The sequence below is a fragment of the Peromyscus californicus genome, unplaced genomic scaffold, assembly GCF_007827085.1.
Source record: "Peromyscus californicus insignis strain IS unplaced genomic scaffold, ASM782708v3 Scaffold_5__1_contigs__length_169319896, whole genome shotgun sequence".
Classification (NCBI taxonomy): domain Eukaryota; kingdom Metazoa; phylum Chordata; class Mammalia; order Rodentia; family Cricetidae; genus Peromyscus; species Peromyscus californicus.
This window is the reverse complement of record NW_026294573.1, coordinates 10,340,926-10,482,568: the sequence shown is the minus strand read 5'-3', so window position 1 is coordinate 10,482,568 and position 141,643 is coordinate 10,340,926. Positions and strand designations below refer to the sequence as shown.

Here is a 141,643-nt window from a genome sequence, read left to right as displayed (position 1 = left end):
GATGAAGGAAAAAGAAAAGCCTCTTCCCAGTGGTAATGGAGGAAGAAAAGGCTCTTTCCAATTTAAAAATTTTCAGGATACCTGAAACTCTGAGCTCTTTCTGACTGCCAGCACAGAGCGGCAGCATCTGAATTACAAAGAATCAGTAGAAATTTTGTTATCTGTTTGATGTTTTCTTTTTTTATTTTTCCCTCAGAGTGGGAATAATTCAGTATTTAGGATCCCTTCATGGGAAATGTTTTTCTGTTTTTCCCTTAATGGTGGGAATAACTCATTATTAGGTAGTCCCTTCATGGGAGTAAGAGAAAGTTTAAACATGAGTGCGTGTGTGGGGGGCACGTGCCCAGTATGGCGGTGAAAGCGTTTGCGAGATAGATGGAGTAGCAGGCAGGCAGATACACACAGGTGGGAGGCATAGCCTCGAGGCCAATGAGTGCTGTGGGATGTTCTGTACGGCAGATATGTTGCTAATTATTCAATAAATAAAACACTGATTGGCCATTGGTTAGGCAAGAAATGTAGGCAGGACAAGGAGGAGAATAAAGCTGGGAAGTGGAAGGCTGAGTAAGAGAGACACTGCCAGCCGCCACAATGAGAAACAGCATGTGAAGATGCTGGTAAGCCACGAGCCACATGGCAAGGTACAGACTTATAGAAATGGATTAATTTAAGCTGTAAGAACAGTTAGCAAAGAGCCTGCCACGGCCATACAGTTTGTAACCAATATAAGTCTCTGTGTTTACTTGGTCGGGTCTGAGTGCTGTGGGACTGGCAGGTGAGAGACATTTGTCCTGACTGTGGGTCAGGCAGGAAATCTCCAGCTACAAATGGCGTCCAACGTGGTGGCAAGAGTTTCCACCTAAAAACTGAGAAAAAAGATTCTAAAACGGAGCTAAAAACAGTTCCTAATTGTCTCTCTCAAGTGAGCGGCAGCTGCTGGTTTGAGCTCCTTGTGGGTTTCTGGTGTGCGCGCTCGACCTGCAGTATGGCGGGAATGAGGCCTCTGCAAGTGGCACATTAAGCTGCATGGTGGATTTAGACTTTGCTAGTACAAAACAAAAAAAAGAGGTTTCTGGACTACACACTGCTTGGCTAAAAGCATAGACCCACGATAGCTCCCAGAGCTGGTGGAAAAGGTAACACCGCCATGTTGGGAAGCTGAGGTGGGTGGAGCCAGCAGCCACAGCTGCTGCAGTTTAAGGCAATAGATTCACAATAAGACAGATTCAGATGTAATAGTTTACAATGTGTGTAAAAGATACGTAGGCTTGAAAGAGACAAAAAAGATGATATATAGAGTTATATAAACAAATACATAGTTTTAAAAAATAAAGTCTTTAAAGAGACAGTAAAATTAATATAAAAAATAAGCCACGTAAAGATGAATATTACACAGAGAATCTGGATTGTGTTGTCCTTGGGATTTTTAACTGCAGAAAAACATTTGATTGTAAAAGCTGTTGAGTTATGCCAAAATGTATATTTTAAAGGTACCTTGAATTCAAAATTTGGATATAAGGATATGTTGCTTTGGAAAAGAGTCTCTGCTTTTGTTTCTACAGAAAGCCAGAGGCTATGGATTTGTTCCAGATTAAGATACATCAGGTTTGACCAGCCAAGACCCCCTGAAAGGTCTCTGATGACACCATGGCCCAGATGATCCAACATCCAGAATGGTTTCAAGGCAACTGGCTCGGACGATACAGCCTCATGGACTATTCCATAATCCTAAAATTTTCTTTGTTTCCCCATAAGATACAGCGCCCCCCTCCAGCAGGAAGTAGTAAGAGAAGCTACGCCCAAATTCCCAAATTATATGTAATTTTACTTTGTTAAGGTTAAAACCTTCCTTTTTGAAAAAAAAAAGGGGGACATGCTGTGGGATGTTCTGTATGGCAAATATGTTGCTAATTAGTCAATAAATAAAACACTGATTGGCCATTGGCTAGGCAGGAAGTGTAGGTGGGACAAGGAGGAGAATAAAGCTGGGAAGTGGAAGGCTGAGTAAGAGAGACACTGCCAGCCGCCACAATGAGAAACAGCATGTGAAGATGCTGGTAAGCCACGAGCCACATGGCAAGGTACAGACTTATAGAAATGGATTAATTTAAGCTGTAAGAACAGTTAGCAAAGAGCCTGCCACGGCCATACAGTTTGTAACCAATATAAGTCTCTGTGTTTACTTGGTCGGGTCTGAGTGCTGTGGGACTGGCAGGTGAGAGACATTTGTCCTGACTGTGGGTCAGGCAGGAAATCTCCCGCTACAAATGAGGGGAACAGATTCACAGGTGGGTAAGCAAGCAGAGGCCAGGAGAGGGAATAGCACTAAAAGTTTAAACAGGCCCAACTTCTGGTGAAAAATGGTTTCAGTCAGGACATGGAAAGGTAAGTCAATGCTCTTTGAATTTCCAGGGATATTAATCATTCATTGTATAAAGGATGTTCTGTTCTCTTCATTGTCTTAATAAATGTTGGATTTTCATGGTAGATAAACTAAAGGAACAGGATTCATAATTTTGAACTATATATTAGGTATGCTCTTGTCTGTTGATCATTACTGAAAATTTGGCTCTGCTCTTTAAGTTGCTTTCTAGAATTGTATAAAAATATAACACCTGAAATGGATTGGGTTGTTAGCTTATTAAATAATGTTGTTGCTAAGATAAACCCATAAAAATTTATCTCTTACTAATAAAGAGGTTACAAAATTATTTTTCCAGTAAATAAAATACAGGTAAATTTTTGGTCCACATTGTTAATAATTGGCTATTTGTGCTAATGTGTTACTTGAAATCTATAAACAAGGATCCTCTTTTTAAGATTTTATAAAAATGCTCCAGAGTATTGCCTAAAGTTACCTCTTCAAATCCTATAGAGATTGTATTTAATGATTTTATAATTGGCATATGTAAAAAGGACCATGGAAATAGAAGCTGGTGACAGAATTGCTGAATTATTATTGCATTCATATTTTAAATGCAAAATGGCACCTATATGTAGAACTGGAGGCTTTGGAAGTACAGGAAAAAAGTGTATTGACAAACAGTTATCAATGATAAACAGCCTAAATTAGAAATAAAATTATATGGGATTGAGATTAAAAGACTACCGGAGCCGGGCGGTGGTGGCGCACGCCTTTAATCCCAGCACTCGGGAGGCAGAGCCAGGCGGATCTCTGTGAGTTCGAGGCCAGCCTGGGCTACCAAGTGAGTCCCAGGAAAGGCGCAAAGCTACACAGAGAAACCCTGTCTCGAAAAAAAAAAAAAAAAAAAAAAGACTACCGGATTCTGGTGATGGATATAGCTATAATTTCACAAGAATCCTGAGATTCCAACTGGCCTCTACAAGAAGTCAGGAATATGGAGACTATTACAAGATCATAGAGCTGTAAATAAAACCATTCTTCTCATGGGAGCAACACAGCCTGGCTTGCCTGTTCCTGTGGCAATTCCTAAACATTGACATTTAATTGTGATTGACTTATGGATGATATTTTATTGACTGCTAAAGATAAAAAAAACTTGTTTTTGATGCCTTTTCTAAATTACAGGAGGTTCTTAACCTGGCTAATTTACAAATAGCCCCAGAAAAGGTACAGGGTAAAGATCCTTTCCCTATCATTATTTAGGTCATGAATTGTTACGCACAGGCATACGTCTGTAAGGCCCTGTCCTTCCCATTTTGAGTAAGCTGTTGCCTGCTCCAGTGTCAAAAAACTCACCTGAGTCCTTCTTCATCTGCCCCAAACCACACAATCCAATTTCTCACCAAGAATCAATATTCCACCCACACGGCAGATGCCGAGTGACATCTAGATCAGCAAGCATTGACGCCAGGTGTTATGACATCCCAGCTCATTGAGTCTCTTACCAGGTCAAGGTCATTTTCTAGAGGACTCTGCTCTAGTTAGCTTTTCTGTTGCTGTGATAAACACCATGACAGAGTGACTCAAGGAAAGGAAGGCTGTAATTGGTTTACTCTCTAGGTCACAGTCCGTCACTGAGGGAAGTCAGGACAGCAGCTGAAGCTGAGCTGAAGCGGAAACCAAGCGAGAATGCTGCTTATTGCCCACCTCATGCTCAGCTCAGCTAGATTTCTTACACAGCCCGGGCCAACTTGCTTAGGGATGGTGCCTCCCACAGTGGGCTGAGCCCTCCCACAGCAGCCATCAATCAAGACATTCTCTCTGATCTGAGCAGTTCTTTCATTAAGGTTCTCTCTTCCCAGGAGACTCCAGATTGTGTCGATGGACAATAAAACCTGACCAGTACAGAATTCTTTATAGCTCTTGGTCAGGCACAAAAACATCATACGTCCTTCCTTGCAAGGAAGCTGAGCCATCAAAAGCCGGAGAACATTTTTTTTAATTACTGAGCACTTATTTCATGTCATATGGGGACTCTATTTTCTTAATTTTGATTTAAAAAGGAGAATAACAGCTAGGTGGGGTGGTATATACCTGTAATTGCAGCTACTTCAGAAACTGACATTCACAAGTTCAAGTCTGGCTTGGGCTCCATAGTGAGATCCTGCCTCTAAATAAATAAGCAAACAAATAAGAATGACATGCTCAGGTGTGGCACATATCTGTAATCCCAGGATTGTGGGAGGTTTGAGGCTAGCCTGGGCTACATAACTATACTGTGTCTTAAAAAATTGTTATAGGCATATATATATATATATATATATATATATATATATATATATATATTTAAATTCAATAAAATGAGATTTAATAAAACAAAAAATTAGGAAGCAATTATTTCCACAATCAGGAGAGTCTGATGTATGTGTGCTTCTAAATTATTCACTTTACATATGTAGGTGTTCTGGCTGCAGGTATATCTGTGCACCACACGTGTGTCTGATGTCCATGGAGGCCAGAAGAGGGCACTGGATCCTCTGGAACTGGAGTTACAGATGGTTGTGAGCCACCACGTGGGTGCTGGAAATTGAACCCAGGTCCTCTGAAAAAGCAGCCAGTGCTCTTAATCACTGAGCCATCTCTGCAGTTCCCTTAAAAGAAACTTAAAACAAAATAAAAAACATGGCCAGGGAACTCACTTGCAGGCTTTGGCTTTGGGTTCTCCTCTTTCCTGATAGATGTCTGTCTATCAGTCAGTCTTGCTAATTTCTCCTCCCTAGGGCCATGCCACAGAACCCAGGAGTCCAGTATATATTGTGTATTTCTGGTGTTCTGATATCTGAAGCCCTGCTGACACAGAAGGCCCTGAACCTCAGGTCAAGTTAGTTAACAGAAGTTGCCAAGAGTTTGCCTGGGAGCTTTTTATATGCAAACTGAACAACCTGGAGCCCCACACTGCCCCCTCATTCCAAGATCATCAGATCATCATGTCTCTGCCTTCATCACTGGAGCACAGACAGCAGGGGGCAGGCCATGCTATACAAGCATGTGTGTTGGAAGCTTGAGGTGATGTTGGGAGGGAGGTGGGGTTTGCAGGTGCTTAGCCTCTGCCCTCAGAGGGGATTAAGGCAGTTCTCATGGGCTCCTGGTCATTCTTGCAAAGGCAGTTTGTTAAAAAAGGGAAAGTCTGTCCTATGCATTTTCTAACTTCTCGTCTCTCTGGGATCTGTCCCCTGCACACATGATTCTGTTATGATGCTGGCTACCATTTGGTGCTGCCAAAGGAATGCCATGTTTTTTTGTTTGTTTGTTGTTGTTGTTTTGGGGGGGGCTTTTCGAGACAGGGTTTCTCTGTGTAGTTTTGGCGCCTTTCCTGGAACTCACTCTGTAGCCCAGGCTGGCCTCGAACTCACAGAGATCCACCTACCTCTGCCTCCCGAATGCTGGGATTAAAGGCGTGTGCCACCACCGCCCAGCTGGAATGCCATGTTCTTGATCCTTTGAAAACTATGAACTAGCTGGGTATAGGAGATGCCAGCAAGGTGGAAGCAAGTGGATCTCTGTGAGTTCAAGGCCAGCTTGGTCTACAAAGTGAGTTCTGGGACAGACAGAGCTGTTTCACAGAGAAACCCTGTCCCAAAAAACAAAAACAGAAACAAACCAATGACCCCCCCCAAAAAAAAACCCCACTATGAACTAAATAATTCTGTTTTCATTATAAAGGACAGGTCGCAAGTTCATTACCGTGGTAGGAAACGGACTAAAGGGGCTTTCCTGCCTAGAGCACCTGTCCATTCACAGACCTGCTTACCCTGAGCCGTTATTCCTCGTTGCAGAGACCTGCACACTCTCCTCTTGCTTGCTTTACCTCGTGAGCAACCCAGACACTTCCTAGTGTGGTATCCTCCTTCCCCCTGTTGGGGACTTTGAAAACAATACCATCTTTCCATGTCAGTTGTCTCTGGACCTGTTTTCCCCGCCGTGCTGGAATATGAAGAATCTACAGCAGCCCTCCTTGTCAGTTCTGGAGATCAAAACCCAGGCCTCATACATGCTAGGCAAGTACTCTACTATGGAACTACATCTCCAGCCCCAAACTTACGTTTGCTTATTTGTTTGTTAGGGAGAGGGTCTCTCTATGTAGTTTTGGCTGGCCTGGAACTCACTATGTAGGCCAGGCTGGCCCCAAACTCTGAGAGACCCACCTGCCTCTGCCTCCTCAGGTGCCAGGACTAAAGGCATGCGATACCATGCCCAACCAATGCACCTTGGAGCTGTGCAGCTAGCCTGAATGGCCCTACTATGAGTTCTACCCAACGTGCTTCTCTGTAACCCAAGAGCCTAAAACATCTTGCTTCTTATTTATTTATTTATTTATTTATTTATTTATTTATTTATTTATTTATTTATTTGTGAGACGGGATCCCATAAAGCACAGGCTGACCTCAGGTAGCCAAAGATGACAGTGAACTTCTGGTCTCCCTGCAGCCACCTCCCCAGTGCTGGCTTTACAGGCATGTGCCACCACACCTGGTTTATGAGGTACTGGGGACCAAAACCAGGGCTTCCTGCATGCTAGGCCAGCACTCCAGCAACTGGACTACATCCCCAGCCCTTATTCATTTACTCGTTTTGAGACAGAGCCTGAGCTCTGTACTCTGGGTTCACATTGTAGCCCAGGCTGGCCTTGAACTCTGCATTCTCCTATCTCCACCAAGTCCCAGCTACGAAAGACTTCTAACGTGAAAATCAGTTGTGCCTCTCTCTCATCTAACACCCCACAGAGCCTTCTGTTGGCAACTGGAATCAATCCCACGTGTCTCAGTGTGGTTTCCCAGGTCCTGTGCATCACGGACCCTGCCCTCAGGAAGCCTCTGCTCAGGGACCAGATGGTGCTAGCCGCCTTTTGGCTCTTTGTGGTGCCAAGCTGATCCTAGCTTGGGCCTTTGTATGTGTTCTTCCTGGGACATTTTCCCCCAGCTTTTGTTCACCAGCCCCTGTCCTTCAATGTCACCTCCAGATCTCATCTCGAAGCACCCAGTGAGACCCAACCCGTCACTCAGTCGTATTTCCTTCCTGGCACGGGCCACACTCTGATTCCCCATTTGATTTCTGTCTGTTCCTCATGCAGTCAGAGAACAGACTGCGGGCTGCCTGAGAACAGAGCCCTTGCCTATGCCCCGAGCCTGGCAGAGCTTGGCAGGTGCTACTGGCCGAATGGATGAGGGGTGTCTTAGGGGTGCCTTACCTGCATTTCCAGCACAAGAGGAATGCAAGGAGCCTTTGAGTGTGGACCTGTCTCCCGCTGTGACCCTGCAGCCACTTGGGAACTGCTGGCTCACCAGAGACTTCCAAACTCTTGGCCCCGGACCAGGCCACTGCAGTGGCAGGCTGGGGAAAGGCAGACAGAGCCTGCTTCCTGGAGAAGCCGCTGTCGCATGAGGTCCTGCTGACCATCACATTTCCCCTACAAGGATGCCTTGTACTTCCCGCAGGACCCTAGGCTTGCCAGCTGCTCGGCCATAGCTGGGCTGTGTCTTCTCTTGGCCCACAGGCTACGATGCAGCTCTTGCTGGTGCAGTGATGTCTGGAGCATCTGCCAGCACTTTTATCTTTCTGTGGCGTCTGCCAGCTGAGAGCTCATCCTGCTTCCCCCTTGAAGCTCAAGGCAAGGGGTGGCAGCCCTGAGGGCAGGTGCTTCTCTTTTCTTACCCAAGGTCCCGCCCTGGCTCGCACTCAGGCCAACCGCTCCTGATCTCTCTCTCTCTCTCTCCCCGCTTTTCCCTTTGCTCCCCACTCCTAGGAAGCCTCAAATCAAGTTTGGGATTCTACCCCCTCCATCTGGCTCCAGCAAGAGCCACATTGCTCTCGTGCCCCTTCTGTCCTAACGTATTGCAGTGCTCCGCAGACGAACATCCTCCCAGTCATATTGGTCATGTGCAGAGCGAAGGGACCCCCACTCCCCAGCACCTGGGCTTGGTGTCTGTGACTCCTCAGTGTGCCCTCCCTCTATGGACAGTTGTCATGAGGGTCTTTTATTTGTCAGGTACTGGTTTCCTGGGTCAGTCGCACGGGGTGGGATAAGCGTTTTGGTCATGTGTGCGTTGTGTGTCTGTGAGCAAATGCTTCAAAGGTACACCATGTGAATCCTGAGACAGGCAGATGTCCACGTGCCACAGAAGTTAACTAAGAATGATCTGAAACGTATGTTGGGCTAGCGGGGTAGCTCGGTGGTAGATTGCTTTTGTCATAGGCTCAACGTCCTGGGTTTTATCCTCAGTAATGAAAAAGACAAAAACAGAAAACAAACCTAAACATAGAAGCCTAAAGGATTAACTTCTAGGATAGAATGCAAAGCACACATTTCCCTGGCAAGACTGTGGTGTGGCTCAGTGGTGTGGCTCTGTGGTGTGGCTCAGTGATTTGGTTCAGTGGTATGGCTTGGTGGTGTGGCTCTGTAGTGTGGCTCTGTGGTGTGGCTCTGTGGTGTGGTTCTGTGGTGTGGCTCTGTGGTGTGGCTCTGTGGTGTGGCTCAGTGATTTGGCTCTGTGGTGTGGCTCAGTGATTTGGCTCTGTGGTGTGGCTATGTGGCAGAATACTTGCTCTAGTGTACATGAGGCCCTGGATTTCATCCACAGTACCATACACAGAAAAATCTTTATGACATTGGCTTAGGCTTCTTAGATGAGGCACGAAGAGCACTGTTGCTCTCGCAGAAGACCCGGTTCAGTTTCCAGCACCCACATGGTGGCTTATAATGATCTGTAACTCCAGATTTTTGGGATCTGATGCCCTCTTCTGACATCTACCAGCACCAAGTACACATGCAGTGCACATAAATACATGCAAGCAAAACAGTCATGCATGTGAAATAAAATAAATACATATTTTTTAAAAAAGTGTAGAAAGATAAAGGAAGGCACCCGATCGATGACCTCTGACCTACACGTGTGCACACACAGACACAGATGAGGGGGAGGGCGGAGAAACTCAGCAACTTAGAACAACGTGGGAGCAACGGTCCAGCGGGGGTGTATGATGACAGGCTCATTCCTTCCCCAGCGCCGTCCTCACCACATAGGGGACACACACGTGTTTCCGATCAAGCCGGTCACAGCTAAATTGGTTTGGGGATGTTTTAAAAGATGTCTTCAAAGTAAGCAGAGATGACACTCTATGATGGCCACATAGAGGTCTGTGAAGAACCCTGCTCATCTCAACCTCTGGATATCTGTCCTCTCCCATGTACACTTTCCCTGGTCCTGGTTGTGTCTCACAGGACTAGGGAATGTGGGGAGGGCTCTAGGCTAAGACTCTTGACATCAGCTGAGTCCAGTGTGGCTGACCCCTGCCTTAGACCCTCACTTCCAGGTCTAGGCCTGGCACTTTGCCCCATGTCCCACCTCAGACTGCACTCAATGTGACCTCAATCCTTGCTGAGGATCAGCAGTCTTTTCTTCAGGCCTCCTGGTGGCCCTGGGCGTGGTGACAGTGGGCCCCAGCTTCCCTTAGCTCCCCAGCCTTCCTGGAACCTTCTTGCCCAACATCCCATGTGGTAATCATGCCTGTTGGTTCTTCTGGTCCTGACAAATTCCCCCTGCTAGTGATACTTGGAGAGCAACCATAGTGAAAGAAAGGGCTGGTTCATGTTTCTTCTCACACCAGAGTTCCCTCTCCAGGTGGCAGGCTCAGAGGTGACCATGCAGCCTTTCATGCAGTCAGTGGGGTGTCTGGGAGGAGCCTCTCAAGAAGGAACAGAGCTGTGATGCTCCAAGAGTAAAGATGGGCACCCTCATCTAGGAGGTGGCCAAGGGCATCCTGCCGTGAGTACAGCACCATCCCTGCCTTCCTCCACCCAAAGTGGCTTGAGTTCTGCGGAGATTAAGGGTCACAGAGGAAGAAACAGCTTCATCTTCAGTGTCAGGGGTCATGGGGGACACTGTAAGGTTAGAATTAAAATGGGCATGAGGTTGAGAACAGGGCACCTTGGGATGGAGCCAAAAGCTGTCTTTTAAATACTTGCTGCTCTCTACCTAAAGCATCCTTTTATTTCCTGTCTTACTTAAAGCCACACAGGCACAAGCTAACCCTCATCATCTGGCCCACACTCTCACTACCATCATTTACAGAAGAACACAGAAACAGTCCCAAGACTCTGTAAATTAGGGGGTGTCAGAGATCTGGAGCTGACTGGCGAAGGTGTAGCAAGAGCGTGCACTCCCAGCGTTTAACTCACTCCTCTGGGTACGGGAATGCCTAGTGGATCAAGCTGTTCACTCTACAGATGAGGGACCATGAGGCCTGGGGAAGGTTCCAGACCACAAGCCAGAGACACTGCTCATCCTCTGAATCTTCTCAATGACACATCCACTATCTCCACCCCTAGCATCTTCAGGGGCACACGCGCGTCTCCGCGCAGCAGGGCAGCCCTGCCACTGAGAGAATGACTCAGGTAAGAGAAAAGACCATGCCTGCAAGCATAGCAGCAGGACGCCAGGAAGCACTCGAAGGCCCCGCCTCCGCCACCGCGCCCGCGAGATAGGGGGCGTGCCCAGGCCCGAGGCCCCGCCTCCTCCGCGCGCCTCGCCCTTGGCCCCGCTGCGCGCGCTCCTGGCGCCCGAGTGAGCGCAGCGCGGGGCCGCGGTGGCCTGAGGCCTGCCCGCTGGGCCCTGTCGCTACGCAGCCTGAAAAACTGCGGCGTCCCAGGCTGAACTTGGCCTCGCGCCCGGGCGCTCTCGGAGCACCGAGGCGCGGCCCCGCGTGAAGCGCGCACCTGCCGAAGACGAAACATGGGCAGGGGGTCCCAGGTCCCCCCAACGCCCCAGCCTCCTGTCGCCTGTCCTGTTAGCCAGCCCGGGCCACTTCCCGGAGGAGCGAGATGAAGTAAGCTGCACCCCCCTGCTTGCTCTGGGCTGCGCACTTCTTTCACCCGAAGGCACGCCAGTCAGCTGGCCACGGGGGCGGCTGGGGTCCAACTGCTCGCCCGAGTCACCGACCCTCCACCCGCACGCCCCTCCTTGCGCGGAATAAAGGCATCATCTCCCCACCCCACCCCACCCCACCCCACCCCTGCAGGGCCTGGGGATGCGGTGCAGTTAGGTGGCGGGCCAGTAGGAGGCGGCCAGGCCCCTTCCCTGGCAGCCCTGGGGGCCCAGCGCGCCCTTGTCCCTAGGCTTCCCGGAACGTGCTGCAGAGAGCAAGCTGGTGATTTCCCAATGCTTAAACTTTGGCAGCTGCTATCGCATGAGCGTTCTCTAAATACCGACCCCGCAAATTCTTTTCCAGAGGCATGGAGCCTCCGAAAGTCGTCTTTCCCAGCCCTGAATGCTTAGCCGGAAGCAAAGAACTGAAAGTTCCATACAGCTGATTTAGTAGGTAGTCCACCCCTTCCTTTGTGGCCCTTAAAAGGTAACCAGTTGGAAAACCAGGACCCCTATAGTCTGCCGTGAAGCATGGCTGACCGACTCTTTTGAGTTGATGAGGCTCATCTTTACTTTGGGAACACATCACAGAAAAGCGCCTGTTTAAGAAGGGCGTAGTGGTGTACACCTTTAATCCCAGCACTTGGAGGGAGAGGAGCAGAGGCAGGAGGCAGAGGCAGGAAGATCTCTGAGCACTCTAGGCTAGTCCCACAATGAGACCCTACCTTTAAAAAAAAAATGTTGTGTTTGATTTGAGCACGGCTCATTTTAAAAGAGTTTTGGATATAACAACAACAACTTTTTTTTTTTTTTTATACAAGACAGTTTAACTGAAAACAACAGATTACTATTGGCTCTTTGGGTAGATCAGGGACCATTTAAAGAGGAAAGGAAAGATGGGCTGGTAGGGCCCACCCATTATCCCAGCATTTCTGAGCCTGCAGCAGAACATTGAGTCAGGCCGGCCTGGGCTACCTAGCCACACTCTTTTCTCCAACTAAAACAAAACCAAAAAGGAGACTTACGAAGACTGCTTTAGCATCTGTGGCGCAGTCCTCCAGACCTGCTAGAGCAGCTGTCCTGGTTTGTAAAGTCAGGAAGATCTCTTACATCATGGCCTCACGAAGTATGTTTTGTTCCCTGATCTGCTCTCTTCTGGCCAGCTATTAAAATGAGGTTGTTTGTCCCCATTTCACAGCCAGGGAAAATAATCTAGAATGAAGCCGGGGGGTTAGCGCCACACACTTACAGCCTTCCTCTTTTGACTCTTTGGTGTCATTTTTTTCCACCTAGGACATCATCCATGCTAGGCAAGCCCCAAACCTGTGAGCTACAGCCCAGTTTTTATTTCTTTTCAAATAATGTGTTATTTTTTAAAGGTTAAAAAAAATGTGAGTGTGAGTATTTTGCCTGCATGTCAGTATGCGGTGTGTGCAATGTTCACTGAGTCTAGAAGAGGGTTTGAGCGCTCCTGGAACTGGAGCTATAGATGGTTATGAGCTACCGTGTGGACGTGGGGAATCAAACCCGAGTCCTCGGCAAGAGCAGCATGTGTTCTTAACCACTGAGCCATCTCTCCAGCCCCGTTTATTTTATTTGTATGTACGTGTGTACGTGTGTGCATGCCTGTGGAGAACAGAAGAGGGAGCTGGAGCCCCTGGAGCTGGAGTTACTGTGAACTGCCATGTTGGTGCTAGGAACTGAACCTAGGTCTCTACAAGAACAGCAAATGCTATTAACTGCTGAGCAAATTCTCTAGTCCTCCCCTCCCCCACCCCCATTTGTTTTGTTTTCATTTTACTTATTTATTGTATATGTGTGGTTGGGTGTTTTATCTCCGTGCATATCTGTGTACCACATATGTGCCTGGAACCCTTGGAGGCCAGGCGAGGGCTGGAGTTACAGATGGTTGTGAGCTGCAGTGTACATGCTGGGAATGGAACTCAGGTCCTCTGCAAGAGCAGCAGGCACCCGTAACTGCTGAGTCATCTCTCCAGCCCTGCTGCGGTTTTTTGGGACAAGGTCTTGTTTTGTATCCCAGGCTGGTCTCAAGCTCTCAATCCTTCTCCCTCAGCTTCTTCAGTTAGGGGATTACAGACATAACCCGGCTGTCATACTCTTCTTCTGGCCAGATGGTAGATTTCTCAAGATCTAAGAAGGGGCCATCCCAGCCCTGCAGCTCTTCAGTCAGCATGATCAGGGGAGCCAGCTGAGCTCTTAGGAGCCGTGCCTTGCAGTTTTCCTGTAGCAAGGTGGTTAATTGTATTTGAGGCATTGAGGGAAGTGCCTTCATGATGCTCATGTTCAGGGGTAGAAGCTAGCATTTCATGAGAGCCTACGGCTTGCCAAGCACTGCGCTAAAGTGCCTTACACGGATCATCTTCGTGTGTGCTTATAATGGACTTGCTTTTCTGTTCTGTGGTTGAGGAACAAAGAAGTTAAATACCGTCTCGGGTCACCAGCTGCAGGGAGGCACAGAGTTGAATTCCAGATTGTATACTCAGTGTCTTAGCCCACAGGGCCTTTCAGGTTTTACTAGGATATCAACTCCCTGTCTTTCTAATATCAGAAGGAGGGCATACAAGTCACTATTAGGCAAGTGGACATGGGGCCTTAGCAGAGACCAGTGAGAGGCCATTAGTGTCTGGGGTAACGTGACAACCTCGAGCAGTGCCTGGCCAGCTGGTTTGTGTGAGTCGCCACTGTGAGGAAAGCCAGTGATGCTACACCAAGCTGTGGGCCACATTGTTGCTTGGGGATATCACCACACATTTTCTTTCTTCTCGCTCTCTCTTTTTTAAAAAGGTTTATATTTTTTTTATTTCTGTGTAGGAGTTTTTGTCTGCATGTATGTATGAGCACCACATGTGTGCAATGCCTGCAGAGACCAAAAGAGGTTGCTGGGTCCTCTGGGACTGCAGTTACAGGTTGTTATGAGCCGTCGTGTGGGTGCTGGGAACTGAACCTGAGTCCTCTGCAAGAATAGCAAGTGATCTGGATTGCCGAGCCGTCTTCCCAGCCTTTAGCCGCACATTTGATAGCGGCATTGGAGGTCAGTGCTACAACCATTGCTGTCACCTCTGACTTGTCTGACCTTCAGCAAGGTAGTTGACCTTTCTGTGTCTTAGTTCTCTGCTACACAAATGGTTGATGATGGTACCTACCTCACAGAATTGTGGGAGGAGTAAAAGAGGCCTAGCATTTGGCATATGGCGTATGCACCATAAATAGCTCACACTCACCAAATAGTCTTGGTATAAGCAAGAAGCAGCTGCTGGTGGGTTGCACTGTCACAGTGCCTGAAGTGGCCGTTACAACGTATTGTTTTCATGCCATCATTCAGTCCTAGGCATCTTGTACTGAGGTTACAGCGATCCTGTGCAAATGGTATTTGTTTAGCAGACATCACTGGGGCATGCTGACTGCTTGGCCCTGTTTGGGATGCCGGAGATGCTGCAGTAAGATGAACGTACCTCTCCTTGTTCAGGCTGGACTTGATTTCTCGGGAGAAAGAGTGGCAGGCAGTAAGCAAGCTCCATGTAATCATCATACAGGGTCCTCGGAAGTGTTAGAGACCTAGGGCTGGGTGTAGCTAGAGTTTTCCTGCCTGGCCCACAGTCTGGACAAATCTCTCACCCGCCAGTCCCAAGCCGCTCAAACCCGATCAAGTAAACACAGAGACTTATATTGGTTACAAACTGTATGGCCGTGGCAGGCTTCTTGCTAACTGTTCTTACAGCTTAAATTAATCCATTTCTATTAATCTATACCTTGCCACGTGGCTTGTGGCTTACCGGTACTTTACATCTTCCTTATCCTGATGGCGGCTGGCAGTGTCTCCTCCCTCAGCCTTCCACTTCCCAGCTCTATTCTCCTCCTTGTCCCGCCTATACTTCCTGCCTGGCCACGGGCCAATCAGTGATTTATTTATTGACCAATCAGCAACACATTTGACATACAGACCATCCCACAGTACTTCCCCTTTTCTTTTCTTAAAAAGGAAGGTTTTAACCTTTACACATCTCCAAAGTCAACTTGGTATATTTGGGAATTTGGGCGTAGCTTCTCTTACTACTTCCTGCTGGAGGGGGGCGCTGTATCTTATGGGGACACAAAGAATATTTTAGGATTATGGAGTAGTCCATGAGGTTGTATCGTCTGAGCCAGTTGCTTTGAAACGGTTCTGGATGTTGGATCATCTGGGCCATGGTGTCATCGGAGACCTTTCAGGGGGTCTTGGCTGGTCAAACCTGATGTGTCTTAATCTGGAACAAATCCATAGCCTCTGGCTTTCTGTGGGAACAAAAGCAGAATCTCCTTTCCAAAGCAACATATCCTTATATCCAAATTTTGAAGTCAAGGTACCTTTAAAATATACATTTTGGCATAACTCAACAGCTTTTGTAATCAAATGTTTTTCTTTAGTTACAAATATCAAAGAGAACATAATCCAGATTCTTTGTGTGGTAGCCATCTTTACGTGGCTTATTTTTTTATATTAGCTTGAGCCTATTGCTTTGAACTGCAGCCTTCTAAGCCTGAAACGGCGCTGGTGCTGTGGCTGCTGGCTCCGCCCACCTCAGCTTCCCAACATGGCGGCGGTATGCTTACCGCCAGCTCTGGGAGCCATCGTGGGTCTATGCTTTTATCCAAGCAGCGTGTAGCCCAGAAACCTCTTTTTTTGTTTTGTACTAACAAAGGCTAAATCCACAATGTAGCTTAATGTGCCACTTGCAGAGGCCTCATTCCCGCCATATGGCGGCAGGTCGAGCGCGCACACTAGGAACCCACCAGTAGCTCAAACCGGCAGCTGCCGCTCATTTGAGAGAGACAATTAGGAACTGTTTTTAGTTCCGTTTTAGAATCCTTTTTTTCAGTTTTTAGGTGGAAACTCTTGCCACCACGTTGGACGCCATTTGTAGCTAGAGTTTTCCTGCCTGGCCCACAGTCTGGACAAATCTCTCACCCGCCAGTCCCAAGCCGCTCAAACCCGATCAAGTAAACACAGAGACTTATATTGGTTACAAACTGTATGGCCGTGGCAGGCTTCTTGCTAACTGTTCTTACAGCTTAAATTAATCCATTTCTATTAATCTATACCTTGCCACGTGGCTTGTGGCTTACCGGTACTTTACATCTTCCTTATCCTGATGGCGGCTGGCAGTGTCTCCTCCCTCAGCCTTCCACTTCCCAGCTCTATTCTCCTCCTTGTCCCGCCTATACTTCCTGCCTGGCCACGGGCCAATCAGTGATTTATTTATTGACCAATCAGCAACACATTTGACATACAGACCATCCCACAGTAGCTGGGGATGTAGCTCAGTTGGTGGAGTGTTTGCCTAGCATATGTTACACATCCAGCACTGCACAAAACTAAACCTGGTGACACATGCCTGTCACCCTAGCATTCAGGAGACGGTGGGGGGGGGGGGGGCGGGGAGAGCAGAAGTTCATAGGGCAGGAGAGATGGCTCAGCAGTTAAGAGCACTGGCTGCTCTCCCAGAGGACCTGGGTTCAATTCCCAGCACCCACATGGCAGCTCACACCTGTCTATAACTCCCATTCCAGAGCACCCCAAGCCCTATTCTGGCCTCTGCAGGCCCCAGGCATGTGTGTGGCACACAAACATACAAAACACCCACACACATAAAATAATTTCAGGGAAATTCAAGGTCATCCTCAGCTATATAGCAAGTTTGAGGGCAGCCTAGGATCCATGAAGCCAGGAAGGAAGGAAGGAAGGGAGGGAGGGAGGGAGGGAGGGGGGGAGGAGGCAGGAAGGGAGGGGAAGAAAAAACTACAGAGGGAAGTAGAGCGGGGAGGAGGCATGAAGTGGAGTGGCAGTTCTAGTATTTTGTGGAGTGGTCTGAGAGAGCCCGACTGAGCAAATGGTCTTGCTGCAGTTAGTGAAGGAATGCACCACGTGGGCACCTGTGGGGGAAAGTAGGCCAGACAGAGACAAGAGCCAGTACAAAGGCTGGAGGCAGGAGGATGGGCAGAATAGTACAAGAGGTCATAGAAGTGATAGGGAGAAGCTAGACTGTGTCGCCCCTCCAGACAGACCTGTGAACAGAGAACTGGCATGATACCAACCCTGGGAGGGTCGCTCTGGCCCCTGGGCCGACTCAACTCTGCAGGAGCCAGAGGAAGCTGTAAGAGGGAGGAAGGGCCTTCTGTAGTAAAGCAGGCAGAGGTGATAGCAGAACACTGTGCTCCAAACCTCTGTAACTTTTACTGTGTTTGTGTGTGCACACGTGTGTCCACATGTGGAGATCAAAGGACAGGTACTGGAGTTGGATCTCTCCTTCCATCCTGTGAGCTGAACTCAGGTTATCAGGCCTGGTGATGGGGACCTATAGCTGCCCCCAAATATAACCTGAAGGTCGACATTAGTGTTTTCCAACAGACCAGACACCTCTAAGGTTTGTGATCTGAACGTGTGTACGTTTACGGGGGCTTGTGGGAACTGCATTTGAAGCAGGTTGAGAGGTGTGGTAGTACCTGCCTGTAATCCCTGTGCCAGGGAGGATGAGGCTGGAGGATGGCAAGTGGAGGCCAGCCTGGGCTACGTGGAGATGCTTTGTCTCAAAAACAAAGAAACACAAACCTGAAGGGAAGGAGAGAAGGGGAGAGGAGGGGAGAGGAAAGAAGGGAAGAGGAGGGGGAGGGGAGGGAAGAAGCTAGATTTTTTGGTCAGTAAACCAGTTGGATTTTGATGTGGTTAAGCCTAGTCAGCATTCAACTAATGTGACCAGAGGATCAGAGTGTGGGTTGATTGACCACTCTAGAGGTGAGGTGGGGGAGTCCAAACTGGAAATACAGCCTTGGCCACACAGATAGCAACTGGCTGGTCAACTTTGAACAGCTACTATGTAGGAGGCGTATTGACCTTTGTTCTTAATGGAATTCAGTTGGTTATTCATTCATCTAACTTTGATTTGGTAATGGCTATGCTTGACAACCCGTTGGGAAAACACCCAGAAATTTAGCAATCAAATCTTGCAAACAGGTACAAAGGGGTTTTGGGTGCCCTCACTGCTTCCAGCTGCCATCTGAGGAGGCCAGGGAAAGGGCTCTTTGAGTGTAGAGAAGAGCTTGGTCTGGAAGCCCAGGTCTCCAGATTGGCCGCAGAGGACCAAATGCAGCTCAAGGTTGATTGACACTCCTGTTTGCCTGAACTGGTGAGTCTGATATCGGACCTCAGAACTAGAGGGGACCTTTGGCTGGTAGGGATGGTTTTATAAATGTTCTTTCATTTGAATTCTTGCTTCCTTCCCAGTTCTTTTAAAAAGTCCAGATTTCTGGGCCGTGATTTGAGGAGTATCCCTTCTTCTAGCCCCACCCCCAGGAGTCAGCTTTGTCAAGGCATCTGTGAGAGCTAGGAAAGGGTCTGTGTGTGTGTGTGTGTGTGTGTGTGTGTGTGTGTGTGTGTGTGTAATGACCCCTGATTTTCCCTCTCACTGCTATGGCTAGCCAACAGCACCAACCCCATGCTTCTTTCTCTGCTGGCCTGGGCAGGGACAGCTGTAGGCTGGCTGGCCATGTCCCCCTTTCCTGTGAGAGTAAATGGAAGATGGAACTGGACTCTTCTGTTCACCATGGCCAAGTCAGTCTTTCACCTTTTGGAATGTTAGCAGGGCCTTTCTTAGTTGGGAGTTGGAGAGCCAAGAGTGTTGAAATAAGATCCTTGTGTGCACACTCAGTCCTAATTCTAAATTGAGCCTGTCAGAGCGGTGCGTTGTCACCCAAAGGAGGCCCACCTGTCTTCCTGCTTGCTGACTCCACCTCTTTTTTACTTATTTTATTTTGTGTGTTAGAGTATTTTGCCTGCATGTTCATATGAGCACCATGTGATGCTTGGTGTAGGTTTCCCTGGAACTGGAGTTAAGGATGGTTGTGAGCCACCATGTGGGTGCTGGGACTGGGCCCTCTGCAAGAGCAGCAAATGCTCTAAACTTCTGAGCCTTCTCTCCAGCCTCTATCCTCTCTCTTATTTTTCCTTGCTTTTCTTTCTTTTGATTTGGGGTTGCTATGTAGCCCAGGCTAACCCTGAACTCACAATCCTCCTGACTCCCAACGGCTGAGATTGTAGGCTTGAGTCACCATGTCCTGTTCCAGCCGTTTCTTGAACAACACAATTTGTTATATATGAAATTGTATTCTCCACACTCTCCTTAGCTTGTTTGGTTTTCTGAGACAGGCTTTCTCTGTGTATCTCTGGCTGTCCTGGAACTCACTCTGTAGACCAGGTTGTAGACTTGGCTTTATATCTCTTGGCCCTGTGACCCACAGAGGTCTCTGTCTCCCCTAGCACTTCCCTGCCTATATAGATAGGTGGTGGCGTCTCCTTGATAGTAGAGTGGGGACCTCCCTGGAAAGCATGGGACCAAGGGCCAGTAAACTACCTGGACATACTTAGTTTACTTCCCTGGCGAGGAAGCTGAGACCTTGCCAGATTAAATGCCCTCTTCAAGGTTGTGTGGTTATGGAGGATGAGGGTAAAAGTATGGCTGAGAAAGATGTTTTCCAGTGTCCATGTTGACGTCTCTGTCCTTCTCTCCAGCTTCTCGGACTGTTTAGCAATGGTTTCCTGACTGATTGCTTAATTAGACAAAGAAGAAAGCAAGGGAGAAGAAAATTCCTAAGTGGGCATTTGGTTTCCTGCCTCTTGACCAACATCCAGCATCGTGTGCGCAGCTCTGGTAGGTTATTTCATAGCCCCTTCCTCTCAGTGCGAAACCCCTCAAAGGTAGCCTCTGCAGCAGCGGGAGGTGCAGCTGCAGGGCGGAGAGCCAGGCTCAGCTCTCACTGTCCTCATCCTGGGAGACTGATATTGGTGAAATTATTAAGGCCACTCCATGTAGTTAAAAGGGAGGTTTATTTTGTGGGGTAACTTACAAATGAAGTGATAGCTTACAGGGTCTGGAAAAGGTGTGGCGCAGTCCGGCAATGTTCTCTGGAGAACTCTGCTCGGTCTACCTCCAGCATCCAGGGTCCAGGAACCAAGAGAGCTGGCACATCTGGATCTCAGGTCTTCAGGGTCCTCCCTTGGCCCCGTCTTGTAGGTGTGACAGTTACCGAAGCCTCAATGGGGGTTGGAACTTCCAGATCAAAGCTGGAATAGCTACCCACTACAGGCTAAGCTGACTGTGAGATTGGTAACAGACTTTGCTCACCAGAGTGCTTGGTGGGGTTGGCTCTGTAGCCCAGAGGAATGGTCAGTATCTCAGCAATGGTGTTATGCCACTCTGGGGTGGGACATCACTTTATATTTAAATTTCTTCCCCTCCCCCCTCCAGACAGGGCCTCCAACTACTTATATTTGAAGCTGACTCTGAATTTCTGACCTCCCTAATTTCACCTCCCAAGTGCTGGGTTATAGGGGCACATCGCCATACCTGGCCTATTTGAGTCGTCTAATTAGTTAATATTTGTCTAGTATTCATTAAAAAAACTTTTTATTACTCTTATTTAGTGTGTGTTACATGCATGCATACCCATTTACTTGCCATGGCATGCATGTGGGGCTCAGGGAACAAATTCAATGGAATCAAATTTCCTTCTACCATGCGGTTCCAGGGACTGCAATTGGGTCACCATGCTGCTCAGTAGTAAGAAGTGCCTTTACCCACTGAGTCATCTCATCCATCTGGGGGTGGGGAGTGAGAGAGAGGGAGAAAGAGAGGGTGGGAGGAAGGGGGGGAGAAAGAGAGAGAGAGTGTTATTGTTTGTTTTTTGGTTTGGAGACAGTCTTACTATGTAGCCGAGGCTGGGCTTGAACTTTTAGTAATTTTGCCTTAGCGTTCTGACTGCTGGGATGACAGGCATGTGACCTCATACATGGTTGTGCATGTTTTTGTTTTGCTTTGGTTTGGGTCACAAACCTCATCTCTACTCATCTTTACAACGCTTCCCTCTTTCAGGTCAGCAGAATCTGTCAGGATTTTTTTTTTAATGTACTAGAGACTGGACCCAGGCCTCACCCCCGATAGACAAATGCTCTACCACTGACTGGGATCTTCAGCCCTTTTCTCATTCTTAATTTTGAGACAGGGTCTAAGTTATCCAGACTGACCTCAGACTCCATTTGTAGCCCAAGCTGGCTTGAACTTTTGACTCTCCTGCTTCAACCTCCCAAGTGCTAAGATCATAGGCATGAGCCACCGTGCCTGGTTTCTGGCATGTTTTATAGATGAAGAAGTCAGGACCCAAATGGATTAACTATTTTCCAAAGGTCCTGTAGCTAGAAGGAGGGTTAAGCCCAGTGCTTCGGACCCCCTCGCCCACACCCCCTCCCCGGGTCATGATTGACTAAGAAAGAGGGTTTAGCATGGTGACTGGAGCTTTATGGCTTCATAACTCATTCCTCCTCCTAGTCTCCTCAACTGTGTGGGAATATTATTTTTAGGTGTGTTACTTTTGTTTATGTTGCGTTTATTTAACTCTGTGAAGCTGTGTTACTGGGCCTGTCTAATGCACCTGATGGTCTAATAAAGAGCTGAACAATCAATAGCGAGGCAGGAGAAAGGACAGGCAGGGCAGGCAGGCAGAGAGAAAAAAATAGAAGGAGAAATCTGGGAAGAGAGATTGAGAAGGAGGAAGACATTAGGGGCCTGCCACCCCGATACACAGCAAGCCACAGAGTAAGAGTAAGATTTACAGAAGTAAGAGACTGGGAAAAGCCCAGAGGCAAAAGGCAGATGGGATAAGTTAAGGAAAGCTGGCGAGAAACAAGCCGAGCTAAGGCTTATTAAGAATAAGCCTCTGTGTGTGATTTGTTTGGGAGCTGGGTGGCGGGCCCCCTAGAAAAGAGCAAAAACAAACAACAACCTACAACACAGCTGTCTTATGAGAATCAGAACCAGTGGGGCCAGGCAGCACCGCTAAGTCAGCTCATTCATGTTGGCTACCACAGTCAGCACAGGGCTTACTTGGAGCCATTTATGACCAGGAGAAGGGAACTAAAGTGTCGGAGGGAAGCTCCAGCAGCATTGTTCTGACCTGGTGATGGAAGCAGGAGGCCAGGCCGGCATGTGCATGTTTTATTTTTTCTCTTGGTGTGTATGGGTGTTTTGCATGCACTATATGCATGCCTGGTATCTACAGAGGCCAGAAGAGGGCATTGGATCCCCTGGGATTGGAGTTACAAACAGTTGTGAGCTGCCATGTGGGTATTGGGAATCTAACTTTGGGAGCAACTAGTGCTTTTAGCCACTGAGTTGACTCTCCAGCCCCAGGCATGCATGTTTTGATGCTGATGCCTTCTGTGCTCAGTGCTCTGGAACCTGGCAGCTGGAAGTATGCTCCTTGGGCCCAGCTGTCAGCTTTGGCCTCTCCTTTATCTTCTCCATCAGAATCTGCATTTTAAACAGTTCCCCAGGGAACTCAAGCTCACAGTACAGCTTGAGCGATGCTGTTAAGGTTAAAAAACAGGATCATAATGAAAAACAAGTAACACATTCTCCCCTCCCTGCATCAACACCTGAGACAGATGGGAGAGCTGGCCCTGAGATCCTGAGAGCAGGAGACCTGTCCCTGCCCCCAAGCAGCTGCAACACTCAGGAGAGCAGGCCCTGCACCTCGCTTGGGCAGCACAGTAGAGCTGACCCTGTTGGTGGACGTGTGAGTGAGTCAGCCCCAGAGTTGTGAGCATGGGAGAGCTGTCCCCATTATTCATCTGTCATGTGGCAGCATGGGCAGAGGAGAGATGCCCTCCACTCCCCCCTCCCATCAGTGCCTGAGGCAGGTGGAAGAAGTCATAAGAGTGGGAGAGCTGTCCCTGCCCCTCACCAGCTGCAGCACTCAGGAGAGTGGCCCCTGTGCCATGGCTGGGCAGCACAGTAGAGCTGGCCCAGGAGGTGTGGATGTGGGAGAACCAACCCTGAGGATGTGAAAGTGGGAGAACCGGCCCCGCCCCTTGCTTGTCACTGCAAAGGGTGAACTAGCCAGGCAGTGCTGGAGAGCTCACCCTAGTGGTGAAGACAGGGGAGAGCTGGCAGGCTGACCAACCCTGCAACTACCCAGGCCCAGAACTTCCTTCTCCAGGCTGTTCTCTGTGTTGACCCACCCCAGCATCCACCCTATCTGTGATCTGCTGGAGCAGGAGGGTGAGGGGTGGGGGTGGGGTTGATCCCGTGGACCCAAGGCTGCAGGATCTCTATGACACAGGGCAGCAACAGGGTGTCCAGGGTCTGGCATTGATGGTGTAGCAGAGACCAGGGGCCTTGAACCAGACCAATGATTCTTTGTGATAAATGCCTGCATGTAAAAATGTATGGATAAAGGGGTTTACTGATAAAGAAAAAATATTTCTCAAAATTTTATTTTGTTTTATTCTGGAGGTGGGGGTGGGAGGGAGATGGGTGGGATTGGGAGGCATGATGTGAAAGACACAAAGAATAAACAAAAAGAAAGTTAGAACAATGTGTGCCACCCACGCTGACTTCAGAAAGAGTAGTTACGGTAGGTGTTTAGTAATCACACTGTAAACAGTTCTGTTGAAATTCCCAATGCTGCTTGCTTCAAGAGTTCTGGGAATGCAAGAGAGAAGACTGGTTGACTTGGGCACTAGGTCCAGAACACACATGTTGTCCAAGGAAAATGGTGTGGTAGAGGACCAGAAGGCAGTGTGGGTCAGGTGCCATCCAACCTTGTCCTTAGAGAGGTGGCCTTGGGATCCCCCACCTGACAGCCCCTTGAGACTCCCAGCTTCTTTCTGTACCAGCACATCCCGAGCCCTGGCTCCCAGGGCCGGGTCAGGAGTTTGGGATGCAGCTTGCCAGCTGGCTCCTCCTCCTTCTCCAGGCTGTTCTCTGGGCTTCGGATTTCTCCTGCCCTGACCTTGCAGCTTTTCCTCCCCTGGGGCAGAGCTGGTGCCAGCGAGAAAGAAAGGCTCAGGTGCCAAGGACGGGAATTGGGAAGCAGAGGAAAACGGAATGCCCTGGAGTCTGTCTGTGTATTTGGGAACAGAGATGCAGGGTGGGCAGGAGAGGACGACGGGCCTCTCACGTGCTTTGAATGGACGGAGGTGTCTGTGCCCTGTGGACGCTGGCACAGACACTGTGTTTGGGTCCTTGTCCTACTTGGGTGTCACCAGAGCCATCTTGGTGGCGGGTCCCCGGAGAGATGAAGAAGGAAGGCTAGGACCAGGTCAAATCGGGTGCATGGCTCACACCTGCAATCCCAGTACTTCAGAGGCTGAGGCAGGAGGATTGCCGTGAGTGTGAGACCAGCCCGCGCTACTGAGTAAGACCCTGTTTCATACAATAACAGTAACAGCAACAGTCAAACAAACAGGCAAATGTAATCCCAACAGAACAGTGCTGGTAGGCTGGTCAACTCCGTGGGGCCTCTGGTACGCTCCATGATCTCTAATCCCCTTTCCCATCTGTGTGGTCATATTTATTCTGTTCATGCTGTCTGGTTTATGAACGGTGTCCTGCCAGTTTCTGTAGTTCCCTCTTCACCTTTCCACCTCCACACTGCCCCTATTTTCACCTTTACTTCCCTTAGCTGTGGTTCCTGCCCTCTCCATTCCTTCGGCCCTTTCCCAAAGCCGGGCTTCATGGAGAGCTGGAGGACTATGGTGATAGAAACACAACCCTGGGCTAGAACAGAGAACCAGCCCAGTAAATACCCAGGTCCCTGTGACTTGACTCAGGCCTCTTGCCTCTCAGATGTACCAGCTGCCACACGTCGGGCTGACAAAGCTAGACAGGCAGGCATGTTTGCCTGTGGAAGGCCAAGCGATTGCCAGGACCCAGCTGCCACTCTGTCACTGTGGAAGCTTCATTCCAAGGCACCTCAGCCTTCCCATGTGCAAGGGGACTGTAGTCAAACTGTCCTGTGTGGGTCGTCAGGGCTCTGGTCTGGATCCAGTGAGATCAGACTGAGAACGTTTGGTTTTGTGATCGGCACCTGTGAATATCATTTTATACCGTCAGCTTTCCTGAAAACAGTGACTGAGAGGCAGCCTAAGCATCGTATGAATGTGAAGCCATTTTGTTCTTGCAACAAGCCTGTGATGGAGGCACCACTATAGCACCCATTTCAGAGGAAACGGGGTGTCGCCAGGCTAGTCGTCGGGCTAAGGAGCAGAGCTGGGTCGATACTCAGGCACTAGGCTGCACAAGCCTCTTTAATTGTTGTTGTGATGGTTTTTGGTTTTATTTTTGTGTTGGGTTTGTTTGTTTATTTGTTTTTCAGACAGAGTTTCTCAGTGTGGTCCTGGCTGTCCTGGAACGCACTCTGTAGACTAGGCTGGTGTTGAACTCAGAGATCCACCTGCCTCTGCCTCCCAAGTGCTGGGATTAAAGGCGTGTGCCACCAAGTACTTTCTTTTTTTTTCCTTCCTGTGTTGGGAACGGGACCCAGTGTCCTCGTTATACTGAACAGTTTACTACAGAGCCACATACACTCCACCCCCAAGTCTGTGCTTTCTCCATCACATTTATATGTGCATGTGCACATGTGCATGCATGTATACATGGAGGAGCTCAGAGGACAGCTTGCAGGAGCTGATTCTCTCCTCCCACCATGTGGGTCCCAGGGATTATACTCAGGTTGTCAGGTGGGGGCAGGTGTATTTTCACACCGAACCACGTTGCTGGCCCCCACACCCTCTATTAGTTGTGATTTTGTGTGTGGAGTCCAGTAGACATGGGAAAAGGCTGAGGATGGGTGAGAGAAGGTGGCCACTGGCTGAAGGGCACCTGCTGCTGTTCCTGGGTTAGGCTTCCCCTGCTGTCCAGCTAGCCTGTGCTCATGGCTGAGGCTAGCTGTGGCCGTGAAGTGGCCCACTGCTCTCTCAGCACTGTGGGCCTCCCTGGTGATTTGTGCCGCTCTTTGGTGCTAGCAGTAGAATGCCCTGGATCCATCGAATGGCCTAGGACTCTCCCGGGCCCAATTCCTGCTTACAAAGCAAGCTCCCTACACACCGACTTCCTGGCATGGAAGCCAGTCTGCTCAAGGGAGGGGAATGCTGAGTGACTATAACATTTCCCCAAGAAACATGTGGCTGTGTCTTGCCAGGCAGGAAATGTCTGATGCTCTAGCTGTGTTTCTTCTCCTGAGCCATGTCTGATACTTCCTCCTTCCTTGTCTCTTCTTCCCAGGCACCCAGACGGTTGAAAGATGCTCATAGCGGCAATGTGCTTAGCCCTTCTGGGCTGCCTGCAGGCCCAGGAATTCAAGGGACATGTTTCTATAATCCTGCTGGGAGCAACCGGGGACCTAGCTAAGAAGTACCTGTGGCAGGGACTGTTTCAGCTCTACCTGGATGAGGCTGGGAAGGGCCACAGTTTCAGCTTCCATGGGGCTGCCCTGACAGCCCCCGAGCAGGGCCAGAAGCTCATGGACAAGGCCTTGGAATCCCTCTCCTGCCCCAAGGACTTGGCACCCAGTCACTGTGTTGAACTCAAGGGTCAGTTTCTACAGCTGAGCCAATACCGCCAACTGAAGACAGCCGAGGACTATCAGACCCTGAACAAGGACATTGAGACCCAGGTCCGGCAGGATGGGCTCTGGGAAGCTGGCAGGATCTTCTACTTCTCTGTGCCACCCTTTGCCTATGCAGACATTGCCCGCAACATCAACAGCAGCTGCCGACCACGGCCAGGTGCCTGGCTGCGGGTTGTTCTTGAAAAACCCTTTGGCCATGACCACCTCTCAGCCCAGCAGCTGGCTTTAGAACTTGGAAGCTTTTTCCAGGAAGAGGAGATGTATCGGGTAGACCATTACCTGGGCAAGCAGGTGAGCTGCCGCTTAGAGTCCGGCATGGCTGTGCTGTGTGGGGTACCATGGATCTATCATCAAGGACTTAGTACCAAATGTAGAATTGGGCTAGAGAGTGTTGGGAACCCTCAGGATCTGTGTTCTTCCTGAAGGCAGACAGGAGATGTGGAAGCAGGAGAGACCAGTGAATAGCAGGAAGGACCATTTTCTGTCTCCTTGTCTTGGCTTTCCAGAGAGGGTGTACATCCTGATCTCCCCATGTTGACCTGCCTTCTCCACAGAAGTGGTCCAGGGACTCTGATATCTGAATCTGTTTTTCATTTGGAAATGCTGTGGGAATTAGAATTAGCTTTTTAAATCCCTCACCCATCTGCCTTTTAAAAATAAAAATCTTGGTCATCTTGAATTCTGTCTTGAGGCAAAAGGATGATAACAACTTAGAACTGAGTGAGGGAGTGGACTCTTGAATCCAAGTGGTTCAGTGAAGCCTAGAAACAGGAGCTGGGAGCAATCTGGAAGTTACAGGTCAGCGGCCAGTTCACTCTGCACAGGCCTCAGAACTCTGGGCTCATCAAGCGCTAGCATTCCAAGTACAGAGTGCACTGTGCCCTCTGGTACCCAGACTGCTGAGGTGGGCCACATACTGGGCAGGGAACCAGCTCACAGGCAGGTGCCTCGCTTCCCATCTGACCCTCTGTGTCTGTCATGGTAATAGTCTCAAACTGTGCTCCCCAGACCAGGGCCAGTCTTGATAAGGAATCAGTGCCCTAGAAATGAAAAGGAATATTATTAAATGTATACAGTTTAAAGTTTTTCATGTTACAATTTTGTCATTAAACTATTTTTATTAAAGTTGATAGTCTTAAAAGATAGGGTTCATTTTTTTCCCCTTTACTGTCCTTTTTTTTCTCTTTGTACTGCAGATTGAACCTGGGGTCTCAGGCATGCGAGGCCAGCATTCTACCACTGGCCACAGGAAGACAGTCAATTTTAAACATGTTCTTTCGTGGCTGGAAACTGTTTAAGCCATTTAGTTTTAAGTGTCTCCATTGAGCTGTGAGACCTGAGGTCTAGGACCTGGTGCCCACAGATGGTTTCTCCCTTAAGCGAAGAGGTCTGGAGCTCGGGAGCCAGGCCTCTTCCTTCACCCAGGAACCTGGGATGACCAGTCTTCCTCCCCGACAGGCCGTGGCTCAGATCCTGCCCTTCCGAGATCAGAACCGTAAGGCCTTGGATGGCCTCTGGAACAGGCACCACGTGGAGCGCGTGGAGATCATCATGAAGGAGACCGTGGACGCAAAAGGTACGTGGGTCTGGTGCCCCGTGGGTCTGGTGCCCCGTGGGTCTGGTGCCCCGTGGGTCTGGCGCCCCGCGGCTCCTCAGCCTTGCCTGCCTGGGCTTTGGTGGCGCTCCAGGCTGCAGTCTGCAAAGCCAGGCCTTTGCACCGTGGCCAGCTCAGCTCGGAGGGCGGAGTCCTGTTGGTGTGTAAGCTCCTGCTGTGTGCTGCACTCTTTACTGAGCTGACCTGCAGGGTCACAGACAGTTGTGTGTCTCCATGTGGGTGCTGAGAATTGAATGCAGATCCTCTGCGAGCGCATAAGTGTTTTTAACCACTAAGCCCAGTGATTAAAATCTCTCCAGCCCTGTTACTAAAATTTACAACATTGGTTCTTACATCATCATCCTCTAATAACTGTATAACAATAATAATTTAAAAAGCTAACTATCTCCCCAGAAGCATATGAGGTAGGGACAATTACTGGCCTTCTCTACAGGAAGTGCTATGGCACTCTGTCCAGGGGCCTTGGTCTGTTTCTAGGCCAGCACTGTGGCCCTGGCTCTCACACCTGGCACCACTACACAGTGCCACCACCCCACACAGCTGTATACCTACCTTCTGCAGCTGCAGGAACTCCCTGGGGCCACCCCCCTCATACCCCAAAATGTGACCTGACTAGAGGAGAGAGCTCTAAGCTCCTGGACCAAAGAGCAGCTAGAGGTCTGTCCTTCCTCTCTTCCGTTTGTCCTTTTTGCTCTGTCTTTCTCTTCCTCTCGGTAACTCTGGCTTCTCTCCTCTCTCTTGGTGTGTGTAGTTAGTGCTGGAAGCTCTGGGCTGGGTGGTAGGTTCTCAGACGAGATCCAGCCTCTGGGAGCCTGGGGTGGGGGTGAGAAACTCCAGTATGGAGGCCACAGGCAGACTGTGGTAGGCAGGTGAGGAATGAGGGGCAGGAGGCTAGACAGAGCTTCCCAGCCAGGCCTAGACAGGCATCTCTCCATCAGGAGGCACTGGGTCTCCCTCCTCCAGGATCACAGCAGAGAACATTACAGCCCCCTGTGGTGGCTTCACCTGGGTCTCAGGACGTCTCCAGAGCCCTTTCAGGTGTCTGATGTCCAAGCAGGAGTGTGTGCTGCACCTGTCCTTGCTTCGTCTGCAGAGCTGAGCTGCAGCTCTGGTACTGAGAACATGGGTCCAGTGAGAGGTGCAGTGGCCACTCTGGAGCCAACCAGCAGTTTCTGCTGTCTGGACTTGGTCTGTTCCTGCCGCAGCTGCGAGGCAGGGTCTCGCTCCCTCTGCCTGGCGTCTTCCCTGTGCTCACCACGGGGCATGGAAGAGTCCCGTGTGTAGAGCTGGCTATGGTCCTCTCACCTCTACATTCTGCCCCTCTCCTGCCCATGTCCTCCATGTACTGCACACCCACTATGGACTCTTTGCAGGGTCTCTGTGGAGACAGGGGCCAGGCAGGCTATGGCAAAGGTGCCTTTGAAACTTAGAAAATGGAAGCCAAGGAACAGGCAGAAAGGCAGGTGGATGCCTGGGCGGGTGGATGCCTGGGCAGGTGGACTTGCTGAGTTGAGCCTGTAACAGTGAGAGTGTGGGTCTGAGCAGCAGCTGGTACCCGGGTGGCTGTGCCCAGGGAACGGTCATGGGCTCTGGCTACAAGACTGCTGTATATAGCAGGTGGACTTAACTGTGCCTGAGCCTCCAGCACAATACTCTCCCACTCAGTGGGAGGCCAAGCGGCCAGGCTCCCCCTTGTTCCGAGGGCTGTTGTGTGGGACTGGCCAGCTAGCCGGATGTGCTTCCTTTTAACAAGTGCTTTGTTTCGTTTTGTTTCATTTAAGACAGTGTCTCTCAAGGTAGCCTAGGCTGGCCTCCATCTTACAATATAGCTCAGGCTGGCCTTGAACTCATAGAAATCCTCCTGCCTCAGGCTCCCAAGTGCTGGGATTACAGACACATGCTACCACTTCCCTCTTCTAGAATCTGTTTTTGTTGCACTGGCCAGCGGGACTGCTGCTCTGCTGGGTCTTTCTGGTCTAGGTACAGCAATAATGGGAAACTCTGCTACCAAGTCCCAAGCCCAGGAGGAGGGCTCTGTCATGGGCCACTTTGGCAATAGAATGACACACGTGAGTGCTGGGAGGACAAGTCTTACAAGGTCCTAAGGAGGCATCTACAGAAGCTCTGGTGACCCAGGCATGGTCCCCCTCTCCTACCTTCCGGACAGGAACTGTAGATCTGCCCAAGTGCCAAATTCTGGGTGACAGTGGTGGGCTCAGAAGAGTGACACTCCTCATGGCCTCAGTGTGGGCTGAATGTTTCCGAGGCTTCATTCTGAGCCCTTCGGTTTGAATTTTAAGCAAAAAGAGCAAGGTCACAAGGCATTCCCAGTCCACTGCCCTCCCCTCCCCTCCCCTCCCCCTGCCATACCACTCATGTGTTACTTACTCCTTCCTAGGAGTAGATGCTGGGGGAGTCTAAACTGTACCCTGCATTCTGGTAGGGGAGGGGCTCCTATCCTGGCCTGTTGTTCCCCTGCCCCTCCCCTGCTTTGCAGCAGCCATGGGAAAGGGACTTTTGAACTGCAAGGTCACTTGGCTCTTTCTCCCACCCCCATCCACCTGGGCGGCAGCAGTTCCACAGCTCCCTCCCTCTCTCCCTCCCTCCCTCCCTCCATGGCTTCTGCTGCAGCCTCTGGCTCAGTGGAGCTTGCTGCAGAGGTTGCTGCCCAGGCTGGGGCACCCTGGAGGAGGAAGCAAGAACCATCCATCAAGCCAGTAGTAACCCCGCAGTGTCTGACCTGGGTTCAACCCACAGGAGGCCCTGCCCCAAGTCACATACGCCCTAGGGCCCTCGTGGGGTCTCCTGATGCAGCAGCATGGGCTATGGGTGTGACCTTGGTTAGGTCACCTGCTGCAATATAGCAGTGACTCCAAATGGCTGTGCAGAGGAATCAGATCTTTAATGACAGAGGTTCAGTAGTCTGTGTTCTGGGATCTGAACCCAGCCTCTGGATCATCAGAACCCAAACTTTTAACCGTTGTGTTCCTCATCCTCTCAGTGCCCAGGCCTCAGGAGTTGGCTTTCCTCACTACCTTGTACTCAGAGGCACGCTCTACTAACCCAGTTTCTCTCTGCACAGAAGCCTTTGGAATGGTGGGGGGGGGGGGGGACGACGACACACTTCCCGAGGCTGTCCGTGCTGGGCAGTGTCTCTGTCCAGGCCCCAGGGAAAGGAGTGTGGTATATGAGTTAGAGTGACTGCCCTGTGCCTCTCACCAGGGGACCGAAACAGCCAGGGTCCTGGCGGGCAGCACCAGCTGTCCTGCTCCTTCCACCCTGTGACATACATGTGGGGTGGCCCTGGGCACTTGCTCAGCAGAGCAGTGTCCCCTCCCACCCATCTGCCCTGCTGTCTGCAGGCTGAGCTGGGGTAGCTGCAGCCTCCTGCCCAGAGGGAGGGCCCTGGAGAAGGGGAGGAGCAGCCAGGCATCAGACAGTTTCTGCTCTGCCCTCACCGGCCTTATTTTTAGCGATCCCTGAAGACATTGGGAGGGACTACAGCTGGCTTTTAGTAGTTTTTCCTTTGTTTCATTAAAATAATCTATTTTTGCTGGGAAACCCAGCTCTCGCACAGCACCGAAGCTATGGAAGGGGGTTACTGGTTCATTTCTGGGGACGTGACCTTCAGCTCAACGTTTGTAGTGCTGAAAGCCACGGTAGTGTTCTCTGGGTGATTTTCGGCATTAAACTAGGTAATGTCCATAGATGTACTTAACAAATAGAGATGCTCTCCAAGTTTGCCAGGAGAGGAACAGTCTTAAGATGCCTATTCCAGCCAACATTAGCTTAGTACGTAACAACCTGTAATTGGTCTGTAATACTTGTCCTTTCTTACTTAGCCCCCACCTCCATTTCCATATATTGACAATTTGCATAATATATTTTTAACAGTTCTATATTTTTGTTCCGTTCTATTTATATCACAGAATATGCAGTATAAATTCTACAAGTAGGCATTTTGGCTGTTTCCAGTTTTTGCTATTTTAAATAGTACTTTCTGAAATTGTTTTCTGAGATCAAATTCACATTCTGTAAAATTCACAACTTCAAGCTTGTCACTCAGTGTGTTGTAGTACTTTGCAGTATTGTGCAGTCAGTCTCTACCTCCAGAACGTTTGTGATCATTAACTGTTTCCCTCCAGTGTATTTCTACAGCGGGGTCCCTGGGTCAGAGATGGGAGGCAGTTTCGAGCTGTCCTCCATTCCTTAGACCGACAGGATGCCAGGGCAAAGCCGCCATCCGCCCTGGACTCGCAGTCAGGAGCTGAGTTCACAGGGGCTTTCTTTGAGTTGGCCAGACTGCTTGCACTTTCGCTTTCCAATACTATAGATTTTAGCTGGCAACCTTTAACCTGGGAAAGGGTGCGCAAAGCCAGTACAGACCCCTTCAGGGAACAGATTGGGTTCCTGACAACTGGCAGTTCCCGGACTAGTCAGCACATTGAGTCCCACGGGAGCGCCAGCGCCTGGCTTCCCACCTGCCGCTCAGCGCCTGAGCCCCTGCACAGTCTCTTTCTCCTTCACATGTGGCCCAGGCCACAGCCCTGGTCCTTCACAGCTGACCAGGTGGAGAGCAGAGACCAGAAATCCACGGGTTGTGCTAAACACAGGCACACCCCCGAGCCTGAAGTGAAGAAATAAAGACAGCTCTCTTCCACTCAGCAGGTAGTAAACCCCAGGCATCCAATCTCCCCAGAATCAAGAAGCCGGTGGATAAAAATAGGAAAGGGGCCACTTGGGGATTTAGGAAATTAATGAATAGTAAGCACATAGTGGGCTTTTAAGGACTCTGGTGCTCTCTCTCCATCAAAAATTCATCTGTTCTTAAAGCCGTAACTGTCCTCTCTTTGCTTAAATCTGCTCTAATTCATTGATTTTTATCGGGTATGGGTTTTCATGTTTGAGTATCCCTGAAGCTGGATTTGCCATTGAGGGTGCCAGGCTGAGCCAGCACCCAGCTTCTTCCTGTGGCTATAATTAGCCAGGTTCGAATCTCAGGCTCGGTGAAGTTCATTGTTGCCTCACCTTGTACCTCCAGTGACCTTTCAGGGATGACCACCAGATGTCACGTCTGCGCTCGTCAGAATCAGCAGGTTTTAAATGGTGTCCTTGCACCTTTCTCATAAAATGCCAACTACCTTTTTAAAAAAAGTATTTGTTTCTATTTCTTGTGTATAAGCATCTTGCTTGAATATATGCCTGTGCGTCACACCAGTGCCTGCTGCCTGTGGGTGTCAGAAGAGGGTGTAAGATTCCCTGAAACTGGAATTAGGGATGGTGTGAGCCACCATGTGGGTGCTGGGAACTGAATCCTGGTCCTCTGTAAGAACAACAAATGCTGAGCCATCTCCAGCTCCCTACCATTTTTAAAAATATATATCTTTTTAAAGGACTCTATTTTTATTTTTATTTTTATTTTTTTAATTTTTTTGAGACAGGGTCTCACTATGTAGCACTGGCTGTCCTGGAACTCACTATGTAGACCAGGCTGGCCTCAAGATCACAGAAGTTTGCCTTCCAAGTGCTGGAATTAAAGGTGTGGGCCACCACTGCTTGTCTCTATTTTTGCTTTTAATTGTGTGTGTGTGTGTGTGTGTGTGTGTGTGTGTGTGTGTGTGTGTGTGTGTGTGTGTGTGTGTGCAGTACCTGTGGAGCCCAGAAGAGGGCATCAAATCCCCTGGAGCTGGAGTTCAGGTAGTTGAGGGTGTTGGGAACCGAACTCAGTTCTTCTGGAAAAGTGGCAAGTACTCTTAACCACTGACCCATCTCTCTAGCCCCCAACTGCCTTTTACATTTTATTATTTCCATGTCACCATGTGTCTCCAGCAGGGCAGGCTCTGAAGACTCAGGGTGCCTGCTCAGAACATGCTCAGCTTCCTAAGTCTAAGCCAGGCTTGCCTCCCTTTTATCTGTTTGGATTAAATATTAACTAGATTCCAGGAAAAATAATGCTTAGAAAACACATGCAAGGTGAATATAACTATGTAATAAGAAATGCAAACAGGTTTTAATTCAAATTTTTTATCCCCCCCAATGAGCCCAGAGCCTCGAGCATAATAAACATTCTGCCACTGTGCCACACTTCAAAAACCCTTTAGTGCACTTATTTACTTATTATTGATGTGCATGTATGGGCGTGTGCACGCCATGGCACACCGTGGAGGTCGGATGATAACCGGTGGGAGCCGGTTCCTCTTTCCATCTGTGGGACCTGCGGGTTCCGGTCGTCAGCCTTGTTTGCAGACACCTCTGCCCATGGTCATCCTCGCCCCCTCTGCAGTTATTAAAGCACCTGAAGAGCTCTGTGTGTGTCTCCTTGGACTCTGTCCTGTTTCCTACCCTCTGGTCTCAATTTTGAGCATGCTTACTTCAGTGTGTATGTTTGTGCACTTTTGTATGTACGTGTGTGTACATATGTACACATATGTGTGCTTGTGGGGAGCCAAGTGTCTTCCTCAATCAGTCTCCACATTGTTTATTTTGACTTAGGGTCTCTCTGTGACCAGCCAGCTGTTACTGGGGCTCCCCTGTCTCCACCTCCTCAGGGCTGGGGTTGCAGATGTGCACCACCACACCCAGCTTCTTATTCGGGTGACAGGACTCTGACCTGAGAGCTTCATGTGCACAGGACGGGAATGTGGCTGACTGGGTCGTGTCAGCCACGCCTGGTTCTCTTTACTGCTGTCATGTATGTCTGTGTTAAACTTTAGTGAGGAGCCACACACTGTACAGCAGCTTTTGGTTTGCCTGTTTCTTTTTTTGTGGTGCTGCAGTTGGAGCCCAGGGCCACATGTGGGCTAGGTGAGGCTCTGCTGCCGAGCTCCTCCAGCCGTCCTTTCACCTCGTCAGCCGGCCTCCCTCTGCGAGCTCAGGGGTCTTCTCTACTCCGACTCCCCCGGCGCCTTCTGATCTGTAACCACCCCTACTGAATTGTCAACTTCAGTGATGGTTACTAATTGAAATCCTGTTCATGCGGGCCAGTTTCTGGCCTATTTGTTTATTTATTATGACTTTACTTTTCTTTGTGTGTGTGCATGTGTTTGCACTCACATCTTTGTTAGCACATGTGTGTGCTGGTACCCTCAGAGGCTAGAAGAGGGTGTCAGATCCCCTGGAGCTGGAGTCACAGGCAGTTGTGAGCTGACTGATGTAGCCTTCAGGAACTGAACTCTGGTCCTCTGTAAGAGCAGGAAGTACTCTTAACTACTGACCTATCTTTTCAGCCCCTGTACCCTCCTCGAATAAGTTCCTACTTGATCCAAGCAGTTCTGTCTCCTTGTGATGTCCTGTGTCAGGATGTGTGTGCCAGGATGTGTGTGCCAGGACGTGTGTGCCAGGATGTGTGTGCATTCGTTCCTTCTGCTGCCTACTGTGTGAAAGTGGCAGTACCTTAAGCAGCAAGTCCGCACCGTGGGCCTCATATGCAGACGTGAATGGCCAGCATCGAGTGGGCTGGAGAAGGCAGGCCTGCAGTATTGGAGGCCCACGCCCCTCGGTGCTCAGAATACATAGGAATCAGTTAGCTGCACAGCAGTGTGTGCAGCAAAGCATTTGGTAAGCGGTTGCGCTCTGTGCCAGGCTTTCAGGTTTGCTCTGTGAGTGAGGTGGTGAGGGACTGGGTGTTGGCAAGCTGGGACACCCAAGGCTGTGATGAGGGTAGCGGTAGATCTGAACCCTGTGCTTCGATGCTTGTGTCTGTGTTGAAGTCAGGGGTAATCAGAACTCACATACCTTAGTCTAGGAAGGAGGGCTCCCCTAGCCCCAGTCACATGATCCCTTCCCATGTAGAGCAGGGGTAAGTATGTACTTGCCTCGTGGGGACTTTGTGGTACAAGAGTGACATATGTCAGGTGTTCGGTGCTGTACCAGGTCACAGGTGGCAAGCTTTGGGCTCCGTGTTCTAGGTCCTACCCCTGACTTTCACTGTGGCCCTTCCCACCTGTCAGCCAGCCGTCTGTCTCCACCTGGATGCCGACACATGAGACACGTGCATGGTTTCCTTCCGCTTGTCCCTGTCCTGCCCTCCCACTCTGTGAGTGTTACCACCGGCCACCCTGTTGCTCAGGCCCAGGTTGAGGATCCGCCTTTGCCTCCTCCCCTCTCCCTTCACTCACACTGTCCTCTTCTGTGGCAAGTCCAGTCAATTCCAGGCAGAAATGACTCTCGCTCCTCGGCCACTGCTCTAGCGGGAGCCTGGTCACCCCTTCCATCTCTTCCTGCCTCCACAGCCTCGCCACACAGCAGGCCAGGGCCCTGCTCTCGGTGTACCTCAGGGCTGCTCCAATGGGGCCATCCAGGGGCTTCCCTTGGAGTCCAGAGCACTGTACCATTCATTACCTCATCCCACAGGACCTCAACTCCCCTCCAGCCTCGTCTCCACTGTCTCCTTGCTACTTCTCTGTCCAGCCCCAGCAGGCCCCGTTTCTCCTGCCCCAGGGCTGTGCACATCAGGGTTCCTTCACCTGAAATGCTCTCTTCTCAGAGGAGCCTCCCATGACCCTCTGTCACAGCTCACAGTTTTATTTCCTTTGTCTCCTTCCCCCTATCTCTCCTTCCCATTTCCGTGTACCCTGGCTAAGTGTGCTCTTGCAGTGGGTCGTGTGTGTGTGTGTGTGTGTGTGTGTGTGTGTGTGTGTGTGTGTGTGTGTGTGTTTGGTTCTGTCCAGTGGTCGGATACACATCTAAGCAGCTCACAGTAGGAGGTGGCTGTCAGAGTCAACACCCAGTCCTTTCTCAGCCATCCTCCCTCCTCTCGCCCTGGCTAGGTTACCCCCTCTCTCTCCCCCCACCCTCGCCCGGCCAGTGCCCAGGGAAGGAGGGCAGGCAGGGAGGCTAGCCAAGCTCAACAGATGTTTCTGCCTAGCCCTGAGACTAGAACCTTCCCAAGACAATTCCTGAACAGGCCCAGTGGGATGATCCCTTCTCTAGAGTCGTTCTTGATGGAGGGAGGCTGCCCCAACGTCCCCTTTCCTGTCTCATGTCGAGGTTTGCAGTGACCCTCCTTGTCATGGGTTCTCTGGATGAAGGATAAGGATGCCAGGACAAGTGATGGGTAGTGTCTTACCGCCTCGGGGACCCTTCTGACAGCCCCCATGTCTCTCAGGCCGAGCCAGTTTCTATGAGGAGTACGGTGTCATCCGTGACACACTGCAGAACCACCTGACGGAGATCCTCACGCTGGTGGCCATGGAACTGCCCCAGAACATCAGCAGCTCAGCCGCCGTGCTACAGCATAAGCTCCAGACCTTCCAGGCCCTGCGGGGGCTGCAGAAGACCAGTGCCATCCTGGGCCAGTACCAGGCCTATAGTGGGCAGGTGCGTCAAGAGCTGCAGAAGCCAGACGGTTTCCAGAGCCTGACACCAACCTTTGCAGGTAGGCACCAGAGCCGGCAGCTGTGGGGCCACCGGCAGCTGGAAGCAGCTGTTCCAGCCAGTGCCCTTTGGAGCGTGGTAGCTTGGACTCCAAAGAATCTTTACAAGAGGGCGCAGTACATTGTGATCACCACCCCCTAGGCCTTCTGCCCTTTTAAAGCTGCAGGTCACCTACAGCAGCCTCCATTCAGTTCCAGAAAGGTCTCCTGAGGGCATGCCTGTGGGATTGAGATAGGTGCCACCTTCGTGGGCTGTGTATATGACTTCCATAATATGGCAAACCTCAGTCCAGCCACAGCCAAGGAATGTCCCTGTGGACAGACACCACATTGGCCAGCAGATAGTTGCTAGATCCACCTGGAAAGTTCCAGAAGCCTTTGGGGAGAGCAGCTGGATCCTAGCAGGTAGAGCCCATGACTGTGAGACAGCCCTGCATATAAAGGCCGTCTGATGTGCTGGGCAGCGTATGTACCTCCTCTCAGTCCGTCCTCACACACCCACAGGCAGTTGCAGTTATTGTCCTCGGTGAGGAGACAAGGCGAAAAGGCAGCATCTCAGCTAGGCTTGAACTGGTGTGTAGTATGTCAGCGCCTGCGTCTGTGACTGGGGCTCGCACACACATGCACACATTCCTCCTACTCCATAGACTCCTACCCCCACCCACCTGGCTTCCACTCATGCTTGACTTTGTTTTGGCATTCTGGGGACTTCACACAAAGAGACGCTGCCTCGAGACACTGCCCTTATCCCTCAGGATCCAACATGCCTCCTACCCCTTTTGCCCCACGAGATCCTTCCACGGCAGACTCCAAACCCAGTTAGACCAGGTCTCTCAGAGGGACCTCAGAGTGCTGCTGTTATGGCCATAGCATTCACCTTGCTCGCTGTTTCCACCCCTGCCTGGGAAGGAGAAACAGAAGGCACAGTGAGACGGGCTGAGCGGGGCCCGGGGTGCAGGGTGGCTGCAGAGCCAGCCGGCAGGCTGCGGTGTCGCTGTCTGTTCTTTCTCCACCTTAGGTGTCCTTGTCCACGTCGACAACCTGCGCTGGGAGGGCGTCCCTTTCCTCTTGATGTCTGGCAAGGCCTTGGACGAAAGAGTGGGCTACGTTCGGATCTTGTTTAAGAACCGGGCATACTGCACCCAGAGCGAGAGGCACTGGGCGTCCGCGCAGAGCCGGTGCCTGCCCCAGCAGATTATCTTCTACATTGGACATGGCGAGCTGGGCCACCCCACCATCCTGGTCAGCCAGAACCTGTTCAAGCCCTACGTCCCCACCCAGAGCTGGACGGAGGTGCAGGGCCAGCCTGGGCTCCGCCTTTTTGGTCGTCCTCTGTCTGATTACTATGCCTATAAACCTGTGCGGGAGCAAGATGCCTACTCCACCCTCTTGTCTCACATCTTCCACTGCCGAAAGGAGTCCTTCATCACCACAGAGAACCTGTTGGCCTCCTGGGTCTTCTGGACCCCCTTACTGGACAGTCTGGCCCTCGAAGTTCCACGCCTTTACCCCGGGGGAGCAGAGAATGGCCATCTGCTGGATTTTGAGTTCAGTGGTGGTCAGCTGTCCTTCTCCCAGCAGCAGCTAGAGGTGTTGATGCCAGAGCTGGGGTCAGTCCCAAAGCCCAGTGACTTCCAGGTCCTCAGGGCCCAGTACAGAGAGAGCCCACTGATCACTGCCTGGCCGGAGGAGCTGATCTCTAAGCTAGCCGGTGACATTGAAGCCACCGCAGTGCAGTCCGTACGACGCTTTGGCAAGTTCCACCTGGCACTGTCAGGGGGTTCCAGCCCCATAGCCCTCTTCCAGCAGCTGGCCACAGGGCATTACAGCTTCCCCTGGGCCCACACACACCTTTGGCTGGTTGATGAGCGCTGCGTCCCTCTCTCAGACCCAGAGTCCAACTTCCAGGGCCTGCAGGCTCATCTGCTGCAGCACGTTAGGGTACCCTACTACAACATTCACCCCATGCCGGTGCACCTGCACCAGCGGCTTTGTGCTGAAGAGGACCAGGGGGCCCAGACCTATGCCAGCGACATCTCAGCCCTGGTGGCCAACAGCAGCTTTGACCTGGTGCTGCTGGGCATGGGCACTGATGGGCACACAGCCTCCCTGTTCCCACAGTCACCCACGGGCCTGGATGGAGATCAGCTGGTGGTGCTGACGGAGAGCCCTTTCAGGCCATACCAGCGCATGAGCCTCAGCCTGCCCCTCATCAACCGTGCCAAGAAGGTAGCTGTCCTGGTCATGGGGAGGACAAAGCGTGAGATCACCATGCTGGTGAGCCGGGTGGGCCATGAGCCCAAGAAGTGGCCCATCTCCGGCGTGCTGCCTCTTTCTGGACAGCTGGTTTGGTACATGGATTACGAGGCCTTTCTGGGATGACAGGCGCACCCTGGTCTCAGTCACTATCGAACTTTCTGTCACCCACTCAATGTGCCCCAGCTGTCCTGAGCCTGGTACCAGAGTCAGGCCCCAGAGAAGGGTGGACGAAGTTCTGCCGTGCTTCCTGGGCCCACTGGTTCTGTGTAATTATGGTGCCTGGACACAAAAACAAGGCAGAACTCGGACCTCTGCTTTGGAGATGCCTCGAAACCCAGACAGGAGGGAAACTCTGAGGCCTCTCTCAGTTACTCGTCAGTGTCTGCAACGCAGAATAAGACAGGGAGAGGCTGCACGTTAAAGAACCAGTGTGGTGTGTGCAGACTGGCCGGTGGTCCTGGGACTGGTTTCTGTAGGAAGAGGGGCCGGAGTTGGTGGAGAGAAAGATGCAGACTCCTGGTGAGTGGGCCAGGCAAGAAGAGTAGACACAATCCTGGGATTGCACTGGGCAGCCTGCCTCTTCTGGAATCCCGTCATCCCTCTGTGCATCTAGCTGACGTCTGGTCCTTCCTCAGGCAGCTTCTACTTCCTCAGTGCCTGACAGCCCTGTTCTCTGCATTCCCATTGCCCTCAGCCTCTCCCTATATACAAAGAAGAGACAGATACAGACACTGCCATGTCAACCCTGCTCCCCCATCTAAAGACCTGGGCTCCCCTTTCCCCACTGAGATCTGTTCTGCCCTCACGGGGCCACAGGTGTCTCTGATCTATTAGATAGGGTGCTCTGTCTGCTCCTGGGGAGATGACTACAGCTCACAGCCTCTTCCTGGAGTGTATGTGGCCAATTCCCAGCACTAGGGGACAGGCTGCAGCTAGCCCTCATCACACTACCTCTCTAGGGGCCCCAATCCTGGCAGCTGACTCTGCGGGTGTCTCCACCTCTCTTCACCACTAACCTGGTACCACTGGAACCAGGACAGACTGCTCCTAACTGCAGCCTCCTCCAGGGCCTCTGCATTTTTATTTTTTAAAAGCAAGCCAACAGCATAAAGCAAACTTCTCAGGGCACGTGAAGCTTTTGTTTTGTCCTCCTGCTTAGTCACATGGACAAGGCAGGGCATAGAAGGGTTACCATGGCCCCTGCCTCCCAGTCACGCTCTGTCGGTCACACAGAGTCTCAGTCTTTCGGAATTTTCCCAGAGAGGGGCTTTCATTTGGTGAGGAGCATCAGGAAAGCTGTTTCTCTACTTTTGACTGTACTTTCTCCCAGGCAGTGCATGCAAGGACCCTTGCTTTCACTAGAGATGTGTGCACAGTGTAGCCTGAGCTGGGACTCTGTATGAAAGGCACTCTTGTTAAAATTCTGCTTCCTCTGGCCTCCAGTGACCCAGACTGACAGAACACCTCTATTGCAAGAGAGCTACCCTGGGCAGAAAGGACGTGTAATGCCCTGGGGCCCTTTTCTGGCTGGTGCTCACTTTTGTGGCTGGCATCACAGGTAGTTGCAGTGAGGTTCCACCTTTGGCCATGTGGGGGAGCTCACGTGCCACCACTCACATTCCATCCAGGAGGCAAGTTTAGTGCCAAACATCATCTCTTTGTTTTATGCTCTGCCTCTCTGGCTTCTTAGCGTTCTCATCTGTTCTTTAAGGACTCAGTCCTCTGAAGTTTCAAAATCAGAGAGAAAGGGGCCTTGCATGCCCCGGGAGAGAGGGTGAACAAGCTTTGTGTCACCATGCTGAATAACAGTGAGTCACTGCCCAGCCTGAGCTTAGAATGTCCTGTTCTTACCCAGAAGAATGACTCGCCTCTATCTGTGGGGAGTTGCACAGGGGAGGCCAGTGTGGGGAAATACCAAAGATTTCCTTTCCGGAAGCAAGCACTAATAAAACCGCGTTGGAAAGGTTGGCGGGAGACATTGTCAGAGTTCTTGGCATGCACCTGTGCGTGCCCTTTCCCCTTCTGCCCCAGGGTTAGGAAGGAGTGATGCTCAGAGTCAGGACCACCGAGGCTGATGCTCTTCAGACCCTGTGGTTCATCATCCACGGCAAGCAGTCACATAATCGGTGTCTTGAGTCTCAGGAAGGAGTTTTCAGCCTTAGAACCTGGGATACCCTCAATTTTCTATTTTTCATTAAAAAAAAATGTTGCTTGCAAATCACTTATGCTGCGTCGTGCGTTGATAACAGTGTGAAGAACACACCTTTGTCAGCTTGCTGCCTGTCAGCAAGTGGGGATCTGAGGCTGGGAAGAGTGGATGGGTGTCCAGGTCCCTGGGGAGAGGGGGATGGATGGTCACTTGTGTCTGGGACACAGCCTTCCCTCCCTGAAGTCCACTTCCATGCATGCTTCCCCAGTGAAGTGAGGTCCCCGCAGCTGTGGGGACCTCTGACCTTGCAAGCATTCACCCTGTGCTGGCTCAGAGCCCCGGTGGATGCTGCTGACTGCATCCCCATCCCTCCCTTAGGGAGGGGAAGGGAGGGAGGGGGGAGGAAACAGTGGAAGCAGAGGCCTGCCCCTTGCTCAGGTGGCTCTTGTGTGTCCTGTGCTGACTATAGCACACCTTGTCCTGCTGACAGGCCAGTTTGCTGCCGGTGGGACCTCAGTGACTGATGATTTGAAACTGGAGTCCAGTGGCAGCCAGAAACTCTGTTAGGTTCTAGAGCCCATTCCCAGCACCCACAAGGGCCTCACGTGGCCGTCAGGTTCCCTGAATGGGCCCGTGATTCCTCCGTGGGAAGAATGTAGGGCATGTGAATGGCAGAAGGAGCCCTTGGGGTGACATGCCAGTTAACATCTCCAGCACAAACATTGCAGCTGGGTGTCACAAGCTAGATCTGACTTCCAGTCCTGGGCAAGTGTTCTTGCTAATTAATTGTGCGCTAAATGGTCCCATCTTCTTAATTTCTGCTTCTTTTTCTTATGATTAATTTTTTTAGTTTTATGTGCATTGGTGTTTTGCCTGCATATGTGTCTATGTGAGGGAGTCAGATCCCCAGAGCTGGAGTTACAGACAGTTGTGAGCTGCCATGTGGGTGTTGGGAATTGAACCCGGTCCTCTGGAAGAGCTGATAGTGCTCTTAACCACGGAGCCATCTCTCCAGCCCATATTCCCTGCTTCTTATTGCCCTACAGAAATACTCTCTTTTCACTGTCGTTCAGTTGGTTGCACATATGTCTTTTGCTTGCCTCATGCTGCAGCCCACGTGGGCTCTAGACACAAGGCTGCCCTGCCTCCAGCCCTTCCCGCTCCACAGCAGAACTGACCCTCTAGGTATCTAGGGAGTCCTTGCAAGAGTGTGGCCTCTGGGAAGGGGAGCAGGGCTCAAACCAGAATGTGTTCCTGGAAGATGCAAGGGGCAGATGTCTTCCAGGAACACCAAATCCTGTCTTCTGCAGGCTAGTGGCACCTTCTGCAGGTTCTTCACACCTAGAGATGGGTGTGAGGAACCCCGAGAATCCTTCACCTCCTAGCTGAGGATGGTGTCAATTCATCACTGCTGTCACCAGCACAAGACATCCTAGCAAGTGATCTGAGGATGCATCACTGTGATCTAGCAAGCCATGGGGACGGAGATGGCTTGGATGTATTGTCCCTCCAGCCATCCCACATTGGGAGTATATTTATTTGCATCCAAGGGGATGTCCATGTCTGTGTGTGACCATGGACAGGGGTCTCAAATTAATGACACTCTGTTCATTCTTTGACCTCCAAGGGTGAGCTTTGTTAAGGCTCCGTGTTGCTTCAGTGGCTGGTGTTTTCAAGGAAGTCCGTGTGTCTTTTCTGTCCCTTTCTGTCGAGTGGCAAATAATCTGCATTTGCCAAGCACTGTTGAGTTCATGAACAGCTGGGAGTTGGCACTGAGAGTACAGGTGTACACCGAGTGTGTGTGTGTGTTTGTGTGTGTGTGTGTGTGTGGTCTCTGGCTGTGCCTCACAGAGGGCTGGTTATGATGCATTATGCTCAACTGATAGAGCACTTGCCTAACATGCAAAAAGCCCTAGGTTCCATTCCCACTGCCAAATAAACTGGGCGTGATGCTATACACCTGTAATCCTAGGAGGTGGAGGCGGGAGGACCGGGAATTCAAGGCTATCCTTGGCTACATAGCAAGGTCAAACAAGCCTGGATAGATGAGATCCTGTTTCAAAAAAAGCCTTGTGAATGAAAAAGGTAAGGACTAGGTTAGCTGGGAGTGAGAACACCCAAGTTGTTTCCCTCAGTGTCTCTGGGGGGTCTGGTCCAGTTGACTCTTCCTGTGTCTGTCCACGTGGGAGAGCCGGGTGAGTGGACTCCAGCAGTTACCAGGGCCGCTCCTGCCCACCCGTGCCTGCATGAGGAGCCTGAGTCCCCAGAGACCGTTGGACTTCTGAGTCACCCTGACAAACACCGAAGGAGGAAGGATTTATTTTGACTCATGGGTCATTTTAGCCCAAGGTCACTTGACTGTGCTGTTTGTGGGCCAGAACGGAGGCAGAATGTCATGGTGTGAGCATGGTGACCCAGAAGTGGGATAAAAGAGGCAGGGAAGGGGCAAAAGACAAGCATGTCCTCCACAAGCACACTCATGGGGATTTGCTTTCTCCAGCGAAGGCTGACCTCCTGTCACCTCTGAGAATGCTCTCATATTATAAAGTCAGCAGGGGATTAATGCATCCGTGACATCAGCGTCTTCAGGACAGTTCTCCCAAGACCACCAGCTGCAGCCCAGCTCCCCATGCATGAGTCTGCAGACAAATTCCACACAAGGTGTCACAGAAGGTCGCTACCATGCTGAGCGCCTGGGGCGGGGTTGTGCTCTTACTCTCTGCTGGATAGAAGGGAACTGGGGGTCTGGGCCTTTGTCAGGTCAGAATGGCAGTGGGCAGTGGCATAGGTGGGAATGTCCAGGAGCAAGAATGTGGGTTTTCCCCCCCCATGAGGGAAACTCCCCCAATCTTAGGGAGACTGGCACCTGCCTCAGAGAATGAGAGACATTCAGAATAAGTGCCTTTTAAAACTTTCTGAGACTCTTTATGTTTTCCTGTATATCAAATGTAACATTGGTTTTTTTTTTAAACAATAAACTTGTTTATTTGCCAAAATTCAAGTTTCTTCCTTTGGGGGATGGAGTAAAGTGGGTTGTGAGCCTGGCTAATGTGACAGAGGAGGGGACGTGGAACAGAGTTAGTGCTTGTCAACCTGACACAGGCTAGAGTCACCTGGGAAGAGATAGACCCTCTTTTGGTTCCCTAGGGAACCTCCACACACAGAGAGAGAGAGAGATGCGCGCACACACACATGCATGTATGCATACACAGACACACAATGCACACACATACACATACTCATATACATTTTTTTTTTCTGAGAGGTTTTCTCTGTGTAGCCCTGGCTGTCCTGGAACTCACTCTGTAGACCAGGCTGGCCTTGAACTCAGAGATCCTCCTGAGTGCTGGGATTAAAGGCATGCACCACCACTGCCTGGCCATAAATAAATTTTTAAAAATTTTTATTCTTTTGGAATGCAAAATGCTACTCAGAACACAACTGAATTTATATATCCACCATGAAAAACAACTGTGACAGAGCTGAAACTAAAAAGAAAAAAAAAAAAAAGAATGATTCTCGCTCATGACTCATGTGTCCTTTGGCCTTTATTTCATCCTTCCTTATCACCTATTATTATTCTCTCAATCTCCTTTTTAAATTTTAGACTATATTTACTGACCCCTGTTACATATGCACACAAATACATTATAGGTTATTGTAAACAGAGGCTTTTCTCTGTCCTGCCCACAGCTGCTTCCAAATAATCACTCAGAGGCTTGTATTAATTATAAATGCTCAGCCAGTAGCTCAGGCTTATTACTGACCAGCTATTACACTTAAATTAACCCATAATTCTTATCTATGTTTAGCCACATGGCTTAGTACCTTTTCTCTGTGTGACATTCTCATCTTGCTTTCTCTGCATCTGGCTGGAGACTCTCTGACTCCGCCTTCTTCTTCCCCTCCTTAGTTTGTTTTTTCTACCTAACCTTATTCTGCCTGGCTATTGACTGAAGAGCTTGTTTATTAAACCAATCACAGTGACAAATCTTCACAGTGTACAGAAGGATCAACCCACAGCAGGCTATGATTGAAATATGACAGAGAACATGTGTTTTGGGTTGGATCACCTTGTATAATATTATACTCTCCAGGTCTATCCATTTTCCTGAAAACGTCTCACAATTTCATTTTTTTAACTGCTGAGAAGTATTCCAGTATGTAAATATACCACATTGGCATTACCCTGCCATCTGTTGATGGACATCTGTTTTGATTCTATTTCCTTGCTCTATGAATAGTACAACAATAAACATGAATGTGCAAATATTTTTGTGATGGAGTATCAAGATCTTTGACAAATGCCCAGGAGTGCAATGGCTGGGTCATAGGGTAGTTCTACAGTTAATTTTTTGAGGAACCTCCAAACTGATTTCCATAATGGCTGCATTAATTTGCACTCCAGCAGTGAACAAAGGTTCCCTTTCCCTACAACCTCCCCAAAATTTGTTGTCAGACTATTTTTAAATGCTATTTTTATTCATTCTTTGTGAATTCCACACACTGTGTTTTGATGGAATTCACCCTTCCATCTAACTTCTCCTGAATCCATTTCTGCTTTTCCACCCCTCTCAACTTTGTATCTTTTTTTAAATTTTTTTTTTTTTTTTTTTTTTTTGGTTTTTCGAGACAGGGTTTCTCTGTGTAGCTTTGCGCCTGTCCTGGAACTCACTCTGTAGACCAGGCTGGCCTCGAACTCACAGAGATCCGCCTGGCTCTGCCTCCCGAGTGCTGGGATTAAAGGCGTGCGCCACCACTGCCCGGCTTAAAATTATTTTTAAATTTTATGTGTATTAGTGTTTTGCCTGCATGTATTTCTGTGTACCACAAGTGTGCAATAACCAAGGAGGACAGAAGAGGGCGTCTGATCTGTGTCAGGAGTTATAAACAGTTGTGAGCTGCCATGTGAGTGCTGAGAGTTGGAACCCTGTCCTCTGGAAAAGTGGCCAGTGCTTTTAACTGCTGAGACATCTCTCCAGCCCTTGTATCCTCAAAAAAAAAAAAAAAAAAACACTTGGTCCAATTTGTGCTGCCCCAGTACTCATGGGTGGGGTCATCCACCGGGCCATGGTCAACCTACTAGGTGCCACACCCTTAAAACTGACTCTCCCTCCCCCAGAAGCCATCAACTGTCAACAGTGGGAGTGTATACTAGCCAGTTTTATGTCAACTTGACACCAGCTAGAGTCATCAGAGAGGAGGGAGCATCGATTGAGAAAAACGCCTCCATATAATTGGGTTGTAGGCGAGCCTGTAGGGCACTTCTCAGAGATTGACAGGGCAGGGCCCAGCCCATGTGGGTGGAGTCAACCTTGGACTGGTGGTCCTGGGTTCAATAAGAAAGTAGGCAGAGCGAGCCATAAGGAGCAAGCCAGTAAGCAGCACCCCTTCATGGCCTCTGCATCAGCTCCTGCCTCCAGGTTCCTGCCCTGCTTGAGTTCCTGTCCTGACTTCCCAGTGATGAACAGGGATCTGGAAGTGTAAGCCAGATAAACCCTCTCCTCCCCAGTGTGCTTTTGGTGACGGTGTTCACCACACACCAGTGGCAACCCTAACTTAGCGCTGTCAGTTTTCTTGGCTGTAGCCATTTTGAGTGGGATGAGGTGGCGTCTTAGAGTAATTTTAATTTGCGTTTTTCCAGTGACTAGGGATGGTGAAGACTTTAAAAATAGTTCTTGTCTGTGTGTGTGTGTTTCTTCTTTTTCCAGCTCTGTTCAGTTCATTAGCCCGTCTGTTGATTTGCCGTTTTTTTTTTTCCTTGATGTTTCATTTCTGCAGTCCTTTGTAAATTCTAGACAGTAGCCCTTGTCTGAGGCACAGCTGACAAGACTTCCTCCCTCTGTGGCCTGCGTGTTTGCTCTGCTGATGGTTTCTTTTGCTGTGCAGAAACTTATTTTCACGTGGTCCTGTGAGTGGCTGTTAAGGCTGGCTCCTGTGCTGTTCCCGTTCTCTTCAGGCAGCCCTTGCTCACCCCGGTGCCTGGAGGAGTGGTGCCTATGTTTCCTTCTAGCACCTCCAGCATTTCACCGTTTAAATTAAGGTCTTTGATCACCTCAAGCTGATTTTTACGCAGAGTAAAAGACATGAATCTAATTTCATTTTTCTGTAGGTGGAAACCCAGCTTTACCAGCACTGTCTCCTGACTAGATCTCCCTCCCCACCACCCTGCATGCTTTTGTCTTGTCAAAAATTAGGCTCCCATAGCATTGTGGCTTTATTTTGGTGTCTTCTATTCTGTGTATTCATTGGGGTAAATGTCTGCTTTTATTCCAAATCAAGCTGTCTTTGTCACTATAGCTCTGTAGTATAATTTGAGGTCAAGTATTGTGATATAACTAGCTATGTTTTTACTTCTGAGGATTGCTTTGGCTGTGTGTGTGTGTGTGTGTGTGTGTGTGTGTGTGTGTGTGTGTGTATGTTTTGTGGTTCCACATGAATTCTTAGGTGGTTTTCTGTTGTTGTTGTTGTTGTTTTGTTTTGTTTTGATTTGATTTGTTTTTAATCTAGATCTGTGAATAATGTTGTCAGAGCCAGGCATGGGGGCACACCCCTTTAATCCCAGCACTTGGGAGGCAGAGGCAGGTGGATCTCTGTGAGTTTGAGGTCAGCCTGGTCTACAGAGTGAGTTCCAGGACAGCCAGGGCTACACAGAGAAACCCTGTCTCAAAAACAAAAAAAAAAAAATGTTGTCAGAATTTTAATGAGTATTGCATTGAATATCTGGGGAGGTCTCTGAAACCTCCATGGCCAGCAAAGTGACATTCTGTGGGAGCCAAGAAAGCAGTTTGGTTCAACATGACTGAATAGCCGGTGTTGGTTCAAACTTCAGAAATCTGACCCCAAGTAGTTTCTTTTAAGCATATTGAAGCACAGCATAATTTGGTGAAACTTTTCTGGTGATAATTAACTCAAGTCCATGTATACAACAAAGCAGACGTTAATCTCTTTGAGGAACAAAATAAGCTAAATAAAGATCAGACATGACTGCATCGAAATTCTTTGTAAAGTACATGTGACACCTTCCATAAAGATAGGTTCTATATATGACGGGGAAAAAAAGTAAACCAAGCTCACCATAAGGGTCTGAGGAGGATCCAGTGTGGTCTTGGCCACACAGATAGAGCGAAGGTCACCAGGCTATTTAAAGCACATCCACCCCAGCCTTCTGGGTAACAGGTTATGCATCCATTCCTTTGAAGGAACAACCCTGTGTGGTTAATAGTCCAGGTTCCCCTAGTGCTGAACTGTGAGCACAGGACTTCTGTACCTGCTATAACTATCTAGATTAATTTGGGTAGGAGAACCCTTTTCGTTATATTAATCCTGCCAATCCAGAAACATAGTGTTTCCATTATCTAGGGTCTTCTTCATTGGTTTCCTTTCTCACTTTTTTCTTTTCTTTTCCTTTTTTGCTTTTGTTTTGAGGCAGGGTCTCCTTATGAAGTCCTGGTTGTCCTGGAATTCGCTATGTAGACCAGACTGGCCTTGGGCTCACAGAGATCTGTCTGCTTCTACCTCCTGAGTGCTGGGATTAAAGGCCTGTGCCACCATGCCCAGCTTTGGTTTCCTTTTCCAATGTGTTGAAATTTTCGGGGTGTGTGTGTGTGTGTGTGTGTGTGTGTGTGTGTGTGTGTGTGTCTGTATCTGTGTCTGTGTGTCTCTCTCTCTGTGTGGAGGCATACAAAGTGTGAAGACACCTTATGGAAGTTGGTTCTCTCCTCCTGCCATGTGAGTCCCAAGGATTGAACCTAAGTCATTAGGCAAGTACCCACCGAGTCATCTCCCACCGTTTGATGCTTTCCTTTGGTTTCTGAGGCCAAATGCTTAAATACCCGCTGGTACCTCAAAAATTCCAAGGCTGCCACCGCCACTCTGCTCTTAACCACCTTTGATTTCTTATAAATATTGTGACTTCACGTGCTGTGGTGGAGGGGCGTGACAAAACCCTAAAGTGCATGAGAGAGGGGGGCTGTGGGGGTCTCTTAGATGTAAGTGACATAGCAAGTTGGCCAGTGCCAGGTGTGAGACACAGGAGCCCCTGGAGCCCGACCTCAAGTGACAAAGGCAGATGGTGCCTCTGTACATCTGCTCGGCCACAGCCACTGCACTCGGCCCACTGCGGGAAGTGTCCAAGAAAGAATGTTCCAGGGACAAGCAAACAAAGAGTCTTCCCTCACTCGTTTCTTGCCCCTCCCCCAGCTTTTCTCCCCCTCTTCAGTCTCCACGTGTCCCATCTCTCTTCCCTTCCCACCCCAAATGTCACTCAGTAACTTCCTTTAAGGATGTGTCCCCAGGTACAACTCAGGTCCGTGCAGCAGGCAAGCAGTCCAGGGCCTCCTCTGGAATGGTCCCAGGATACCTGGGTCTGCCACCTCTGTCCTAGAAGGAGTTAGTGTGTAGGACAACAGAGGAATGCACCCTCTGGCTATCCCCGGACCTGAGTCAAAGCCCTAGAAAGTGGGCCCTGGAACATACTTAAGTGTCCTGAGTGCCAGGCTTGGAGATCACCTCATTTATCCCTTTCATTTATTTGTCCATCTTGAGTGCAAATGGAGGAAGAGAGAGAGAGGAAAGGATAGAGCTAAGGACAGGAAGAGGAGCCTTGTGTCAGGGGGTATAATGGCCATGACTTTGAGTTCCTAGCCCCCTTTCTCTCCCCTGGTTCCGACTCTGAGCCCTTCTCGATAGTAGGCTGGACACCCTAGGCTGGTTATGTTTGGGTCTTCTCCCCTGGCCACAGATTCCCAGGGAGGGGGTGGCAGCTTTGGTCCTCTATAGGTGTCTTGTCCTGCCCAGTAGCTTTTCCTCCATCCCGTCTCCACCTGATCTGAGGGAAGCTGATCCCATAAACAGTTCAAGTGCCCTTGGCCCTGACCAAGGTGTGAGCCATCAGTGAGCATCCATCCTGTGCAGGTCTGCTCCCTGCCAGTCCTTTCCTTTACTTCAGAAGGGAGTATAGGAGGGTCCCGGCACTCCCACCCATCAGGGCGTTCCTAATGGGCATGTGCTAAAGGCTGGGGCTAGGACTCAAGCACTGTCCCCTGACATTTCTACCCGGAAGTGAGAGGAAAAGTGCATTTCTCTTTTACTAAGAGCTGGTCCTGTGCTTCAAGCCCGCAGAGCAGGCAGTAGGTCTTTTTCCTCTCCCATTGCTGATCCCAGAGAAGGAAGCCCAGCAGACAGGGTCCTGAAGGCTCCCATCAGCCTGTGGTGCCCAAGGCTCTGCCCACGCCTTCCCCTGCCTGTAAACCAATCCATCCGGCTTCTTTCCCAGCTTAAACTACTTTGAACTGGATTTTTTCACTCTTAAGGAAAGAACCCCTGGACAATGGAACAGACAGACACAGAATAACATATTTCAGGCCAGTGCTCTACCACTGAGACACATCCCCAGCCCAAGAGACTATTAGAGAGTTAGGATTCTTCATATTCAAATTATATTTAGTTTATGTATTTATTTATTTTATTTTTGCAGGGCTAGGGATTAGCCCCAGGGATGTGTGCATGCCAGGTACAGACAAACAGGTTTGTTGTTATTGTTTGTTTTTTGAGATAGGATCTCACACTGCTCAGGCTGGCCTTGAACTCACCATTTTCAGAGTGTGCCTCATAGGCACAGGCAACCACTCTAGTTTATGCAGTGTTGAGGGCCAAACCCAAGGCTTCAAGCATGTTGGGCAAGCATTCTACCAACTGAACTATATATCTCTAAACACAGAAAAACATGATTCTAATTTCTGTCTTAGAAGTCCAATGATATGGGGAGCCCAAAGCAGGGCGCTGGCCTCAGCAGCAAGAGGAGGAGGTGGTAGCTGTGTTCTGAAGACCCCTGCCAGGAGAAAGGACTAGGGTAGAACATGGGCTTCTCAGGCAGGCAGCCAAAAGCACCACATCTCAGATGGGAGACATATAAGGTCCTGAACTGCTGGACAGGATGATTCCAGGTGGGCAGCTTGGGCTACGGAGGCTATGAGGACAGCCCCACAGCCTTGAATGCTGTCCCAGCCTCTCAGACTGGGCCACCCCATAGCCTTGGAGACATGAAGGTACAGGGGATGGGGAACCATCTCCCAGACAAAAACCATATCCAAGCATCCACAGAAAAGACTCTTGCCCTAAAACAAAGCTAGAGCTGAAAATGAGAGCCGAACCATTCAGTCCTGGCAAGAAGGCTCACTACCGCCCGTCCATGCAAGCCTGATGGAACTCATGTAAAGGGAGAGGGAGAGAACTGAGCCCACAAAGCTGTACTCTGACCTCTGCACACACAAAAAATAAAAAAATAATACAATATAAAACCGTATCAGGAAAACCAGGCCTGAGAACTTGCTGAACACACCACATGTTTGAAGGAATGATGAGAGCCTCACTGGACTCCATGGTGAGGAGGGCACTTAACACTGAGATGGAGGATCCCACTGACCTGTGTGTGATCACCTGATGTGTGTGTCAAAGGACTGACAGGCAGAGAACTCCCTACTGCACCCCAGGGCTCCAGCTCAGCTCAGTCCCCACTGCTTCATCTGTCCTGCTTGTTCCTGTGTCTCATGACCACAGAACAACCCTCTGCAGCTGAACTCAGCTCTGAGGTGGACCCTCCAGCAGCTCTGTGTGCCCCCAGCATCCCTCTAGCTGGGTTCATTAACATCTTCTCTTTGGGGCTGAAGGACCATCAGTCAAGAGAATTGGTTGAGGGGTTGGGATTTAGCTCAGTGGTGGAGTGCTTGCCTAGCAAGCACAAGGCCCTGGGTTCGGTCCTCAGCTCTGGAAAATTAAAAAGAGAGAGAGAGAGAGAGAGAGAGAGAGAGAGAGAGAGAGAGAGAGAGAATTGGTTGAATTTATTGTGACATTGTGGGAAGATACAAATCTCTGTGTTAATGTTTTTGGCATGGCTTGCTTACACTAGGAGGTGTCCAGTCAGTACAGCTGCCGTGTGAATGCTTGGGAATACAGGGGTGGGTGATGGGCACACCAACACACCATTCATTCACTCATTCATCCCCCTGTAACTCCTCAGTTCAGGCACAGTGGCAGATGCTGGGTCCCTGGTTACCAGGGAGCAGACCAGGCCCTCTCTTTCTTTGCCATATTGTGACATGTCTCCCCAGTTAGGGGCAAGGCTTGCCGTCCTTGTTACACACCCTGCCTGGAGTGCTGTGGACACTCAAAAAGTGAGTCAGGCCTATGGGCCAGACCACCATGCTGCCCTGCCCACAAACATTTCCTTCCCGTGGGCTTGCTCAGTAGCGGCCTGGCTCATGCTGGCACTCTGCCCACACAGCCCTTCTCTGGCTCCTGCCAACAGCGATTTCCTTTCAGACCTCCTCCCGGCTCCACAAGGGAGGATCAGCTTTGCCTGTGACACGCTTCCCACCCTCTCTGGAGGAAGCAAGAAGCAAGGATGTGGGACCCTGTTCTCACATAACACCTTGTAAGATTCCAAACACAAAATCAGAGTTCAAATCCTGGCTCCACTACTTAACAGTGAATATCATGGGGTCATGTCACTGTTCTGAATTTTGGTCTCCTCTTCTGTGAACTGGGATAGTTAATTCTGCTTTCCAGAAAGGAGGCACAAAGCCAGGACCTCACTGTGGCTCAGAATGAGCTAAGCAGAGGGTCTATCGCCAGGGACTTCAGGAGAGAGAACGGAATATCCTCAGACCTTGCAGATATAGGATAGTCCACAGCAGGGCTCTGGGCACTTCTGTTGGGGGCAGGAAGAGTCAGGAAAAACCTTCACCGAGCTGTTGCTAGAGTTTTCCTGCCTGGCCCACAGTCAGGACAAATCTCTCTCACCTGCCAGTCCCACAGCCACTCAGACCCAACCAAGTAAACACAGAGACTTATATTGCTTACAAACTGTATGGCCGTGGCAGGCTTCTTGCTAACTGTTCTTACAGCTTAAATTAATCCATTTCCATTAATCTATACCTTGCCACGTGGCTCGTGGCTTACCGGCATCTTCACATGCTGTTTGTCATCATGGCGGCTGGCAGTGTCTCTCTGACTCAGCCTTCCACTTCCCAGCTTTATTCTCCTCCTTGTCCCACCTACACTTCCTGCCTAGCCAATGGCCAATCAGTGTTTTATTTATTGACTAATCAGCAACACATTTGCCATACAGAACATCCCACAGCACTTCCCCCTTTTTTTTTCAAAAAGGAAGGTTTTAACCTTAACAAAGTAAAATTACATACAATTTGGGAATTTGGGCGTAGCTTCTCTTACTACTTCCTGCTGGAGGGGGGCGCTGTATCTTATGGGGAAACAAAGAAAATTTTAGGATTATGGAATAGTCCATGAGGCTGTATCATCTGAGCCAGATGCCTTCAAACCGTTCTGGATGTTGGATCATCTGGGCCATGGTGTCATCAGAGACCTTTCAGGGGGTCTTGACTGGTCAAACCTGATGTATCTTAATCTGGAACAAATCCATAGCCTCTGGCTTTCTGTGGAAACAAAAGAGACTCTTTTCCAAAGCAACATATCCTTATATCCAAATTTTGAAGTCAAGGTATCTTTAAAATATACATTTTGGCATAACTCAACAGCTTTTACAATCAAATGTTTTTCTGCAGTTAAAAATCCCAAAGATAGCCGGGCGGTGGTGGCGCACGCCTTTAATCCCAGCACTCGGGAGGCAGAGCCAGGCGGATCTCTGTGAGTTCGAGGCCAACCTGGACTACCAAGTGAGTTCCAGGAAAGGCGCAAAGCTACACAGAGAAACCCTGTCTCGAAAAAACCAAAAAAAAAAAAAAAAAAAATCCCAAAGATGCCGGGTGATGGTGGCGCACGCCTTTAATCCCAGCACTCGGGAGGCAGAGGCAGGAGGATCTCTGTGAGTTCGAGGCCAGCCTGGTCTACAAAGTGAGTTCCAGGAAAGGCGCAAAACTACAGAGAAACCCTGTCTCAAAAAAAACCAACAAAAAAAAAAATCCCAAAGACAACACAATCCAGATTCTCTGTGTAATATTCATCTTTATGTGGCTTATTTTTTATATTAATTTTACTGTCTCTTTAAAGACTTTATTTTTTTAAACTATGTATTTGTTTCTATAACTGTATATATCACCTTTTTTGTCTCTTTCAAGCCTACGTATATTTTACACACATTTTAAACTATTACATCTGAATCTGTCTTATTGTGAACCTATTGCTTTAAACTGCAGCAGCTGTGGCTGCTGGCTCCGCCCACCTCAGCTTCCCAACATGGCATTGGCCAGCTCTGGGAGCTATCGTATGTCTATGCTTTTAGCCAAGCAGCATGTAGCCCAGAAACCTCTTTTTTTGTTTTGTACTAGCAAAGGCTAAATCCACCAGGCAGCTTAATGTGCCACTTGCAGAGGCCTCATTCCCGCCATACTGCAGGTCAAGCGCACACTAGGAACCCACCAGTAGGTCAAATAGGCAGCTGCCGCTCATTTGAGAGAGACAATTAGGAAGTTGTTTTTAGCTCCGTTTTAGAATCTTTTTTTCTCAGTTTTTAGGTGGAAACTCTTGCCACCACGTTGGATGCCACCAAGCCAGAGCCACAATTCAGGAATTTGGTTCCATAGGTACTTATTATGCACTTACTGTGTGCCATGCATGGTGCTTAGACAAACTTCATAGCAGGACCTTCCCTGGGATTCCCAGTTTGAAGGAGATAGACCAAGTCCCAGGCAACCACAGCCCTGAGCACTGTGCAGCCAGGACTGTATGCAGCCAGGTAGAGGGAACTCTTCCAGGGGCACCAACCCCCAGCTGGGGGCCAGACAAATGGGGGGCTCTACTGCACAGGTAGGTCATTCATCCCCAGAGGCCTGGCCTCACCCCCTCTCACCCACAGAGAGAAGCTGCCTTTCAGGCTTTGGAAGTTGCCATGGCATAACTACCAGGTGTTCTCAGATTCAGTAGGAGGGGCTGCCCATCTCTCTCTGTCTCTCTGTCTCTCTGTCTCTCTGTCTCTCTGTCTCTCTCTCTGTGTATGTGTGTGTGTGTGTGTATGTATCTGTGTCTGTGTCGTGTTTGTGTGAACAAGCATGTCACAGCATGCCTGTGGAGGTCAGAGGATAGCTTCCAGGAGTCTGTTCTATCCCTCACTGTGGTTTCTGGGCATTGAACTCAGATCCTCAGGCTAATGCTGCAAGTGTTTTATCCATCAAGCCATATGGCTGGCTCTTTTCTGTCTTTGTTTTTGTTTGTTTGTTTGTTTGTTTGTTTTGGGGGGAAGTTTGAGACAGGGTTTCTCTGTGTAGCTTTGTGCCTTTCCTGGAACTCACTCTGTAGTCCAGGCTGGCCTTGAACTCACAGAAATCTGCCTGGCTCTGCCTCCCAAGTGCTGGGATTAAAGGCTTTCGCCACCACCGCCTGGCTCTGTCTTTGCTTTTTGAGGCGGGTCTCATATTGTCCGGGCTGGCCTCAAACCCACTATGAAGCTGGCGTTGAACTCCTGATTCTCCTGCCTCCTCTTTCCAAGTGCTGGAATTGGGGGTGTGTACCACCACACCTGGCTAGGACTGAAGCCCTCTGGGAGCCATTGCCTCCGAGAGTGCTCCTACAGCAAAGAGCTGGCTTGTGGAAGCAGGTGACCCAGCCCTGCCGGCCAGCCGCAATGGCACCAGGTGTCCTAAGGAGGCACAGCTTCTCTCCCGGCCTTAACTGTAGCTCTCGTGTCATCTCTAGCTAGTGTGGCCCTGCCTAGCCACAGAACTGGCCTGGTGTCCCTTGGTGCCATTGGCCCTAGGGGAGCAGGAGCCCTGTGAAGCCCAGACCTGAGGAGCACAAGCTGACATCCCAGAGCCAGGGATCCCCGCCCCCCTCTGCCCCAGCTCCACCCCCTTCATTCGCACCCCCACCCCCACCCCCCAGCTGCAGAGTGGTTTCCTGGTGCAGCTACCAGAAAAGGTTCAGCCCACTCATGGTATGGTCCAGATCCTGGGTGGTCTAGTGTCAGGGACCAAGAGGCCAGAGGATCTGGGTTCAGATTGCCACCAATTTCCTGAGAGTTTTTTCTAGGGCTCCAGGCAAACCCACCAGTTGAACAGGAAAATAACAGACCCCACACTTAAAACCAGATGTCAGAATCTCTCCCAGCCACTCAGAGACAGGAGGCGCCAGTTCACCTCCTCCTCCTCCGCTCCAGTCCTTGCTGCAGACGGGCCCTCTACCACTAAGCCACACAACAGACAGCTTAGCTGGCACCTAAAAATATTGCCTTGTGTTTTTCCTTTAAATAGAAAGGCCCTTCAGCTCGATCCATGCCAGGCCTCCGCCTTCTGTGTTCTGGGTGGGCGCCTGGGACCTCAGCCAGATTCAGCGGCCCCCACACTGAGCTGCCGTGGCTCCGGAATGGAGCAGGGTCGGGTGGGGTGAGGAGTGGTTATGTGGCTTGTCCACTGCTGAGAACTGGCTGGGACAGGACAGGGTAGACTGGTGTTCGTCTACCCGATGTCCAGAGCGTCACGTAGCCAGAGGGGCCTGTTTCAAAGCCCAGGGCATTCCATAGCACAGAGGAGAGGAAAGGGTTCAGGATTGGGGAGACCTGTGACCGTGGAAAGGGGACAGGCATGCTGATGTGCTTACAGGAGCCTTGTCCAGGGCTGTCTGGCCTCCTGAGGTGTCTGTGAGAGCCAGGAAGCTATGTCCCGAGTTATAAGCTCTGCCTGGCAGGAGAGACCTTGGGTTCAAGGGCCTTTCCTTGGAGGAAGAGCTAACCAGGGGGCCGTGGCAGCTGCGAGATGCTGTTAACAGTTGGGATGTGAAGTATCCTCCATGGAGCTGTTTTGGGGGTCGTGGGACCTACGGGACAGTGGCCTGACTGGCAGAAGTGGGTTGTTGGTTCACAGCCTTGAAGCTGGTATCATCTGCTTCTGCTTCTAGCCTGAGCTCTCGGCTTCTTGACCCACCAAGCCAGCCTCCATGCAAGCTCTGGCCAACCTGGAACTGACCTGTTCCTCCCACCATGCCTTCCCCACCAGAAGAGCCTCTAAAACCGACCTTTCCTCCCACACATTGCTTCTGTGAGGAATTTTAGTCATAGTCATAAGAAGAGTTACCAATGCCTGTGCTGATTTTGAAGCTAGATTGCTGGGTTCAAATCCAAGCTGTAAGTTTGTAAGTAACTTAGCTAGTGGCTACACTGTCCTGAACAAACCATTTATTTCATTTGTGCCTCGTATTTCCTCGTCTACACCAGAAGGCTTCTGTGAGGATTGACGAGTGAGGTTTTCTTTTGTTTTGTTTGAGGCAAAGCCTCATGTGTCGCAGGCTGTCCTGGAACTGCCGATCCTCTTGCCTCTGCTTCTCAAGGGCTGGGATTGTCAGGCTGCTATGGCTGGCACTTTAAACAAGGTTTTTCTTTAAAAATTCATTTATTTGACAGGTGGTGGAGGTGCACGCCTTTAATTCCAGCCAGGTGGATCTCTGTGAGTTCGAGGCCAGCCTGGGCTACAGAGTGAGTTCCAGGAAAGGCCCAAAGCTACACAGAGAAACTCTGTCTTGAAAAACAAACAAACAAACAAAAATTGACAGAACTTGAGGACTGAACCCAAGGCTTTCTGCATGCTACAGCCCAGAAGCCACCTCAAGAATACTGGGCACAGAGCATGTCACGTGACCGGCTCTTCCTTTTCATTCTTCACTGTGCTATCCCTTTATGTGACTAAGCTTATTTGATTTAATGTCTTCCTTAATTCATCAAATACTATTTGAGGACAGTGGGGACTGAGATTGTTAAGGAAATAGTCACTGTTCCCCTCAATCCCACCCACTGGAGCATCTTCCTCCACCCTTGTGACTTCCTTCTCTTCTGGAGCATCTGAGAAACTTAAAAGGCGTCCAAGCTACAGGTTTTCCTCCGAGGTCTTCTACAGTTTCCGCTGCCCTTTCAGCTCAGGTCCTGGGTTGCACACACTGGGTTGCTCATCTGTGAGTCAGGCTCAGACAACCCTGGAGCCCAAGGCCAGGAGAACCAGCTCATCCCCAGCCGCTCAACACATGTGACAGAATAGAAATGATTGCTTTTTAAACCCGCTAGGTTTGGGGTGGTGTTTCATGGCAATGACTGAGAGATACCATGTGTCAAGCTTGGGCCCGGGTGAGCCTTGGGCATTTGTGGGAATGCAACATAGCCCCTCATGTAATATAAAGAGTGATGAGATTGGGATTCATCAGAGATTCAGACAAACTGTAGAGACTGCCTCTCTGACAGGTGTTGTGAGGGAGGGCCAGGTGGGAGAGCATGTAATCAGGTGTGATCAAGCCAAGAAGGGCAGATGGGAGCTGGGGGCCAGAGCAGAGCAGGGGAGGAGAGCGCCTGTGGCAGTCATGGTGGGGGGAAGCAAGAGGTTGAGGAAAAGGGTGGAGGAAAGTGGTGGGGCTAGGAGAGGTGGGAAGAGGGTGTCAGATGTGGGGTCGGGGGAGGGGCAGAAGGCAGGCCATCAAGGGCCTTGTAAATATGATCAGATCTTGGGACTGTTTTAAAAATATTGATTGATTGTGGTGTTTGTGTGTGAGTGTGTACGTGCATGCCCACACACTCATGCGTCCTGTTCAATGAATATGGAGGGCAAGCTGAGGGAATCTGGTGTTTCCTTCCACCATTGAGTTCTGGGGATCAAATGCAGGCCTCGGGCTTGGCAGCAAGTCCTTTATCTACTGAGCCATCCTGACTGCCTTTGGGCTGTTTTAATGACAGAGTGGGACAGTAGGAGTTTGCATTGCAGAGACCATTTCTGTTGCTGAATGGGACGCTGACTGATCAGAAGAGGGAAGAGGATGAAGGGCCAGGCGACAGGCAGCTGAGGGCTGAGGAGGGTGTGCTTATTAGTTTCCTGTCAGGGCCAAAGTCAAGATGAAGGTGTCTCAGGCAAGGAAATACTCATTCCTTACCGCTCCCAACCCCTGAATATCGGCAGTTTTGGTTTTATTGGTGTGTGCCCTCTTGACTTAATCTGCCTGTTTCCTGCTCAGTTAATTTGACTTTTTAGCTGTTTAACAGGTTCTCTGTGTAGTTCAGGCTGGCCCCACACTCCTGCCTCAGCCTTATGAGTGCTGGAATTACAATGGAGTGCTGCCCATGTCTCTCTCTCTCTCTCTCTCTCTCTCTCTCTCTCTCTCTCTCTCTCTCTCTCTCCCTCTCCCTCTTTCTCTCTCTCTCTCTCTCTCTCTCTCTCTCTCTCTCTCTCTCTCTCTCTCTCTCTCTCTCTCTTCTCTCTCTCTCTCCCTCTCTCTCTCCCTCCCTCTCTCTCCCTCTCTTTCTCTCTCTCTCTCTCTCTCTCTCTCTCTCTCTCTCTCTCTCTCTCTCCCTCTCCCTCTCTCTTTAGAATTTTCTGTTCTGTGGGTCTGTGTCATTCTCTTCCGAGGTCATTCATCATTGGAGTAAATCCCACATGAGTCCAGTATGATGTCATTTTAGATCTTCAAAGATCTCTCTCAGTGTCGGTCTCTGTCTCTCTCTTTCTCCACCCCCTTGGTCTCTCAGGTTGGTCTCCAACTTGCTATGTAGCTGAGGATGACCTTGAACTTCTGATCCTCCTGCCTCTACCTCTACATGCATGCTTGGATTACAGGCATATACCACCAAACGGAAATTTATTTCATGCTGGGGATTGAACCCTGGGCTCCATGCATGCTAGGCCAGCGCTCTGCCACCCGAGCTGCATCCCTAACTCAAGACCCAATGACTGAATATGCTGTATTCACAGGGTTTGGGTGGACATGGACTTGGGGCCACACTCTTCACTCCAGTACAGTATGGAACAGGGAGGAGACGGCAAAGGTGGCAGGTAGATAGTGTTGGGAGTGGCGGGGTAAAGAGAAGGGAAGGTGGGGCTGGGCCTGCTAAGGGGCTATAGTGTCTCGTCCTTCTCTCTAGCACTCTGTTGGCCCCTCCTTGAGCACAGAGTCACTCTCTGGCTGATGTCTACGATCTTCCCAGACTCCCCTAGGTCCTCTATCCTTCTGTGCTTAACCTTTTCATGATACCTAGTGCTCTTGCCCTAGATTCATGCTAAGCCTGGCTTTAACTTTGCAGGAGCTCTGAGTTCAAATCCTGACTCTGCCAGTTATGGGATGGATGCCACTGGGCACTGGACTCAACGATTTTGTGTCTCAGCATCTCCATGACAAAACAGAGAGAATCATAGAACAGACTTCCTGGGAGGGCTGTGTGGGAGGAGGCATGTGATACCAGCAATTCCTGGAGGTGGTAAGCACATAACAGATGTAGCTTGCAAGAGATATGTGTTTGTGGTGAATCTGGACATTTTATTTTATTTTTCTAATAATTGATTTAATTTTCTTTTATGTGCATTGGTGTGAGGGTGTGAGATCCCCTGGAAATGGAGTTACAGACAGGTGTGAGCTGCCATGTAGGTGCTGGGAATTGAACCCAGGTCCTCTGAAAGAGCAGCCAATGCTCTTAACCGCGGAGCCATCTCTCCAGCCTGAATCTGGACATTTTAATTATTCTTCTTTCATCCCGATCTTCTCTGAAAAGATTCAGGACATCTTCAAGGAAGATTCTAGAATGTTCTAGGCTGTGTGCAGAGGGTGACAGGCCCAATGCTCCGAGCTCTTGGTGTGAGGCAGAGCAGGCGTTCTGACTCAGTCTCATCCTCCACCCTTGTGGGATCAACACTAACAAGCTCCCCGCATGCAGCAGGGTATATGGCTCATGTCTAATAAATGCTAATGCTGAATGAATGGGGCAACTGTGCCTTGCTAGGTGTGAAGATGGAGCAGAGGGTCCAGATCTGTGGATCTGGACTCATGATCAAGATATCTACCAAACACAGCAAGCTCTGTGGTGGGGACTGGAGAGGAGACTGAGTCTCCAGCTGCCGGAGGTGTCTTGTCATTTGGGGACAACAGAGTGGCTTTTCTAGATCTTTATATAGAGCAATGGTTCTCAACCTTCCTAATGCTGTGACCTTTTAATACAGTTCTTCATGTTGTGGTGATCCCAACCATAAAATTATTTTCATTGCTACTTCATAACTGTAATTTTGCTACTGTTATGAATTGTAATGTAAATATCTATGTTTTCTAATGGTCTTAAGGAACCACTGCGAAAGGGCCATTTGACCCCCAAAGGGGTCACAACCCACAGGATGGGAACTACTGATATATTAAAATTTTGAGCCAGAACCCTGAATAGAGGCGTTCTTTCCCCCAGGCTTCTAAGTAAAAGAAAAACAACCACTGGGCGGTGGTGGCATAGTCCTTTAATCCCAGCACTCAGGAGTCAGAGGCAGGTGGATCTCTGTGAGTTCGAGGCCAGCCTGGTCTCCAAAGTGAGTTCCAGGAAAGGCGCAAAGCTACACAGAGAAACCCTGTCTCGAAAAACCAAAAAAAAAAAAAAAAAAAAAAAAAAAAGAAAGAAAGAAAGAAAGAAAAACAAGCATTGAACAAATATACCTAAAGTAGTCTTTTTTTAAAAAATGGCTTACGAAAAAAAAGATTTATTTGTGTGTGTGTGTGTGTTGCCTGAATGTCTGGACACAACGTTTGATCCTGCTGCCTTCAGAGATCAGAATAAGGCATCAGTGTCCTGAAACTAGGATTATAGATAGTTGTGAGCCACCACTTGGGTGCTGGGAACCAAAGCTGAGTCTTCTACTCAACTATTTCTCCAGTCCCATGAAGTGATTCTTCATTCTCTCTGCTACTGTCTGAGCGATGCCGCTTGCTGTGTGTGTGTGTGTGTGTGTGTGTGTGTGTGTGTGTGTGTGTGTGTAGCTTGTGTGTAGAGGCCAGAAATCAACACTGTGTGTCATTTTAAATCACTCTCCACCTTACATTTTGAGACAGGGTCTCTCACTGACGGACTAGACTGGCCGGCAGTGAGTCTCAGGATCCTCCTGTGCTGCCTTCCCAGCACTGGGGTTACAGGTGTGCTACCACGGCCACATTCTTATCAGGTCTTCATTACCAAACAATCCATCTCCCAGCCCTGAATGATCCTGGTCCAGCCTTTCCCATTTACAAGTCTCTAAAGCCAGGGCTTGCTCTGTTTTGTTTACTGCTTCCGGTTGTGCAGAACAGCAGAGGAAGGGGCTGTGCAGGGGCTGAGGGGAAAAAGCAGTAGTCCCCAGTGTGGGGATCCTGAATGCTGCAGTCCCTGCCGGGCAGGTAAGATGTGCCTATTGCGATAGTGGTACAAAGATCAGAGAGGAACCAGCTGCTTTCCGTTTGGACGAGAGGCCTCTTCCTCAAGAGGGAATTCATTTCTGTCACTGTAAACCTGGTTAAAGCCCATAGCCTGGGAGGTCATGGGCCCTGGGGCAGGAGAGAGGACACTACTGTTGTTTTACTAAAAGTCATCAGAGTGCCTTCTAAATATCTACGCTAATACTTGTAGACTGCTGCTCCCAGCCTTGGCCAGAGATCTCCCTTCTGCTCTGAGCAGTAGTTAATGCAAAGGCTCAGAACTGGCCAAAGGGCTGAGACTAAATGGCTGTTGACTGCTCAGCCCCAAATGGGATGTCTATATTAACCCCTCCCCTATACACACTGCCCGAGGTTCATGGGACATCCCTGAAGAGGGAACAGAAAGATGAAGAGCTGGAGAATGGGGAGGAGCGCTGTGAAATGCTGTCTTCAGGGCATGCATGGCTGTTGTGTGCCTGATCTTGCTGCAGCTACGGTTACCTACACAGGCCCTGTGTAAGAGCACGCCAACGAGATTAATCCACATTCCAGCAGGCAGCACCAAGTGAACTGGGGGATTAAAAAAAAAAAAATAGAAAGGAAGAAAAGGAAAACAAAGAAGAGCACACAGTATGTGTTCATTAAGATCCTCACCATTTAATTAAAAAAATAAATGCTGAGAGACCAAAGGAAGAAATACTTCAAGGAAACGGTCACTTACAGTGTTTTAATAAAGTTTTACCATTCTAGTAAAAACGTCCTATGGGAAAAATACCCTGAAGGATTGGTAAAAATTACTAGTGAAAAGTTGACAGAGTCACCAGCATCCCAGCCGACTTGGTATTATTTTACTGGAAGAAGTTTTAGAAAACATTGTGGTAGGGGCTGGAGAGGTGGCTCAGTGGTTAAGAGCAAATGGGTTAAGAGAATGTGGGTTCCACTCTCAGCACCCACATGGCAGCTCACATCCATCCAAAACTCCCAGCTCCAGGAGATCTGGCACCCTCTTCAGGCCTCCAGCAGTACCAGGCACTCAAAGTATGCTTGTGTACATGTGGGCAAAACACTCATTGATACAAAATAAAAATGAATACATCTTTAAAAATAAACATTGCAATAACTGTTGTCCCAAGATCCCTTCTCTCCCTCTATCCCCCATCTCTTTGGGATCCCATGTAGCCCAAGCTGGCCTTGAACTCACTATGTAAGGGATTCTGACCTTGAATTTTAGACCTGCCTGCCTCTATCTCCTAAGTGCTGAGTTTGCAGGTATATTCCATCAAGGCCAGGTTTATGTGATGCTAAGCACTCTACCAACTGAGCTGCATCCCACAGAATGACCATTTCTTTGTTAATGCCTTCTCAGAGTCTAAGGAACTCTTCAAGCCCGGGCACCACCCAAAGCCTGGTAAAAAGTTACGGAAACTTTTCTCTGAATGTTTGATAGAGCGATCCTGCAATCTTACATTCGGCCAGCAGGTGTCACTGTTCAATAACATGTGATCCTGAACCAGCACTGCACGCTCACACGGACAAATGTAGGAAGGATGGACACACTTCATGAAAGTTACAAGATCAAAACCTGTGAAAGTACCAGTCTAAGTTTACTTTGTGAGAGAAATCGTATTCTATGGGTGCCCAACGGCCTACATTTATTAATATGCCCAGTGTTTGTTCTGTTTTGGTGGCTCTTGCCACACTTCTGTGTCATGGATTGCTCTCAGAAATCCCGGGGAATCTTTAAACTCTTCAAAACTTTCTGATGCCATCCTAATACAGTGCCCTGCACTCATATTTGTTAAATGAACACCCACCTATGCGAAGGTGCCTCTCTGAACCCTGGAAAATGCCTAGAGCAGTTCTGTGGATATCAAAGCTGAATGTCTTGGGCTGGGTAAGCACACCCCACAACTGTGAGGATCTGAGTTAAGGTCCCCAAAGTCAGTGTAAAGTAGGCCGTGGTAGTGATCATCTATAGTCTCATTTGGACACTCATACCTGAGATGTGGGGTGGAGACCGGAGAATCTCCAGAGGCTCTGGCAACGGGCCTGGCAGAAATGAAGGCAGAAATATGTTCTAAAGAGACACGTGTCTCGCCGGGCGGTGGTGGCGCACTCCTTTAATCCCAACACTCGGGAGGCAGAGCCAGGCTCTGTGAGTTTGAGGCCAGCCTGGTCTACAGAGCAAGATCCAGGAAAAGCACAAAGCTACACAGAGAAACCCTGTCTCGAAAAACCAAGAGAGAGAGAGGGAGAAAGAGAGAGAGAGAGAGAGAGAGAGACAGAGACAGACAGACAGACAGACAGACAGACAGTCTCTCAGTCTGACTGTCAGACTGTTGAACAGCAGTGGACCCCAGAGAAATGGGAATGTCCCCAGGACTCTCATGCTGGCAGAAGGAAAGGACACTAGTCAGAGGGGAGCTTGTCTCCCAGGGACCTTTCACACAGTTCTAAGAAATCATCAGCCCTCCCTCCAGGATGTGAAGAAGCCCCGACAAGCATGGGCCAGTGGTGAATAGAGCCATGTTTTGACGGGGACTGCTTAGGTGTGCATTTCCTTGGTTTCTCTCCCACCTCAAAACCCCAAAAATGAACTTGTGGGATTTATTAGCTCTCTCTGTCCTTCTTCCCAGTGCAACCATATGAATATATCTTCTTTTTCTGCTTTCCATTTTTAATTTGGCTCTATTAATTGGCTTATTGAGGACGGGTGGCCCAGCCTGACTTGAATCACAAGTTGTAACCCCCAAATTCGATAACATCCAAGACCAGCTAGCCTAGTGTATGCAGTAGCAAGTAAGAGACCCTCGTCTCAAACGAGGTGGAAGGTGAGGCCCAACGCCTGAGGTTGTACTCACCTGTACATGCATGTTGCAGTACACTCATGCCCACATTTACATACACCAGCATGCACACAAAATTAACCTCAAAACAAACAATCCTTGCAGGTTAAGTATCTTGGTCACAGACACACAGTGGGCAAAACACAGAGTTGGAGTTTACCCTTCTGCTGTTCTTAAAAGGCTACAGGCTCCCATCTTCTATGAGATTCTTTGGGCTGGGCGGTGGTGGCACACGCCTTTAATCACAGCACTCGGGAGGCAGAGGCAGGCGGATCTCTGTGAGTTCGAGGCCAGCCTAGTCTACAGAGTGAGTTCCAGGAAAGGCGCAAAGCTACACAAAGAAACCCTGTTTCGAAAAAACCAAAGAGAGAGAGAGAGAGAGAGAGAGAGAGAGAGAGAGAGAGAGAGAGAGAGAGAGAGATTGAGATTCTTTGGAATAGGAGCAGCCTCTGAGTCCTCACTGGAATGGATCTCAGCTGAACTGCTTAAAAGCCTCTAGTTCCTGATCCTCACGCCTTAAGAGAGCAAGTTCCTGCCGGGCGGTGGCGGCGCACGCCTTTAATCCCAGCACTCGGGAGGCAGAGCCAGGCGGATCTTTGTGAGTTCGAGGCCAGCCTGGTCTACAGAATGAGTTCCAGGAAAGGCGCAAAGCTACACAGAGAAACCCTGTCTCGAAAAACTGAAGAAAAAAAAAAAAAAAAAAAAAAAAAAAAAAGAGCAAGTTCCTGTTTCCTCATTCCTTATATACCTTTCTGTGTCCTGCCATCACTTCCTGGGATTAAAGGCATGCGTCTTTCCCAAAGAAAGACATGAGATCTCAAATCTTGGGATTAAAGGTGTGTGCCACAACTGCCTGGCTCTGTTTCCAGTGTGGCCTTGAACTCACAGAGATCCAGATGGATCTCTGCCTCTGGAATGCTAGGATTAACGGTGTGTACCACCACTCTCTGGCCTCTATATCTAATCTAGTGGCTGTTCTGTTCTTTGATCCTCAGATAAGTTTATTAGGGTGCACAATATATTGGGGGACACAATATATCACCACACAGGCTTGTTCCCTAGTGATCCATTCTTATCATTTTCTCAAGATTAGAGAAGTGAGCAAACTATATCAACAGCATACGTGATACAGAAGATGTGGGAGGGGGGCAGAGGAGGGCTTGGGCAGAACTGGGAGTCTGGAGCCACCTCCTCCCCTGTGGATCACAGGTCTGACTCAGGCTTTAAGCATTTATCAGCTGACCTTCCAATGGTGTTTATCAGCTGGTGTTACACTATTGCAAGACTATGACTTTCCAGCAAACATTATTATGCCCCTTCCACTCACACTCTGGCCTTGAGGATTCTTTAATAGTGCTTGATCTGAATCACAGAGGTCACTGCTATATGACGAACCATCTGACATCTAGCCTACCTTCCCAGTATCCCAGGGGTGGGGAAGACTGTCAGTATCTAGTTACCCAACAGGATCAGAACTCAAGAGTTTGAGATAAGTGCTGGCAGATGGGAGTTCACGGTTTTTGAGAACTGCCTTTCTTGGGAGTCACCGAAGCTGAGGACCCCAAAGGAACAGCTGCCATTCTAATCATTTGAAATGTGCCCCAGTGTCCTGGAAGCTGTCCCCCAGGCAAAAGACAAAGCCTGGAACAATACTCTTTGGCCCCTGGTGTATGGTGTACCAGCCCTATGAGATAACCACACCTGATAAGGGACACACACCTTCTGCACTGCACACCAGCATGGCTGTCCTCCCAAGCTGGAGTCGGTCCGTGGCTGCTGTGATCACTCCAGAATGCTACAAGTTTTCCAACTGCAGAGGCAGTGAGGCCAACAAGAGGGAGTCATGATAGTCCACCAAGTAGGAAGCACCCAAGTCACCGACAAGGCTGCCCGTCTATATAGCTGTGCACTTGAACCTATAGGGCCCCAGAGGGGCCACATTTCTCACTCAGGCCCACCTTGTTCATAGCAGGTGGAGGCATCCGTGTTTTCAAACAAAACTAAACTTTTCTGCAACACAGTGACGTTGTTGGAATCTTCACAGCATCTCTGGCCCTTCAGGTTGTGTCTTTACAGTGAGTGATTAAATGACAGTGGCCACAGTATTTATAGCATCTTCTCTAGCATTCCCTCCCCACCCATGGTGAAGAGTGGGGAAATCTTAGGGGGATTTCGTTAAGACAGGAATGTGAAATCCCCTCAGTCACCTGTGACTACTCTCTTGTGCACAGTGAGGGGAAGGGAAAATTCCTTCCAGACTAGAGCTTCTAACAGAGCACTTTTTATGTGAGATCCTTAAAGGTGGGCTGTCTAGATACTGTGGATGCCTATGTAACCAGTCCCTCGGGGGTCTCGAAGTCCTGAGATGCCTGCTTGGCCCCATGGGCGCAGAAACAGTGAGTATAGTCCAGTCGGATTAAGAATTGACTCACATACTGCTCCTTTGCACGTAAGCATTACAGAACCTTAAAACGCGGAGTTTCAAATGAGTTAAGCAAGGTTTTGCTCCTGTGATTATTGCTATAACCTCACCCTGCCAAACGTGCGCCCCCCACCCCCATGAATGAACCTCAACTCCCCAATGCAGGGCCTGGCACCACTGCAGCTCTCCGCAGGCTTTCCATTATTACAATCCCGGCTTCAGGCCCAGCCTTTCCCAAAAACTCCTCCAGAGGGATTGAAAAGCAGTTGCTGCGGACGCCAGAGCAGAGATGCCTGGCTGCAGCCTCCGCTGCCCCCAGGGAGCCTCCGCAAGAGGGCGGTGGCGGGGGCTGCAGAGCTCGCACGCCCGCGATCCCGCCCCACCTCTGCACCCTGTGCGCTCTACGCTCTCGGGCGCCTCGTAGCGCTCAGCGCTGGGAAACTCAAGACTTGGCCCGGAGAGTAGAGGGGCGTGGCGGGGAGGAGGGGCGGGGCACGGTGGAAAAGTGGGGAGAGGAGGGGCTTGGGAGGGGCTGGCAGAAGAAGGGAGGGCGGGGATAAAGGGCGTGACCCGAGGCAGGGCGTGGTGTAAGGAGCTGGACATGGGGCGTGGCAGGGCCGATGAAGGCGGGGTGGGGCGTAAAGCCCCGCCCACGGCGCGTCCCCTTTTCCCTCCACCCCCCCACTTTAGAGCGGTCGGTTGGTTTTTCTTCTCAGCGCACGAGTCGCGCTCGAGCGGCCCGCGCGCTTGCTGCAGGAACCAGCTCCAGGCGCTGGCGCCGGGGCCGCGGGAAGGAAGCGACTTCGCTGTCTGCAGCGGGCGCGGCCCGGGGCACCGCGAGCCTCCAGAGCTCCAGGGGCTGCGGCCTCTCTGCACCGTAGGCGGCGCGGGACACCGAAGACCCGGTGGGTGGGCGCGCGGTCGGCCTCTGGGACCCGGGGAGGGGGCGACGTGGGGACCGTCGCGCTGTGGGAACTGGGAGGGTGGGCGCGGGGCAGAGCGTGGCCATAGGGTGGGCACCCGGCGTGAAGCGCTGGCCCGGGAGCCCCGCTCGCTGTGGGTCCCTGGAGAGGGGCCGGGCGCCGCCCAGCGCTCCCGCCTGTGCTGCTGAGGGCGGCTCCTGGAGGCTCTAGGGTCCCACCTGCGGGGGTGGCACTGGGCGGGGGCCTCAGTGGAGCGGGGACTGTCGCGCCATGGGATGAGCCTCGGCGGCTGCAGAACGGAAAGAAGCCTGGGGCGCGCGGTAGTCTCGGGGCGCCCTAGGGTTCTCTTCTCGAAGCTGACTCCCGTCGCCGAAGTAGAGTAGGACCCCTTCTGCACCGAGCATCACGACCCTGCTGAGTTAAGTTAGTTTCGCTTTTCCCGCCAGTCCGGGCTCTTATTTGTAGCGGTCACTACTGTCCCGGTCCCCCTCCCGCTCCCGTCCCCCTCCCGATCCGGCCCCGTAGCGCCTCTCTATGGGAGACCGCCTAGCGACACTGCGCGCGGCGCCAGCCACCCCGGAGCCGTCGATGCTTCTCCCGGCAACCGAGGTTATGTCAGGAAATCGATGGAAACCAGAGAAACAAGAGCAGCCTGAGTCGGCTGGTGGAGCAGCGGGATGGATTGCCCCGCGCCTGCCGAGTGTGTAAAGACACGTTAATTTCCAAGTTTACTGAGAGCAAAGGCTCTGAATATTCGCCAAATGGTGCCTGTAAAGATGCTGGCCAGCCAGGAAGTTGTGTGTGCTTTTGAGTATGGGCGTGTGTCCTCATGCGTTTGTGTCCGTTTATCCCTGTGAATGTGTTTTCCAAGTACTCTTGCGTGTCTGTGAACATATTTCTGTGGCATGAGCATGTGTCTATACATCTGCGTGTGTGTGTGTGTGTGTGTGTGTGTGTGTGTGTGTGTGTGTGTGTGTGTGTTTATGCGCACTCCATCTGGGGTAACAAGTGGGGCTGGCCATTGGCTCTGGAAGGCTGTGGAGTGTGACTGCCCTTGCTTGTTTGGTTCTGGTAAGTGGGGTATTGCTGGAGCGTTAGCTGGCACCCTTCCAGGGAAGCCCCTGCGAGTGCCAGCTGAGCAGGGCTCAGGCTCCTCTCTCTTCCTCTCTTTTTCTCTGAAAGCAAACTGTACAGTGTGGTGGTGAGCTGGCAGAGGCTGCTTCCTGAGTGAGTAATATTTAATTAAATACTCCAGTTAGTGGCATCAGAAACTGCTCATGAGCTGAGTTTTAACAGGTGTTTATGGTAACAGCACTATCCCCCATGACGAAGGCTTGGTGTCCTTGAAGAATTGTGTGTGTGTGGGGGGGGGGATGTGTGGGTGTGTGTGGGTGTGGGTGGGTGGTGTGTACGCTGAGGTAGGATGACCTGGAGGGAGTTGGCTTTCTTCCTGATTGTTAGATGTGAGGAGATTAGGACTGCCTTCCTTACTTCCAACTCTGGGAGGTAGAAATCACTAGACTAACATTAGTGGTTCAGACAAAAGGAATCATGAAGTCAGGAAAGCACTACATCACTTAGAGAATATCTAGCTAGACCAGCCCTTTCCCAGTGGAAGCCCAGAGAGGTTGGGTGACTTACCCAAAGTACTATGGACCAAGTTCCAAGTCCTGTCCTGGCTGTTGTTGGTTAGTGTCCCCGGCACTGAGGTCATAGGCCAGGCAGCTGCAAAGTGATGAACTGGATTAGATCATTTGAAACATTTCTCCTCCTCCTCCTCCTCCTCTTTCTGCATCCACTTTTTTTCTAGGAGATGCAGTTATCTGGATGGGAGGTGTGGAGCTGCTGAATCTAAAAACGTTACAAGTCAGAGTCTTAGGAAGGAGTGGTCTTGCCTGGGGCCCCGGGTGAGGTCACTTAGGGGGTAAATAAGGCTGCCTGAGTGTGAGTGGTGACTGCGAAGGTGGACACACCCTTCAGTGGGTTCCTCGAGACTGCTGCATCCGACTGCCCCCTCGGAATCAGATGTTGAACTCTCCCTGCTCCCGGGAGGCGCTGCTCTGCTCATGGGGAAGTTGGTTCTCCCTTCTCCCAACCTGCCTTCTTCTCCTGGGTGGATGAAGCTTCCAGGCAGATGGCTCTTCACTTTAGCAAAGCCTTTGCTTTCTCACCACGTTCTGAGTTTCGTCCAGGAATTTCACACCAGCCCCTTTCAGACAGAGGGTGTGGCTGGTATGTGTGAATTGATTCATCTTCTTGTTTTGGGTGCACAGCTCGCGGCAGGTATGCCTCAGGCTGTCTAGGCGTCAGCGCACAGGCCCTGCATTCACTGCAAGCCTGGTCAGTGAGAGCGGAGCGAAAGGCTGTCTGTCATCCGAGACGTCCCGTGCTCTGCTCACCTCCCCCCAAATGGCATCCTCTCCACAGAAGAGCCAAGTGATGCCCGTGCTGCAAGGGCTCAGATCGGAGCCCTCATCCCACTCCTGGTGGGTGATGGCTTGAGGAATGTGCCAGGGATCTGCTCCAAGCCTTTGACACATTAACTTGTCTGCACTTCCTGGCAGCCCTGGACCGTGGGTTCTCCCTCCTTCCATCCCTCTTTGCCCCAGCTGGCAGGTTACCCTAGTCAGGTCTATTTGCCATTGAATGGTGAAGTCAAAACTCCAGTCCAGACTTCAGTCCCCCTCACAGTGTCTCACTCTGCTGCCTTTCAGGTCCCTTCAACAAGTTTGTGTTAACTTTGAAAATGTGTTATTATTGAAAATTTATTAGTGCGTGCGTGCGTGCGTGCGTGCGTGGTCAGAGGACAACTTTGTGGAGTCCATTCTCTCTACATTAAGTAGGTACTGGGGGTCAAGTGTGTGTGTGTGTGTGTGTGTGTGTGTGTGTGTGTGTGTGTGTGTGGTCAGAGGACGACTTTGTGGAGTCCATTCTCTCTACATTAAGTAGGTATTGGGGGTCAGATTCAGGCCGTCAAGCTTTGTTGCTAGCATTGTCTGCTGACACATCTTGACGGCCCCTGTTAATTTTTTAAATGAATTCTTTGTTGTTGCAAAAAAAAAAATCCAACCATATATCAGTTGAAAGGAGAATATAATGAATAAGTCCCCACATTCCTTCAGCAGTTTCAAGGATCAACACATGCACATACATGAATGCACACATGAGCAATGCATATGTACGTGTTGGAATATTCTAAAGCAGAAATATGTTGTCAGTTTACCCGTAGTTACCTTTTAAGGGTACATACTTAAGGGGAGAATCGTATTCAGAAGAGACGCTGTGACTCCTTATGAGGGTAAGGTTTGGGTCAGTGTGCCGTTTGCACTTTGAAGGTGAGATTGACGCTAGATTCTGGCGGAAGAGGATTGGGCACCAGTCAGGACCTTCAGCTTGGTGCCACTCTGCAGAGCCCCTGGGCAGCGTCTTCTTATTTAGCCTTGTAAAAGTTCTGTTCATTGCCTAATATTAAAAAGAATGAGTCTGAGGATCATGAGGCAAACCACATCGGCTTATGCTCTCCCGGTCTCCCTGAAGAGTTGGGCAAGAGAAGCCGCCAGGGCACAACCCCGCTCTGCCTGCTGTGGAGGCCCAGGCCTTGTGCAACACTGGGGCCTGGGTCATGGCGGGCCTGGGTGTCAGGGAACTAGAGAGTGATCTGTCAACAAACGCTGGACTAGACCTTAACCCCAGCTTCGCCCTTCAGCATACAGTGCTGGCCGCGGATGGAAGTGCTCTGGGAGCCTCTGCTTCCCAGGGGAACACCTGGGGAAAGAAGGGGAGCTCTGGGTGACCAAGGCTGAATGTGGAGGGGATTGGAATGTGACCTCCACACTCACAAAAGGCCCGCTGAGTGGGACTCCAGTGACTCAGGGCTGGAAGGCCCTGCCAGTGACAAGGTCTTCACTCTGCCCCCCATGGTGAACACTGCTGTGTGGAGCTACCTGTAGCTGCTATGTTTTGGGGCCACCTTGATTGTAACTTTGAGAACTACTTTTCTTGTTGCTATGACAACATACCTGACCAAAACAACTTAAAGAAAGGGTTATTTCATCATCTTGGGGAAGGCGTGGCTCAGAAGCCTGAGGTGTCTGGTCATATGGTGTCCACAGTCAGAAAACAGGGGGAGATGAGTGCTAGGACTCAGCTTGCTTTATCTTATTTATTCAGCCCAGGACCATCCTGGACCTTGCCACCCACATTCAGCTACACTTCTCTTGAAGCACCCTCACAGACACACCCAGAGGAGTGTCTTCTAGGTGAGTCTAAATCCTATCAAGTTCACAAGGAAAATTAAATATCACAGCACCCCTGTATTGTGAGTTACTGTGCCTCTTTTCACCCCATCCCTAAGGAGCAAAGGCTCTTGCCCTTTGGGTAAGAGCAAAGTGAGCTGCCCTCCGGAACAACTTACATGCCTCCTAATTCACTAGGAAGAACCCACACGCCTGTGGGGTGGACTTGTGGGTATGGGGTCATGGTGGCAAGAGGACTCAAAGTTGGGTCTGCTGAATTTATTGAGGTTGAGATTCTTCATTTAATAGTGCAATTCCAAGAGTTATGAAGGGTGCTAACAGGTTGATTGGCTGGCTGAAACATGAAAAGCTGGCACACTGTGTTGGAACAGGAGATGCCAAATCTCCCTGGGTTTAATGGAGGAAAGAGTTGGCGGCTGGCAAGATTGGAATTCCAGAGGGACAGATCTCCCATTTAAAACCTCACCACCCCTACTGTCCAAAAGATGAACTTCCCACCAGTTCTCTGGAAAATAGGTTCGGGATCCGAGATGCACCACTCCCGAAGTGCTGATTGCTCTTTTCAGACCTTCCATGGAGCCCTGAGAACTCTGAGATCAGTGGGAGTAATTGGATGGGGGAGAAGGAGGCTGAGTGGTGACTCTGACCTCCAAAGGCAAGGTGGGTGGAATTAGTAATTACGGTAATGGGAGGCAGCAGAGCAGCAATCACAGCTGTCTGGCTCGTGCAGACCTAGGGGGCTGGGGAGTTAATCACCATGTTCCTAGAAGTGAAATAGATGGGAAGCCTGCTGCCTTCTTGACCATACAAGCAAAAAGCCTCCAGGGTGAGTGAGCTGCAGTCCCCTCAGATCATAAAAACAGAAAGTGACTCCTCGAGCAGTTCCCAACCTGAGCCAGTTTTCAGGCCCAGAACGCAATGACAGGGAGGCCAGGCCTACCTGAGTACGCCTGGTATCACTTACGAAAGTTTATACTGTTAATCTTTCAGCCAGGCCTCCCCGAAGGGCCTTAAGGTCTCTTGCCAGGATGACTGTGCACTGGGGAAAAGGAACTAGTCAGAGTACCCCGGGACTAGTGGATGTTGCCTCTGAGCTGACTTGAGTCCAGGAGACTGGCATTGCCATTGTGGTCCTCCCTTCCCACAGGGGCTGATGGAGGTTATGTGATTTGTGGATTTTCAGTTTAGATCCAACTCAAGAGGGTGCAGTGGGTCCCTGAACATCTCCTGTGGTGGTTTTTTCCAACCCCAGAATGTAATTGGAACGGAAAGTATGGCAGCTGGCATAATCATCACGTTGGTTCTCTGACCTGTGGAGCAAGGCCTGCTACGGTGACCCAAGTCAAACGGAATCCATTAGAAATGTGTCCACCCAGGGAGATCATAAATTGGAAGCAATGCCATATCTCTTAGAGGGATTTCAGAGATGAGCACCCCTGTCAAGGGTGTGAGAGATGCCGAGGGTGATGGTCTCCCCACCCAGATCCCCATTCAACTCAACAAAGGACACGTAGCCTGTGCGAAAACATGTATGGGTCTTAGAGAATAATAGTGCCCATCATTAACTGGACCAAGTGGTGACTCCAGCTGTAGCTGCCGTACCAGATGTGGCTTTTCTTGTTTAAGCAAATGCACACACCTGGTATGTAGTATATAGCTATCAACCTGGCAAATGCCTTTTTCTCCAGACTTGTCCACAAGCCCTTCCAGAAGTAGTTCACTTTCACCTGGCAAGGGCAGTAATACACATGCGTGGTCCTACCTTCAGGGTAGTCAACTCTCCTGTGCTATGGCACAGTTTCATTCCCAGGGGGGGCATCGTGATTATCATTCCCTTCTACAATATGTCCCACAGGGCAATGATGTTGACAGTATTATGCTGATTGGATTGAATGAGCCAGAGGTGAAAACCACTCTGGATTACTGGTAAGACATCTTCATGACAGAAGTTGGAAATACGACCTACTGAAATTTAGGGACCCTTTGCATCAATGAAGTTTGTATGAGTCCACGGTGTGAAGCATGCTGGAACACCCCTTCTCAGGCAAAGGATTAAGTTGTTGTGACTGGCCTTGCCTACAGCCAAGGAAAAAAGCATAATGCTAGAGACCTATTTGGACTTTGAAGATAGTACATTCCTCAGCTGGGTGTGTTACTCCGGCCCATTTGTTGAGGGACTTTTCAGTGTTGCTGGTTTTGAGTGGGAACTGGACCAGGAGAAGGCTCTGCAACAGAACCAGGCTAACAGTCAGACTGCTTTTGTGTTTGGGCTGCATGATCCAGAAGCTCCAGTGATCCTTGAGGTGCTGTGGTAGATAAGGATGCTATTTGGAGCCCTTGGCAGCTCTGTAAGTGAATCACAGCACGAGTGTTCGGGATTTTGGAGCATGGCCCAGCTGCTCTCCCCAAATAACTACTCTCCTTTTGAGAGACAGCCTTTGGCATGCTGCTGGGCCTTACTGAAAAGCGAACCTTTGACCATAGGCCACCACTTTATCATTTGAGCTGAGCCACCCCTATGAACTGGTGTTATTGGACCGCCCTAAGCCATAAAGATGGATATGTACATAGGAGCAATCCATGATCCAACAAAAGATATTTATATGAACCTGAGCAGTGCCTGAAGGCTCAAGTATGTGTCTGAGTAGACAGAGGACATGTAGCTAGATATGTGTGTCCCAAGTAAATGGTCACTAAAAGATGACCTCAGGAAAGAGGATGTTAGTAGTCAAGTGGATAGGGATGACTTGTTTTGAAGATAACTGGCCAGCTTCTTTCCTCAGCCATCCTTCCTATTGCCCAATGATGTCCTAAAGTAGCCATGGTACCAGAGAAGGACACTGTGTGTGAGAAGCAGAGAGACTGATGCTTGGAAATTATGTATGTAACATGCATGCATGATTTGTTTCTGTCTATATGGAAAATAGTCATACTGGCTTAAGAACCTGGCGAAAGGGGCTGACAGCTCCTGAGGAATGACGTGTGAGGTTGACCTCTAGCTCTGTATGCACAGACATGCATGCACACGTACATGAACGTGTGTACACACACACACACACACACACACACACACACACACACACACACACACAGAAAGAGAGTCTGGTGAGGAGGCTGGAGCTGGAAGGTCAGAGAAGCTGGCTGACCCTGACCTGCAGTTGGGAGGTGAACTGGCAGCACTCTTGGGGTACAGTAGACAGGCTTTGGGAGCTCACTGGACATGGAATGTTAAAGGAGGTGAAGAACTATAGGTGTTTCTGAGAAACCCAGCTAGTTAGGTCATAGTAGATCAAGACCCTAGAATGAGGTCTGGGGACTAGGTCTAAAGAGGCGCTTTGAACTTGTCCTGGTAAACTGGCCCCAGTAGACCTGTCCAGATGATAGACAGGAAGGCTTGGGGCTAGAGAGAGGCCTAGGAACCGAAGCCTTCTTTGTAAGGAAGTTTCTTTGCCAGCAGATTTCATGGCATGAGGTGAGATACCACAGGAGATGGAGCCATGTTGGGCATCTTCTTCCAGAGCTGGGAAGACTTTTGGTGGCTTCTCAGGCCTGGTGTTCCCACCTGGTACACCGTGTCTGGGGAGTGACCACCCCTGAACACCAAAAGACACTTGCTACCTGATGTGTGTTGGGGTCTCTAACTAAGGTGAGTAGCAGAGTGTCCGAGAACCATCGAGAAAGCCTTTTGGTTTGTGGTTTTAGGCTTCTGCTTCCCTTTTTAAAATTTCAAGAGAAAAGTATTAAGTCTGCATCTTAACATTTCTTTTCTTCAGTGCTGGGGATTGAACCTAAAGCCTTGTGTGTGCTGGAGAAATGCTCTACCACTGAGCCACACTTTCAGCCCCTGGATCTTTGAGACAGAGTCTTGTTGTTTTAGTTTAGATTGACCTTGAACTCGTGATCCTCCAGCCTCAGCTTCCTGGGTGCTGGAATTACGGACGGGTATGCACTGCCATGCTCAGTTTGTATGATAATGGAAATAGAACCCAGGTCTTAGTGCATGCTGGACCCATACTCTACCAGCAGGGCTGCATCTCCAGCCACCCGGGGAAGGTGGCTTCATGGTGTGCTTTCAAGGTAATTGTAGAGACATGAGCTCTGTGGGTAGACACAGGTTTCCACTGATGCCCACTTCAGCTGGACGCCAGGTGGAGTGAGGTTTCTTGTGTAGCTGGAGGGGTAAAGGTCTGGGAGCCATAGAGGTGTGGCTCTGACTTCTTGGCCAGTAAGTGCCTCTGTTCCCTGGTCTCTGGACTGTGGTCAACACTCTGGCCTCTGCCTTCTCATTTTCTTGCCCCTCCCAACCCCCCTTAAGGCTGATCCAGCACCCTTGTTACTAGAACTGCTCAGCAGAGGACACCAATGACCTGTCCCCATTACCCTCACACTGAGGGGTGCCCTTGCCCTTCCCCCTGCTTAGGAGCTCCTGGTCCCTCCTTGGGTCTTCTGAGACCCTGTTAGCATCCTTGCTGCCTGCCACCTCTCCCCTGACTCTGAGACCTTCCTGCTCATTAACTGGCTTTTCATCACTGCAACAAATTTGTGAAACAGCCCAGCAGGGGACAGATGGATTCTTGGCTGGTGGGTTCAGGTTTCGTGGTCCATGGTCACTCAGCTCTGCTGTCGCTGGACCCGCGTGAGGCTGTGCGTCTCGAGTGCAGATGGGGAATGTGGCGGAGCAAAGCAGCACACCCCGGCACAGTTGGGAGGCACGGAGGCTGGTGTGTGGATAGCTAGAATGACTCTTCTCCCTCCGCTTCCTCCTGACAGCTTCTCCCGCTCTTTCCACACTTAGTCGGGCATTCGGTGTGGGGTGTCTGAAACCCGTCTCCTCTAAGGATGGCTCTGCCAGCTGTTGGAATCCTTGTCACTGCCTTTGTCTGCCGGGCTCTGTGCTTGCCACCCTCAAATGGCCCTGGGAGGTGGACACTGCTGCCCTGTTTATGGGTGAGAAGAATGAACTGCAGAGATGTTTCCTGAGCTGTAGACAGCTTCCAGGTGCCTGGTGGACCCCAGGAACATGTGGATCCCAGACATGTGGACCCACGAGGAGCGTTCCTGCAAGGCTGGGGAATTTTCTTGGTTGGTGCTGGGAAACTGGCCCTCATGGGGAAGCCTGAGAGGGGGCTGCATTACTGTATAGCAGGGGTGGCCTCCTGTCAGGCTTAGGGGTTGTTTGTGGGTTCAGTGTGTCCTTGTACCCCTCTTCCACCACCTCACCCCCAGAGTCGTTTCTGAGATGTGTTGATCGATGGAATTTTTTTCTCAACTTGCCTTTATTACCTTGCATATGAAACATAGTCACTGGGACTCCTGGATAGTGACTCTCGGAAGGGCCAAATTCAAGTCCTTGGTCTGTCCACCCAGCTGTCTCCCCGAGTCAGGTCATTGATGCCCCCTTGGCAGCGCGGCTGTCCACCGACCAAGGCACAGGTGTCTGGCTGGGTGCTGTTGCTCTCTTGTCCCACGTCTTCCCTCTTGTGGGGTCTGTGATGATAGGATACTCCTGCACCTGCTGTGGGAGGCCACAGAGGAAGCCAGCCATCAGCAGGAGCCAGAGAGGAGCAGACTTTGTGAGGAATGAGGCAGACCTGTCATTGGTTCAGTGAAACCCTTCAGGGCTTCCTGAATGAGACCTACAGACATGCAGAAAGCCCACAGAAATGGAGCCGTGTAGCTCGATTCCTCTGAAAATGAGAGATGAGTGAGACCTTTGCTTGCTTTCCGGATCCCAAGCTCTTCTCAGTTTGGTGATTTTAGGGCTCATGAGAAGGCATGGAAGTGGGGGTGGGGGGCTTCCTAAAGACATGCAGCAGTGTTCAGTTTATGATAATTACCTATAAATTATGTGTATGTGTCAGGGTTCCTTTGAAAAGACTTTCTTCAGAGTGACGATGATTTCTCTGTCTTATGTGTACTGTCAGGTTGATTCTGAGTTGACGTCTATTTTGCCCTGTCTGGAAAGCTCAAGATAAAAGGCTTCCCGCCCCCCCCCCTTTTAACAATTCCTCCATCATTCTGCTGCTGTCCCCTGAATGCCTGCTCTGTCCAGGCCATCCTGGTGCCTACACCGAGGGAGATGCCCAGACATGGCTAACCCGGAGGTCACGTCTAAGCTGGATTCCATGACTAGGTCTCTTTCTTCCCTGGGATGGGTCTTGCCGCAGCAGAGGTCTGCATTGCTGTAGATGTTCACTGTGGAGACTTGCAGACGCAGATACCTCCAGCCCCTGCCCTGGCGACCCACTGCCAAGGATTACTGCTTACTCCTACCTATCCAGCAGGCACGTCCTCCTCCCTAGAAAGCCCATCAGGCTCGGGAATAGCATCCGTGTTCCAGGAAAGACCAGAAGGGCTCTTGTGCCTGGAGATTTACACTGAGTGTCCCCTGAACCTGTGCTCGGGACACTTTCCCCTATTTCTGCAGTCTCAGGGCCATCTGAACTGAAGGGGGTCTGTTTACATTTGGACTTAGGGGAGGAGCAGGTTAGGGTTCTCTACAACGTGTTCCTTTTTTTTTTGAGTGGTAGTTTGCACTGCTCAGCATAGATTTGGAGACCATTCCCCTGGAAGCTGAGGCTGAGAAGCCTTCTCCCTCCCTTATCTGTCTCTGTCTAAAATGCTTCCAGGAACCTGACGGGAATCAATAGAAGCACACGATACCAGGGCCAGGCAGGCAGCACCCAGCTGTTTCTGCAAGTTGCTGGGTGTCAGGTGTGACATATGGTTTCACCCAGCATGTTTGAGGGAGTGTGGGGTGTCACGCCTGTTTCTTCCTGAGAAGGTGGGTTTGGAGCAACCCAAGGGAAGTGAACTTCCTCTGTGCTACTGAGCTGTCTGTCCTTCCACTCCAGGCAGGTGAAGCAGCTGTGCCTAGAGCTGGTAGACACCAGGGTCAGACTTCCCTCTTTCCTAAGCCTGGCACTGAGTTGAGACTCACGACCCTTCAGGAGGACCAGACTTACTGTTGGTGTAGCTGGCTCCCTGCTTGTCTCTCTCTGACTATTTTATAAGGCAAGGCAGGGTGTCCCTGGCGTACACACATATTGTCAGCACATGCCACTATCTCTTAGGGCCCAAATTAAGTACAGTAGGAACTAGTGCCAAGGCTTGCTTTTCCTGGTCTTAACTGTGGTATAATTTACACGGCATGCTGTTTGCCTGCTGTAAGTGTCCACGTTGATTTTTAAGGCACAGTACACAAATGAGCAGCCCTTGATGCTCTGTGTGTGTGTCTGTCTGTCTGTCTGTCTGTGTGCATGTGTGTGAGACAGGGTCTCTATGTGGCCATGGCTGTCCTGGAACTCACTCTGTAGACCAGACTGGCCTTGAACTCACAGAGATCCACCTATCTCTGCCTCCCAGTGCTGGAATTAAAGGCGTGTGCCACCACACCTGGCTTCATTGTTGTTCATGAATTAAATTTCCCCTCACAACGGCAGCATCCTTGCAAGTGAGCAGAGTTGGGATAGACAGTTCTCTCAGGTTCCTTGGTTCCTGGTTACAATCCAGGTGAGTACCATCATGATTTCTTGGACTAAATTTCACGTCACTTGAACAATTTCACTTTGACTCATCCTGTAAAAGTGGCGCAGCTTTGGAAAGCACCCAGGGAAAGCTGTTCCCAGGATGTGACCAAGGGTGGCATAAGAAGATTGTCCAAAGCTAGGCCCATTGTATGTTCGGGGTGGTCCTGCATGGGAACCACTTATTTCCAGTTCTTCAGTGTAGATCGAGTACCTGTATCAGGTTTCCTCTGAATGCTTTCCAATAAACATGAGATGCAGACTCTTAAGCCTATTCACAGATGGCTAAAACCAAGCCAAATGCTGCACACAGAGGTGCACTGCATGCCTATAATCTCAATTCTTGAGAAGTTGAGGCAGGAGAATTGTAAGTTCCAGGCCAGCATGGACTACATAGTGACTCTGTTGCAAAAATAAAAGAAAAAAAAATCAAACAGAAAGCTTAATGGCGTCAAGTAAGAATTCATGCTGATAGTGATGTAGATGCAAGCAAGCTATGTTTTGTTTTTTTTTTCCATTTTTCTTGTGTATGTGGGGTGTATGCATTGTGTGTGTGTGTGTGTGTGTGTGTGTGTGTGTGTGTGTGTGTGTGTATGTGTGTGTTTGCAGGTGTGCACTCACAAGCATGTATACATGTGGAGGCCTGAGGCTGATGTTGGGAGCCACCCTTCATCACTCTTTCACGTTATTCCTAAGTCAGTTTCCTGGTAAAGCCCAGACTGCACCAATCTGGTTAGACTTGCTAGCCAGTTTGTTCCAGGGATTCCCTGTCATCCCCTTCTGAGGCCACCATTACAGGGTGGCACCGTGCCTATCTCGCATGTATGTGGTTTCTGAGGACCCAGGCTCTGATCCTCAGGCTTTCACCACCAGGCCATCTTCCCCAGCCCCCCAGTGTGTCCTCACCATCTGCCTACCTCTGAGTTGGAAGCCAGTCAGGATGGGTGGTGTGAAGCAGTCACTACAGAACCACAGTGTGAGCCCTGGGCTGGGATGTGCTGGGCTGTGTAGGGAATGTTTCTGATGGAGAGAGGCAAAGGAATGGCATATGGCTGGGCCAGGAGGAGAAGGAGATAGGAGAGTGAGTAGCAGCGTGTCCAACTCACCCACTCCAGTCCCCAGTGTCTGGCCCTCAGCAGATGTTGGTGATGACATTTGAACAGCACCAGCATCTTCAGAGAAGTGAGAAAAAGATCCCAAGTCTTGCACTTTCCCCAGACAATCCTAGACATGTTTAGTGGTTCTGCTGGGCTGTCAGCAGATCCAGCCACGTCCAGCGAATCTTCCACATTCTCACAAATACCTAGAACAGCTGCCGGCTGGGAAAGCTGGAGGCCTTCCCACAGCTACCCTGGGTCTTTCCTGGTGGGAAGATGAGCCCAGAGCTGGGAGCTGACACAGTGCCTCACTCTGCTGGCTATCTTCGACATGTCTAGAGGGACATCAGCCAGAGGTGATGCACACTTGAGTTCGTAACCAGGAGGTAGAGGGAGGTGGGGGAAGGGAACAGGGCTCTCACACTTCCCCTGCTCTTTGTCTAAGAACTCACATTGAAACAAAACTGAGAAAATGGAGGCCTCGCCGCTGGGCTTCCCTTGTAGTGCCACGTTTTTCTCTGAGAAAAGCCAGCCTTGGGCGTTGGGCTTTAATTACCTTCCCAAGGGGCACTTCCTGTGGATATTTCTAGTGACGAGTGGCTGAGGCTGAGTTCCTAAATAAAATTAGGGTTTTAACTGGGTCATAAGCTCACATGCTCCCAGAGGCTGGGAAGGGAGGGCGGTAGGGCATCGGGAAGACTGTGGCAAAGAAGTCCACGTCCTGGCTAAGGAGTAGCTCCTGGGACAGTGGAGCCCAGTGGTGTGGCAGTGTTGCCAAGAGTCTAGATAATTCAGTGAGTTTTGTTTGAGAAGTCCCCAAAGTGCACTGGTTGCACATAAAATCTCTGTGATAAGACGAGAGGACAAGGCCGGGGAACCATCAGGGTCACTGATGGGAACTGTTTCTGCACCCGGTCCAGCCCCTGCCCACTTGCCCAGGTTGCATTGTGGGTGAAACTGAGAACTGACTCAGCAGATTCTACTGCAGCAAGAGACACATGCTGGCACTTCGGGGTGAGGGGACAGCCGCCCTACTCATCCAGAGACGGCGGCATTTGTAGCGTTTTCTTCTGGTACCTGCACAGAGCTTCTCAGTAGGTTTTTTTCTCTCCGTTTTGGAGATCTAATACCTACCCCTGGTAAATATCCACTGTCTTTACGTTGCAGATAAGCAAACTGTGACCTGCTGAGGCTCCACCTACTTTGGTGGGTGGGATTTGAAAACAAGTCTTATTCCTCTGTGTGTCTGTTAAATAAATACACTGTACTCTGTCTGGTGCCAATGACCTTGCCCTGGGGACATGGGCTGCATTCTAATTATATCCACTGCCAGGCCATTATCACCTACCATTTGAAGAACACTGGGTGTGGAGGTCAAGGTGCCCCCCTAACTCCTCTCCTGTTGGGAACCTGGGGTACACAGGCTGTCCCACCTCTGAGGGCCTGCACCTCTCACAAGGCTGCTGACTAATTCTCTTTGCAAAGGGCTGTTTCACATGCTTGAGCTTCCAGTAACCACGTGGGTGGATTTGTTTCACTAAAGGGGAAAATGAAACAAAACAAAACATGGAGGGGTTTTCTTTCCCAAGAAGAGGACTCGCTAATTAAGGGTTCAGCGTGTGTGGCTCAGGGCATCCTGGTGCATTTCTGCAGCCAGCAGGGCCTCTTGGCAGCCGGCTTGGGGAGAAATCGCTTAGTCATTTACAAGCGGATCCAGGTGCGGGAGGTCAGGGAGGTGGAGGGGCTGCGGGGGCACAAGAGGCCCTGCCCTGCTCAGGGAACAGCTGGGTGCTCCTTCCAGCTCAGCCCTGCCCCAGACTACAAGAGGAGAGCTGGGTGAAGAGGAAGGTGGCAGGTGAGACAGCGGACCAAACCCTTGGGGCTCATGGCACTCCCAAGGGACGTGGCCTGGCAAGAAGATGCTCGCAGCTGGTGCAGGCTGGCTGCCCACTGCTGTTGGGCTGGAGACGGGGGAGTGCCCAGCCTGCTTAGACTCTGCTGGAGAATGGACAAAGCAGTTCCAGGAGACCAGGGTGTGTGTGTGTGTGTGTGTGTGTGTGTGTGTGTGTGTGTGTGTGTGTGTGTGTGTGTGTGTGTCTCCACATGGATATTCCACATAGCCTCATCCATCCAGGGCATCACTACACCTGGTTGGGTCCAGGTACTATCAAAACAGAGTCTACTTTGGTGCTGGTAGAGGCAGGACCCCAGGAGCCTCTGCTATGTCCTAAGCTAAAGGCAGAGCCCTTTAGTCACTTTATGGCGAGGGAACACAGGTCATGGCAAAGACGCTTGGGCGGCAAGCATGGAAATTTTGGTACCCTGCAGCCCATGTGTGTCGCCTGCCTTAGAACATGGACATAAGCGGGCTGTGCAGTGACTGCTGAGTGCAGTGGGCAGTTAGACCCTTCTTCAGGGTGGCACCTCCTGTCTGGATGAGGCCGCAGGGGAAGCCGGCTTTAGTCTGCGTGTGGAGGAGGTTGAAGCTGTTTTGAGCTTGGCTGGGAGTCAGGGAGATGACTGCAGTCTGGCGTTGGTACTTTCTGCTCCTGTGACCTGAGTGTGCTGGTCACTTCTCTGAGCTCCAGTTTCCCTCTGCAAAGTGGGAGTGTCAGAATGCCCCACAAATGGGATGATGCATGCAGGTGAGTTGCCTGGGGGTGCCCTTCCAATAGCCAGGGTACCCTGCCTATTGGAAATGAGGCAGTGTATCATAAAGAGGGTGGGTAACCAGATAACTCTCCCCAAATATAACACTAGCGGAGGTGGTAACGGCAAAGGGATCAGCAGGGATCGGATTGAATTTTAATGGCAGTCAGGATTTAATCAGGGGAAATAAGGGAAAGCTATGTTGGGGGTGGTGTCTCTGACACTAGGTCTTCGGACTGTGAGGGCTGAGAGAGGAAAGGAAGACGAGATGCTTTCACTGGGTGAGGGCAGTATGTGTGCAAAGTCTTCAGGAACGTACTTGGGACTTGGAGTCATAATAGGCGCCTGAGAAATGTCATCCGCAAAGGCAATATGATGCCTGGATTTTCAGTTTCGATATTTGGGAGAGGTCTGTGTCTGTGTGTCTTGTCTGTCGATCTGTCTATGTCTTTCCCTTCCCCCTACAGGTCAGTTTGTTTCTCAGGTCTGGGCTTTGTATTCCTCTCCGACCTTCTATTTACCACACATGCATATTAAGGATGTGCCAGGCTTGGCCATGTTCCAGTCCCCTCCCCAGCCATAGGAAGCAAAGTGGACAGTTGTGGTCTGTGCCAAGCCAGGTGGAGACGGGAAGCAGCTGCGCTCTTTCCCCCTTTCCGGGCAGGTTAGGGAAGCATGGCGATTGTTCTGGGAAGCTCAGCTTGGACAGCGCCTGTGTTTCCTGTGGCCAGTGAGGGTGGAGCCTGAGGGTCTGGACTGAGGCAAGGGCTGGAGGTGGGCGTGGGCACCGGAGGCGTGGAGGCGTACAGTGCCATGGCAGATCTTCAGCTAAGGAGGTGGCTGGCGGTGATGGACTCATGGCAGGCACACCCATGCCTGTTAAGCACTCTCACTCTGGCTGTGACCTCTGTGCTTTCTCCCTTGGCAGCGGGAGTCCTGCCCCAGAGGCAGCTTTTGCTCTAGGTAGCAGGCAGGTGAGAACGAGAAGGCGCCTGCGGAGCAGCCCCCTGCCATGTTCTTCTTTGCCCCAGGACCACCACCATCCCCAGCCTTCCTGTGTCCTGAGAACACCACGAGCTTTGGTTCTGGCTTCCCACCTGGATCCTGGACAAGTTCCTGTGCTTCTCAGAGCCTTGGCTTCCACAGCTGTAGATAGGGGTGTGAGGTCCTTGTGCAGAACCACAGCTGGACTGAGCCCAGACACAGACAGATGTGTGGCTGGCGCCGGTCGGCCACTGGTGCCATCATTTAGACAATTGTACCTTTGTGGGTTCAACAGCTCTCTGGCAGACTCTGGATGCAGAGCTGGACAAGGCAGGGTTCTTGGCCCTAAGGACTGGCCTTCCATGGTGGGGACAGTCATATGAGCTGGTGATTAGAACACAGTGTAGCTGTGCAGAAGCCACCCTGGCCGGAGCCCAGCCTGTGATTGTACCCTAGAATGGGTCCTAATGAGGAGTCAGGAGCTACAGAGGCAGAAGTCTGAAGGGCAGCAGTGTGTGGGCCTGTGTAAGTCTCCCAGGCCACTGTTCGCCAGACTTCAGAGTCCTGCAACACCCAGCTCCCTTCAAGCTAGCCCCACCACTCTGGGATCCTGAAGTGTAGGCCTCTGTTACATTCTGAAGTTGACTTGGTATGAGGAGGTAGGGTCCCTCTTAGCTACATACCTATACTAAACACTGGGGAGGCCAAGGCAAGAGGATTGCTGCATATTTGTGGCCAGCCTAGGCTACATAGCAAGACCCAGTGTCCAAAACATAAAAAGCAGGCAGGGAACTCTACTTTCACGCCCACTGGATCTTGTAGCTCTCACAAGGCATAGAGGTGAGATGTCCAGTTTCTTTGCCTCCTTCCTGACTTTTCATGGCAAGAACCTCCTACGAATAGGAGATGCTGCACCAGTGCTGTGTGGTGGTCTTGGCAGCGCTGGGGGGCGCTCAGTAGGAGAAGGCTTGGGGACCATAATTCGCCATCATCGTCTCTTGGGGCAGGACTGCCCCCTGTACGTTAGACACATCCGCTGGTTCGGCTGGCCAAGCCGGAGGCTTAATCCTGCAGAAGACTTTGCCTCCTCTCAGTTACCTTTCACCCCTGCCTCGCCTCAGGTGTGTACTGATATGGGGTGGCCACAAGAGCCCCTTGGTCCTCAGGCACGATCAGTTTGTTTGGCATACCTCCTTTAGTTCTTATAACATAGAGGAAGTAAGTTCCCACCTCCTTCCATCTTGGGAGTATTTTAGGTCGTGGCACAGTAGAACCCTGGGGGAGCTGTAGAGACCCAGCTAGGACTGGTCCCTTCCCTCAGCATCTGGCCTGAGGCGCTGAAGAAAGTGCTGGAGTGTGCTCCAGGCGCCGACATGGCTTGGACACTGTCAGGGTTGCAGGTGCCCGTTTTATGCAGTAGCTGGGACATGGTGGCTGCACATGGTAGGTGCATGGTAGAAACTGAAATGAACGGATGATGAATGAATGAGCTAGTCCATCCCTTCACTGATGATGGAGGAGCTAGCATGTTTGATCTAGCCAGGTCATACTTTATGGATGTCCAATGACTGATTCTCAGGGGCCCCACACACACACAGAAATCTTTTTTTAAAAAAGTGTGTGTATGTGTGTGTCTGTGTTTGTCTGCCTGCCTGCCTGCCTGCCTGTCTGCATTGGTATAGGTAACTGTGAAGGCCAGAGGTGTCAAATCCCTCTGGAGCTGGAGTTAGAGGCAGTTACATCCATCTAGTTCTAAAGCTGCTGTGTCTAGAACAATGCCTGGCTTACAGTGGGATTGAGTCCCTCAACCTAGTAAGATGGACACAGATGCCTTGGCTCTCCAGCCTGTGCATGCTCCTGAAGGATTGGGTCTGTGTCCTTCCTCCCCAAAGCTGGCCTCTCCCCACAGATCCCCACCTTCCTTCTGAAGGTGGACTGAGGGCGGATCCCTGCTTGGCTCTCCCCACACAGCTGACCATCTTCCTCCTACAGATCGCTGAAGGCGAGCTCTGTATTTCTTAGTTCTTCATGCGGGGCTTTTTGTTTATGTCACGGCTGGTTTTGAGACCACACATCCTGAGGTGAAGTGACTGGGATGGAGTCACATGGAGTCTCACAGTAGGTTCAGTGTGGCAGGAGGGACCAAGCTTTACCAGGCTCTGGGGAAGACCCCCACCCCTCCTCCACCCTCCCCCCATTCCTATGAACTGTTCAAATGTCTGAATTCCTGAGATCCCCTCTCCCACTCTCTAGGCTATGGCAAGGGAGTGACTTTGGCCGTGATTCTAGAGAAGGAGGCAGCAGAGTAGTTACAGTTACTGGAAGTAGTCGTATTTCCTTTCAGGCCTCTCTATCCCACTAGAAGAACATTTAAAAAATAAAGACAGAAATCAAAACAAAACAAAAACTTCCCCAAAACACCAAACCGAAAAAAAAATTCTTGAACCTCCCTAGTTTAGTCTGCGTGGTTGGTCGGGAGGGGGTGGAGGTGGGGGCGGCTTAGACATTGCATTCCTGGGGCTTAGCTGGTTCTTCGGATGTGGAGTCTCTGGGTTAGTGGTCCACCAAGATGGAGTCAGAGCTCCTTACAGAGAAAGCATGTGTTTGCGTTGGAATTTCAAATATCCTGCAAAGCATGGGTGGCCTCTGTGAGCACCAGGAGCATGAGAAGGACTCTTGTCTCAGGGAGAGACAAGTCCCCTAGCTGGGTCTTCAGACCTTTATAGCATGTTCACTGTGTGTTGGGGACACAGCTGAGATGGCCTGAGGAGCTCTGGAAAAGTAATGAGCAGTGGGAGACGGACATGGGGTTGTTCCTTTTGTCACATCAAAGGCCATTAGAATTGAAGTCACCTGATTGTCACTGTAAGATACCACTCACTGTCTTCAGGACCAGTCTGATAGCAGAGGTAGTAAGATGCAAGTCCCACAACTGAGTGAGTGTTGGGGGAGAAAATGAGTATGTTAGGTCGGTAATGGGCAAGCCAGGGTCATGGGAAAAGATTTTTATGGACAGGCAAGCTGGAGGGCACAGACCCAATCCTTCAGGTAGGACACAGGGCTGGAAGACTATCATCCATCTCTACTCTGGAGGCAAGAAACTGTCCTAGGCATGGCGCTGCAGAGCTGGGTGTCTCCAGTGGCAGCTCAGAGGCACAGTAGGGCTGGAGAGGATGACAGCCACAGAAACAATCCAATAAGTGCCACCTATGATCCCCCCTACCCCCTGGCCTCTTATCCTATGAAGGAGCAGCTCTGGTATCATGGCAAAAGCTGTCTGTCTGTCCTCAGGAAATACACAGCTGGGGTATGTTGGACCAGCAGTTGAAATGCCTGCCCCTTCTGGACTCCCATCCTGTAAGAGGCTCAAGGGCCATTACCAACCCCCTGAACCCCTGGGTTTAGCCCTGGGAATGGAGTCCTACGTCGGTCCTGTCCCTGTGCTGGTCTTTTCATCAGCTCCTGGGACGAGCCAGGCTTAGGACTCTGGATGCCAGCCTCATCAGATATTCAAGTCATTCCTATAAGACAGGGCTGCTCGCCAGTTTGCAGAAAGGGGAAACTGAGGCCCACAATATCACAGGTCATAATGGAGCCAGGGGCACGGGGCACACTGAAAATTTCAGAGCTCATGACTTTCTGATTTTGGCAAATTTTCCACAGACTCTTATCTGTTCCTGTTTGGAGAACTATCCATTAGCTTGCCCCTCTCTGTGTGGTATGTCCATCAGCTATGAACAAGTATGATCAGAAACCCCCACCAATAACTGACCAAGAGGAGACATCTATGAACAGGACCCGAGAGCCTCAGCCAATGTTTTCTGTTGGATGAGAAATGGCTTCATCTCTGGACAGAGTGTAAAGGGGGACCGGGAAGTACTGTACTAGGGGTTCTGAGGCAATCAGGGCCGCCTGCTGGTTCCATTGTGGTTGGAAATTAGTGAACTATTTTGGAGGGCCAAGAGAAGCCACATCCAGGTGCAGCTATTACAGAGGACTGGTGGTTCATAATGTTGGGCCTGACCTTGGCTACTCGGATGGCCTGCAGGAAGCAGGGGCCCTTGGCCTGGAGGGGAGCTCTGGGCTAAGTCACCAGACACATCAGCCTCTCACCCTCACCACACCCTTCCTAAGGCTCTTCCCAGACACCTTTTGTTGTCTGGCTATGACAGACGTCTGGGCTCCCAGGGAGGTTCCTGATGGCGGACCTTAGAAATAGGTCACTCCCTTCCCCTGTAGCCAGCACTGACCCAGATGTGACCTGCCCCATGTGACAGTGTCTGTCTGAGTGTCACTCTTTGATGCTGGCAGTGGAGGGCCAGGTGGCCATCTCTTCCCAGCTTTGGCCTTTGAAGACTTTGTCATTTCAGCCACAGCACTTCGCAGGCTGCTTCAGTCAGCCCCTCCTCCCCTCTGCCATATTGGAAAGGGGAAATCCAGCCTTGACCTCTTCCGCTCTCATGAGCGCCCTGGCTGGGCTGGCGGCTCCCAGTCTCTGGATGGAACAGGCAAGTTCCTGCTGGGCCGAAGCCAAGGGCTGCTAGGGCTTGATATGGCCCCTCTCTGGCCCCCTACCCCTTTGCCTCCCACAGAACCCTGGGGTTTTCCATTTCTTCCTGGCTTGCTTTCTCAGTCCTCCCGCCCCCAGGCCTTTTGGCTGGGACTTTAGGAGATCTGTCCATGGATGGCAGATGCCATTCTTGGAACCACAGACCTTCCTCTCCTCCCTCTCAGGTCCTGATTCCTGAGGGCCAGAGAGAAGTTCCAGGGGGCATTCTTCTAGCAAGAAAAGCTGAGCTATGAATCCCAAGGAGGGAATTACTTTATCCGAGCCACAGAATTCCTCCCCAGGGTATCTGGTGGCTCCATCTTGGTCACAATTCCTGGGTTTTCTAGGCCACTTCTTTTCCCTTCTCCTAGTTCCTGCCCTTTTGTGTAGCTATATTAGAACCTTTATTATCCCTCCCCAGACAGTTTCAACTTGTGGAGTGTGGTGCTGTGCGTGCGTGCGTGCGTGTGTGTGTGCGTGCGCGCTAGTCTGAATGTGGAGGTAAGAGGACAGCTTGTGGGAGTTGGTTCTCACCTTCTATGGCGTGAGTCCCAGGGCTTCATGTGTGCTAGGTAAGCCCTCTACCAGGTGAGTTCCATCCCCATCTCAAGGGACACTAATTTCTGATACTCTCATGCCTGCGTTTTTCTCAGTTAGCAAGTCCGGCACCTGTGATGCAGCTGGATCAGACTCCAAGTGAGGCAGGTTTGTCCCCATCATGGTGTGGACCTACTGTGAAGCAAGCCGACACACAGGAGACTACACAGCCATCATGGCAACAGTGACTGTCGTTCCAGCTGGACTCTGCTGCGTGCAGGCGCTCTGCTGCGTGCAGGCGCTCTGCTGCGTGCAGGCTCTCTGCTGCGTGCAGGCTCTTCTGCGTGCAGGCTCTGCTGCGTGCAGGCTCTGCTGCGTGCAGGCTCTGCTGCAGTTCCACGGCCAGCGCATAGTAGGTCCTCAAGAAGCTTCTCATAGGGAGTGTGGAGATGTCCACTGCTGGCTGCATGCGCCTTTCTGTCTTCAGTGTCTTTATGGTCAGGTACAGAGAGTTTGGTGTGGCAGCCTGGGGGTCCTGGACTGTACCTCCTGAGGAGCCTGGATGGGTGGGCATGGGGCAGGAGTCAAGACAAAAGCCTATTGTGTCCTTAGGGAAAATCTACACCTAGCTTTCCCTGATGCTGGGTCTACCAGTGGCCAGCCTGTCTTCCCATAAAGAGAACTTTGTGTGTGGCTCCTGTGGGAGGCAGCCGGTGGTCAGTGTCTCTTAGTGCCCAGAGACTCTGGAGTGGGTGTGACAGCCTTGAAGCCACGGCACATGGCAGTAACTATGACGCCAGGCTAGACAGTCAGGTTCAAGACAAGAAGTTTGTTTCCTGTGCCGGGGGTGGGGGGCACTGCAGATGGCAGATGCATGCTTTATTAGAAGACGGTGCTTTCATAGAAAGCGGGGACACTGGCCTCTCAGGCTGCTGGATGGGAGAGTGGTCAGATGCAGGATGTACCAGCTGCTTATCCTGTCTGGAAGGACAGTGCTCACTGGCTGTTGCTCCTAAAGAGACGGTGTGTGTGGATAGAGGGAATTATTGAGCCTCTTCTGTTCCCAGTGTAGATGTGGATTCCCTAAGCTGGGGCTGGGGGCCCAGAAGGACCAATGCTCTGTTGTCCAGCCCTGAGCTGATTCTCTTGGCTCTGGGCCAGGGAGGAAGGAGGGAGGGACCGAAGCTGCTGCCTGCTTCCTAGGCACAGCCAGCTCTACCCACTAGAGACAGTTTGGGCTGCAGAGAGTTGAGTCCGAGTCTCTAGAAATGAGGGGCCTGGAAGGCAAGCTGGGGGATAGAGCGAGGTTTATAACCAGTCAACTGGGGACAGATAGAGGGGTGCCTAGGCACCCCTTCAGGATGGTGGTATATCTGGAAGAGGTGCAAGGCCCTGCTTCTCCAGGAGTATTGTGCAGTATTTCTGGGGAGCACAGTGGTAGAAGACAGGAGCCTCTCACTCAGTCCACAAGCATTTATTTATTACCATGCCAGGCACTGTTCCAGATCCCGAGATGTGGTGGGCAAGATGAACTTCCTGCCCTCATGGAATGCCTCTTCTGGTGAAGACAGGTCTCTAACTGGTGTCTCCGTGAGCATAATGTTTCTGGAGAAGCATGGAATGGGTTTCTGCGGCAGGAGGGCTAGGGCAGACATATCTGCTATCGTAGATGATGGCTGGCAGGCCTCAGTGGTGTCGTGACTTCAGAGCGAGGCTTGATGGGAGAGAGCGGCTAGCCCTCTGAATGAAGGAGAACCCTTGATGGTAGAGAGGTCCTGAGTTTCAGACTGCCAGAAGCCGGAGAGGCTGGACAGCGCATGGCAGGTGAGGAACAGCGGGGAATACGGTCCAAACGGAAGGCCTACAGGCTCTGTGAGAAGCTAGCTCCTGCCTGAAGGCAGCCGCAGGAGAGTGTGGGCAATGGAGGGCCACGGGCTGGCTTGGGAGCCACACAGGGAAAGGCTGTGGACCTGAGTGGCTCATGCTGGCCCCTGGAGGGGGAAAACGGGTAACAACCTGGGTCTTCCTAGACTGACTGGATTTCTGCCCTCAAATTTACACACGATGGACATCATCAAGTAAGGTCACCAGGAGGCAGGTGCTCCATCCAGATGTTTGTCTGACATCTGCTATGTGCCCCTGCGAGGGCACAGGAGGTGTCACATAGAAGAGAGGCCATAAGACTTTCCAGTGTCAAAGGCTCTGTCTGCAGAGAGGGGCAAAGTCTGATGAGGAAGCAGGACATGCCTGGTGGAAGAAACAGTGTGAGCCAGAAAGGAGTCTTGGCAAAAGTCAACCATGGAAGAGTTCTCCCGAGCATGCCAGTGGCCCTGTGCTCAGTCCCCAGCACCATAAATAAATAGTTTAAAATATTCATAAGCTAACAAAGAAAACCCTCAACCTGGGGAAATACTCAACTGTTAAAGAGCCTGTCATACAAACACAAAGTCCTGAGTTTAATCCCTCAGGACTCACAAAAGAACATGGCAGCATGCACCTTTGACCCCAGTGCTGGGGAGGCAGAGGCAGGAGGGTCCCTGGGGTTTGTAGCCAGCCAGACTAGCTCAATCAGGGAACTCCAGGTTCCGAAGGAAACTCTGCCTTAAGGTAGTGAATGAGGAAGACGCTCAGGGTTGACCTCTGGCCTCCACGTGTACACACACACACACACACACACACACACACACACACACACACACACACGCGCGCGCGCACCAAAACTTAACTTGCTTATCAGCAGGAGCTTTTTCAGGTCAGAAAATCAAATCTAAGAAGGAAAAAAAACAAAACAAAACTGTAAGGTTGTTTAAAAAAGAAGAAGAAAAGGAAGAGTTGATGGGCCTCAGGCGCTCTGGGCCCAAAGGTTCCAGCCCCGGCGTCAGCAACTCTGTCTCTTGCTGTTTAAACATCTAATTCCATTCTTTCTGACCTCTTTCTCCAAAGGTCATTTAGGCAAAAGTCCCAGGATTGTTTTGACTAGTCCCTTATCCTCACTGTCCCAGGGCCATGTGAATCTCCTGATACAGCAGTCTGATGTCAGGTCCCAACTCCCAGGGCCCAACAGTAGATCAAGGCCTGCTTTGTGAATGGGGACAGGGATTCTTCAGAGTCAGAACTGAGGCACATCATCAAAACGACACAAACCAAGTACCCCCGGCAAAGTGTTGGGGACACGGGACATTTCTGTAGAGTAGACTTACGTTTGGTTGGGGGCAGTCATCAAAGGAGCAAGGGATGTATCTAGAAGGGTAGAGGAGGTCACAAATCACTGTTGACCACTGTCCTTGAAGGGACCTGTGTCTGGCAGACTTGCCAAGGTGATCTGCATACTTCACGGGTGGCCACCAGACGGTTTAAGGCAGGAACGTGTGAGACTGCACCACAAGGATGCTGGGTCCTGGAGGCTGCTCGGGAGGGTCTGTGAGGACCTCAAGAGAAAGACTCAGTGCAGTCTACACCCAGGAAGCCTGTTGAAGCTCTGCTCTCTCCTGACACCCCTCTCCACGTGAAGCTGCCTGCATCCGGGGTAGAATTGAGCCTGCCATTAGCATGCCCCGGCAGCCTCAACAGCTCTGGAGAGTTCGTATGCCCATTTCAGCTTTGACACAGTTCATGGGGGATGAGCAGGGCATGTTTCCAAAAGCTGAGCTGCTTTCTCACGGGTGCTTTACCTTCTGGACTGCCATTGAACTTGTTCTCCATAAATCCTGGAGGGACGTTAGAGCTGGGTCTCCTTGGCATTCCTGGCTCCTCTTTAGGAACAAGGAAGATGTCTGTTTTGCCACTCCGAACGCCAGTCCTACACCTCACTGCAGAGTGCTTGATTTGTCAGGGTTAAAGGTCATTGTAGCAAAACGTGGTAGCAGGGACAGAGTATCTCAAGTCCAACCACAAAGGTCTGAGTCAGGTGACTGGCCCTGTCTTACACTGCTGTTGTCCAGCTGTCCCCAAGAGCATGACAGGGCCAGCTGCTGACGTCAGATGGGAGCATTCACATGTAGGCAGGCTTTGCTTTTCTCTGCCATTGATTGGTTGGGCCTCTGGTGCTCATGGCAAGACTTCTCAGGTGGGAAGAGTCCCCCAGTGGTAATCAAAGTCTACTCCGAGCACCCCCAGGAGCCAGCCTTACTGCTCTTCTGAGACTCAGTCTCCCCCTGCTACAGAGGCAGACACCCATGGGCCACTAAGATTCCACCCTGCATAAATTTTCAGACCCTTGGAAGCACACCCCTCACCTCCCAAGAAAAGTCAAGAGTGGTGTCCTACAGTCACCTCCATTGTGCTTTGAATGGGAGTCAGAGACATAATCAGAATTCATGCAGCAGTAGGAGGAGCTTGGCCTAGATGCCTCTGTGTGAATGGCCTCCTTGGAGGACTGTGGAGATCTGGCACAGGAGCTGGGGGAGAAATCTAAGCGTTTCAAGAAGTTGGGATACCCACAGGGCCCTGTTGCAGCTGCCATGTCTACTTTCCCAGAGGGAGCTGCTGACCAGAGGGATCCTGCACATTCACCCCCTGGAGATAAACAGCACCCTGATTGCTAGCCCAACAGACACAGTAAGCCTGACTTTCCAAGGGGCTTTCTTCATTCCTAAAGTTTAGTCTACTTTGGTTTAATTTCAAAGACGTATTGCTTTTGAGTCAAAACATAAAAAATTCCCCTGAATGCACTGTAGAGATTGTTGGCTATGAGGGAAGGGATGTTGGGGGTGCGCGGGGGTGGGGGGGGGGACAGCTGGAACATTCTCTAAGCCTTTTCTGTCTGCTGCCCTGACCAGCTCTAGGGGGTACCACATCCCAAAGGCACTCCCTTCCCCATCTGAGGGTCTTTGCTTTGGGACTGGTGTTTCAGGGCTGCGTAATGGGATGGTTTCTTGTGTTTAGATGAATCTGCTATTGTTTCTTAGTGAAGAGTCAAGCATGCCCCTTATGCACAGGTGTAGTGCACTAGATAGGCTGAATGGCCCTGAGTGTAACACTCCCAGGATGTCCCACAAGGGGTGGGGCAAGAAAATACGGTTTATTTCTGTCTATGCCAGTTTAAATTTCTGGGATGTGTGTGTGTGTGTGTGTGTGTGTGTGTGTGTGTGTGTGTGTGTGTGTGTGTGTGTGTTTTTCATGATGTTTGGACTCTGTGGCTGTGGCATTATTGTGGCATAGTATATGTATCAGTCTATGTCATCTGTCTATGTCTTTTGGGAGTGATTGTTTAAAAATGGACACTTTGCCAAATAGGCATAAAATCTGAAGATGGATGTGAATTCTGGTGCAGATGAGGCTCTGGGTTATGAAGGGAATGGGTGCCTGTGAGTGTCCTTAGAAGTTTGGGGAGCTGCATCTTAGGGACAAGGGCAGGCCATACCGAGAGAAGGGAGACTGTGGGCAGAGCGGCAAACAGCTGGATACCACATTTCTCTACTCTGCATGCAGCTGGTCCTCTCACTGGAGCCTGGGCCTGGAAGACCCAAGTTTAGGGGAAAGTTTGGCCGTCTCAATCAAGGGCCAGCAATTTAGAGATTGGTTAGTAAACACACAGTTATCCATCTCCTGGCAGTGGTGGCCCACTGCAAAGGGCAGTCACTTTGTCACCAACAGGTTCACAGACACCCTGCCTTCTGGGGCTTTATTCTTACAGCTCAAGTACCTGGGGTGGAACTTCTGGGTTGACTGACAGTTTATTTCCCTGTTCAAACCGTGTGGCACTGGTTCCTGTACTCCCCCACTGGAGATGGGATCTCTGTCTGGGCACTAGAAATCTGGTGCGTGCACAGGCATATCATTTTAATCTGGGGTTCCCCTGTCTGTAAAGAGAAATCTTTCTCTGTCCCACCAGCCAGCTCCCAAATAATGGCACGAAGACTTGTTACTAATGATAAAACTCGACCTATCACTTAGGCTTGTTCCTAACTAGCTCTTATAACTTAAATTAACCCATTTCTATTAATCTATATTCTATCATGTGGCGTTACCTCTCTTCCATCTTGCACCTCCTGTTTCCGTGTCTCTCTACTGCACTAAGATTTCCTCTTCCTACTTCCTCTCTCTGCCCGGAAGTCCCGCCTATCCCTCCTGCCTAGCTATTGGCCGTTCATCTCTTTATTAAACCAGTCATATCAATGTATCTTCACACAGTGTACAAATATCCCGCAACGCCTGTCAACTTGAGTTTGAGCATCTTTCAAGCAAGTCTGTTTGCCATTTGGATTTTTTTCACCCGGTGGACTATCCATAACCTTTGGCCACATCATATCTGTGTGCTAGCAGATCCAAAAGTGAGTGTGGCAGGAGCTCTCCCTGTAGGAATTTCACTCAGGCAGGCAGAGAGGAGACCAGTCTGAACTGTAGTGTCAGAGGGAACTTACACCTAGCATGTGGTTTGAGGGATACCCAGCAAGGAAGGCATCTGTGTTTGGACCAAGGTGAGCCAGAGGTTGAGGATGGAAATTGACAGATACATAGAGTCTGGGAGGGGAAGGGGTCTGTTGGAATCCTTATGAGAGATGTTGTTTGTGGGTAAATTTGAGAAAGGTTGTCCCCTGGAGCCACCAAAGCAGAAGGGCCACAGAGGGTGAGGGGGTTGCTGGGGTGGGGCGCTGGGCAGTGAGGAGTGTGCGTCATGGAGAGTACAGTGTCTGTGTCAAGGACATGGCAGGAGTTCCACGTGAGGCTGAGAAGTACAGAGGATGCTTTTCTTAGGCCCGTTCAATGTATTGATTAGGAATCCATGACCTTGAAGGGCACTTGGGCTCGGCCTGAGTAGCCTGCTTCTGTAGACTGAGTGTGGATGGGAACAGAGGCCACAGGAAGTGTGAGCAGCAGGAGAGCACACTGGGAGCCAGAGGAATCCTGGCACTCACAGCTCTCTCCTGGGCACTCTGCCTCAGACTTGACTTCAGCGATTTGTCTGTTTGTTTTGTTTTACGAGACAGGGTCTCATGTAACCCAGCCTTGCCTTGAATTCACTATGTAGTGGAGGCTGGCTTCGAACTCCTGTCCCTCTTGCCTCAGCCTCCCAAGTGCTGGGATTACGGGCATATGCCACCACATTTAGCTTGACTTTAATTCTCTTCACCAATAAGTGGGCGTGTTGGGCACCAGCGACACCCAGGTGTCTCCAAGCTGCTTTCCAGGTAAGTGGCCCTGGGTGATATCCTGTCCAGCGTGTTAGATGGGAGCCTTTAGCTACTTGAGACTTGGTTTTCGGTGTCTTACTCCGCTGTTTTCACGTGTGCTTCTACCTCCTGCCGGTTCTGTTTCCTGGCCTGTTTGGTGAGACCTGCGACTTGTGAGCATGTGGGCTGGCCCAGATCAGACCCAGATGCAGTTTGGGAATCATGACTAGAAGGATGGTACAAAGAGCCCTGGGGAACTGGTCACCAAATAAACCATGTCCTTCCCTCTGTGCTGGGCCAACTGTCCTTTTCAGCAGGGCTGCTCTTGGGAGGACAGACAGTGTTGGCCATTGGTCAGCTTAAAGAAACAAGAGGGCACTGCTAGGGGCAGTAGACCACATTTCTTAGCAGTTTTGAGCATTTATCTTAGGAATACCAGGATGCAGGAGCTCTTCTTTCATTACTTTGAGATTTCTATGCCTCAAGTTTTCCTCTCTTTTATTTTCATATGAAAGAAGTGTTTATTATGACAAATGTAGATAACCTAAAATTTACTATTTGAATCCCAGGCTCAAACCCAATGCCTCATGCATCCTGGGCAAGTGCTGTACCACTGAACCCCATCTCCAGCCCCTGATCATTTTAAAGAGTAAACTCAGGCTGGTGAGATGACTCAGTGGACAAAGACACTTGCCCCTAAGCCTGATTCCCACAAGTTGTGTGCTGACCTTCACAGGCATGCCATGGCATGCACACACCCCCTACAATACACTAAGGAGTCAGTGCATGTAAGGTAAGTTCAGTGGGAGTGGTAATATGCATGCAGCTCTCACCACTGCCCATCTCCAGAACCTTTAATGGTCCCCAGCCGAGAGTCTGTCCCACGCAGCCCTCACTCTCCATCTCCACCACCCCACCCTGAGCCCTAACGTTCACCCATCTACATCAGTCTCTGAGTTTGTCCTCTCTACAGACCACATAGACGTGAAAGCATACTATTTTGGCTTTTTGTGACTTACTTCATTTCCCAAAATATTCTCAAGGTTCATCTTTGAGCAGATGTCGGAATCCCCTGCCCTTTTGAGTCTGAATTTTAACTCACTGTGTGTACAGATTACGCTTTTGTCCATCAGTAGACACATGGGTTTCTCACACCCTTGGCCATAACGAACAGAAATGCCATCAGCTTGGCTTTCAGTTCTTTTGGACATCGTGATGGTTAATCTTCATGGTTAATTTGAGTGGATTTAGAATCGCCATGGAAACACATTGTGAGTGTGTCTATAAAAGCATCTTCAGAAGAGTTACCTGAGGAGGGAGACCCACCCTGAGTGCAGTGGTGCCATCCCATAGGCTGTGGTTTTGGAATGAATTAAAGGAGGTGAGCTGAGCCCCAGCATTCGCCTCTTCAGTTCCCTCACTGCAGATGTGATATGGCCAGCCACCTCACACTCCTGCTACCATGCTTCTGCTGTGACAGACTGTACCCTCCATCTGTGAGGCAGAATAAACCCTTCTAGAAGTTACCTTTGTGGAGCATTCTGACACAGCAGCAAGAAGAACAAGTGACACAGAGCATTGGTACTGAGAGGTTCACAGGCCTTTAGAACTAGTTTGCAGGGGGAGCGTGGAAGAGTCTGGAGCCATGGGCTAGAATGCTGTCGGCAGAACTGTCCTTGTGGGAGTTTGGAAGAATGCAGAAAGAAATGTGGACAGTGGGAACCTGGCTTAGGAGGTTTCTGAGAGGAACAAATAAATACTCTATTGAGAAGTAGGCCAGAAGTCATTCATACTTTATTCTGGCAACAAAAATCTGTCTGCATTCTACCTGTGTCCTGAGAATTTGAGTGAGACTTAAAGGTGCTGAGCTAATTTATTTGGCAGAGGAAATTTCAAGAAAGGTTAGTATGTTCAGACTGAGGCATGGTTTTTACTCACTGCTCTTACCCAGGTCTGCAGTGACACAGAGCAGCAAAGGGACCAGAAAGATATGAAAATGTACAGATTGGCCAGGAAAGTTGTGGAAGAGAGTTTAAAGATGTGTACAAGGAGGGTGGGGAGAGAAAGGCCTTGTAATGGTTAAGGAGGCGACCACCATTAATAAATGATTTTTTTTTTTTTTTTTTTTTTTGGTTTTTCGAGACAGGGTTTCTCTGTGTAGCTTTGTGCGTTTCCTGGAACTCACTCTGTAGACCAGGCTGGCCTCGAACTCACAGAGATCCACCTGGCTCTGCCTCCCAAGTGCTGGGATTAAAGGCATGCGCCGCCACCTCTGCCCGACTAATAAATGACTTCATGTTTTGCACTGGGACAAGAGGAAACTGCCCTTAGGTCAAGATACCATCCCCTTGCACACTGAAGACTCCGTCTCTTTAAAAGGAGAGAGCCTGAAGTGAGAATGCAGATAAAGGGGTCCCCTGCTCCAAATGGCCACCTAGGTAAGCTGCTTCCAGACTCTGCCTGGAAGGCACACAGGGGCTATTGTGGCTGTGGTCCAAGGGGCTACGTCTTGAGCTAACAGCAGAACTTGGCACTGTCATCCAGGTCTGTTAGCTTTGCAGTCATGGACGATCTGAGGAGGTGGTCATAGAGACTTGCACCAAGGTTCCAGAAAGCTGTTGAAGCTAGGCAGTACATGGCAGGCTTAGCATCCCTGCAAGAAGGCCTTGAGAGATCATTGCATGAACCTGAGAAGGCGAAGCCTAGCTTGCAGAGGAGACTCCAAGTGTGTTGGAGGTGCTAAGATCGTAGAACATCTGCTAAGGATAGCTGCAGGCATAGAGTAGAGCTGGTCCCAAGAGTGTGTGTGTGCTGTAGGTGACAGCAGGAGGGGAGTGAACCATCGTGAGTTCCAGATGTCAGAAATGGAGCTGCAGGAATTGGTGTTTGCCTTTCGAGTTTCAGTCCTGCTTTGGTCTGGTACTTCGTCCCTCCCTCCCTTTCCTCCCTTTGGAGCAGAAATGTTAATTCTTTGCCACTGTACATTGGAGGATATATAACTTGCCTTTTGATTTCATGGATATGAAGCAGCCTTGGGTTTTAGAAGAAGCTTTGGATTTTTGAATGCTGTTGGGACTCTTAAAGACTATGGGGACTTTTAGGAATAGACTGAGCTCATTTTGCATTATAAGATGAAAATGAGATACTGTCAGAGATGGACTGGTACAGTTTAATAGTGATGTTGAGTGCCGTGAAGGCAAAGGGTAGAGGTGTGGTGGTTAATCATCATTATCAACTTGACTGGGTTAGAGTCACTGTGGGAACACACCTTTGGCTCTGAATGAGGGTATTTCCAGAAAGATTTAACCAAGAACGCAAAGTTTACCCTGAATGTGGGTGGCACTATCCCACGGACTGGGCTCCCAGACTGAATAAAGAGAGAAAGCAAGGGGCCTATGAGACGTCCCCATGGATAGAAGTACTTGATGACATGGAAGCCTGAGAGTCTTGGCTCAATCCCAGGACCTGCCTAAAGGTAGGAGAGAACTTACTCCACACAGCTGTCCACTGACCTCAACATGTGTGCTGCAATAACCAAACATCTCTCCCTTCCCCCACTCTCCTTCCCCTCTCGCTCTCCCCCACCCACATAGAGTAATAAGTAATTTTTCTAAAAAGGGGAAGTGAGCTGAGCACCAGCATCCCTCTCTCCTCGTCCTAACTGCAGACACAATGTGAGCAGCTGCCCCACACTCCTGCCACCACGCCTCCTTGGCCACCATGCCTCTTCAGCCACAGTGAACTGGCCCTTCAAACTGTGAGCCTGCCATCCTTAGGTTGCTTCTGTTAGGGATTTGTCACAGCACTGAGAACTAACTGTAGCCAGCAGTGATGTGTCTCCCACATGGAATTGCTAGATTACATGGTCATTCTATTTTGAGGTTTTTGATGAACCTCCATGGTGTTTCCCGCCATGACTGCATTTTACAAAACAAAGCATTCCAAGTAGATGATCCTTTTAAAAAAAAAGATTTATTTTTACTTTTAAAATTGTGTATATATGTGTGCACATGTATGCAGTATTCCTGATGGCAGAGAGGGCGTCAGACGCCCGGTGCTGGAGTGAGCCACCAGATATGGGGTGCTGGAAACCGAACTCACGTCCTCTGCAAAAGCAGAGCTTTCTCTTCATCACCGAGCCATCTCTCCAGCCCCATAGCTGGATGGACGTTAAGGCAGCTCTGTGCGGTTCTCATGCAGCCAAGTGTTTTGTGTTAAGATGTAGCCATGGATGCCAGGTAAATAGCAACATCCACCACCTCATGCACAAACACACGTCACATATTAATACTCTAAACTGCCTACACCAAGAGCTGTCTGAGCACATGGCATCACTGAAAGACCTATTGTGTGCTGGGAGTTGTTGGGCTCCTCCTGCGTATTTGTTATCTTTTTTGGTTACCTCAGCAGCCTGCTGGGCTGGTGTTCCATCTTCTCACTTTTGTGGGTGAAAATATGAGCCTGAGCCGCTGATGGGGATTGTCATCTTTTAAGCTGTTCACCTTTGCTGGTTCTCATGTGTGTGTCCATGTGTGTGGAGGCCAGAGGACAAACTTGGGTGGTTCCTCAGCTGTCACCGACCTTGTGTTTTTGTTTTGCTTTGTTTTGTTTTTAAGATAGGTCTCGAGCATGTAGCTGCCTCTGCCTCCCAATGCTGAGATGAAAGGTGTGCACCAGCACGCCTGGTGGAATTTTTTAAGTCATTTTATTTTGTGCGTGTACGTTTATGGACACATTCATGCCACCATGCATGTGTAGCAGATCCTTCTACCATGTGGGATCCAGGACCTGAATTCATGCCATCATGGTTGGCGGCAGGTGCCCTTATCCACTGAGCCATCTTGCCAGTCCCACCTTGTTTATTGAGACAAATTCTCTCACTGGCCTGGAGCTCTCCTAGTGGCTAGGTGGCCAGCTAAAAAGCCCCGGGGATCCACCTGTCCCTGCCTTCCCAGTGTTGGGATAACAAGGATGCACCACCATGCCCGGCTTTTAAATGTGGTCTGTGGGCATCGAATCAAGTCTTCCTGCTTGTAGGGCAAGCGGTTTACCAACCAAGTGTCTCCCTAGCTCCTTCTTGGTTCTTAACCTCTTTTCCCCAAAGCAAAAGAGAAGGAAAATAGAAAAGGAGGAAGAGAGGAAGGTGCTGGATCAGCTGCTTCTGATGGCTTTTCAAGCACATGTCTGAGTACCAGTTTCCATATTTAAGCCTCGATGGCTGACCGGCAGATCCCTCACTTTGGCATGCCAAAATGACACCAGTCACCATGTTTATGGACCTGATGCTCTGCCCTGCCCTTTGCAATAGGTAGTGAAACTTGAGCCACTTTGTGGGGAGAGGCCATGGCTCTCCACATATAGTGTTTTCTGGTTCCCACCCAGAAACCCAGGGGGTTGAACGCACTAGTGAAGTGAGTGGACTTTCCACCAGGCCGTGTATTCCCTGCCTCTTGCTGGGTGCTGCCTGGTGTCCAGGCCCTGCTCCCTGCTGTGACATGGCCCTCATTTCCTTACCACCAGGCAGGGTTTCATAGTCTTACCCTACTCCACACCTGCCACCCCCCAACCCCCGCAACACGAGGCGGTAAACAGTGTCAACGTGCAGGGAAGAGGAAGCTTGACTCACTCACCTGGATGCCCAGAAAGTGGAATGGGTAGAGGAAGGACAAACACATCTCCCTGCATGTCACCCTACTGCAGGGAGCAGACCTGGAGACTTGGGGTGAGGGTCTGAGGAGGGATGCGGTATGTCACTTAGCTCTTTCTCTCTCCTGTTCCCGCTGAAGCTTCCCTCCAGTGTCTCCTTAAGGTGTCCTCAGGCCCTGCATGGGAGAAATCCTGTCGCAGGAGAGGGTGGTTCTGAGTGGAAGGTTCTGGGTGTGCTGGGACAGGAGGGGATTGGGGACCTGTGCCTGGGCTGTGCTGGCTGCACCTGAAGCCCCACCTCCCAGCCCCTCAGGACAGTGCAGGGCCCTGGTGCAGTCCTGGCTGCTCCCCTGCCAAGTTTGGCTAGAGCCTGGTGAGAAGTACCTTGTCGTCTTTGGTGGTGAGTCTATTCATCTGATGACAAGTTGCTTGGCCGGGTGGGGGGGGCGAGGTGGGGGGTGAGAGGGTTGCTCATGGCTGGTGGGATCTGTGCGAACTATGCCTGTCCTCAGCCTGCCCCTGCCTGGGCTGAGGTTTCTGGCCATCCCTTCTTGAGGTCTGATGGGGGCATCACCTCTGGACCTGCCAAGCTTACTGGTGGAAAACAGCTTGGCAAACTTGGCTCAGCGCTCTGTGCGGTGTCCTGTGTTGGCCGTGACTCTGAAGTTACTGGAGTTCCGTGTGTTTGTCTTCCTGAGTGGGATGACACAGGGTCCCTGGGTCTTGGGAAATATTCAGAGGCATAGGAAGGGAATGAGTTACCTCCCGGCCTCCTACTGGCTTGCAGCCTCCACTCTTGGAGGGCCCTTAAACTGCTGGACCGCTGACCCTGTAATTGTTCCCAGCAGTGAGGAGGGAGGCCGGCTAGGCCTGCCTGTTTGTTTTGCCTTGTGTTAGGCCAGTGGTAACCAAGGGCCGTTTCCCCTTGGTGACGGTGGAGCTGGCTCTGGCCAGGACTGATCAAGCAGCTCAGGCACAGCAGGCCTGGGGACCCTGTGAGGCAGCCACACTCAGGAGGATCCCCAGGTCTCAGCAGCCCGGTGCTGCTTCATTTGGCTCTCTAATTCTACACCCCACCCCCCATGGGGGGGGGTAAAGACCCACAGACTTTTCTCCTGGCTTTTTCCCAAGGCACTTGCCTGGAACATTCCAGAACTCTGGATTTTGTGGTAGGTGTTGGGAGACTGTGAGGCCACTTGCTGGCTGGCCACATGTGGGCGGGTCTTGGACAGGCTCGTGGACTTGAGCCAAGATACAGGGTTGTGACTGACCATATGCCTAGGTTCCTACAGGCCCAGGGTCCTGAGGTAATCCCAGGCAGAGTTTGGAGGAGACGACGGTGAGGCAGCCAGGGCAGACCTTGAGAGATGGGCAAAGCCTGTGTTAAAGCAGGCGTGGTACTGAGAAGTCTCAGGGTCTCCCCGGCTAACTGGACTCTAAGGGATATTTGAAATAGAAGAGACGGCAAGATGGCTAAAGCTTGAAGGGTGGGCAGAAGAGAGACTGTGGGGAGGAGCCTCAGGGTGGTGTCACCATGACTTGTCCTCCCAGACCGCTATGACCACTGTCCTAAGGTCTAGGAACACAGTCTGTTTTATGTGCCCTACCCTGCCCACCTCTATGGGTCTTGCAAAAGGACTGGAGTCTCTAACTCAGGACAGGGAACATTGTGTGGTGCCTCTCACGTGGGCTGTTGTGTTTCAGGATCAGCTTCCTGGAGGGAGATAATGCCCTTCCTAATGTGTTTCTTCTAAGCCTCTACCTCCCAAAGAGCCCACACTGACAGCCCCAAGCCACGTGAGCACACATCACGTGGCTTGGGTCTGTCTGTTACAGGTCCCCTCAGTGTGAATAGGTAGAATGGGACCTGAGGCTCTGCATTTTTCATCAAGCTCCTGGCATGCAATGGGGTTTGCTGCGTGTCACAAGGTGCAGGACATGCCAGGTGACTGGTCCCCTCCTCCTTTATAAAGGGACAGTGTGCCTGTGATGGAGCCATAAAGGAGTCAGACTGCTCCACGTGCAGGATCTCCATGCTGTCTGGTGTTTTGTTTGGGGGCCTGGAGCGGGAGCTGTCAATCAGGAGAGATGAGGTGCAGCAGGGAGGAGCGGGGCTGAGCTCCCAGTGCAACTTTCACACGGGTCCCTGCCACCAGCCCAGCTGCCGATACCATTCAACCTCAGTGATTCATTGTAGTGCGCTGTGTTATGAAAACGCAGGTCCCAGCGGCTTGTTTTGTTGGCAGGTCTTGTCGCCTCAGCAGAAAAGAACCGCTTTTGATATGGGAACAGAAACCCAGACAGCAGTAGAGCTCGGCAGTGCCTTCGGCAGGAGTAGGAATTGTGGTCCAGCTCTAGCTGTGGGAACCTGAGTCTGGCAAGAAGGCTTGCGGTGAGGGCCTGCGGAGGGGTCTCCCACAGTCGATCTGGTGGCAGCTGCCCAGCTGTGATGTGCCAGGCCCTCCTGCTTATGCGTGCAGCTCTCCTGTCACAGGAAACTCAGCCTGCTGCGGACAGACCTTTTTGAAGCTTGGCCTAGCTGCTTCCAAAACTCCCTGCCAGCAAGGCCATAGTGTAAAATAGACATTTGAGTCTTGTGTACCTGGGGTGGCAGGAGCTGGGCGTTCGTTCCCAAGGCTGATCCCAAGACTGTTGGGACAAGCAAGTCTCTCCTCCTCCTCCACACCACTGTCCTCCTGGGTTGGCCCATTAACTGACTCTTGGCCAGTTTCCCACTTTCCCCTTCTGTGTTCTCAAGATTTGAGAACTGGACTCGACAGGCCCCAGATCCAAACTGCTTTCCTGAGAAACTTCCCTGGTGCCCAGGCCCCGGCCTCCTGGTGTAGGAAGCAGAGGAAGGGAAGGGCCCCTCCTCCCCCAGACACTGGGTGAAGTCCCCAGGGGCTCTGTGGCTGTTCCTGAGCCTGAGATGGCCCAGAGTAGCACAGAGCTAAGTCAGCATCTTGGGGCTGCTGTTCTTTGCCAAGATGGCTGAGTTTGGGGTAAGGAATGGTTTTGAGTTTGCATGTCTGCATTGAAACCCTGTCTCAGGAGACATACCCTCCTCTCTCCTTCTTCCTCATACCACTAAAGTGGAAATATATCTCCAGTGTTGGCTGTTTAATTGTTTTTACATTTGTTTGTTTCTTTGTGTGTATATGTACAGGCATGTACATGCCTGTTGTGTGACAAAACTTGTCCTGGGGAGACACAATATACATGTCCACTCACCCCAGATAGGGAACTCATGACAGACCAAAGTGTGGACGCCACTGAAGTCCAGTCGGTGAACCAATGAGTTTTATTGGGTCGCTTGCAGGAATATGGGTGAGGGGTTACTTACAGGAGCAGAAATGACTCAAACACAGCTGTGTCACCAAAGCCCAACCCAGCATGGGTGACAGCTCACAAAGCTGGGAACCTGGAGCACACCACACAGCCTCCAAGCAGCTCTGCGGGGTTCTGTTTCTTCCAGGCAGCTGATCTGGTCTCAGAGTCTTCCTTGCAGCTTGGCTTTGCCCCTCTGAGAGTGATTCTCAGCTTTTATTGTTTACTCTGGCAGGCAGGGACCTAGTGAATCTGCTCAGTTTCAGGGACTTCCTGAAGCTTTTTGAGTTGCTTACCTTCCTGATTAAGGAGCTTTCCTGCATGGTGGAATGTTTTCATCTCTGGAGGAAACTGTTACACAACAATGCTACGGAGCATGTGCAAAGGTCAGAGGAAGAGTTATGTGGAGTCAGTTCTCTCCTTCTACCACGTGGGTCCCTGGACTCAAACTCAAGTCCTCTGGCTTGTTAGCAAGCACCTGTACCCCCCAAGCCATCTCTTTGGCCCTGGATGTTCATTTAATGCTGAACTTCCCATGGGATCTACATTTTATCCTCTAGGCAACCCGTGAGGTTGGAGCATCATCACCTTTACTTCAGTGCACAAGGGACCCAGAGCACAGAGAGGTGAGGGAGTAAGGTCATTCAGCTCGTAGAGCAGAAGCTGGTACTTTACAGCCCAGCCCCAAACTGCACACGCCCTCTACAGTTTGACAGGCACTTGGCTAAACGTCTTTCCCTTGATTGACCCTGACTCACAGCCAGCTTTCTGTGTCTCACATGAGCCCAGCTGGAAAGGGCCTATGGGAAGTGATGGCACCTGTGTGAGGTGCTTGGGCTGTGCTCTAGCTGTAAGTGGTAACATTCCAAGAACACATCACGCTGTCCATTAGAATGAGCTTGCATATGGGAACAAGCCTGGGCCAAGTGAACATCAGGCCTGGGCCTTCCTGGATGTGGGCAGTTCTGTGGTGTAGTATTGCTGGCGGTCAGACCAAGACATCATCGGCAGGGGGAGCAAGCAGGAGCTCAGTAGCCAGGATGATTTCCTGATATCAGAAAGTGGGACCCTTGCTAATGTTGGGTGCCTCAGGGGTGGACCTGCTCTGTGAGAAAGCAGGTACTGGAACCTGTCAGCAGGCCTCCTTCCTGCAGTGGGCAGGGCCCATGGCGGCCCTGCCAGCACTTTTCCCACACCAGCATCCTCACGCTGTTGTAGTTTGGGTGTGCTGGTCACCACGCCTCAGTCTTCTCTTTGGGCACAGGCAGGAGATACGGGTACACATTCCAGATTCCTCCAGAGAAACTTGATCCACAGGTGCCTGCTCAAGGATGCAAAGCTGCCCGCCAAGCTCAGCACTTTTTTCTTTTGCAGAGAGAGGTGGGGGTGTGGGTGTGGGTGTGGGTGCAGGCCAGAGGATCACAGCAAGCAGGCTGGAGAAGGCTCTTAACTCCCACATCTTATACCGTTAGCCCATTAGCTGTGGCTGGTGTGAAACACTGGCTGTGAGCCAGTGCTCCGTCAGCCAGGTCCCCTGTGGGTTCTGAGCGTCCTTCAGCCTTGTGTCTCTGTCCCACCCTCCTCCTGTCATGAGCACACAACGACGCATACTTTCATTCGGTGTGCTTTTTTAACTTCAGGTAGCATAACAATAACCTTTGTGTATGTGCATGTGTGTGGCAGGGTGCACATGCACGTGTAGAAGACACGGGTCAACCTGTAGTGGTATTGTCAGGAGCTAGCCACTTTGCTTTTTGAGTCAAGATCTCTTCCTGGGACTAATTGATCATACTAGACTGGCTGACCCATGAACCCCAGGGTTCTTCATTGTCCTCCCTCTGCAGAGCTTGACTTTGTTCATGGGTGCTGGGGGCTGGATGAGGGTCTTCACACGTGTGTGGGAAGCACTTTATGAACTGAGCTCTCTTCCTAGCCCATATTAACAAGCCCTGTATTGTTAAAAATTACATTTTGTGTGTGTGTGTATGTACATGTACATGTGTGCTGTGGTATACACAAGTGTCAGAGGACAACGTGGAAGCAGTTCTCTCCATCATGTGGGTCCCATAACCAATCTCAGGTTGTCAGGTTTGGTGGCGAGTGTCTTTACACACTACACAATCTTGCCAACCCAATATTAATCTTTTTAAAAAACATAATTCAGTGGCATCTGGTACACACACACACACACACACACACACACACACACACACACACACACACACACACACACACACACTTAGTCCCCAAACATTTACTGACCTCTAGCAGTCTGTTTTGGTTTGTATGGATTCTTCTGTTCTAGTCATTCTGTAAGATGGAACCATAGACTGTGTGACCTTTTGTGTCTGGCTTCTTTCACTTGGCATCACGTTTTCAAGTTCCAGCCACAGGATAACATATACCAGGACACTGTTCCTTTCATGGCTGAATAGTGTTCCGTATCATGAACTGCAGTTAGTTTAGTAAATCACGTCATCTGTTGATGGGCACTTGGGACCATTGTTGCCTTTTGCAACAATAACAAACAACAAGATGAAATTTGAAAGGAAGGGCGACCCAAAAGCCCCCATGCTGAACACGTTGGGACTTCCGCATCCCGGTCCTTTTCTATTGAATTGCCAGTGAACGACAGCTGTGCTGTTGCTTTGGCTTGTTGAGCTATGGCCAACTTGCTGTGTAGCCCAGGCTGGCCTCCATCTCACAATCCTCCTGCTTCCTTCTCTGAGTGCTGGAATTACAGGTGTGTGCTGGCACCTTGCCAACAGCGTTTTTGACACGTGAGGAATAGTCTGACCAGGCCCTGGGTAAGAGGTCGTTTTCTCCCTCCTTGCTCTTTCCTGCACATGATAAGCTGGTGCATGAGAATTCCTCTCTGAGCCTTGTCTGAAGTGCAGGATTCATTCACTTGCCACCTTTGACTTGCTGGGCCTCCCCTCTAGAGATTCTAGGTCTTTCCAGGCTAATGGGTCAGGAGCAGGAAGGCAAGGGCAGGTAAGAAGTTCCTGGAGGCTATAGGACCTTGAGAAGTCCTTGCTTCCCCACTGCCTTGAGAGCCCCAGACTTGCCTCTCCTAGGCCTCCTGTTGAGTTCTGTGAAATCCCACCCAGGGACTGGTGCTGGGGCTGCTACCTGGTTCCTTTTAGAACTCTTCACGAGTTTATTGGCAGCAGTCCATCAGAAGTCTGTTTGACAGCCTAGCTCAGCAGGAACTCTCCAGCACCCCGAGCCTACCACTATGAGGTGCAGAGACCAGGAAGCCTAGAGGCAGATCAGAGGCACCTTTAGTGTCTTATACAAAAAATGACAGTGAAGTAGAGGTTCTGAGAGCCAAAGCCTTGAGGTGAGCTAAAGGAAATATTCCGGGTCACACTGTTAAGGAGAAAATCTTAACCCCATATGTGACCATCCTTCCAAAGAACCTAGGTGTCACTCAGATGTGATAAGGGTCCACAAAGGGCTAGTTATACAACCATTAACACATAAAACTGCTGCAAGAGCTAAGATAAGACTGGGAAAAACAACCCCTGTGCTGGGCGTGGTTTGACCTTTGGCTGTAAATGACCATCATTGTGTCTGCACTCTAGGATGGTCCAGAAGACAAGTATACAGATCTCATGACTCCTTACATGTGACATTTGAAATAGTTTATATCAAGGTAGAAGAAGAGGTTTCTGGGAAGTGAAGGGGTGGGGAGATGGTGGATAAAGTGCTTGCTACGCAAGTGCATGGGAGCTGAAGACAGAGCCCTCCTTCTACAAACTGGCTACACTAGTCAGATCAGTGAGCTCCAGGTTCAGTGAGAGACCCTGCACACACAAACATGTGCTCACAAACTTACACACTTGAATACATGCATACGTACCTGCAAATCATAGTCCATTTATATGGACTGGGGATCTAGGTTTGATGGTGCACGCACACCTTTAATCCCAGCATTTGGGAGAACCAGGAACGTATACAGTTCCCAGGGTCTACCACTGTTGCTACCTCACTCTGAGAACCACTCTCGGAAACGCGATTACATGGGGGCAACCGTACAGCCTCTTCCCTCCGAATATTTCGGGGGTGACTCCTGCTGCTGCTTTTGATCTAAGGGGTTTATGTGACTGACCGAATTGAGGGAGACTTAAGAGGGTGTTATGTGAGGAGGCCTTCAGCCTTGCTGCTTTTTGCATGCCCTGTTCAGGGACTCGCTCTTCCCTCTTCCCTCTGAGACACCTTCCTGAGAGCTGGGCAACTGGAGTTATCTCTGCGAACCATGGACCTGTGACTTCCCATGAACCCCTGCCCTTGACTTTCATGTTCCTTATTTTTAGGGATCCCTTAGTAATGAGAGACAGGAGGAGACAGGGCATTACATGTTAGACGCTTCTCCTATGTGCTAGATGCTGTCTTTCTGGAGCTGGAGCTGCATAATGTGTGCTGAAATAAAAAATGCCATGCTTCTTCCTCCTTGTACATCCCTAGGTAGTTTGAGGGTACCTATCTGGATCTGCAGAGTGGGACAAGTGCACCCCAGGTCCCTCTCACTTGCTCATGGGCTGGGCACTAGACCCTTGGACCTGTGGACAGATTTCTCCTGAGGTCCACTTCTAGAATCAACCTTCTCTATAAGAAGAGATCAAGGTGTCGCCTGTTCCTATCTAGGCCTTAGGCCCCAAAAGCTGAGTTTTGCTTTGCTGTAGGCCTGCAGCCTATCTCAGACCTGCGCCAGCCTCGTTTCAGATCAGGCAGCCCTGGAGCCAGCCTGGTGGAGAGTCTGGCAAAAGGGAGCCCAGGGATTGTTGCCCTGGAGAGCCTTCTCACAAGAGTATAGGCTCGTTGGAGCCAGCCAGCCCACTTGGGGGCTGCAGACACCTGCCTCCAGCACCCTGTCCCCTGCCTTCTTCAGGAGCTGGTAAGAGCAGCCAGACTTTCTCTGTGGGCTCCTTCAGCAGTTCCCCCTGCTCCTCGGATGCTGCTGTTGGAGGTACTCAGCTCCCTGTCACCAGCAGTAGCAGCCCAGTCCGTGGCTGACTTCCCTAAGCCATGTGGATCAACAGCCCAGGGTCTAGTCTGTTCCCACTGCCATTAAAGGTGCACATGCCCCTCCTGCAGCGGAGCCTCTCTGGGTGAGTCGTAGACTAGCCCTCCAGCTCTGACCTGACTACAGCTAACTGTTATTTTAATTTTTGGTCTCTATATGAATGTCTCACTGGTTTCCCAGGGGCATGGTGCAACTGCTTTGAGCCCTTTCTGAAAGTGCCATGAGTAATCTGGAGCCTTCCGTAGGTGTTTGTGGCAGGTGCATTTTTGCTCTTTTGAGGCCAGAGGCTAGAGCTCTGGACTATGTGGGATTTTCTTTCCAAAATTGCTTGTCAGAACTGCCTATCAGAACTTCCCAGAAGGGCCCGATACTCTCTGATGGTTCTATATCCTTGCCTGAGAAGTCCTCTCAAGCAGGTGATTGGGTGGAGTGGGAAATTACAACCAAAGGCAGGAGTCCAAATGAGGATGGTACCTTTGTTCTGTGGCCCAGCTGCTTGTGCACGCCCTGAGCGCTCCCACCACCCAAGCCATCCTCCGGCCTGCGTTCAGAAGGCTGGAGGACGCAGTGACCCCATCGGCAGGTCACCCTGGGGCAGGTGGTCAGGCAGTGGCCCAGCCAGCCTGCAGAGGCCACACTGTAATATAATAACAAGCTGTTCTGCCCCAGACAGATTGCTCTTGCAAAACCCTGGGCTGCAACCACTGATGTGTGAGGCAGGGAGGCCACAGGAGGGAGGGAGCCTGTTTGATCTTCAGGTGAAAGGAGGCTTTATAAATAGGTCACCTTGTTCCACATCCTGAATTTCATTCTTTCTCCATCTTGTGTCAAAACAATGGTTTTACTGTTCTGGGGTCAGAGGTAGTGAGGGTGAACCAAGCTTCAGGGGGGTGGCCGTGTGTCTGCTGACTCCCTGGTGGCCCTCCTCCGTCTGCTCCCATCCACCACCACCCCCAGTTACCTTGGCAGTGCCTCCTACAGTTAGAGGCTAATTTTTAGTAGAGGTAGCACTCTTGAGCCAAGTCGTTGAAAGCGCTTTGGGGAAAGGTGAGGTCTGGGTTCCCGGTCAATGCTGGCAAGTTTGGAAATCCTGCCGGAGCCAAGAGCTGAAAGTTGTTGTCTTGGATGTCCCTCTCCCCGTCCTTCCTCTTCCTCTTCCTGCTCTCTAGAGTTGGTCTGTTGAGGCCGGAGCAGCTGTGAGTTTTATGAAACAGCAATATGAGGCCTGTGACAGGGGCAGGACTTGCGTAGAGCCCGCCTGGCTGAGTTGTAGGATACATGAGTTGTGTTGGGGCAGTGGCCGTAGACAGCTGCCCGGTTTTCAGCGGACAGAGTAAGGTGGTAATTTAGAAAGAGCGCAAGCGGCACTCTGGAGAACCGATGCAAAGACAATGGTTTTCTTTGGAACGGCCCCAGAGCTTGACCAGCGTTCTTAGCCTTGACTCTGCTGTCCTGTCAATCATGGACCTCAAAGTGTCTAAAATGAACATGCCCTGTTTTTCCTAGCACTGCACCCCAGGGTGGCTACTGTAAAATATTTGGTGTTTATTCTTCTGGGTTTTTCTCTATGCCCGCAAACAGACACACATGCGTGGAGAGACTATTTAAATTCTATTCCTTTGGAGATGGGAACACACGCTGCATGTTTCTATGATCTGCTTTGGAGCAGCCTCATGGTCCGTTTTTGCAGCCTATCCCAAGCTGCCTCATTCCCAGGGCTGCTGAGCCTGTCACATTGCCTGGTATGGTGAAACGGACCTTATGTTGTATGAAATGTCTTCATCTGAGGACTCTTAGGTTTAGCGTTTCCCTGGATTGCGGGGAAGGGTCTCACAGATGAGACTCCCGAAAGAGTATTCGACACCTGGTTGGAGGCATGCCACACCACACAACCCCTGCTGAGAAGGCTGTCCTGTTTGAGACAGACGTTCATCACACTAGCTGATAATTTCCTGCCAAGCTCTTCTGTCCTCCATGGTATCTTGGATAACACAAGGGGCCCTTGACTAAGAGAACAGAAGGCTGCCCATGGGAAGCCAAAACTTCAGGAAGTTCGCATCTTGTTAGAGCCAAGCCGTGCGTTTGAAAGTCTATTACAGATGGCACCTTTGGTGGGCTCCTGGTGTCCCAGGCCACCTGATCTTACAGCAGCTGATGGGGAGTCTGGATTGGAAGCTTTTGCTCCTAACCGGTGTTGCCTGTCACACTGAACCTGAACTGAGCGATGACCCCAACTCTGTATGGCAGAAGTAGGGGGAGGGGTGGGAGTTCTCCTTAGAGAAAGGCGGAAGAAATGAAAACCACAGGGTTTAGTGTGGTCTAGTGGATGCAGACACCCCCCCGCCCAGCTGCTACACCTCTGATCTGGTTCACACTAATGTAAAGAAGTATAGAATCAGACAAGTGGTGTGTGTGTGTGTGTGTGTGTGTGTGTGTGTGTGTGTGCGCGCGCGCGCGCATGTAAACTGGCCTCTGTGTGTATAAACTGGCAAGTATGAGTGTGCATGTGTATGTGTGTGTAACCTGGCCAGTCAGAGTTGCATATCAGCTCACAGGACCAGTACCTAGTGTGCAAATGTCTTTGCTCTTGCTTGCCTTGGCCCTGACTCTGTGTGTCAGTTCCCTTCTGTGCATCTCTACCCACCCCACCCTCCAGCCAGAGAGGAAGGTCCCAGCACGTGCTTGGCTTTGATATTGGGAATAAGGTCTCCGCCATTCCCAGGCTGTGACCAGTACTGTGAGTAGTGGAGCATGGCTTGAGCCGGGATATGAGGAGCAGAAAGGACAGAACTATGGAAAGATTGAGGTCCCCCAGGACCTCCCACCCATACAGAGCCATGGGGTCTACCCCAGGCCCATAGCCTTCTCTTCCGTGTGCTTAAATTCAGCCCCACATCCCTAACGAGAGCAAGTAGCATTGGGGGGGGGTGGGGGAGGGGTGGCCTGCTATGACCTGTGAAGCGGCTCACATGGCATTTCCTGAGTAATTATCCAGGTGGCTTTTCTGTCACACAGTCCCTGTCACTGATCTTGACTGTGGAACAAGAACTCAGACTTCAGAGGAAAGATAGTTCTCTTTTGTGACTCACGGAGCCCTCAGTCTATTGTGCAAAGAATATGCTTTCTCTCTCTCATAAGCAATCTGCTCTCCCTTTGATGGTGTTTTTCCTTGGTTGATCTTTAATCTGATTTTACCTGGAGAAAAACATTGCTGGGGGAATAACTGGACATGTTTGTTCCCTTGCTGCCCAATAAGAGTAACAGATCTATAGTTAGAGAGCTAGCGCTCTCTCTCTCTCTCTCTCTCTCTCTCTCTCTCTCTCTCTCTCTCACACACACACACACACACACACACACACACACACACACACACACACACACACACATGTATGTGCACATATGTAGCTTGAGTTTTTCTGGTCCTGCCTGGCCCACAGTCAGGACAAATCTCTCTCACCCGCCAGTCCCGAAGTCACTCAGACCCAACAAAGTAAACACACAGAGACATATTGTTTATAAACTGTATGGCCGTGGCAGGCTTCTTGCTAACTGTTCTTATATCTTAAATTAACCCATTTCTATTAATCTATAAGTTGCCGTGTAGCTCGTGGCTTGACAGTATTGTAACATGTTGCTTCTCATCACGGCGGCTGGCAATGTCTCTCTGCCTCAGCCTTCCACTTCCCACAATTCTCCTCTCTGCTAGTCCCACCTATCCTTCCTGCCTGGCTACTGGCCAATCAGTGTTTTATTTATCAATCGATCATCCACAGCACACATATGTCCACCTGTGTACACAATTTCTTGGCTGGGATCGTTGTCCTGCCTCATGGGAGCTGTGATGGGGATTAACAACATTGTATGTCTCCTCCTCATCTCTCTCTGAGGAGTGTCCCTGGTCCTTGGGAATTACCAACACTGCAATTTATGAGAACTGGTGGGTGCAGTCCTGGGTACTAAGCACAGTGGGATGTGTCCATTATTTGGGATGGCCAGAGTAGGAGCCTTGGTAGGGTAAGAGGGGTGCTAACTAGGACTTTGTTTGGGAGTTGACTAGCCATGAGAGTGGCCAGCAGGTGCTGTGTGGAGGGACATGGTAGTGAATACCATAGTTTACATTCTGAGCCTGAGAACTGCTAAGGGACTCAGTAGGAGCCACCAGCTTCCTGCTCCTCAGCCTCACTGACCACTGACATCAGTGGTGCCCATGTGTGTGCAGGCATGGATGCCTGTCTCTGCAGGCATCCGTGGATGCTGGGACTGGCGGAGCAGGGTGATGGCAGTCCAGCCCTGTCAGCTCTGTGCTGTCTAGTTTCAGCCTACAAGGAAACACAAACCCCCTGCTTCCCACTCTTCTGGGCTTGGCGTCTCCTGGGTAGGGATGAGGGCTGAGTCTTCCCACTTCTTAGAGCTTTGCCATCTGCTCCCTTGGTAACCTCAGGCCCTGGCACTCATATGGCACCTTTGGACCCTGTGAAGCCTGGGCCTCTGCTTTGTTTCTATAACAGCAGGAAACAGGGGAGGCCTAGAGCCAGTACCTGTACTGGTCCCCCACTTCCTACCAATAGTCCCCACTGCTGGACTCCTTCCGGCTCAATGAAGCCTGTCTGGTCCATTGTTAGCCACAGCTATGCAGACCCACCCATGTTCCCTTCCCTCAGCACCCATGGATGGCACACACCCACCCCATCCTGAGCTCCATGTCCAGGTATTTTGGGGAGCAGGTCAGCAGTTTGTCACAGCTTTATAAGAGGGGTCAGTTGGCAAACTGTGGCCATGGGCTAAATCCAGCTCTCTGTTTTCTTAAAGTTTTTTGGGATATAGACACACCCATTTATTTACACACTGTCTGAAAAGCCTAAAATACTTACTATCTGACCATTCACAAAACAAGTTCGCTGACCTCCGGCTAAGTGGAGTCCCTCATCTTGGTCTTCTGTAGGATGGCATCCCAGTGCCTGGGTCATGGCCAGAGGCAGTGCTCGTCTGTTGAGCCAGGGGTGGTAACCAGGAAGATCGACTCACAGTGATCTTTGTACAGTGAATGAGCACATTCTAGAACATCAAAAGGAATATGCCAGTTGTGCCAGGTCCTCTCTAGGACATTGTCTCCACTGAATTTCAGAAAAGCATGTGACACACAGATGGCACTCCTGTTAGAGATGAGCGAATGGGAAACTTGGAAAAACCAAGGGTGAATCTTAGTATGTACAAGGCATGGTCCTCCTGAGTGAGTTCGGGAGCCTTGGAGACAGGCCTGGGGACACACCCTCCAGGCCACAAGCCCAGGGAAAGGTGAGAATGGAAGGGTACGTCTGCATGGGGGTGTTTTTAAAAATAATTTATTTTTAAAATTATGTGTATGTGAGCCAGGCGATGGTGGCGCACACCTTTAATCCCAGCACTCGGGAGGCAGAGGCAGGCAGATCTCTGTGAGTTTAAGGCCAGCCTTGGCTACAGAGTGAGTTCCAGGAAAGGCTCCAAAGCTACACAAGAGAAACCCTGTCTCAAAAAAAAAAAAAATGATGTGTATATGTGTGGGGTGGGGAATGTGCACATGAATGCAAGTCCCCATGGAGACCAAAGGTACCAGGTTTCCTGGAGCTGGCCCTACAGTCCCTGTGAACCACCTGACATGGGCGCTGGGAATGGAACTTGGGTCCTCTGCAAGAGCAGGATGTACTTTGAACCTTTGAGTCATCTTTCTAGTTCCCTGCACAGGCGATTTTAAAGTGGATGAAGGGAGGGAAGCTGGATGGCCTTGGCACCTTTACATAGGCTAGGAGGTGGCTAGCTGTGGACAATAGGACAGTGTCATCTTCAGCCAACAACCTGGACACACAGGAAAGATGAGTCAAGAGTGACTCTAGGATTGCCATAGCAACTGACCACTCAGAAGGTGACTCAGATGATGGGATGGTGGCACACATACAAGGGAGGGCTTGGACCCCGTCCTCTAGCCTGCCCTTCTGAGATAATCGTTTCACAGTACTGTGGATACTTTCACCTGTGCTAACCCTCTCTCCAGCTCCTCCTCCTCACACCCACCCTTCACAGCCGTTCCATGCCTGAGGCGCTCACCTTCCTACAGCTCAGTACAGTGTGGGGGTTAGTGGATTCACTAGACCCTATGCAGGCCCTCGGTAACATCTCAGAACTAGAAGAGCGTGTGGGACTGACCTGGACAGATATTGGACGCTCTGCTCTCAGGTCACTTTTTTTGATTGTTCTTTCTAAGGCTACCAAGAGATCCATTGTCATATTTGCTTCATGCTTGCCTGCTTCAGCCTTCACAAAGCTTCATTCAGTGGAGATAGAGTGGGAGCCATAATCTAGCTTGAGGACTGGCAGACTGTGGGCTGGCCTGTTTTTATACATAAAGTTGTATTGGAATGCAGCCATGAACATCAGTTTGCATGCCTTTCATGGGTGCTTTTGTGCTGTGATGGTGAAGTTGAATAGCTGTAATCTGGTCCATAAAGCCCAAGACAATTAGCATGGAGCCTTTACACAGAAAATTTGCTGGTTTCTGGTTGTTTTCATCTGATTTCTGCCTGCTGTGATAAAACACTCTGACCAGAAGCAATTTAGGTGAGTAAAGGTTTATTCCAGCTCTGTCACTGAGGAAAGTCAGCGTAGTAACTCAAAGGGCTTGAGGCAAAACCACAGATGAATGATTGAGCCAGCAACGTGAGGCCCTGGGTCAAAACAGTAAGTTTTTAAAAGGGCGAGTGATGGAGTTCAGTGGTAGAGTTCTTGCCTAGCATGTACACAGCTTTAGGGTTTGTTGGTTGTTTGGTTTGTTTTGTTTTGTTTTGAGACAGGGTTTCTCTGTGTAGCCCTGGCTGTCCTGGAACTTGTTTTGTAGACCAGGCTGGCCTGGAACTCACAGAGATCCACCTGCCCCTGTTTCCCAAGTCCTGGGATCAAAGGTGTGCGCCATCACACTCAGCTACAAAGCTTTAGGTTTAACCCTCAGTATCACAAAGAAAGATGAGAGAAACTAGGATTGTTGTACCTAGACATCCAGAATTTAGGGTCACAGTATTCACAGGGCTTTGTGGGACTGGTGCAGTCCTCAGCTGCAAAGGGACACCTCAGGTCTATGCAGATTTGGGTGCAGCAGTCCTCCCTTGTCTCTGTAGAGATGCCTGTATCCTTGGGATTGGGGGCTGGGGTGGAGGGCATGCCATGTGCTCTCTCTGGCACCAAGAAGGAAGGTATGACCTGACCACAGGATAAGGGCATTGGGTACATGCTCCTACCTAGATCCTTCCCCTGGGACTGAACCTCCAGGAGACCTTTCCACCCAGAAGACATCATTTTCATGGTGGTCTTTTCCCAGCCAAGAGGACAGTAGCTTATGTTGGTCCCATTGCAGACCTGTCCCACCTCCTGGACCTGTGCTCACTAAAGGGGAGACCATTGCTTCCTAGTCCCCAGCTGTCCCTGAGCCTGGCACTCTGCAGCCTTCTCACACTAGATTCCTTCACGTTCCCTTCATCAGCATGACCCTGTTTCCCAGCAACCAACACTCAGTGTCCTCACCCATCTTCGTTGATGCTCATTCTGTTAGATTATGTAGCCAGAAAGCTACCTTCCTCATTATCCTGTTGATCATAGGAGACTGTCTTCAAAGTGGGGAGCCAAAAGTCCCTTCTTCAGTCCAAGAAGGGTTTTGTGGGTTTTTAAATGTATGTATAGCGTGTGTGTGTGTGTGTGTGTGTGTGTGTGTGTGTGTGTGTGTGTGCGCGCGTGTGTGCGTGTGTGTGTGTGTGTGTGTGCGTGTGTGTGTGTGTACATGTGCGTGAAGGCTGGAGGACGGCACTGAGTGTCTTTTTCACCTCTCCATCTTACATGTTGAGGGAAGGATCTTTCACTAAATTTACTACTTTAGCTACTCTGTCTAGCCAGCCTGCTCTGGAGAGAGCCTGTGTCCACCCCCAGGTGCACTGGGACCATAGGTGGGCTGCCACACACACCCAGCTTCTATGTGGGTTCTGAGGATCTGAACTCTGGCTCATGCTTGTGAGGCAGGCCCCTTTACCCACTGAGCCATCTTTCCAGCCTTCCAGGTTTGGGTGGCAGAGAGCTCCTGCTCATGAGGAGTGCAAATGCTTTTCTGTTTTCCCTGACCCAAAGCTGGGCAGGGAGGGACAGGTGGGGGAGTGTTGTCAGCCCGACTCTTGGCCTCCTCCTCCTCCTCCTCCTCTTCCTCTCACTCTCAGTCACCACTGGAGATCAAGTAGACAGATGTAGTGAGGTCTCCCCTCTGGTCCCTCTTCCCCATCCTCTAACAGATCCTGGAGATGGGGAAGCCAGAGTGGAAAGAGGCAGTGTGGGGTTAGGCCTCCCTCCTACCATGCTGTAGCAGGAAGACTCAAGGAGGAACATTGTCTTCTGTGAAGGGTTCCTTCTAACAAAGCAGTTGATTATCTGCAAGTTAGCCCAGAACCACGTGTGGGTTAGTGGGTGAGCTTTGCCCCTTCCGTGTCCTTCTGAATCCAGGGCCCAGCCAGGACCCTTGAAGAAAGCCTTATTGATGGCTCCAGTCCAGGTAGGGTACGGACCTCTGGGCCTCAGAGCCTGGCTGAGTGTGCATGCAGTTCCTGAGTTGAACTGCTGTCTAGATCAGGATTTCCTCCCTGGGGCGACTTGGTGTCACGACTGTCAGAGGTGACTGTGCTGGAGAAGGAGAGGGACGGCTGGGCTCGGCGTCTCCATCTGCCTGTGCTGTGGTTCGGCTTCTGTGCAGGGAAGCAAAGTGGTGTGCATCCCTTCATTCTGACCAAGGTGTCACTGAATTGAGGCTTCCTCCAGGGTCTGTGCTGCCACCTTGGCCCTTTGACTGTGAAACACCACCAAGAAGCCCAAATGGCATCTCCTATGTCAGCTCAGACTGACCCAGCACATTGAGAGCAGTTCTCAGTCCCCAAGCCCACCTCTGCCTCTCCACACAGACCATGGGGCGGATGGCCCCTTTACCTTTGTGACAGTGTAGCCACAGGGACGAGGACGTTCCATTCTGTGCCAGGGTTCCAAGCTGCTGAGACCTATTGGTGTGTGTAGCTCTGTGTTCCTCTTTAATCTTTCCCCTGCTACTGCACCCCTCTCACCCACTCTCCTGTTTTTCTTTCCATCCATTAGGCAATACTGAATGCTTCACAACCTTCGGAGATCACCTAGCAACCTTCCTTAGGAATTCTGTCTGGCCCTGATTAGAAATCTGGAATCAAGGCCCCAAGATTGATGAGTTTGCCTTGGGAGTCATTGAAAAGGTGAAACCAAAGGTCAACATGGGTCAGAAGGTCACGGGAGGGATCAAGACTGTGGACATGCGGGACCCCACATACCGACCTCTGAAGCAGGAGCTCCAGGGTCTGGATTATTGCAAGCCCACCCGGCTGGACCTGCTGCTCGACATGCCCCCCGTGTCCTATGATGTCCAGCTGCTCCACTCCTGGAACAATAATGACCGTTCGCTCAATGTCTTCGTGAAGGAAGATGACAAATTGATCTTTCACCGGCATCCGGTGGCCCAGAGCACAGACGCTATCAGGGGCAAAATTGGGTACACACGTGGACTGCATGTGTGGCAGATCACATGGGCCATGAGGCAACGAGGCACACATGCTGTGGTGGGGGTGGCCACAGCGGATGCCCCTCTGCACTCTGTTGGGTACACAACCCTTGTAGGGAATAACCACGAGTCCTGGGGCTGGGACTTGGGGCGCAACCGTCTCTACCATGATGGCAAGAACCAGCCAAGTAAAACGTACCCAGCCTTTCTGGAGCCGGACGAGACATTCATTGTCCCTGACTCCTTTCTTGTGGCCCTGGACATGGATGATGGGACCCTGAGTTTCATTGTGGATGGACAGTACATGGGAGTGGCTTTTCGGGGACTCAAGGGTAAAAAACTGTATCCTGTAGTGAGCGCCGTCTGGGGCCACTGTGAGATCCGCATGCGCTACTTGAACGGACTTGATCGTAAGTGTTCCCTGCTTTGTCTAAAGCAGCGTTGTCGTCCACATCCCTAGGGCCCTGGCTAGTTTGTGGAGTTACTGGATTTAAAATGTCTTTAAGGAGATAGCCCAGTGTTTGTATCCATACAGGCTGTGTGTCTTAGTCAGGGTTTCTATTGATGGGAAGAGACACCATGACCACAGCAACTCTTCTAAAGGAAACATTAATTGGGGTGGCTCGCTTACAGTTTCAGAGGTTCAGTCCATTATCATCATGGTGGGGAGCATGGTGGTGTGCAGGCAGGTGTGGTGCTGGAGTAATAGCTGAGAGTCCTGCATCTTGAAGTCAGCTGAGACAATGGACAGTATCCTGAGCATAGGAAACCTCAAAGCCTGTCCCCACAGTGACACACTTCCTCCAACAAAGCCACACCTCCTAATAGTGCCACTTTCTATCAAATTATGCAGGCCAAGTTCATTCAAACTACCTCATCATTCTTGACCTATACCTGGCTAAATTAGAAATTCTGTCCAGAGCCTGCTGGAATCCCTGGCAGTGCTTTGTGAATAGCGGATGGATGGACGGATGGATGAATGGATGGATGGATGGATGGACGGACGGACGGACGGACGGACGGATGGATGGATGGATGGGCGGGTGGATGAGTGGGTGGATGAGTGGGTGGATGAGTAGGTGGGTGGCTAACTGGGTGGGTGGGTAGATGAATGGATGGGTGGCTGGCTAGATGGATGGATGGGTGGGTGGGTGGGTGGGTGGATGGATGGATGGATGAGTGGGTGATGGAGTAATAAGCAGATAAATAAATGAATGAATGAATAGTTCTTCTTATTCTCTGATTGACATGCTTCCAGCCTTTAGCTGTAGTTGACCGTATTCTAGCACAGTAGCCAATGTCACTGAGTTGAGCTTTGTAGTCTTGGGGATGCTCCTGGCTTCTTAGATAGTGAAAGTCAGGGACCTTTATCAGTTCTGTCCAGATTCTGAGTCTTCGTCTCCCAGAGCGCGACACTCCTTTGCACTGTAGTCTTGAGAAAGACTTACTTGGTCTTGGAATGGGAACTCTGCTGAGTCAGCACTGACTCTGCCTGTCCTTTGGGAAAGGGTATGGCGTTCTCTGTGCTGAAATGCTGGTGGCAGGTGCAGGCCCGTGACTGCCCAGCGAGAGTGCAAATGGGAGCTGTGCTCCAAAACCATCCACCCCATGCCAGTCCCCCTCTCTGGGAGTTCATTTCCTACAGGGGTGTCTCCTGTGGTCTGCGTGTTCCATCTCCAGGAGGGGATGGGCCAGAAAGCCCCAACCACCCATGGCTGTTTTACAACACTGGCACCCTAAATCCTAGCCCCATAGTGATAGGTGTGGCTCTCACTGATGTCAGGAGACAGACCTGGACTACCCTGTTGTCTCTGACCCTGCAGGACCCCTAAGTCTGCCTCACCCCTCTCAAATCAGTCTTTGGAAGACACTGGAACATGAGAGTAGTCAGAGACGTGAGTTGACTCCTGAGTCTTCCAGAAGCCTCTTCCTCTTCCTTCCCGTGTTCTACCCAGGCTTTACCTGGACGATGACGAGCACCCATGTTGGGTGGAGGCATCTGCACTTGCAGGTTCCTGCCTGCTCCATTCCCTGGGCAGCCCGACACAAAGGGTATGGCACTCCTGGCACAGGTGGCCGAGTGTGCCCCTAGAAGGGAGCCTCCCTGAGGAAGTCATCTCGGGCCTGGACCAGGGAACTAGCAGAGCACGTTCTGCGGGTCTGTTACAGGAATAAGTGGCGTAAGTCCACAACCAAATTTGCAGGGATGGGTGGAGATTGGGACTCCTGGATGCAAGTGTCCTGGTTTAGGTTCTCAGGGAACCCTGGCTCTGGGCCTGCCTCCCTCCTCCCTGCAGAGGAGTGGTCAGTAATGCTCCAGGGGGGTTTATGCTCCTTCATTGCAGACTGACAGATGGGAGGATTGCTGGGCCTCCTGTTGTCTCCCAGACACCAGATCTTGGCTCCATGCGATTTACCTAACCGTGTCATTTGGGAACAGGCCTGCCAATATTTTCATGAGCCCTGAGAATTTGCATGGTTTCCTTGTATCCCAGCTCCCATACAGCATTCCGATCCATAGCAGTCAAGAGGGGTCTGGGGTGTGTTTGTTCTTGGCCAGCCGTGTGTAGCTCACATGGCATTTTCATCAGTGGCATCCTAGAGGCCTAGACACATGTCCGGTGAACAGATGGTACTCTGCTCTGCATCATGTGGAGAGACAGAATACCTGACAAATGCAACGAAGGAAGGAAGGGTTGCTTTGGCTCGCAGTCTGAGGGCTACATCCATCATGTGGGGAAGGTATGGGACAGCTAGTCATGTTACATCCATAGTCGGGAAGCAGAGAAAGATGAATGCTCGCCTTTTCTTTTTCCTTCAATCCAGAACTCCAGCCCTACTGGAAAAGTCTAAAGAGGTTGGGTGGAGTGTGAGGATGGGAATAAGCTGTTGGAAACTGGCCTCACTCAGACATCTGTCACGGCAGCTAAGATCCAGATAGACATAGAATGTCACATCAAGTTACTTCCTGGTCAGTGATACACACTCCGGGCTCTCTTGAGCTTAACTGAGTGCCAGACAATGCCAAGACCCTTGGCCTCTCATTTCCCATAGCCCTGGCTGTATGTGGTTGACTTTGGAAGATGCAGATAGGAACATAGATATGGCCATTTCCTTGGATGCTGAGCAGGACATCTGAGGGTGGCATGTTATCATTAGCCCTGCTGCCAGGATAGAGTAGGAAGAGTTGGCATGTGTTGGAGCCATCACCTACTTACACTGACACCTCAGAGCATTGTTGAGGGGCGACTCATGCCTTACAAGGATCCCTTGACTGATGATAGGCATGAGTGGCTGCCATGACAGTTGTGGGGTAAGAGATAACTAGGCATGAGGCAAGGCAAGAGCTATAGAGGTGGTCGAGGCAGCCGTATTCTAGAATGCGCACCTCAGTAGATTGTGTCTAAGAAATGAGAAAGCATGTCAAGGATATGACTCCAGGTGTTGGGTCTGAGCAGGTTGAAGGATATGGCTGCAGTCAGAAAGATGGGAACGCTGTAGGGAGGGAGGAACATGTGGGGCGAATGTTAATCCAGGTGGACCTACAAGCCTGGAGTTTGAGACGCAGGGACTAGCAGGGGAGTTCGTCTGTGTATAGATGGCATTGAAAGCAGTGGGTCTTGGGCTAGGGGTGTTGCTTAAGGGTAGCAAGCTTGCGTAAGGCCCTGAGTTCCATCCCCAGCACACTTAAAACAACAACAAATACACCATGACCCTGGATGAGAGCACCCAGAGGGATGGAGAGCCAGGCTTGAGGGCTGACACTAGACTCTGTTAGGAGGGGGAGGCCCAGGAGAAGCAGGCCATGAGTCCAGAGGGTCCCAAGAGATGGTATTGTGTGCCAAGGGAAGAAGGAGTTTCGAGAAAGACAAAGTAATGACAGGTCAAGAATGCTGACAGCTGCCTTGGCAACGCGAGGTTGTTGAGGACCTCGCCAGGAGTCATGTGGGTGGAGCAGGGTTAAGGCCTGGTAGAGGAAGAAGGATGCTATACTCATTTCCTGGGGCTGTCGGAACAAATTACCCTGAACCAGGCCTTTAAAACAACAGAGATGTATTCTGTCACAGTTCAGGAGGCCAGATGTCCGAGGTGGAGCTGTCAGCAGGCCCCGACCTCGCGGGGCTCCGGGCGAGCGTCAGTCCCCTGCCGCCAGCAGGCCTGGCTGTTGGCGCTTAGTTTGTAGTTGTCGCTCCCTGCCCGGCCAGTTCCCAGTGTGAGTGTCCGCCCTCTCCTGCTGATGCTCTGGGGAGACTCGTCACCCTGCCCTGCCCGGACTCCCTTCAGAGAGTGTCACACCATTCAGAGGTGTCCTGGTGCCTCTCTGGAAACCCTGGCCTCACGAGGGCAGCAGGTACTGAGAGGTGGGGGGCAGGGACCAAGAGCACCTGTATCATTTGGAGAGGTATCGGTTGCCCTTCCCCTGGGGACAAGGACAAGGCGTTGAGGTTTCATGGCTCCTCTTGTGAGAACTGGTTAATACAAAGAGTAAACACAATGGCTACTTCCACTCAGAACATTCTAGAATCTTCCCATGAGTATTTTCACTGCCAGCTGCTTTTAGGCCAGCCGCAGGTACCATGGGGGTGAGCACCATCATTGAACTGGAGTCCCCTCTCGGTGTGACTTGATCCTTTAAGTCATAAACTGGGCAAACAACACTTGCCTTTTTTTTTTTCAATTGTTTCCCATTTGTGCATATGAATGTGTTTGTGAGGGGGGTGCATGTGTGGGGGGCATGTGCATGGGTACATGAGTGGGGGTGCATTGCAGGGGTGCATGTGCCCGTGGAAGTCTGAGATTGATGTCAGGAAGCAGCATCCTCAATAACTTCCACCTGACTCGTTGAGGCAGGTTTCTCAATCAAACTCAGAGCTCACTGATGTGGCTAGTCTTGCTAGCCAACTTGCTTGGGGAACCTGCCTCTATCTTCCAAGGCTGGGATTACAGGCAGATTGCTGCGTCCACTTGGCATGTACTGGATCCTGGGAATCCAAAGTCCGGTCCTCATATTTGCACAGCAAGTGCTTTTCTTAAGCCATCTCCCCCAGCTCGCACGGTGCTTTTGAAGCTTCAGTTGACTCAGGTTTTTCTCAGAGTACCACAGGAGTCTCAGGTTTGGGGCTCTGGGACTGTGCAGCTCTGACTAGGCCACTAGGAAGCTGTTCCTCTTAGAAATGCAGAAGTTGGCATGTGGACTCTTCCAGGTCCTTAACCCTCTGCTCCTGGAAATAGTGTCTATTTCACTTCCTGGTGTCTTTGCTGCACATTCAGCCCCCACCTTATCTGTCATTCATATAAACAATTAATATCAGTGGCCACCTCGGCCTCCTGAGACGAGTGTAAGTGGCCAGAGGCTCCAGCCAACAGGACATGTACCCACCAGCTCAGTGGAACAGCAGTGGACACTTGGGCTATGGATGGAGCAGGGAGCAAGCCTGTAGCTCTTGGCCAGAAGTACTGAAGTGGGAGGGACTTTCCTGGGTTCTGGTAGTGCCTAATTAAAATTGGAACAATGTCTCTTTGCATGATCCATGCATTCTCATCTCTGCCCAGGCTTTGAAAAGCAGGCAGAGCACAGCTCTGTGTACTGTTTCTTCTACGAGGGTGGGGAATGGGACCTGTTTGTTCTTGTTCACAGAGTGCCTGGTTCACTCTGATTATATTTTCAGCCCTTAACGCATCACCACAGCCATTAGCTGCCCTTCCTGTAGCTGGTCCTGGAAGGCCCCACAGCTCGTGACCATCTCACAGAAACTCCCCACCCCACCCACTGTGTGCCTGCTTTCTGCACGGGTGAATGAGGTGTCTACTGCATCCCTTCAGAGTCCTTGGTCCTTAGACCTTGGGCGGCCCATCTCTTGGTTGGGGCAACAGTCCTCCCAGGTCCACAGCGCATGCTCCATGCACCATGGTGGCGGTGGTGGCGGCAGCTGCCAGTCCTGAGACACGGAGCTGGAGCAGGGGCTTGTTCAGTCCTAGTCCTCTGGTTTGGAAACTTTCTTCATGGGTATCTGTGAGGTGGCCTGAAACTCACAATGCCAAGGGGTTCATGGTGGGAATACCATCTGGGCTAGTGAGGCTCTTGGGCCCCATTCCATGATTCCTGGTGCTTCCTCAACAGCCCTCCAGTCCTTGGGGAAGCCCCTCTACCCCCCAAGTGGGGCTGAGCCACATCATCCCGGAAGACTACACTGGGCAGCCCCAGGCCCTTTGTCCCAGTGACACCAGATGGTGGCATTCCCAAGCAGAGGGGAGGAAACACAGGGTCCCCACTCTGCCCTGCAGGAGGGCCACCTTACAGCCGCCAGGTACTGGCCAAAAGCTGCGGTTAAGCCTTCTGGTTTCAGGGTCTAGCTGGCCATGGATGGATGAAACTCCTTTACTTTCTCCTCCTGCCTCCAGGCTCAGGTGATTACTCTGTGATGTCTAGGAAAGGATCTATTGCAAAGCTTCCCATTCAAAACCATTACTGCTTGGGTTTCTCTCCTGAGAGGCTATGGCTACAGTTTTCCGTGTGTGTGTGTGTGTGTGTGTGTGTGTGTGTGTGTGTGTGTGTGTGTGTGTGTGTGTGTGATGTGTACATGTGTGAGTGCTGGCACACCCATGCCACCAAATCATACTCAGGTCATCAAGTATGTGCAACAAACACTTTTACACATTAAGCCACCCCATCAGCTCAGGTTTACTGTGGGCGGGGTGTGAGTGTGGGTGGGTGCCACATGTATGTGGAGGCCAGAGGGCAGCCTCAGGTGTCATTCCTGGAGTACTTCCACCTTGCTCTCTGGGACCTGGGACTCGCTAGCCAGTGAGCCCCAGGAATCCTCGCACGTCTGCCTCCCCGCACTGAGATTCTGAGTGTGTGCTGCCATGCCTAAACTTTTTTCATGTGCTCTGGGAACTGAACTCGGGTCCTCATTCTTTCATGGCGAGCACCTCTAGACTGAGTCACTCCCCCCTCACACACACACACACACACACACACACACACACACACACACACACTTTGTTCTTTTCCGGAACAGCTGGTGTAAGGTATAGTTTAGGTACCATATTCTAATTCATCCATCTGAAGCACCCAGTAGCTTCACTACAGTCAGCATCAGACCATTCTCCTAACCCCAAAGGATCCTGCACCCATTGGCAGTCTCCGCCTTCTCTCAGACATAGAACCCAATCTTCAGTAATGTTTAATGTTATTTATTTGGTGATAGGGTCTGAACCCAGGGCCTTGCACATGCTAAGCACATGCTCTACCACTGGGCTGCATCTCCAGCCCTTAAAGGGGTTATTTTTAATGTTTTGAGGTACATTGGTAAATGTTGAAAATTTTAACAGAAGAATGCACTTTAGCATTGTGGAAATGGCTCAGGAAAATGCTTGCCTTGCAGGAATGAGGCCCTGAGTTTGAGCCCCAGGTGTGATGTGTGCACATGTAACCCCAGCACTGGGGAGGCAGAGAACCAGGCAGATGTCTGAGGCTACCCAGTCTGGTGAACTTCAGGCCGTGACTTTGTCTCAGAACAGGCAGCACCATGGTGGCTGGCTTTCCTGAGGAATATCAGCTAAGGCTGTCCTTTGGCTTCCACATTCACACGCATGCATGTGTGTCCCTCACCATGTTCATCTGTACACACATGAGCATGTACACACCAAAGAAGAAGCGCACACATTTTTCAAAGGGCCCACTTTTTCACTGGAGTGAGATTTGGAGGGAAAGTTTTCGTTCTGAGCTTTTTTATTTTTTTTTTTTTTCTTTTTTGGCTCACAACAGAAACTTGCCATCAAGGGGTGGGTGCCGACTAAGCCACAGTCCATTTGCTTGTGCTATTTATAGCCCCAGGATCTGGGGACACTGAACAATTCCACGTGTGCATTTGTGCCTGGTCCCAAGCAGAGTGAGAGGGACTGCTTTGGGGATGCCGGTTGGCAGGGTCTGCCCACACTCAAGGTGTTGAGAAGCCTGGGAGAAACAATTTTCAGACTGAAGAACTCTGAGATGCCAGCTGGCCAGGGCAGCCTCCGCAGGACAGAGCACAGGGGCCTCAGAGGCTGGGAGGGGAAGCCATTCTTTAATCTGGACACCTGAGACAGCTGTCATGAGTTCCTCTGGCTGGGAAACATCTGGGCTGCTCTTAGGACAGTGCAGGGAGGTGGCCTTGAGTACCCTTGGGGTTCCAGCTGCAGCTGGGCTGGCATTTTCAGTTTCCCTGTCATTTGTCTTGGGCAATACAGTATGGTAGGTCAGACCATGGATGCTAGGACCAGGGTGCCCGGAACTGGACCTGAGCCTCTACCCTAGCCTGTTTGGCACCTTTTCTGTTCCTCATTGTTCTCTGCGGAAAAGGGAAGGCAAGGACAGTACCTGAGAGGCTCTTGGAAGTAGAAGCTGGGTGGTAGACAAGGACCTCCCCTCCAAAGCCTGTCTGGGGCCTGTGACTGGAATGGGGGAGTGCTGAGAGCTGACTCTCATTTGCCCTGGAGCTGTTCACACAGACAGGGCATAAGTGACCCCACAGGGAGACCAGGAACAGCTCCTTCAGGTCCCGGCCCCATCTCTTCAGCAGGGCAAGCCTAGGCAAGTGTTCTAGATGCTACCTCTCAGTTCCCTTTTCTGTAAAGGGAATGAGAACAGCAGTGGCCTCTCTGGTTGCTCCATTGCAGCTGATCTCTGTTGGGGGAGGACTGCGTCCCTGTCAGCCGCGGGCCTCAGAACCTGTCTGGTCCAGTGCGCCTTCTGGTCCAGTGCAGTCATCAGAACAGTTCAGAATTTAAAATCCCGTTTGGTAGTGATCTGCTGGTTAAAATCCACTCAATTCAGTGCTAACCTTGGACATGTTGTAAGCACTGTCTGTCTATTCTAGAAGTTTCCTGAGCTTTGCTAAGGTTCTCCTTCTCTTTTCCTGGTTTTCCCAGCGGAGCCCCTGCCACTCATGGACCTGTGCCGGCGTTCGGTGCGCCTAGCTCTGGGAAAGGAACGCCTGGGTGCCATCCCCGCTCTGCCGCTACCTGCCTCCCTCAAGGCCTACCTCCTCTACCAGTGACCCACATCCCAGGACCACCACACGACAGCCACCTGGTGCCAACTCACCGAGCCGTTGGGGTCCACTGACCCCCGCGCCTGGGATGGATGCCCACCTTCAGCCATGAGCAGACGTGTCTTCTCATCCTACCAGCCACCTCTGCTAGGTGGACCAATGCCAACGGACTTCTCTCCTCCCTTCCCAACACTGGCTGAAGCAGCAGCAGCAGCAGCAGCAGCAGCATCCAGGCCCTTCCCTGAACCAGATGCAGAGAATAAACGTCTATGGAAGCCTCTGTCGGGCCCCTGTCTGCTCTCACGTGGAGTGGGCTACTCCCTACCCGGCGGACAGTCTGCAGCCACCTGAGGGTCCTGGGAGGTGAGATTAGTGAGAGATGCCAGAGCTCCAGGGCAGATTCCCAAAACAGGAATGGCCAGGACAAGGCACACAGATGAAACTCAGGATGTCACATACCATGGACACTGAGACAGAACCCCAGGTTGGACCTCCCTTGGGCCAATGAGTGCTCGGCTTCAATGTCAGCTGTTGGTGCTCCATGCCCTGTATTTATTCTTGAAACAATAACAAAGGCCGTTTATTTATTCCATTTAGAAAGGAAACATTGTTGGGTCACTTTCCTTGGTGTGTTCTGTTGCTCCCTCCCCGCCACCTGCCACCTCCCTGGAATGTGTGTGCCACACCTGCCCCTTTTCCCAGGACATGCCTGTGGCATATGAACTGGCGTGCACAGACATAAGTGTGTCATTGTGTAGATCCTTTGACCCAGTTTCCAAGGGCCTCCCAAGGAGAATTATCAGGCTGTGCAAGTCCGAATGTCCACAGGTTGCCGCTTACCTTGGGCATTCCTACACCATTGCACGTGTTTGAGTCTCTTGTCTTCCATGAGTTTTGAATTTCACACCTATTTTTCTGGTGTTTCCTGTTGGCATCCTTAGCGCTCTGGGCCTGGAGCACCATCAGGATGAACGGGGTTGAGTGGAGTGTCCAAAGCTATAGGCAAAGCAGTGTGAAAGAGACCAAGAGCAGAGTGGAGCATCATGAAAGCCTGCGCCTCTCAGGCTCAAGAGCCACATGGAGCAACACTCATCATGACCCCACCACACCAGCCTCAGGCCTCAGGAGTGGGGTGTTAAGACAGCAGGAGATGACTGCCCGTCCCCAGCAGCTCCCTCATGGAGCCTTCCAGCACCTGCTCCTGCTCTCCTGCCCTTTCTCTTACTTTGAAATCAACTCCCTAAGTTGGGAATGTAGCCCAGTTGGTGGAGTACTTGCCTAGCATGCAGGAAGCTCAGGTTCCACCCCCCATACTGAGGAAAATCAGGCACGGTGAAACACCCGTGATCCCAGAAGTCAGGAGGTGGAGGCAGGGGGATGAGGAATTCAGCTACATGGTGAGTTTGTGGCCACCTAGTGCTATGTGAAACCTTGTCCTTTAAAAAAAAGAAAAAGAAGGAAAGAAACCAACTCCCGTCGAGTCTGAGTTCTGCTCATTCTGCACAGGTACAATAGATGACTTTATGTTGAAAATGTTTAATATATTTACATATATATTTGTAAGAATTGTTTTAAGCAGCTGCTGTAGGTACCTTTTTTCCCCAGTCTTCCAGTGGAGTATAATTTTTAAAGCACAAAATTGGTGCCAAGACTAGATAAAGAATGTAAATTATCCCCTTCATAGTTTGAAGTTTTGAGGGTTTTTGTTTGTTTTGTTTTGTTCCCTTTTGGGGCCTTGTCAGATTGTAAAATTGCACTTGTTCCCATTTTCAACCGGGATCATATTTAGCTGTACAGATCGCAGCTTCTTGTCTTGGTCGAGCTGTACACCATGGATGCTGGTGAATTGCCAGGCTCACCTGAATCCCCCATACTCTGTCCCCCAGGCCTCGCCACCCCTCCCAGCTGTCCCATCAGCATAAAGCCTCATGGCATGTATAGTTTTGAAACTCCTGTCCTGTTCTATTTTATGATGATTCATAACAGTAACCTAATAAAGGAAAGTTTGTTAAGATATGAAACTGTCTTTGAGTCTTGGGGGCCGGGGGTGGGGGGCGGGGGGCAGGGTTAAGCCCTCTGCCAGCCAGCCAGTGATTCTGTCTGCTGTGTTGCTTGCCACTCCATGGCCTGGCCTAAGAGTGGGGTGCTTGCCAGAGAGTGAGGAGACCATCCTAGGGTACACCTCACTTTCGCAGAAAGCTTGTATCCCCAGCCACTTGCTGAGCCTAATAGGAAGTGATTCCGCATGCTGCTGAACCTCTCATCACCTTGTTTAAAAGCTTAGTGTGAGAACTGGGGAGATGGCTCAGCTTGTCAAGGGCTTGTCACATAAGCATGAGGGCCTGAGTTTGGGTCAGAGCACCAGTGTAGAAAGCTAGGAGCAGCAGTGTGCATCCGTAACCCCAGTACTGGGGAGGCAGAGATAAGCAAGGCCCTGGAGGCCAGCCAGTCGGGCCAAATCCATGAACTCCAGGTTTAATGAGAGCACCCTGTCACAGAAACACATGCTGTCAGTCCCCAGCCTCTGCATACTTGTGTGTGCACCCAGGCAGCACACACAAAGAACAGCTAAGAGGAATACTCAAATGACCGTGGGCTAGTTAGGACCAGATAGACAGCTGGCATGGTCCCCTCGGAGTCCAGTCTCAGCGCTTATCGGAAGACTTTAGGCGTGTGTGGTGTTGAAAGAACCTTGCCCAGCGAACCCATCTCACCAACTGTTGCAGACTGAGGCCCTGTGGGAAGGACAGGGAATTCTGGCTTTTTTAGAGGAACGATGAACGATACTGTGAAACTTGAAAAACTCACTAAGTGAGCTCATATGTCATAACTAGTTTCCAGAGAACCACGGAGAGTATGTGCAGCTTATTGGGATTTTTATCTGAAGGGCACGTGGGGCTCTGGGGGTGCTGTGGGAAGTGCCTGGTCAGGGGGCACAAGCCACTCAGCATGTCCCTTTTTGAGAGTCCCCTGACCAGTTTTCCTTATCCTGGGTTGTTAAATGCAAGTTCCTGAGCTGGCGGACGTAACTCGGTTGGTAGAGTGCTTTCCAAACCCGCATGAAGTCCCGCACTGCGTTCCCCAGAACCATAGAAAGTCTGGCATGGCCACCAAGATGGCTCAGCAGGGAAAGACACGTGCTGCTAAGTGTTTCACCCCGAGGATCCATATGGTGGAGAAAACTGACTTCCTCAGATTGTCCTCTGACTTCTAACGCACACTGTGGTGCTTGCAAAAAAACAAACAAAAAAAAACCATCCAGCAATTAAAATTGTGAAAAGAAAACACAACCTGGCATGGTGACACATGTCTGTAATCTCAGTACTCAAGAGCTAGAGGCTGAAAGAGCAAGACTTCAAGGTCATCCTTGGCTATATAGTGATTTAGAGGCCAGCCTGGGCTACATGGGACCCTGTCTCAAAAAAACAAAAAAAAGAAAGAAGGAAAGAAAGAAAGAAAGAAAGAAAGAAAGAAGGAAGGAAGAAAGAAAGAAAGAAAAAGAAAGAAAGAAAGGAAGGAAGAAAGAAAGAAAGAAAGAAAGAAAGAAAGAAAGAAAGAAAGAAAGAAAGAAAGAAAGAAAGAAAGAAAGAAACAGAAAATGCATATTGCAGCAACCCCACCCCATAGGCCCAACCAGCATTTCCGGGTCCAGGCCCAGGGGACCTGCACTCCCCCCACGCTCTCCAGGTAACCTTGCTTAAGAGATATGCCAATGCCTCTTTGGGACTGTGTCCACTCTTTCTCTGGCAAAGTTGCTAGGTAAAGGGACTCATCTCAGTGTGACGGTCTCTTGACCCAGGAACTACTAGCACATGGAATCAATCCCCCAGTCACACCGAGGTCCTAACACTGGTGGTGTAACTTTGGGTGAGCCTCTGTAAAATGGCGGTTCACAGATATAACAAGGGTTGTGGGCTTCCAGAGCGGGGGGGTGGGCGGGGGGGGGGGGGGGGGGGGGTGGGGGGGCATCACAGAACATGTGACAGCGCATTGTAGAGACTCTAGCTCTTCTGAAAGATACGGCTTCCTACACTGGGACTTGGCTTCTGGGGACAAACCAAGCATTCTGCATCTAACCTCCCAATTAATCTTTCTTCTCAGGTAGTCCACAGATCAAGGTGGATACTGGGGAAGGAGGACTTCCACACCCCGCCCCCGGATGTAGGCAGAGGAAAGAGGGTGGGTCTAGAGTTATTTTTAGGCAGGAATTCATGTCTGGGTTGCAGTTGGGAACTCGGGCCTCCTTTGAAAGGGTGGACAGAGGAGGAGAGGGGTCAGGCATGGGGTAGGGGAGGGCATCGAGCAAAATGAGGGCCTTTGTGCTGCCAGGGAGACTTCTGGGGGAGCCGGTCCTTTGTGCTGAAGGGAACAGTTTTAATAAAACCATCTGTGCAGACTTGGCCCATCTGGTTGTAATTAATCCCCTGCCTTCGAGCAGTGTAGCCGGCTCTCTGGCTTGGCCATAGATGGGAAGACGCCCTCTGTCTTCATCCCTGGGCAGCAGCCTCCCTCCCGCTCCTAGGCGGGATGAGGAATGTGGACTCTGCTGAACCGTAAACTATGCTGGGGGAAGCTGGGGAGGGGGCTGAAGACAGAGCAGTTCCTTCATGTTCCAGTCCAGACACCCAAACATGGTCGGGTTCCAGCCACAAGGAATATTTGAAATAAATGCACTGCGCAGGGCCAGGAGTTTGCTGTGTTTTCTGCATGGGGCCATGGCAACCGGAGAGGAAATCATGAGCTCGGATCAGGCTGGAGGATCAACAAATGATGTCCTGGCCCAGCAAGCTGGAGGAAGCCGCGCATGACTCTCCGAGGGCTTCTCAGGACTCAGCTGTGGGAAGCCAGGACTGTGGGAAGCCTGTCCATCTTCCCGGGGCACTCAGACTTCAAGATCCTCTTCTAGACTCAGATTATCTCTTTGTTATGTTTTGGTAGACCATAGGAGATCTGCTGCTGTCACTGAAGGTCTAATGATGATTTTCTGAGCAGAGGGGATATTCTCAGTTTAAAAAAAAAAAAAAAAAAAAAAAAACCAGGCTAGGGGCAGTGGCTAGAATTTAGCTGCTAGATGGAAGTGTCCTAGTGCTGACCTGGTCTGGGTTTGTCTTCCAGCCCAGACCCAGCTGCAACCCTTCTGGGTCTATGTTCTAGGCAGAAAGGTATCCTCTAGGTCCCTAGGTCCATCTTTGTCCTGATGCCATCTGATGGTGGACTTATGTCTATATATTTATGGACTTGTGTATGCCATCAATAACAGGTCCTAGATGGGTGTGTCAGCAAGTCCACAGACGCCCCTGCATCTGAATCACCTCGGGGAGCTTACGGGAAAACAGAACCCTAGCAAGCTTGCTACGCCAACATGGAGAATCTGGTGACTCTGATAAAATGGCTCCAGGTCCTTGAGACCCCAGAATTCTGTGCATAGCTTTACCCAGGCAGACCCCTCTGCCAGTCCCCCATGGTCCTCCAGAGACCTGCAGAAGGCCCTGAGGGGCTTCGTGACACCCCTGGTGCAGAAGCTGCTGTGTGAAGGCTCTGACAGGGCTGCTTTGTCCTTAGCTCCTGCCAAAGCCCGGAGAGCTGAAGGCGGCAACACCAGCACCCCACCCAGGCTCAAAGGTCTAGTCTTCAGAATGTAGTGAAGTGGGTCCACAGGGAAGTCCTGGAGCGGAGGCCAGGAAATGCCTTCCTGGAAAGCTGCACCAGGAGCCTGGTGACGTTACCAGGTCTCCAAGCCACTGCTCAGGCAAGACCTTTTGATCAGGAAGTCCCCTCAGGAGCTCTCCTTTTATTTGCAATGAAGCTGAAATCACATGACATTAAACTCACCATTTTAAAGTACACGCTTAGTGGCATTTAGCACACGCCCAACGTTGATCGTTAGCCTCCAACTCAATCTAAAACACCACACACACACACACACACACACACACACACACACACACACACACACACACACACACTCAATCACTGTCCAATTTCCCTTGCCCACAGTGCCTGGCAACCGTGCACCTACTTTCTGCCTCCATGGATCTTCTGTTCAGGGGACTCGTGACACCATGGGCCTTTCGCATCTGGCTGCTTTTGCTTCCCAGTGGCCTGTGAAAGGGGTTGGCCCCTCACACTCTCCTTTATTATTTCTTCTTGTCTCCTTGTTCCTCAGAGGGCGAGAACATTCCCTCAGGATTCTTTCAGGATTCATGAGCCAGTGTCTACAGTGTGCAGAACACTTGTAAGCCATAGATGTATGAGAGTAATGAATGACATGGTTCCCAGCCACCCAGAGTTCCTTGCGTGTATGCTGTGTTTACCAAAGTCAGCCCTTTCCTAGGAAGGCATCTTTCAAGGCCATTGCCAGGACCCAGGAGCCTCAGTTTCTCTGGGGCTTTTTTTTAGTCTGGGAGCCAGGAGCAGCAAAGGGCCAGGTGATAAGGGCTTTGTGGCCTTGCTCAGTTCAGTGTCTCTGGTCCCAGGTTCCAGGTTCCATTCATTTCCTGAGGCTGTATGACAAAGTGCCATGCACTGGGTGACTAAAAATACCACATGTTCTCCACAGCTCTGGAGGCCAGAAGTACAACATCAAGGTGTAGACAAGGATGTACTCTCCTTAGAGGTTCTAGAGGGAGCCTCCTGTAGCTCCAGATGGTTCCAGGCTTCCCTTAGCTTCCCATGACCTTCTGCTTGGTTTGGGGGGGAGGGCACGTCTGTGTGGGCATGTCTGTGTGGGCATGTATGTGGAGGCCAGAGCCAGCCTTGACTGTTGCCCCTCATGAACTCTCTACTTCGTTGTTTTGTTTTAAAGCCAGTGTCTCTCAATGGCCTGTAGCTCGCTAAGCAGACTGTACTAGGTGACCAGAGAGCCCCGGAGATCACCTGTTTCTGCCTAGCTCCAGGATTACAAGCATGCACCCCACACCTGGCTTTGGTTACTTAACACAGGACCGCATGCTTCTAAGGCAAGCATTTCACCAGCTGAATTAGCCCTCTCCCCCAGCTGAGCTAGCCCCCCCCACCAACTGAACTAGCCTCCCACCAACTGAACTAGCCTCCCACCAACTGAACTAGCCCCCCCCAACTGAACTAGCCCCCCACCAGCTGAACTAGCCCTCCCACCAGCTGAACTAGCTCCCCCACCAGCTGAACTAGCCCCCCCCACCAACTGAACTAGCCCCCCCAACTGAACTAGCCCCCCACCAGCTGAACTAGCCCCCCCAACTGAACTAGCCCCCCCACCAGCTGAACTAGCCCCCCCACCAGCTGAACTAGCCCCCCCCACCAACTGAACTAGCCCCACCCCTTCCCTCTGTTTTTATGCCTGTCTTCTTAAAACACCTGTCACGGGGCCCAAGGATCTTAGTCCTTAATTCAGTGGCATCTTCTGAGACCCTTTCCCCCAAACAAAGTCCTATCCATGGGTTCTGGTCTCAAAATATGGACACATCATTTAGGGCCACCATACAGCCCTCCGCCTGCATCTTAAAGACAGTTACTGGGGTGGCTGGAAGGACTTTTCCAACAGAAGCAGGTGAGAGATGCAGCCCAGGCTAGCCCGTGGGGGCTGCTGCCAAACTGAGTTCTCAGTCGTCAATAGTCACATGTCATTGTCCTCCCTCCCCGACCTCTTACCTTAGGCCAGTTCTATGACACCAGGTTTTGGCATACTTGATCCATATTCCGTGGTAAGAGCCCAGGGCAGGCTCAGAAGCCAGAGGGCCAGGCTCTGGCTACAAACTTTTAGTGACCACGTCCATGCACACTAACTGGGACTGTCTCTGTCTCCCCTCTGACCCACTATACTACCAGTCTCTGGAGAGGATGGCCATAGCTCAGAAGTCTCTAGAAATAGTGAGCTTTAGACATCACACTTCAAGTACCAAGTTCTCATCTCCCTCCATCTGATGGGACAGAGGTGCCACATATCCCTGCAGCTTTTGCTTCAGGGCTGCGCTGAGTTGCTCCTACAAGGACATGGAATGGGAGCCCCCCAGGCTACTGGGGGACAGAGGGCGCAGCTGGTGCCATGCCAAACTGGGGTGCCCTGGTCAGCCGGCACCGTTCTTCTCTGTGCACGTGGTTTGATTTACAGGAGGCGGCGAGCCGCTCCAACTGCAGACAGAAACTGTCTGAAGCAGCTGCCAGATGTTGTGTCTGAGCTGGGTTTTACAACTTGCTTACTGGTGAGCAGCCACCTCCTGCTGGAGTTCAGCTTGCCCCAGCGGGTTCAGGGCCCTGGCGCCAACCCCACAGGCCTTGCTCCGCTGCCTGGAGGCGCCCTCCTGTTTAGGTCTGTTGTGACTTTGAGGGGAGCCAGGCTGGGAGCCCAGTTTCCAAAGCGTCCCACCTTCCTGAGGAGGTACGGTGGGTCTGACTTCAGGATGTCTCTCAGGAGCTTCGGGAGCTCTAAGAATGCTCTCGAATGTTCTGTCTGAGCTCAAGCACTTGGGGCGTGGCTTGAGAGCCATGTACCGACAAGTCTGGCCCTTGTTCTGCTTGTTCTGTCCCGGCTTTGGCCACCTGACACCAAAGGCCCAGGGGACCAGAGGCTGGGACCGCAGCTCAACCAAGAGCTTCTAGAAGGTTCCTCACGTACTGCTTGAGGGCAGTCCCTGAGGGAGGTACTAGTGACTACAACCTGTCCATGGAGACCACTGTGTCAAGCCAGGACAGCCCTAAAGGGTGGGCAGGATGTTCCCCAGCATGAGACTACTGGGGTTCACTGAAAGTTGGACTGTGTACAGGAGGCTGTGTCAAGAGCTGTACGACTCCGGGCTCCAGATCACTTCCTGGGGCCACTAGGCAGCGTTTTCTCAGAAAGTTTGCTGTGAAGCAGAGCTGAGCGGGTGACTGGGAAAGGGTGGGGAGGAGGAAGGAGACGCATGATTAATCTTGTTGCCTGTGAAAGCATGCTTGTGTCCGTCCAGGAATCCTGGCTGAAGCCGCCAGAGTGGACAGACTGTTCAGTCCCTCCTGAAAGCGTCAGCTCTGTTTTGTCCGCCGGGAAGGAAAACACCCTTTGCCTAAGCTAGAATTTGGCTCTGCCTCAGGGAGAGGCCTGGGAGGGCTCCATCTGAGAGGAGTGTAGCTGAGGAATAGAGGGTTTGGGGAGCCCTGCTTCCCTGAGGTCCCAGCGGTGTCCTGCAGCCCTCAGGAATGCCCCTCTGCACTCTTACCCAGCTCCCATTTTTTCTTCTGAATTCTCCAGAGAATTAGAAAAAGGGAAGAAAAGTCCCCAGCAGTTCGTCTCTCCCTGAAACCTGTGTTGCCAGCCCAGGAATGGTGGTGGCGGAACTTAAGATATCCCCAGGATGGCCCACGACAGGGACAGCGTCGCTGCAGAAGTACAGAGACTCAGGCTCAAGATCAAAAGTCTGGCGTTTGGACTCAGAACATCCGTGAAGGTGGCCCTGTCAGCTTCCCAGGGACCTGCCCGCGCCTTCTAACATAGGGGGATAATGATAACTTTCAGCTAAGCTCATGGCATTAACAAGATCAAAGGCAGTGTGAGTACAGAGATAGGACCGACCTGAAAGGCCACGAAACCCACGCCTGCCCTTAGATTACCATCTCATTGATTTATGGGACAGTGGGAAAGAGACGCATCCTAGGAATGCCCAGCGCTCCCAGACAGCCCCGCCCTCTGGCCCAACACTTCCTCCTGGGTCTGCAGCAGCCCTCCAGGAAGCTGATGGCCTCTTTGAGCATCCCCCACTGACTTCCTGAAAGGATGGATTAGTTGCAGGTGTCACTTCCTTCAAGGGAAGCCATGCAGCAGCCCAGGCCAGAATCACCCTGAGAACATGTCGGGCTCAGAGACCAGGGGTCCCTGTCAGGATAGCCTATAAAAATGTTGTCAAAGACCCAGACTCTATTATTCCATTTGACAGACCAGTCTTAGCCTCCCTCGTCTGTGCCAGACACATGTGGACACTAGATAGAGACTCAGAAAACCTGAACCAGGGCATGGTGGGAGGACACAGACCAGCAGACCAAGGGGCATAGGCTGCAGAGGAGGATGTGATGGGCCCTGCCATTCAGTCTGGGCAGGGATGCCTTACTAGCATTCGGAAAGATGAGTAGTTTTCCAGAGATGAAAGGGAGCTTATCTATGTACATTTCTATATAAAATTGGTTGCTGCTGGGTAGCTCTCTGTAAGGTAACAGAATCCTGGATTTGGTTAGTACAGTAGCATTACGATGACGACTATGATGATGACGATGATGACGTCACCCAAGCACATGATGTCAATACCTCCCACAGAAAACCCTTTGAAGAATATTAACCCCAGACCCTCAGGAGCCAGGGTAATCTCTGACGCCTTCTGACTCCATTCAGTTTCTGACTTTTCTGAGATGGTCCCTTCAGAGCAAGTGTCCTGAGAAAGGCCCTGGATTTCTACCCTCTTCTGCATCTGGCCCCTGGCTCATTGGGGAGCCATGAGCCAAGCCAGCAAGGCTGTTGCCCCATGGTGGGGTGTGGGCTCAGGACAGTAGCACCCCACAGGCTTAAGTACGGCCAAGAGCCAGTGGGAACATTTTCCTGATGTCATCTTTGGGCCCAGAGCCCAGCAGGAGCTGGGGTTGGTTCAAACATGGATGCTAGTGTTCAGACCTGCATCCTCCAAAGCCAGCAGGATCCCGCACCGCCCCCCCCCCCCCCAGTGTGCGTGAGCATGCATGTGCACGTGTACACACACAACATAGACCGGCAGTACTGGTACATCTGTGCCTAAGATCACCTGCTGGCTGCTGCTACGTGACAGGCTTAGAGAGGCTAAGTCGCTTTAGTCGCATTTCCCATGTCTTCTCCTCCTCACCTGTCCTGGGAATTCTAGAACACTTCTG

General features: G+C 50.8%; 2 protein-coding genes across 6 annotated transcripts; both read left to right on the top strand.

The window, feature by feature from the left end:
- Positions 1-10,936: 10,936 nt before the first annotated feature.
- Positions 10,937-45,141, top strand: H6pd (hexose-6-phosphate dehydrogenase/glucose 1-dehydrogenase). Of its 3 annotated transcripts, none has more exons than XM_052715193.1 (6): positions 10,937-11,248; positions 19,850-19,988; positions 26,400-27,036; positions 28,204-28,321; positions 37,467-37,736; positions 38,753-45,140. In XM_052715193.1, exons 3-6 carry the CDS (start codon positions 26,419-26,421, stop codon positions 40,114-40,116), a joined length of 2,370 nt encoding a protein of 789 aa, XP_052571153.1. In that variant the 5' UTR covers positions 10,937-11,248; positions 19,850-19,988; positions 26,400-26,418; the 3' UTR covers positions 40,117-45,140. The 3 variants fall into 3 exon arrangements, with proteins under 3 accessions (XP_052571153.1, XP_052571155.1, XP_052571154.1); XM_052715194.1 differs by lacking the exon at positions 10,937-11,248 and adding an exon at positions 18,304-18,467; XM_052715195.1 differs by lacking the exon at positions 19,850-19,988 and having other exon boundaries at positions 38,753-45,141.
- Positions 45,142-69,225: 24,084 nt separating this feature from the next.
- On the top strand, positions 69,226-132,819 carry Spsb1 (splA/ryanodine receptor domain and SOCS box containing 1). 3 transcript variants are annotated; one of them, XM_052715196.1, is made up of 3 exons: positions 69,226-69,453; positions 121,331-122,173; positions 130,677-132,819. In XM_052715196.1, exons 2-3 carry the CDS (start codon positions 121,480-121,482, stop codon positions 130,802-130,804), a joined length of 822 nt encoding a protein of 273 aa, XP_052571156.1. In that variant the 5' UTR covers positions 69,226-69,453; positions 121,331-121,479; the 3' UTR covers positions 130,805-132,819. The 3 variants fall into 3 exon arrangements, with proteins under 3 accessions (XP_052571156.1, XP_052571157.1, XP_052571158.1); XM_052715197.1 differs by lacking the exon at positions 69,226-69,453 and adding an exon at positions 84,090-84,205; XM_052715198.1 differs by lacking the exon at positions 69,226-69,453 and adding an exon at positions 84,826-84,995.
- Positions 132,820-141,643: the final 8,824 nt, after the last annotated feature.

Coding starts and splice junctions, on each gene's coding strand:
- H6pd (XM_052715195.1), top strand. CDS start 26,419: ATGCTCATAGCGGCAATGTGCTTAGCCCTTCTGGGCTGCCTGCAGGCC. Junction 27,037..28,203: donor ACCATTACCTGGGCAAGCAG/GTGAGCTGCCGC, acceptor CCTCCCCGACAG/GCCGTGGCTCAGATCCTGCC. Junction 37,737..38,752: donor CCTGACACCAACCTTTGCAG/GTAGGCACCAGA, acceptor TCTCCACCTTAG/GTGTCCTTGTCCACGTCGAC.
- Spsb1 (XM_052715196.1), top strand. CDS start 121,480: ATGGGTCAGAAGGTCACGGGAGGGATCAAGACTGTGGACATGCGGGAC. Junction 122,174..130,676: donor CTACTTGAACGGACTTGATC/GTAAGTGTTCCC, acceptor TGGTTTTCCCAG/CGGAGCCCCTGCCACTCATG.